General features: G+C 48.6%; 2 protein-coding genes and 1 pseudogene across 8 annotated transcripts; 2 read left to right on the forward strand and 1 right to left on the reverse strand.

The window, feature by feature from the left end:
* On the forward strand, nucleotides 2,422-65,285 carry APLP2 (amyloid beta precursor like protein 2). 6 transcript variants are annotated; one of them, XM_018043160.1, is made up of 18 exons: nucleotides 2,422-2,626; nucleotides 35,923-36,096; nucleotides 36,938-37,061; nucleotides 41,888-42,000; nucleotides 43,283-43,479; nucleotides 44,064-44,272; nucleotides 45,273-45,440; nucleotides 48,312-48,442; nucleotides 49,319-49,393; nucleotides 50,705-50,863; nucleotides 51,528-51,656; nucleotides 54,774-54,873; nucleotides 56,242-56,394; nucleotides 57,752-57,787; nucleotides 60,300-60,385; nucleotides 61,294-61,368; nucleotides 61,855-62,010; nucleotides 63,858-65,285. In XM_018043160.1, the coding sequence occupies exons 1-18, from the start codon at nucleotides 2,522-2,524 to the stop codon at nucleotides 63,957-63,959; spliced, it is 2,292 nt and encodes a 763-aa protein (XP_017898649.1). In that variant the 5' UTR covers nucleotides 2,422-2,521; the 3' UTR covers nucleotides 63,960-65,285. The 6 variants fall into 6 exon arrangements, with proteins under 6 accessions (XP_017898649.1, XP_017898652.1, XP_017898654.1 ...); XM_018043163.1 differs by lacking the exon at nucleotides 61,294-61,368; XM_018043165.1 differs by lacking the exon at nucleotides 45,273-45,440.
* Nucleotides 62,979-63,801, reverse strand: LOC108634186 (annotated as a pseudogene).
* ST14 (suppression of tumorigenicity 14) lies at nucleotides 85,825-124,359 on the forward strand. 2 transcript variants are annotated; one of them, XM_018043378.1, is made up of 19 exons: nucleotides 85,827-86,041; nucleotides 107,504-107,663; nucleotides 107,826-107,953; nucleotides 108,134-108,204; nucleotides 108,757-108,914; nucleotides 109,111-109,146; nucleotides 109,412-109,652; nucleotides 113,611-113,750; nucleotides 113,925-114,022; nucleotides 114,618-114,727; nucleotides 114,809-114,939; nucleotides 116,456-116,560; nucleotides 116,771-116,881; nucleotides 116,978-117,091; nucleotides 117,307-117,429; nucleotides 118,120-118,306; nucleotides 122,903-123,177; nucleotides 123,453-123,589; nucleotides 123,728-124,359. In XM_018043378.1, the coding sequence occupies exons 1-19, from the start codon at nucleotides 85,961-85,963 to the stop codon at nucleotides 123,887-123,889; spliced, it is 2,568 nt and encodes an 855-aa protein (XP_017898867.1). In that variant the 5' UTR covers nucleotides 85,827-85,960; the 3' UTR covers nucleotides 123,890-124,359. The 2 variants fall into 2 exon arrangements, with proteins under 2 accessions (XP_017898866.1, XP_017898867.1); XM_018043377.1 differs by having other exon boundaries at nucleotides 85,825-86,041; nucleotides 116,771-117,091; nucleotides 123,728-124,356.

Consider the following 135,614-nt stretch of genomic DNA (forward strand, 5'->3'; position numbering starts at 1 on the left):
TTTCTGATGATGAGGGCTCTCCTCCTGGCCTTCTCACTGTGCCCTCACATGTTGGGGGTGGGGGTGGGGGTGGGGGGTGGGGGTAGGTGGGTGAGCATGGAACAAGCTCTCTGTTCTCTTCTTGCTGCTGCTAAGTCACTTCAGTTGTGTCCGACTCTGTGCGACCCCAGAGATGGCAGCCCACCAGGCTCCCCCGTCCCTGAGATTCTCCAGGCAAGAACACTGGAGTGGGTTGCCATTTCCTTCTCCAATGCATAAAAGTGAAAAGTGAAAACTGAAAGTGAAGTCGCTCAGTTGTGTCCAACTGTTTGCGACCCCATGGACTGCAGCCTACCAGGCTCCCCTGTCCATGGGATTTTCCAGGCAAGAGTACTGGAGTGGGGTGCCATTGCCTTCTCCGTGTTCTCTTCTTAGAAGGGCACTAATCCCCTCTTCAGGGGTTGCCCGGCAGCTCAGATGGTAAAGAATCTGTCTGCAATACAGAAGACCCGGGTTTGCTCTCTGGGTGGGGAAGATGCCCTGGAGAAAGGAATGGCAACACACTTCATTATTCTTGCCTGGAGAATCCCATGGACAAGAATTCTGCGGAGTTACAGTCCATGGGGTCACAAAGAGTCAGATAGGACTGAGTGACAAACACTTCCACTTTCAATCCCCTCTTGAGGGCCGCTCATGACTTCATCTAACCCTAATTACCTCCCAAAGGCTCCATCATTTTGGGAATCAAGGCCTCAGCAGGCATGAATGTTGGAGAGGATACACTTTGGTCCATAACAATAGCTGAAGGCTGAACTAGGGCGAGAATCCCGCAGAACGGATTTCCATGATGCTGCACAAACATGAGCCGGCGTGTCCAGGATGAGGGGACCTGCACTGTGACCTACCTATGTCTTGTCAGTGGCAGGAGAGCTTTGGAAAGAACAAGGGGAGCAAGTGGGCTTTCCTGGTGGCTCAGACCGTAAAGAACCCGCCTGCCAGGGTCCATCCCCGGGTTGTGAAGATCCCCTGGGGGAGGAAATGGCTACCCAGTCCAGTCTTCTTGCCTGGAGAATCCCACGGACAGAGAAGCCTGGTGGGCTACAGTCCATGGGTGGCAAAGAGACACAAATGAGGGACTAAACAACAACAAAGGGTAGCAAGTGTCATAGTAGGGAACAGGGCTCTGGGGATTCGGAAGCAGAGGCGAGCAGAGGAAGAGAAAGATGTTTACAACACGTAACGGGAGCGAGGACAGTGCAGGCATGGAGAGGACTCTGTAACGGAAAGGTGCAGACTGTCTTTGGGGAATGGGGCAGAGCCTGTTCAAGTCCAGGACCGGGCGCGTCCTGCTGTGGGGCTGGAAAGTCCGGCGTTCTGGTTGGACACTGTCTCTTCGCTTTTACCGTCTGTTTCCTGGGGGTAGAGACCCCGCTCTCTATGTATTTGGAAACGAGCAAGGACGCTGCAGAGGGTGGTCCATAAAGCTCACGGCTGCAGAGAGGAAACAAAGCCGGCGGCGCCCCAGCACCGCGAGGCCGTGCCCGCTGTGAACCGAGTAGTACGGCGTCTCCCAGCTGGAGTGGAAGCTCAGCGGGGCACGCAGGCAGAGAGAAGCAGGTCTCTTGCTAGCGATCGTCAACCGAACAAGAAAGAAAAACGATCTTTTCCTGAAACATACGAGGAAGGCCTGGACCTGGGCTCTGAGGTCAACGTGGTCCTCGCACCGCTGGTCTCCGGTGGGAGGAAGCTATCCCGGGCTCTAGTGGCCGCCGGCAAGGAGGAGGAAGGCTGAGGCCTAAGGACCAGCGGTCGAGAGCTTGCAAACAGCGGCTCGGGGCGGGCGGCAGGCTGGGACGGGGCGCGCCCTGCGGGGGTTGGGGCGGAGGAACGCAGCCTCTTGCAGCCCTTTCTCTGGCCGGGAGGACGGCCTTCTGCAAACCTGCCTGGACTCGGAACAATTCATCCTGTTTTTCCTTTAAAAAAAATAAAAAATAAAAATCCTGTTTTTCATAAAATCATTGTCAGAACCCCGAAGAGGGCGGTACCCGAAGGAATCTGGAAAATAGCCCGCAGGGGCGGGCAGCGGGGCGTGTCTGGTGTCGGGCGGCTGCAGGAGAACAGAAGGGCGCAGTGCAGGCAGATAACCAGGGGGGTGCTGGCGGCCCAAGCGCACCCTGCCCGGGCCTCCCCCAACCCCGCGCACACCCCCGCGTCCCAGAGCAGCCGGGGTCCGGCGGGGCGGGGCATCAGCACCTGGGGGCGGGACCGGGCGGGGTGCGAGGCTGGAGCGGAGGGAGGGGCGAGCTCTTCCGCCCCCTGATTGGGTCTGGGCTGAACGAGGGGCGGTGTGTTGCGGTAGTTCTGCGGGTCGGCATTGGGCGCCAAAGATGGAGGGTGTGGTTTTGTGAAGTCAGTTCCGGTCGGTGTAAAACCCTAGGGGCGGCGGCGAACAAGCTTCAGATGCTTCTGGGTCGCGGTGGGGACGCTCGGGCGTCCGTTTGTGTGAGCTTGAGAGCCGAGCGCTAGAGCGACCCGGCGAGGGATGGCGGCCACCGGGACCGCGGCCACCGCGGCCACTGGCAAACTCCTGGTCGTGCTGCTGCTCGGGCTCACAGCTCCCGCCGCGGCGCTGGCCGGCTACATTGAGGTGGGGACCGGGCGAGCGCCCGAGCCCTTTCTTATGCGCCCGCGGGGGAGCGCGGCCTGCCGAGGGGTCCGGGCCGGGAGGGGGTCGCGGCGCGCGGGGCGGTGGGGGTGGTCCGGCGCTGCGGCGGGTCTGGAGCGCCTCCCCCGCCCGCCCCGGCTTGGCGCAGTGCTTGGCGCTGGAGGTCGGGCTGTCTCCGCCGCCGCAGAGGCCAAATGAAAGGCATCGGGGTTGCGGGGGGCAGCGGGCCGCCTCGGCCGCCCCAGCCCCCATCCCGCCCGCGGCGCCGCCACATCCTCTGCGGACCCTGCGAAGCCCAGACGCCCACTCCGCCGTCCCCCGGGAGCGCGCGAGCCTCTGCCATGCGCCCTGCAGCCCGGGACCCGGTGCGGCTGGGCTCGCTCCGGGAGCGGCCGTGCCAACCCGGGCCCCGTGCGGCGCCCGGGCTTCCCACCGGGAGCGGTGGATGCGGCCTTTGTTGGCGAGTGGGCCGGGCCGCGGGGATGCGGGCGCCCGGACAGCGCCCGGCACCGGAGCGGCTCCGCTCCCCGCAGCGGGTGCGCCCTCTGCTTCCTGTGCGCCTCCCGCTCCGGATCCCGGCTCTGGCGTCGGACCTTCGGGAGGGATTGTTAAATACAATCCGGTTGCCTGACTCTGATGAACCAGGGGAAACCCTTCTCCGCTGTCGGCGTAGCTCCCTTTTGTGGTGGGTTTCAGCGAGCAGGGACAGTACCCGTGAATACGTTGTAAAAAACTCTGGTTGAAGCGTACTTTTTCGGCGTAGTTTCCCCGCACCTGGCGACCTCGCGAACGCACACGTCTGTGCCGGGCGATGGTCCAGTGCTTGCGTGTCCGGAAGGTTCGCTGGGGTCAGGGGGTCCTGCCTTGTGGCCTGGACCTGGCCGCTTGTAGAAACCTTTCTGTCCACGAGGGAGACATGGGACTTTATTTTTACTTGGTATCTCGAAATAGTGCTTGAACTGTAGGACTGGAATGTGCGTTTCTGGTGTAGTTTATTTCCCCTCTTCGCTCTTTTGCAAATTACAATGGCTTTTTGCGGAGTTAGCTAATTTCAGAGAGAAGTGAGACTGGATTTGATTTCACAGGCATTGACTGAAGAGTTTCTAATAAAAACCCACAGAACGTGTTTTTCTACAGAAAGTGGAAATATTTCCACGATTAGAAATAGTCGACTCTAGAGCAAACCTCCAGTGAAACAGCTTAAAACGTCCTGTTCATCCTGCTTAAAGCTTTGATTCTTCAGGGGCGGGGAGCGGGGTGGTGGTGGAGGAAGTTTCAGGTAGAAATAGTTAATGCTTATGTAAGCATACTTTTAGATTAGGATTCTTTTCGTTTCCACGCAGTGGTTAGAGTTACGTCTGTGATCCACGATATGGTGTCGCAGGGAAGCACGCTAGATGAGTGGGGTGGGAGGGAAAGGAAAAAGCTTTTGTTTGGAACGTAGAATTTAACTCTTAGGGCAGGATGTCACAAACCATTGTTCACATTCTTTTACCTAACTTCCCAGAGGTATGAGTAACTTCAGGCACTAGTGAATTTACAATCAAGGGTTCATCAGTTTTAAAGAATGTCTTCCTTTCAGGTCTAAACGGGCACTTGAATGCCTGCAGAGAAAGAGCAGTGAACAATACCAGAATTAGCTGTTGTGGATTAAGTTTGGTTATTATCCACATCATTGTTCAGTCGGAAAGTCCGACTAGACAGAAAGTGGAAATAGACATTTCCCTAAAATGGTGTTTGAATGCGGTTTTAGGAAAACTTCTCATCTTCGGAGCTGTATTTTTGCCCACCCTTACTACATTATCTTTCAGATGGTTTTTTCTTTTGTCCAAAAGGCAGAATTTCCTTCATACATATATAATTTGGTTTTGTTTATTTGCTTCCAGGCAAAGGGCCGCCTGAGCCTTGGTTTAGATGAGAATGGCCTAAATCAGGATTCTCTTTGAGATGGTCCTTACTGAGATTAGCCAAAGGGATTCTAGCCAAATCCCTGATCAGATTGCTTGGCACAGAATTATTGATTGGCAAATCTTGAGTGTTGCTTGGTGTTGACTGAATTAATCTCATACACCTGTTTAAAAGGAAAGAAAAAGAATCTCTGTATTCAGGGTCACTTCCTCTGTTAAATCCGAGACAAGTTCATTTGAGGGCCTGCTCCCTTGTGGTATTCGTGCTGAAATTCTGCACTCTGTACAGTCTGGACACTGAGGCTTCTGAGAGCCAGAGCTCTAGTTCGTTCCACCACATTTTAAAATGACTGGGCCCTTTGGTAGCCAATATTCAGGAAACTCATAGTATGACATCTGAGGCAGAAGATCAATGCTGGTATTTAAGTGATGGTAGAGGCAATGTCTGATTATGACCTGGACAAATACCAATGCCTCTGATAGAAGCATCAGCTTTTATTTTATCATAACTGTGTTAAAATCTTTTGATAAATGTGAGGTGCTAAGTTTTGGCAAATCCTCCTTTGATAAGGTTTGTTTTCATCATCGAAAGCTGGGCTGTCCCACAGGGTAGTCACTTGCAGTGGTGGCTATAATGATTGAGGAATGAATTTTCCATGTTATTTAATTTTAGCTAATTTACATTTAAAAACAATACTCAGTTCAGTGTTTGGAATCAACTTTTTATATGAGTCTACTTTTTAAACTACATTTTCTGAATGTAAATGCAAGTCAGATATTTCCTGAGAAATTTAGCATGTGAATTATCTGTAGGTGCTAAATGCACTCCATATTTTGAAGACTTACTATGAACAACTTTGTAAAATAACTGATTTGTAATTTTCATATCAATTGCATTGAAGTGATATTTTACACACTGGCTAAGTAAATTATATTAAAATTAGTCTCACCTGTTTCAAATATAACATATATGACTCATATTTCTCCTGGGTGGTGCTAATTTATTTTTTAAAGTTGGTGCTGTCTGAGTGTTTTTATTAGCACAGTTTTTAAATGTTATTTTTTCCCACAATAAAGCCTTGCTTAAAGTTGGTCCAGTATGATCTTAACAGTTTTGAGTATTTTTTTCTGTTAACTTTTTTCAATTACAATTTTTATTTAGAAATAATTTCAGGCTTACAAAAAATGGCAAAAATTGTATGAACAACTCTTATACCCTCTACCCAGATTCATCAGTTTAACATTTCCCCCTATTCAGCATTTGTTTTGTCACTGATTGTGTAATTATGTATTTTTTGCAAACAAGCAAAGGGAGCAAATTGCATACATCTTACCCCCTACACCTGAAAACTTGCAAGTGTATTTCGTAAGAACCTGAGAACCAAAGACTGTGTCCTGCATAACCCATTTGGTTATCAGCTTAAAGAAATTTAACTTTGATACAATACTTTGATCAGATCTACTCTCTGTATTCCATTTTGCCAGTAGAACCAATAATGGCCTTCATAGAATTTGAAAACTTTTTTTTTTTTTTTTTAAGTTAAAGAGCTTTAGAATTCTTGGTAGTACGTGAAGGGTTAATTATTTTTCCAAATAGAAAATAATATCTTAAACTTACCTGATATTGTTTTGACTCTGGAAAATAAAAACTTAAAAACCTTTCAGGATTCCTCAGTTATATCACTCTTCCTAAATTCTTGGGCTTTTGCATTTTCTGTTTAAAATTACAAGAAAAATTACATAGGGAGTGCATATTCATTGTAGAAATTTTAAATCCATTTGAAGACTAAGAAATGAAAAATAACCTGAGATCCTTGTGTTGTCCGTGGAAATTTCACTCTGAACGTGGTGGTGGTGTCTAGCCTCCTATGGCTACCAGGTACATACATTTTATCAAAGTGACAGACAGATTGCTTATTGAAGCTGGTACCTAACAATTAGTATTTTGAATTTTCCTAAAGAACTACTGAAAGAAAATAGTTTTCTGTGTGATTAAAAAGGGATAAATTTTTGAACAGTGATTGTAGAGTCTGTGGAGGGAGGCCATTTGAGAGTTGGAAATCGCCCATAATCCAATTCTCATGAGTTGTTTTTTTAGTGAGGTAAACTAGATTACCTTGACTCTTAATTAAATTTAGTATAGTGCACCTTGATTTATGGTGTAAGATGGAAAGTGAACGAAATAGAAATCAGTTCCAGTTCTCTGTATCAAGTACAACTAATAACTGCTTTTTGCCGAGAGATGTTTTCTTACATAAGCATCACGGAAGCTTTTTTTCATGGAATCTTTTGCAACATAACTAATCTGTTTTTAAAATACAACTCTTCATTTGTTAACCAACCCACTAATGTTTGCTAAACACTGTTACCAGGTTCCGTGTTAGAGGCTAAACAGTGCAGTAATAAAACCAGATATGCCTCATGCCTTTTCCTCTGCAAAGCACACTTGCGTGTGACTTTCAGGCCCCACCCCCCAGAGATTTCTCCTTGAGGACGTCTGGGAATCTCACTGTCACGGGCTCCCCAGGGGTTTCTCCTGTGCAGGTAGAGAAAAACAAACTGCAGCAAACAAAAAGCCAACAGAACTCATGTGGGTACAGCATCTTACATAAGTCCCCAAAAGTCTGGTAAAATAGGTCTTCTCATCCACACCTGAAAAAGGGAGTCAGGAGAGGGCAGCAAGGCCAGGCTGAGAACTGGTCTGTCTTACTGAGTTGTTACTCCTATATCAGGGTGTTTCATGACATTTCTGTTTGGGTTGCAGATTTCTTTCTTTTTTTTTTTCCGCTCTTGTTTACCTATTTTCTCTACCATCAGGAAATCTGATATGAATATTTTCTTTAAAAGAAACTAATTTCACAGATACTGTATCATGAATCCACGTATTGCCAAACTGCTAACAGTGGTTTTCTTTGAAGGTTGTAATTAAAGGAGACCTTGCCGTTTTACATTTTCCATGGATTAAAAAAAAAAAAAAAAAGAATGCTTTTTTGTATAATGCGCAAGTTCTCTCTTTTTTATAAGAGTAAGCTTGTTTTGTCTTTGCATTCTGATAAAAAAATTTAAGGAAAGAAACTCTGACCACCTGTGGGGAATCTTATCAAAATCAGTGTATGGCATTATTTGGAAGGGAAAATGTTACTGGCACCAGACTTCCAATCACTGGCCTGGTTGGTAGACGAACTATTAGGAAGAGGCTAACACAGTAACCCATACGACTAAAATAAGATTGTGGTCTAGAAAAAAAGTTAGTCATCATTTGGAGTGGGCACCTGTGGTGTAGGTTTGGTTAATTGAACAGCCCCGCCACAGCCTTTCTGCTCTGCCTTCCTCAGCCTGGTGCTTCTTGTGGTTGCAGAAGGGTGTTGCAGTTTCAGAGCACAGGCTCTGTTGTGATAACATCCAGGGGATCATTGGGTTTTTCTCAGAGCTCATCAGCTGGGCTGAATGATATCCAGTGCTTCCAGCCGAAGCAGTCATGGGTGAGTGGTGGTGGTGGTGCAGTGACAGGCTTAGACTGCACACTGGGTTCTGATGGGAAAGAGGGCTGTGCATGTTGGATCGATAACAGCCCAACATCTGCTACATGGCTGGTCTGGCTGGAAAGGAAAAGAGTGCATTTGTTCTTACCTAAGCTACCTGTGAGTTAAAAGTTTGCCGGCGGAATTGAGACAACAAAGAAGGCTCTCCCATGGTTTATTAGGGTCTTGCACTTCGTTTTGAGGGATGTTGCCATCCAGAACAGAATGGCTGAATGGAGAAGTACCTGAAAATTTATAAGGGAGATATTTAGCCTAGAGAAGATGAAAACATGGATTTTAATGTGGGTAATAAAGAACATAAACATTTTCAAATTTTTATATATTGTCTCTGGAAGGCTAAGTATGACTTAACCTAGGCTCAAGCAGAATTTTTACATGGAGAAAGAAATGAGCCAGTAAGTGTAAAGAGTGTAGGACCTTTTATTCCCTTTCACTAGGAATATTACCAGCATAGCATGGTAAATATGTAAAAGGTACTCATATCCACTTATCCACCATCCAGTTTTGTTAAATTTTAGCACTTCCCATCTTCGCTTTAACTTTTTTTTTTTTTTTAAGAACTAAAACACTATGGATAGAGAAGTAAAGCATTATCATAGGCCTCCTCTGAACCCCCATCCCATTAATCTTCCTTTCCAGAAGTAACTCATATCTTGAGTTGGGAATTCAGCATTCCCATTCATGTTCCCGTGCTGAGAGAAAACCCTTTCATCTCTTTGGATCCCAGGCTTTCAGAGATCAGTGCAGAGTGCAAATTGGTGGAGTGTTTTAGATAATTTTAGAAGGTAAGAATGCTGGGATATTCGAAATGAAAGTAAGGACAAACTGGTGCCTATAAAAGGTGCCACGGCCCCATCGCAGCCCTGCACACTGACATGTAAAGCCTGGAGTCTTTTTGAGCTTTTTACAACTTAAATACACAAAGGGAAAAAAAAGTATAACTCAGTGTATTTTCATAAAGCAGGACCTTTTATTCCCTTTTATTAGGAATAGCATGGTAAGTATGTAAAAGGTATTCATATCCACTTATCCACCATCCAGTTTTGTTAAATTTTAGCACTTCCCATCTTTGCTTTAAATATTTTTTTTTTTGAAAGAACTAAAACACTGTGGATAGAGAAGTGTAAGCACTGCCAAGGTCCAGAAATAGAGCATTCCCATTCCCCACTGCACCTAGTAACTGTCAGCCTGACTTTATGTCTTGCTTTTCTTTTTAGTTTCACTATCCAGGCATTCATCCCTAAACACTGTAATTTAACTTTTCTTGTTTTCTAGTCTTTAAGTAAATAATCTCTCAGTATGTTTTCTTGAGTTTCTGGCTTCTTTCATTGGACGTGTTTTTGAGGATCACTTGGATTACTGATTGTAGCTGTGGTTCACCTGTTTCCACAGCTGTATAGTACTCCCATATCTGAAGAAAGCACAGTTTGTTTTGCTGTTGACGGACATTTGGAATGTCTCCAGTTTGAGGTTATTGAGATAACACTACCCCTTCTGCTACTTGCCTTTTTACCCTCTTCTTCATGATGTCTTTAGAAGTCCTTCATTTTACTGTCTAATTTATCAGGTTCACTTTTTTAAAAATTATGATAGGTACTTTTTGTGTCATGTGTGAGAAATTTGCCCCCCAGAGGACATAGTTAATCTCCTGTGTTGCCTACCAAGGGCCTTCTGTTTGCCTGTCACATTTGGAGCCACAGTTTCCCTGAAACTCCTTGTGTAGGTACGAAGTATTGGTCTTTTTCCTTATTTATTGTTTTTCACATAGTTACCCAGCTTGTACCATTTAATGTCAAGGTCTCCTTTCCCTCCTGCTCTCCCCTGCCAGCTCTGTTAATTTATCTCTCTATGTGTGAGACTCTTTCTGGGCTCTCCTAATCTACTGGATCCGTGTACCAAGCCCACGCTGTCTTAATGACGGTGCTTAGTAATGAGGTTTTATACCTACTGGAGCAAGCCCTTCTACTTGGATTGTCTTCAGTAGTGTCTTGACTGCTCTTTGACCCTTTTCTTTCTATATACATTGGCTTCATTTAACCAAAAACAGCGTTTGTTGGAATTTAGATTCAGGTTGCATTGAGTATATAGTTCAATTAGGAAAACTGGATGTTTTTCTAATATTGAGTCTTCCCACCCAGAAACATGATATATGCCTTTGTTTAGGTCCTCACTAATCAACCTCAGTGTTTTAAAGCTTTTTGCATAGAAATCTTATATACAGTATGTTAGATTTATTTGTAGATATCTTCTTTTTTTGAGTGCTATTATAATGGCATCTTAAAATTTTGGTTATCGTCTGTTGTGGTTGTAGAAGTAAAGTTGATACTTTCATTGCCTCTTCCCTATTTTCTGTAGGTTTGTTTTCTATTTTATTACTTTATGTCCATTAGAATTCTTTCCTACTTTTCACAGGTTTAATTTTTTTTCCCCTAGCACTTTGAGATGACTGCTTTATTTTTTTCAGCTTTTTCTTCTCTTCTGATTTGTTTAAAGCTATATATTTTCCTCTGAACAGGGCTTTAGCTGCAATTCATAACTTTTTAGCTTTCTATTTAATATTTTGAACAAAGGAGATATGTGTGTGTTAGTTGCTCAGTCATGTCTGACTGACTGCAGCCCCGTGTACTGTAGCCCGCCAGGTTCCTCTGTTCGTGGAATTCTCCAGGCAGGAGTACTGGAGTGGGTTCCCGTCTCCGGGGGATCTTCCCGACCCAGGGATTGCACCCTGGTCTCCTGCATTGCAGGCAGACTCTCTCCTACATTGCAGACAGACTCTCTCCTACATTGCAGGCAGACTCTCTCCTACATTGCAGGTGGACACTTTACCATCAGAGCCACCAAGGAAGCCCATTGTGTATAACATTGTGTAAAATTAAGCTGTACGGTGTTCTGATTTGATCCATTTATATATTGCAGTATGTTTACCACTGTATCACTGCTGCTGCTACCATCTCTCATCCATAATTAAAATTTCTTTTTGGTAGTGAGAGCAATTTTGATCTAGTCTCTTAACAACTTTGCTGTTTACAAAACAGTATTATGGACTATAATCACTGTGCTGAGAGTTAGGCCTCTAGTCTTTAACTGTTGTTTACAAATTTGTACCCTTAAATAAGATACAAGTTTGGATATATAATATTTTCATTATCATTCAAGTAAAACAATAGATTTTTCCATTGTGACTTTTTTTTTTTTTCAGGTAATTTAGAAGTACGTTTCTTTTCTTTTTTTTTTTTTTTAGAAGTACATTTCTTAATTTCCAGAGATGTGGAGGTTATCTGGCTGTCTTTCAGGCTGTCCATTTCTGAGTTAACTACTTTGTTGTCAGAGAATTCGTCTGTATGATTTCAGTTTTTTGAAACTTGGTGAGACTTGCTTCATGACCCAGTTAATGGTAAAATTTTGTTGTGTGCATAAAGAAAATGTTTATTCTGTAAGTTATTACTGACAGTATTTTATATGTCTTCTGATCATACTGTTTTCATTGTTGTTCAGATCTTTATCCCTAATTATTTTTAAAATCTTTTTTCTTTTACTGAGAAAGGTATCTTAGAAATCTCCCACTGTGGACTTCCGTGGCAGTCCAGGGGTTAAGACTGCGCTTCCAATGCAGGGGCCTTGGACATAATCTCTGGTCAGAGATCCCATGTGCTGTATGGGTTGGCCAAAAAAATATATCTGCTACAGTGATTTTGGGAAAGTGTTTCTACTTGTCATTCTGTTTGCTTTGGCTAGTTTGAGGCTGTCATTAGGAGTATATAGGTTTAAAATTGCTATCTCTTCCTAAGGAATTGAACCTCTCATAGCTGTATTCTCCCGTGTTATCTCTAGTAAAATTTTTGCCTTTATCAGTACTTTATCTGGTATTTCCATCTTTATGTTTTAGATGTGTTTATGGTTGTTGCTTCTTTTGCAGACGTAGGAAACAGTGTCTTTTACGTTTAACATAATTGCTGAGGTATTTGGGTTTTCATCTACTGTCTTATTTAGTGCTTTTTGTTTTGTTCTGCTAATTCTATGTTTTTTGTTTTTTTAACTGAAGTATAAGTGGTATATAACTTTATATTAGTTTCAGGTGCACAACATAATGATTTAATATTTGTGTGTACATAGGAGCCTGTGGTCCATGGGGTCTCACAGAGTTGGACACAACTGAGCAACGAACACGCACGCTCACGTTTTGTGAGATGATCACCACACTAAGTCTAGTTGTCACCCACCACCTCATGGTGACTTGTCTTGTGTGTGTGTGTGTGTGAGAGAGAGAGAGAGAGACAAGAACGTTTAAGATTTACGCTTTTAGCAACTCTCAAATATACAGTACAGTGTGGGTAGTTACAGTCACCGTGCGGTATGTTGCTTCCCCAGACTTCTATTATAACTAGCACCTTATACCTTATAGGAATTTGTACCTTTTGACTGCTTTCACACATTTTGCTCACCCTCTACCCCTCAACCTTCACTGCACACGTCTGACAAGTGATCTTTTCTCCATATTTATGAAACTAGTGTTTTTAGAGTCCACATGTAAGGGAGACTATGCAGTGTTTATCTTTCTCTGTCTGACTGACTTCACTTTATATAATGCTCTCAAGGTCCGTCCATGTTGTTGCAAATGGTAGGATATCCTCTTTATGGCCGAATAGCTTTCCACTGTGTGTGTGTTCACCGTATTTCCTTTATCCTTTCACCTCTCAGTGGACATTCAGGTTGCTGTGTTTATCCCCTTACTCAGCTCCTTTGAAAGTGGTTATTATTTTACTTCTTTCTCATATTACTTTGGAACATATTTCATAATCTTTTGTTCTCCCTTTAGTGGTTGCTTTAGGCATTTAAATATCTTTCACTTATCAATGTTTTATTTTAATTGGTACTTTTACCCTCTTCCAGGAATAGAAGATCAGAACACTTTAACCTCCCCTCAACATTTTTGCCATTGTTGTTAATTTCATGTAAACCCTGGAAGACCTCATACAAGCCATGTTTCACACAGTCAAATGAACTTAGCGTCAGTGGTTATCAACTCTGGGGGCACACTGGTATCATCTGGGGAAATGTTTACAAAGCACAGATTGCCTACACTCCAATTCAGACAAATTACATCAAGGTCTCTTGAGAGAAGGTGTGAGCCATTGGTATTTCTTAAAAACTCTTCCCAGTGATTCAAATTTACAGTGAGATTGAGAGCCCCTGATTTAGATTTATATATTCTGTTTGTTATTCTTCATGCATTTTTTATCTCTAAGCTTCTTTTTTCAGGTAATTTTTTGTCTTCCAAGACACACTTTAGAATTTTCTTAAGGTTGGCTAGTGATATATATTCTTTCACCAAATATCTGTTTTTAGTGTCTTCCTTGCAAGACATGTTCATTGGGGATAGAATTTCTTTCATCATTTTGAAGATCTTATTCTTTATTCTGTTCCTTGATATTTAATGTCTATCCTGAGTTTGAACATTATCAATAGCTTACTGGAATTAATTGTCAGATTGGTGTTCCTTTGAAGGTAATGTGTCCCTTGTCTCTGACTACTTACTAGACCTTCTCTTTGAATCTGATTTTCAGCAATTTTACTATGTATCTAGGTGTGGATTTTTTAAAAATGTGTAGCCCCTTGATATCTTTGGAGAATTGGTTCCAGGGTTCCCCTTCCCCCGGTACCAAAATCTGTGATGCTCACGACTGTTGTATAAAGTGATGTCGTACTTGCGTGTAACCTGTGAATATTCTCCTGTGTAGCTGCAGTAACCTCTAGATTGCTTATAATACCTAATGCAGTGTACATGCTATGTAGATAGTTGTAAACGTTGTTGTTGTTCAGTCACTCACCCACGTCCTACTTTTTGTGACCCCATGGACTGCAGCATGCCAGGCTTCCCTGTCCTTCACTATCTCCTGGAGCTTGCTTAAACTCTTGTCCATCGAGTCAGTGATGCCATCCAACCATCTCATCCTCTGGCGTCCCCTTCTCCTCCTGCCTTCAATCTTTCCCCGCATCAGGGTCTTTTCCAATGAGTTGGCTCTTCGCAAGAGGTGGCCAAAGTACTGGAGCGTCAGCTTCAGCATCAGTCCTTCCAGTGAATATTCAGAACTGATTTCCTTTAGGATTGACTGGTTTGATCTGCTTGTTGTCCAAGGGACTCTCAAGAGTCTTCAACACCACAGTTCAAAAGCATCAATTCTTCGGTGTTCAGCTTTCTTTATGGCCCAACTCTCACATCCATACATGACTAGCTTTGACTTTATGGACTTTGTTGGCAAAGTAATGTCTCTGCTTTTTAATATGCTTCCCTGATAGCTCGGTTGGTAAAGAATCTGCCTGCAATGCAGGAGACCCTGTTTTGATTCTTGGGATGGGGAACATCCATGGAGAAAGGATAGACTACCCACTCCAGTATTCTGGCCCAGAGAATTCCATGGACTATATGGAATGGTGGGGTTGCAAAGAGTCTAACATGACTGAGTGACTTTCACTTTTAATATGCTGTTTTGGTTTGTCACAAATTTTCTTCCAAGGAGCAAGGGTCTTTTAATTTCATGACTGCAGTCACCGTCTGCAGTGATTTTGGAGTTCAAGAAAATCTATCATTGTTCCCCTATCTATTTGCTGTGAAAAGTGATGGGACCGAGTGTCATGACCTTTGTTTTTTGAATACTATGTAGATAGTTGTAAATACAATGTAAGTCTCTGTAGATAGTTATTGGCCTATGGAATGTTTTTTCCCTCAGTATCTTCAATCCATGGATACAGAATCTGAAGCTATAAGAGGCTAACTATCTTTTGCTTGTAGAGCTCTTCGAATCTGTGGTTTGATGTCTTTTATCAGTTTTAGAAAATTCTCAACCACCATCTAAGTATTTAAGTCTTTAAATACTGCTTCTGCCTACTTCTCTCCTTTTCCTTGGGACTCCAGAAACAGACATCATAGACACTGTTGCCCTAGTCTATGTGTTTTTTCATGCCTCATCTGATAGCTTTTCTTTTGACCCATCTTTCTGTTTACTAAGGATTTCTTCAGCTGTAGCTAATCTACCATGAAGTCCCATCCATTGAATTAAATTTAATTATTGTATTTTCAGTTTTATAATTCAAAATTGGTTGGTTGTTTTTTTTTTTTTTTTCCAATTGTTTCCTAACCACAGCTGAAATTCTTAATTTGTGTCTTTGAAGATGAGAAGTATACTTAAAGTCTGTGTCTGGTAATTCTTGTGTCTGGGGTCCCTGTGTGTCTTTTCTGTTATCTGTTTCTGCTGGTTATTTACTCATGTTCCTTTGCCTCATTCGTCAGGTTACGTTTGATAATGTGCCATATATTTTATTGATACAAATGCTTATAGATGAGTTTGAGGCTGGGGCTGTTATATTCCCGTGAGTGATTTGTTTCTACCTGGGGTGTGATGAACTGGAAATCTAGGATCTCACTTTTGTTTCACAGATTGAGAGGAATAGAAGCTGAGCTGCAGTCTCTATGAAGTCCTGTCAATTTCTGGATTACCCTTCTAGATGAAGCATGTGTTGGGGTCTCAGTCCACACCACTAGCGCTGTTTCCCCTCTGCCTCCTGCCCTGGACTCCAGCCCTCTCCATTTGATCCTTCAGGCTGTTAAAAGTACTGCTTAGCTGCATCTTTCGGGATTTTTCAGCATCCCCAGAGGAACATAGCCCTCTGTGCTTTATTCATCTCCTTGGGCTTTCATCCTCCCCTGGTTACTGACTTGGGAAATCTTCACTGTCTTTTCAGGTTCCTACTGCCTTTAACTAAATGCTTTTTTAAAAAAAATATGTTGCTTTTCTAGCTGTCCTTATCAGGAGGATTGGTCTGAATTATGTAGTTGACCATGACTGGAAATTAATTCCCTTGAAATTAGATGTCTGCTGGGAGTTTATAGAGAGAACCTATGGTGGTTTTTTTTTTTTTTTTTTAGTTTTTTATTTTTTAAATTTTAAAATCTTTAAATCTTACATGCGTTCCCAAACATGAACCCCCCTCCCACCTCCCTCCCCAAAACCTATGTTATTTTAAGTAGTCAGGGGAAAAGCGTAGAGAAGCGAGAGTAGAGCGGCAGATTCTGGTGGTGGTTGAAGTGGTCAGAAGAGTGACAGTTGCATTTATGGTGCAGTCACCGTGTATGGTGTTTTACACACACTCTGAAGGAGCTCAGCCCTGGGTGTTCTTTGGAGGGAGTGATGCTAAAGCTGAAGCTCCGGTACTTTGGCCACCTCATGCGAAGAGCTGACTCATTGGAAAAGACTCTGATGCTGGGAGGCATTGGGGGCAGGAGGAAAAGGGGACAACAGAGGATAAGATGGCTGGATGGCATCACCGACTCGATGGACGTGGGTTTGAGTGAACTCCGGGAGATGGTGATGGACAGGGAGGCCTGGCGTGCTGCAATTCATGGGGTCGCAAAGAGTTGGACACGACTGAGCGACTGAACTGAACTGATTGAAACCTTTGAACTACCCTTACTATGGTTATTCCTGTTTTACAGATACAGGAACTAAAGCAGACACAGATAAAGTGACTTGATCTTGGTTATAATCCGTAAGTGATGAACTGGCTCTCAAGTTTGTACTTAGTGGTAGAAAGGTAGCCTGGGCAGAGGCCCGGAAAAGCGATATCTCAGGTCAGCATGGGACCACCACGGGTTTGTGGAGGTTACCTAACAACAGTCCCATTCAGGCAGAAATTTGCAGTACGTGATTCTTAGTAATCAGAAGGTAAAGAAAGCCGTTTTGAGGTTATTTCTTGAACTTTCTCTCTACCACCAAGTCACTATCAGATCATAGAATTTAGGCTTACAGTCATTATGCATTATGACTTGAGTATGTATCATCTCAGGAACCTATTTGCTACATCTTAATATCTTTCATTAAAAATGACTGAGATTATAAATTGATTCTTTACAAATTATTGTTTGTAATAGTGACTCTGTGTATCCCGTGTTAAAGAAAAAATATATGGTCATTGTGAAAACTCTAGAAAATATAGGTAAAGCTAAAACAAAAACAGAAATAAATTAACTGTAATTTGCCAGATTAAAAAACTTTAAAATTTTCCCAGTCTGTGTTTTTTTGAAAGAATGGATTCCCTCTTAATATGTTTATAGTCTGTTTTACTTCCTTTTGACTTATTGAATAACTTTCCAACCCATTAAATATTTATAGCATTGCTTTAAATTGAATCATCTTTCATGGTTTGGGACACTTGAACTCCTTCCAAAAAACGAAAATATGCACTATCCACTACTTTTAGTTGCCTTCCATACTCTGAATTTGGGCTGTAAAAGTTGATGCACAGATATTCTGAGTTACTACTTGAGAATACTGCTTACCAGCCAGTGGTTGGATATTTGCAGCACTATTGGAACTATAATTTGAGTATTTTCCTGCATTTTTGCCCTTATTTTATTGATGCATAGCATACAGTTTGATGCAGTTGGTGCTTATTTGGTGCTTTTTAGGCTGAGAGTCTTTGAATTGAGATGAACAAACAGTGGGATCAATTATGTAGAAAGAGCTAAGGAATGTTTATAAAATGCTAGAATTAAGATTTTGAGAATTTTTTTTTCCTAAAACAATGGAAGTAGTTGGGATTTGTATAAATCATTAGCTTTCTAGTGGTTGAATCCCCCCAAATCACATATATGTCTTTGAACTTTGCCTGTCTTTTCAGGATTATATGTAAAAGCAAGAGTCTTCTCTATAATTTTTTTATAATTTACATTTCTAATTTTTCGCTAATGTAAACAGTATGCAATAAATAACTTAAAAAAAATCCTTTTAGCTGTATCTCAAATTGACACTTAAAAGAACTATTGTATGTAACTTGTTCAAAAATTGAAGACTTTCCCTGGTAACTGGTTCATTTGAAGTTCCTCATGGTCCTTGTTGTTGGCAGACATTTATTAAAATGCTGTATGCAGAGCACTGTGCAGGCGTATAACACACAGCTGAGGGCCACATACAGTTGCTGTGATGATGAATGAAAGAAGCCTTTTAGGTGGTTAAAAAAATGATAGCACTTCTCCAGTCTTTAAAAAATAGATTATTTTAATTTAGCTTATCTTTTTTAAAGAAATATTTATAGGGTTTACTTCCAGGTATTTTTACATTATCCTCCAGTAAGTTCCTGCTTTCAGTTCTTTTGGATATGTACTGGAAGAAGTAGACTTGCTAGATCATGCAGTAATTTCTGTGTTTTTTAACTTCTTGAGAAACGCTGCTCCATTTTACTTTCCCACCATCAGTGCCAGGGGTTCCAATTTCTCTATATCTTGGCCAACACTTGATGCCTTTTTTTTTTTAATATTAAGCCATCTTAATGTGGGTGTGAAATGGTATATTACTGTGGTTTTAATTTGTATTTCCCTAATGATTAGTGATGTTGAAAGCCTTTTCTTGTTGGCCGTTTGCATCTTCTTTGGAAAAATTTCTATTCAACTCTTTTACTCATTTTTGAATTGGGTTTTTGTGATGGTGGTTGTTGAGTTGTAGGAGCACGCAATATTTTCTGGCTCTCAATCCCTTACCAGATCTGTGATTTTAAAACTAAAGGTTTGGTTTTTTTTCCTTGAAGTGTGGTTTAGCTGTTTTTTCTTGTATTGACTGTACTTTTGTTATCATGTGTAATTGAAATCATTGCCAAATCAATGTTGTGAAAGCTTTTCCTTATATTTTCTTCTGAGAGTTTTCTCTTTTTTGCCCTTATGTTTAGATCGTTTATCCATTTTGAGTTAATTTTTATATATGACTTAAGAGTCTAGCTTCATTCTTTTGCAGGTGACTATCCAGTTTTCCCAGCAGTGTTTGTTGAAAAGACTTTCTCGGTTGAATGGTCTTGGCGCCCTTGTAAAAAGTCATTTGAGTGTATATTCAAGAGTTTATTTCTGAGCTCTCCATTCTGTACGTCTGTTGTTTTATGCCAGTACCGCATAGTTTTGTTTACTGTTGCTTGGTTCTGAAGTCAGGACGTGAGAGTCTTTTTCAAGATTGTGCGGTTCCATATGAATTTTAGAAGTTTTTTTCCTGTGCAAAATATGCTGTTGAGACGTTTATGGGGATTGCATTGCTTAATAGATTGCTTTGAGTAGTACTGTCATGTTAATAAAATTAGGTCTTCCAATCCTTAGGTGCCAAGGGTCTTTAAGGTAGATGATTACCCTCAAATTTATTATAATCGACAGAATATAATTTTAGTTTATACTATGACTTCTGGGTGTTAGCTGTTTGATGAATTGTATGCTTTACAGATTAACTGTGGCCCCTCTTAGGAAGCCTCCCAGTACATTCCTTCCCATAGGGACTGAACACTTGACGCTTGAAGACAAAATAGAACCTACTCAAACTCCAAGTTTTATTTGGCTCTCACTGTCTTGGGCTTCATTGTATTTTACGTCCAAATTAAACATCACCATTTCCAAATACTGTGGACTTTTGTCTTAAACATTCCTTTCCGGTGTTTGAAGAAATTGGAAATCTGGCAGGAGCAGGCCCCCTTTATTTGTAAGAGCCTCTGGTCTCCCCGCCATAGGCTGGGTGTGGGTTATCATTTTGTCTTATACCCCCGTCTGCTCTCCGTCATTCAGAGGCACAGAGTTTTCAACCCTTGTTGTAAACTGGAGAAAGTTGGCTTGAAACTGCCTCTTGCAATAACTATGTATTACTCATTTTCAAGTGAATTGCAAACCACATTTCATAGCAGAATCTCCCCTGATTGGCTGGCAAACCAGCCAATTCGCCAATGCCCTGCCCTACGCCCCTTTGAAGAGGACTTCCACTTAATGCTGTATGAATGTTTTTCTTTTCAGCAACTCTTTTTTCCCCTCTCTCTCTCATAGCAGCTCTTTAAGAAAAATGATTATTTGAGGCTTGATTAGATTCTTGGGACTACATTAATAAAATACACTACTGGGCTAGTATTTTGAAAGATTAATCTTGTGAATTGATGCAAGTCATTGAGACTGAGTGTTGTTAGTGCTGTTTTTAAACAGTGGAAATAGTAGTCAGGACAGATTAATATTGGATTGAAATGTTTTAAGTATTGATTTTAAAGGATTAAATGCAAAGCACGGACTCAAAGCTGATAAACTCCCAACCAGGCTGAGCCATTACATGTGGTTTTGTGTCTGTGTTTGTGTGTGTTGGTGAAGAAGCAAACTTGTCACTGGCTGGTGGGGGTTCAGGCAAATTGTAAGCCCAGTGCCAGTTCCTGCTGGACAAATGGATCCTCACTGAAACATCCCCACAGAGATCTGATATCAGGCGAGCAGCCTCTGTGTTTGTCTCTGAAAAGCTCTAGACTCTGAGACTCTTAAGTTGATTCGTGGTAGCAATGTTTGTTGCAGTAAATATTAAGATAATGTTATAGCTATACCACTTCTAGCATCCTTTTTCCTTGGTAATTTGTGAAGATAAATTTCTTTTGGATATCACATCACTGTTTGGAACATTTTAGAGTTTTATGGGACAAAATGTTTGGAAGAAATACAGGACCTCGATTACATCATTTTGTACCAGTGTAGGTAAAGTTCGCTGTTGGCCAAGTAAAATATTATCATGTTAAATATTACTGAGACTAAGGTGTGGCTTTGTGATGTTATGTGGGTTACTATTAGTCTTACGTATGTTTGGAAACATTTGAAACCAGTTTTTTTTCCCTAAGGCCTAAGAATTCACTTTAACCTAACAGGAACACTTGTTTTCATCCTAGCATAAAGCGTTAGAAATGCATTGTGAAAATTCTTCCATTGAACTACTTAGTAGCTGTTCCCGAGGAAGGCTACTATTCTGGTAGCCAACGTGGATTGCCCAGATTGGACTTGGGTACTAAGTTGCAAAGAGGCTTCCCAGATGGTGCTAGTAGTAAAGAACCACCAGCCAATGCAGGAAACATAAAAGACACCGGTTCAAACCCTGGCTCAGGAAGATCCCATGGAGGAGGGCATGGCAGCCCACTCCAGTATTCTTGCCTAGAGCATCCCATGGACAGAGGAGCATGGCAGGCCACGGTTCTTGGGGTTGCAAAAAGTCAGGCACTCATTGGGTCACTCACACATTAAGTTACCAAATAGCTGCTGGCCTGCCGGTTTTTGAAGGTTTCAAGGTGAACTAGTTCTGATGACTGTAGGCCTATTTAGAAGGAAAAAATAAGGGACTTTTTTAGACAGTGTGTGTTCTGTACATATTTTCCTATCTGTTGAAAATTACTTCAGTTCTTAAATACTTTATTTTCCCCCAGTGCTTGAATACGTCAGAGACCTTTTCTTTAGTTAAGGACACTATGTTTGTTGGAAGAAATAATTTTCTTCCTTCATTGCTTGAGTTGCTGTCATTTAGAGGCTGGTTGAACTAAGGACATGTATACTCTTTACTTTCAGTAGAGTTAGTTTTTTATAAAGTGGTTTGGTTGTTGATGCACCCAAGCTATATCAATTCTCATTGGGTGAATTTTTAAGAATTGTTGAATTTGTATGTGTGTAAATACACATATGTGTATATAGGCATATAGATACATGTAGATATGGTTGTGGCTTTGAAAGATATATTAAAATAAAAAAATAAAGACTATTTCAGTTTAGTTCAGTCACTCAGTTGTTCGTGTCCGACTCTTTGCAACCCCATGAACCGCAGGATGCCAGGCCTACCTGTCCACCACCAACTCCCGGAGTCTACCCAAACCCATGTCCATTGAGTTGGTGATGCCATCCAGCCATCTCATCCTCTGTCATCCCCTTCTCCTCCTGCCCTCAATCTTTGCCAGCATCAGGGTCTTTTCAAATGAGTCAGCCCTTCGCATCAGGTGGCCAAAGTATTGGAGTTTCAGCTTTAACATCAATCCTTCCAATGAACACCCAGGACTGATCTTCTTTAGAATAGATAGGTTGGATCTCCTTGCAGTCCAAGGGACTCTCAAGAGTCTTCTCCAACACCACAGTTCAAAAGCATCAATTCTTCAGCACTCAGCTTTCTTTATAGTCCAACTCTCACATCCATACCTGACTACTGGAAAAACCATAGCCTTGAGTAGATGGACCTTTGTTGACAAAGTAATGTCTCTGCTTTTTAATATGCTGTCTAGATTGGTCATAACTTTCCTTCCAAGGAGTAAGCATCTTTTAATTTCATGGCTGTGGTCATCATCAGTGATTTTGGGGCCCCCCAAAATAAAGTCAGCCACTGTTTCCACTGTTTCCCCATCTATTTGCCATGAAATGTTGGGACCAGATGCCATGATCTTCGTTTTCTGAATGTTGAGCTTTAAGCCAACTTTTTCACTCTCCATTTTCACTTTCTTTTTTTTTAACATGGGTTCCATTTTCACTTTCATCAAGAGGCTTTTTAGTTCCTCTTCACTTTCTGCCATAAGGGTGGTGTCATCTGCATATCTGAGGTTATTGATATTTCTCCCTGCAATCTTGATTTCAGCTTGTATTTCTTCCAGCCCAGCGTTTCTCATGATGTACTCTGCATATAAGTTAAATAAGCAGGGTAACAATACACAGCCCTGACGTACTCCTTTTCGTATTTGGAACCAGTCTGTTGTTCCATGTCCAGTTCTGACTGCTGCTTCCTATTTGGTACTTTTTAATTGTTTGGGAATGCATAAGATGATTTAGCAAGGTGGTTGTCGTTTTTTTCATTCAAAGTGTAGTTGGTGTTTGCTGATAGTTGCCATGCTCTCATCTGCCTTTTATTGAATTACTTTTGTAGAGTGTCTGAATTTAAATTAAAAAGGCGTGTTATTATACAGATTAATTGATTAAGCTTGATTGGGCAGTGTCTGTAAATCATCAGCGGATGGAGCTTTTAGCACAAGGAAAGGATGATTTAATTGCTCCAGAAAAAAAATGATTGGATGGATTTTTAAGAAAGTTAATGCTCAGGGGAAGGTTATAAACACTGACATGGAGACATCACGGAGGTTTCTAGAAAAGTTAGTTGAGATTGGGAGTAAAAGATCACTGAACGCATCTTGGGGATGATGCCCGCACCCCTGCTGGACGTGGTTGAGGCATTCACGTGCAGTGAACCAGCAATGAGCACCATCCAGGCATATACACTGGAAGGAGATAGTATGGTTGTCAGAGCAACAGAGGATGCCCATGCCTGCCCCAGGGACGTTTTGAAGGGAAAGAGATGCCATCCTCTAGGTTTAAATATTTTAAGAAGCCTCAGCCACTCCATCCCATAAAAGATAAAGAACTCCAAAAGAACTTTTACGATCAAGATACTTAGGTTTATAACAACGCTTGTGTCTGTCCTTATTTCTCTTTCTTTTCATATTTGGTCAGGAATAGACTCCCAATTTATAGTATTATACCTACATTAAATAGGGGTCCTGTCATGTACCTTTTACTGTGGCTTCACTTTTAACTGCCACTTAGGAACCAGTTGGACAGTAACCTGGGCATCTCCTATGTGATGGAGTTTGCGACTCTTTCCTTTTCTATTAGGATTATTCTATTTGCATGATGTCTTCCTTACCAGCCAAGTGTCCTTGTGGGTGAGAACTTGTAACTCTTTCATTTTGATTCCTCTGGAGCCTGCTCTTCTAAGGTTGTTGGAAATGTGTGTTGACTCAAAACAGAAATAATTGAATCAACTCCTGGGTGATGTCAGCACCGTGCATTTGATTCTGTGGTTGTCCGAAGCCTAGGAGAGTGGGGTTTTTGTTTGTTTCTGTTTTGTCTACTCTAGTTTTGTTAATGTCTCAATCAGGCTTCTTTTACTATTTGTAGATCTAAGGAGCTGGGAGATGAAGGCGAATCATCCTCCCCTCCCCCACCGTCCAGCAGTTGGATACAATAAGAGCACTGGCTCCTGGCCCTGCTTCACCCACTTATATAACTTACACCAAATCCCCCTTTTAGGAAGAAATGTCTCAAGGTCCTTTTTCCTGTCTTAATTCCTGTTCGTTATTTTACTTGTAACCACTTGTCTAGCCTGGCCTCTTCAGAGAAGCTTTGCGGCTCTCACCTACTTAGTTGTCCAAGCACCCCATTCTTGTAAATGGCCAGAAACTTCCTTCATAATGAAAGAAAGGAAAATAAAGTTAAACAGAGTCTACAGGTGAATGAAAAAAAGTCATTCCTAGCACAGTGTTAGCTGAACACTTAACACAGCCCTGTCGCTAGAAAGAAAGGCAAGCCTCATATGAAATGTAACTTTTTCCAGTTGACATTTTTTAAAAAGCAAAAATAGACGAAAAGAGCTTTGACAATACATTTTGTTTAATTCAGTATATCTGTGTGTGTGTGTGTGCTCACTTACTCAGTTGTGTCCGACTCTATGCGACCCTGTGGACTGTAGCCCAGCAGGCTCCTCTGTCCATGGGATTCTCCAGGCAAGAATAGTGGAGTGGGTTGCCATTATGAGTAATTAGTCCCTGAATACCACCCCACTCTGCATCCCAGGAGAAGACAATAGGTTAGTCTGGGACCCCAGGCCCAGCAGAGCACCAGGCACTGAGAGGGGAAAGTCAGGCCCCCCAGACCCACGACAGCCAGGCTCGGGGCCCAAGTTGGGGAGCTGTAGAATTCCTCTCTGGACAAGTTCTTTCCATGTGCTGAAGACATCCAGCCAGCTTTGCAGCATCCCCTTCTTTAATACTGAGTTAGATGACTTAGGGTCACAGCTACTTCAGGGACACCATGAACCAGAGCCAAAATGATGGGGAGAAAGCAACTTGAAGACTGTGCAGGGAGCAGACAGATAACTTTAGTAGACTCTTGATGCTTATCTCAGAAAGGAGAGGGTATTGGCTCTGTGAAATAGTTTTGCAACAACAAAAAAGACTTTCAGAGAGAAAGGAAGAGTTGTTGGTTATTAGAAATGTGATATCAGACATTTAAAAATCTGGTTAGAAATCTTTATGAAAGAAAGAACAAAAACTAGAAAAGATAAAGGTAAGATGCACCTGATGAGAATTTCAGAAAGAGAGAAGAAACCCAGGATTGAGTGTTTCACACTGATGTGACCCCAGTGAAAGGTCAGGCAAGTGAGTGACAAAAACCAGACAAAGCTCCTTATAGTCAAATTTCAGGATACCAGAGATTGGTAAAATTTTACTTCCATGTAGGAAAAACCAAACCTGCACAGCAAACTAGGGATCAAACTGGCTAGATGTATGAGCAGCAATGCTGGAATCTAGAAGAAAGTAGTCCTACCCGTTAAATTCTGAGGGAAAGTTGTGTCATTACAATTTAGAGCTTGTCCAAATGGCCAACAAAGTGTGTGCGTGAAATAAAAGCTTATTTTGAGACCCATCACGTTTGAAACTCAGCAACCACACACCTTTTCCCAGGAGCCCGTGGGAAGCTGTGAGCCACTGACACAGGGGGTCAGTCAGGAAGGAGAGAGGACTGAGCGGGGAACAGGAGGGAAGGGAGGAGTCTTCAGGACGGTTTTGATCGGAGCCCCAGGAATGGTGGCTGTGCTGGGTCTCTCCTGGAGAGTCATCTGCACGGGTGACGCGGGAGGATGGTGTGCTGTCTTCCTCCGATCTTCCATCACTGTGTACACCCTGTCATGTTTGACTCTTTGCGACCCTGTGGACTGTAGCCCATCAGGCTCCTCTATCCATGGGATTCTCCGGGCAAGAAGACTGGAGTGGGTAGTCATGCCCTCCTCCAGGGGATCTTCCTGACCCAGGCATTGAACTGTGCCTCCTGTATTGGCAGGCGGGTTCTTTATTGCTGAGTCACCGGGGAAGCCCACCAGCCATTGGTACAGAGAAGTAAAGGAAGAGGTGGCCTTGCTGAGACTGATGGGGGTAGATGCCTACAGAGGGAGCTGTAACCATAGTACCTGCTTATGTTATAATCATGTAAACAGGAGAGTGATTTAACCAACAGGGCACAGGGAAGAGGGTGGCTGAACAGAGAGTCTGGTCGTTTGAATTCAGTCCTTTTTAATAGGAAGTTGATGGAGAATGTCTGGACTGAAAAGGTGCAGAGGGACACTTGTCATTTAGGATCAAGGCAGCAAATAGTGAGAGAAAGGGCTGCGAGGGGCGCCCCCGAGGAGGACCCGCCTTGGGGTGGAGGACTCCACTAGGAGCTGGGTGGTGGTGGCTTTTGGGCTAGGCAGCTGGACTCACGTTGGCAATAAAATTTTAAAACTGAAGCCTTGTTACACTGCCTGGGCTTTTTGTTTTTCATTTAACTTGTTCATTCATTATATATGTACTGATGTGAAGACCAGCACAGTGTTCATCATTTAGAAATCGCCACTGAGCGGTATCTGCTAATTCTTATTAGTTTAACTAAATGTCTTGAGAAAAAAACAAGAGCACAGGTTTTAGAATCAGTCAGTCACCTCCATGGGTGTCAATGATTACCTACTAGGTTCTAGGTGCTGTTTGCAGATGCAGTTAGAGCACCCGGAGAGCCCCGCTTCTTGCCCCCAGAAACCTGCATTCTATTGGAGGGTGGTTTTGGATTGCTTGATGGGAAAATAAAACAACCAACAGGTTGGGGCCTGTCCTTGGGAAGGGTCCCCAGAAGGAGACATTTGAACTGGGTCCTGAGAGGTGAGATGTGAGTTCTAGGTGCCTTGAGGCAGGAGAGACCCTGGCCTGTGCCCAGAAGGGTGGCACCTAGTGCCTGGTGGGGTGATGGAGGGAGGAGGGGGCAGATAGCCGGGGTCATCAAGAGATGGAATCTCTGGGAATGTGAGAGTGTGTGCTGTCTTCTGCCTGGAGCTAGTTCAGATGCTGTGGGTGGAGTGGATTGCAGAGGGCAGCATGGACACAGTGTCCCCAGGGCCCACCTGACCACTGGAAGACGAGTGCTTTTGTGCTTTTCCTGGTGGGGAGCATTCACACAGATGTTGATGCCCTTTTTATTTATTCTTTTTACTCGTGTGTAGCTTTTCCTGCTCTCCTTCCTGCATTTATTTAGTGGTTAGGTGGCTGGCACCCAGGAAGGCTAATTAATGGCAGAGACAGCAAGCAGTAAACATACTGACTAGCTGCTCATACTCGCTTTATTACTTTATTTTCTTAAATTGCTGATAATTACAATAGTGCTCATGGGCATCGGTCCCAGACAGGAAGAATTACTGTCTGCAGGCAGACCTGGTGTGAGCTGATAATGCTACATAAATCATGGGAGGAGATGGTTTTCTGACTTGCTTTGAACTTGGAGAGGACGGATCACTCTCATATTTGTGTTATTTTCTCAGCTGTTTTAATGGACTTTAGAAGTTACAGTGATTTGTTACATGAAGATTAGTGTGTGGTTGTTGCTTGACCTGTAAACACTTAACATGTTTCACAGAATCGCACGTGGAAATTGGCATTTTTTGTATTTTCAAATGTGCGTTTCCTCTCCCTGCCTTGTGCAAGTCATCCTGGCAAATTGTCTTATTTTCTATTTGTAAAGAATTTCTGCCCTTCCCATTCAGCATCACAGAACCTTAGAAATAAAGAGCTAATGCTTTGTTTTTCATGGGATAGTAAAGCTAAGAAAAAAAATTTTGGTAAGGTTATCAGTTCTTAATATTAAAGAAGGAATATGTTTTTAAAAACAGACTACCCATTTCCTACTGCTGTCATCCTATGAAAAATGTTTTAAACAGAAGGTAGAAAGAAGAGCGCCGTAGAACTCAGGACAGTCACTTCTCAAGTAGGGCAGTGAGCAGCTAGCACCGTCCGCATCCACGTGTGCACCTGCTCGCCAGGCGTCTCTTACTTCCATGAGGACCGTGTTACAGACTGCAGCAGACCCCAGCACGTGTTCATGAACCCCCTGCTTTCAAACACCAGGAAAAACTGTCCTGAATATTTACGTGGGGATGTTTGCTGCTGCATGGATTTGTTTGTTATCTTTTCCCAGATACTTAAAGGAAAAAAGATCCAGTGAAATCAATTCCAGTATCTGACACCTTCCGATCACGTTTGTGGTTAGAACATCTTGAAGTCAGAGCATCGCAGCCAGAGCTGACATGTTGGATAGTTACCCATTTTAACCTTGGTAAAATCACTAAGTATTTATTTTTCTATCTGAAGAATAGAATTTACTAAAAGAGGCATGATTTATTGTGTTTCAAGTATATAAAATACTTGAAATATGCCTCCAGATTACCTAATTTTTAATGATTGACCTAATGCATTTGAAATACACAAAATACTAGAGAGCATCAGATCAGTTAGAAGTATGCTTCTAATTTCTGAGAATATTGCCAGGTTTGTGCTCGCCTATGCCGCAGAAAGTGCTCCATTGTTTGTGTTGTTTCTGTCATCTGTGAGTCCATAAGAATGGTTTGGAGTGAACATATTAAATGAATAATATTTAATCTTTGTACTTCTCGGTGTTAGTAACTTGAAATCATTTCAGTCTTTTAAGGTTTAGGAAACATGCCTATTCCCCCACCTCCACCAAGCCTGCCTGAGCTGTTTGTTTCTCAGGCCCTTGGTTGCTGCCTTGGTAATACTGGCCAGTGATTGCCAAGGGGAAGGCCAAGTTCACACCATGGAGATTGTCTAATGTTACTATTCACACTCCACCGTCCCAGCTTTCTGACCTCTGCAGGTCACAGCCTTCAAAAATGACAGGTCACTGCTTTGCTTGGGAATCGGGCAGATTTTTATGTAGTAAGGAAGCTGTCTTTTGCAAGCTGTATGACTCATGTGTCAAGAGTTACAGGAGCGTGGACTTCTGTCTACTGTAATGGGAGCCAGAGCTGATACCATGGGTGTCATTTATTGAAACACCTAACATTTGGGTAACGCTATATTTACATCGCCTGAAAGGGATAACTGGGGTCAAGAGAGAATAACCTCCACAAGACTGCTTACCCAGTTAGGTCAAAGAGAATAGCCCTCAAGATTTAGGGAAATAACGTAGTGTCCTTTTGATAGGAAACACAGATTAATCTTGACCTCACTTTCAGCAGGAAGCCAAACCAGACCTGGGAAGCCAGCAACCCCGGTGCTTCTCTCTTTATATGGTATCCTGGTACTGAATCGTCATGTGAACCTTTGATGACTGAATTCCCTCAAAATAAAGCATGGAGTGTGGATGCAGCCCACTCTGGTGCATCCAGATTTCAAACCTAGAGAAGGAAGGTGCCATCTTCACTCCGTTTCATGGATTTGTGGGGACGTGACTGCTCATGTGGTACACCCATGACTTAAGCCCCTGTTCTGGTAGCCTGAGAGAATGATGCCTTCAAGAGCCAGCCGATGATAACAATGCTGATGTTTGAGTCAGGAGTTTTGCTTAGTGCTTACTTGCATTCTCTTAATTTAATCCCACAACAGGCCTGAGAGAAGTAGTGTGTCAGTAGCCCTATTTTACAGATAAAGTTTAAAGCCTGATGATATTAGCCACCAACACTTGAAGAACTCCTATGTAACAAGCACTGTTTCAAGCACTTTATGTGTGTGAAACTCATTAAACCTCAAAACATCACTATGGTGTCAGTGGTAGGGCCAGAACTCAGCCACACTTCATCCGCCCCGTACAGCTGGTGCTCTTAGCCGTCATGTCATACACTTGCTCTGGGGTCAGGAGATGATGGTTGGAAAAGCCATCGTCCCTAGGACCTCTGTACCCAAGGACATCAGTTTTGTAGAATTCCTATTTTATTATGGGCAATTGGAAAGAAACACAGAAACCTGTAGAGAATTTGTTCATTTGAGAATTCTAGATCCATAAACACAGTTCTACTCCTTTTTTTCTTTAATATATGAAAGTGTTTTCTGTATTTCAGTAACTTTATAAAAGACTATTAGCTCTCATCTCTGAAACACTTAAAGACAGACTGCTCTTAAACCTTAATGCTTGCAGCCTTCCCAGTATAGCCCAGATGGACAGACCACCATGTTCCTGTCAAAAGCCTTGGAGACACTCTAAACTGCTTTCAGTCTTGGAATTGATACCTCATCCATACTTGAATATTTAGAGCTCTAATAAAAGCAGGATCATTTGTATAAATTACTGCCTACGAAAATGATACCTGACAGCTGGCATATGTCGGTGGAAGAAAAATGGTCTTTTACATTTAGAGTTCTTCCGCCTAACCTAATTCACCAGTTTCTGATTAGAATTAAGTCCAAATGTTAAGAAAAAAGAAAAGGGAGACCGAGGATTTTTAGCTGGTGTGATGTAAACTCCCTTTTAAGCGCAGGCTTCTCTGTTTGCTTCCAAAGCTGGAAAATGCTCAACAAGGATTCTGCTGTCGGTTGCTGCGCTCAGGCTTTCTCTGGTTGCGGCGAGCAGAGGCTACTCTCCAGTTGCAGCTGGCAGGCTCCGGAGTGCAGGCTCAACAGTCATCCATGATGGGCTTAGTTGTCCCATTTCATATAGGATCCCAGTTCCCAGACCAGGGATTGAATCTGTGTCCCCTGCCATTGCAAGGCAGGTTCTTAACCACTGGACCCCCCAGGGAAGTCCCTGGAGCTTTTTTCAGTTGAAAGCTTCACTCTTGCTAGGGAAGACGTAATTGGGGCATCAGACTGTGGTCACCCTTTGGACAGTAATAGAAGTGGGGTCTCTTACACGGTAGGTTCTGGGCAGGATTGTAGTAGTCCCCCCACTGGAGAGAAATCAGATATAATCTATACACACATGGGGGTTCTACTACATTATGGTGTGTTCAGAATAAACAGTTTTTCAGGTATTGGGCCTGCTTGATTTACTCGCTAGTTGTCCTGCCGAAATGTTTCATTTCCTTTTGACAGATTGAAACCTTGCAATCACAGTCAGATTCAGGCAAGTGAGGAACAGAATTTAAAACACCAAAGCTGTTTTATTTTGAACTAATTTTAGAATATTTTAAAAGTTGCAGAAATACTAGAGGGAGTTCCCCCATACGTTAACACGGTGCTTCTCTTCATGTTGACATCTGACACAACCCTCGTGCGGTTATCAAAGATGGGAGGCGGACACTGGTACCGTGCTGTTAACTGACTCACAGGCCTTGTTCACATCCGGCTCCAGGTTTCCTCCAGCGTCCTTTTCCTGTTCTAGGATGCTGTCTGGGCTCCCACGTTGCATCTGTTTTTTTGTCCGTAGCCTCCAGTCAGGGACAGCGATCCGTGCGTCTTTGCTCATCTGTCCTCTTAACGTGAATTATTGCTGGAGACACGGCAGTGTCTCCACTTGTGAAGTCATTTGTCTTCCTTTTTGTAGTTAATATATTGGGGCAATAACCTTGAGACTATGGATTTTGTTAAACTTTGCTCGATTAAGTAAATCTTAGCCGCAGGTGTGTGGACACAGAGAAGTCATTTTAATTTAGGAGGTGCCATTCAGAACTTGAGCAGACAGAAATGAATACAGGATCTTCACATCCACGAGTAGATTGTCATTTACTGACTTCATGTTTTTAAAAGCGTCTTTGAGTAAGAGTCTGTCTCGATGTCACTCCTGTGCCATGGTAAGTAGGCGCTGCTTGCTCAGTGCTATGATGGGAGCTGAAGCTGTGAGGCTCTGGACCAGACCACGGGGGCACTTCCTGTGCCAGGAAGCAGACTCCCTCAGGAATGAGATAAAGCTCTTCTCTCTGAAGGATGCTCCCTCCATGGCAGACACTCTCAACAGAGCCTGGAGCCAAATCAGATCCTGGGGCAGTAGCTTTAGTGGGGAAGTAATGGGTTGCCTGTTTGCTTTGGATGGGGGAGCAGTTTTGTGAAGGGAGATGGGGCTGAGGTGGGCCCAGGAGATGCTTCTCCTGGGGTGATGACTAAAGACCCTTGATCAGCGTTAGGATGAGATTTCTGTTTGTTCCTATTTATTTGTTGCTTTAAGCCATTTCAGGTTTTCAACCAGGTGACTAGAAGCACTTTTAACCAAGTTGAATTTCCATCCTCAGGTAGCTAAACTCTTTTCCTGAGCCAAATTAATAGAATGGGATTTCTTATTAAGAATGAATTATTAAGTAAAGTGGAAGTGCTGGGCTAGGAAAGCAGTTGATGCAATTTGTACTCAAAGCCTTGAAAGTGCTGCAGCACGCACAGATCAAGGGCCGGCCACAGCGCCCTGGCACGGGGCATTCATTTTCTCTGGTGGAGGATTCCAGGTTCACAGGATGTCAGAAGTGCTGACTTGGCAGCAAAATCCCATTTCTAACATGTTAGATTTAAGAAGCAGATTGATTTATATGTTGATGTAATGGATCAAAGCACAGTGTGTGCTTCAGAAAATGGAGAGCACATTAAATAAGAGCATTTTCAAAGGAAAGAAGGACAAGCATTACAGGAAAAACAAAAAAACAACAACAAAAAATCCTGTTGTACTCTAGGTAAGGTTAGGGTATGTTTGATTAGTTGATTCCTGGACGCGGTCCGCAGAGGCTTTTTATATTCCAAATGATACCTTCTTGAGAGTCTCTGATGACCACAAGGATTAATCTTTCTGAACTCAGAAGTGAATCACGGCAGCATATGAGCTGTCTGGACCGATTCCAGTTGCCCTCCTTTCCCTTCGTGGTAACTGATGTGAGGAGCTGTGGCTGCAAGCTGCTGCTTCCTGCTGCTTTACCCTTGGGTGTTTGGGATCCTCTTTGGGGAAGATGATGTCGACTATCTCTACACAAAGATCAAGTGCACTTAGCACCAGTGTGCTGACCTCCGTGGCTGACCCGTAAACTGAGCATTCTTACAGTCAGAGCCTTTGTGGTCTTTCAGCCAACAGCCACGCATGGGCCATCATCTGCCGTGAGATGGGCCTTTGCCTGCCTGATCTTGACCACGCCCACCCTGTGGCCTGGGCGAGCTCACGTAGCTGATGCAGCTTCTTACCTACATTCATTTTTGGAATATAAGGGGCAAATGGCTTCCCTCCCTTGCCCCTGTACTTCTGAAAGATAAGATCCCACCCCTGAGATCCCACCCTGGCATTCCACTTGTTTAATATTAGAATATACCATTGTTTGAGTTGTGAAAAATGTTTATATGCATGCAATTATTACCAGACTAAAACTTGTAAAAAATTTTTATTGTTCAAAAATATTCTTGTCCTCTTTAGAGTTAACGAATCTGATTTCAGATTTAGCCCTGTTGTTGTATATATCCATAAGTCTAGTCCAGAATTTAGAAACTGTGGCTCAGCATCTTTCACGTTTAATCATGGCAGTTCATCTGTAGCAGGTTTAGGAAATACTGGGCTTCCCAGGTGGCACAGTAGTAAAGAATCCGCCTACAGTGTAGGAGACGTAAGAGATGCAAGTTTGATCACTGGGTTGGAAAGATCCCCTGGAGGAGGCCGGGGCAACCCACTGTAGTATTCTTGCCTGGAGAATTCCATGGACAGAGGAGCCTAGCGGGCTGCTGTCCATGAGGTCACAAAGAGTTAGACACGGCTGAGCATCTAAGCTACTAGGAAATACTATTTCCTGACCCGTTGATTGTTTATATCTGTCTAAGCTTTTGACGAGTTGGAAGGAAGGAATTTGCTGAGAATACTGGTTTCAGTGCAGAGTGCGTCCTGGGGTTCGCTCCCCTCTGTCTCTGTGTGTGCCCCCTTGTGTGCAGTATCCTCATTTCCCTGAGCATCTTAACCCAGGTTACTAGCCCTGATCCTTATGGCTCCCAGAAGAATGACCAGTACAAGAGGCATTTTTTGTGCATATCTCCAGCTCAGTGTGAGAAATAAGCATCTTTATCTTATGCTTCTTTATACCTTTTAATGATCTATTTGAATTGAATGCCACTAGGGCAGTGGTCCCCAGCCTTTTTGACACCAGAAACTGGGGTGAGGAGCTGCTTCTGAGATGATCTGAGCACATTTATTGTGCACTTTATTTCTGTAATGACATCAGCTCCACCTCAGGTAAGCAGGCATTAGATCCCTAAGGTTGGGGACCCCTGCGTTAGGGTACTACCTGTGCATTCTTCCCACAGGTACCTTAGGTTTTTTTTTCCTTTCTTTTGAGTAGACAAGACTTAACTCCAGTATGTAGCTTCACAATCAATTATTCTGAAGGTGTAGTATCTGTCTTCTACTTTAATAAATGATTATTCCTCACAGTAGGGCAACGATCTATTCTACTTAATAAAGTTGCTGACTGTTCTCCTCATTGGATTTCATTGAGGTGTTTCTCAGCCCTGATTGATCTTGGCAACATTTTAGATCCAGATTAGCCTTCCCCCCACAATCGAGAAAGTGTTCGTGCTTCCTTGTCTCATGCTAGTGGAAAGCAGGCTAATCTTAATAAGCTGCAAAGCAAAACTTGCACAGGTGGTAAGTTGGTCCTGGAAAATGTGGTATTTCAGAATCTAACGTAGGCTTCTGATTGGAAGGACCATTCATGTCTGTAATCAGTCCTTCCGCACAGATCCGTGAGACTTGCCTGGAAAACACGACTTTCTGTATATTTTAAAAGCCAAATCTGCTTGCTCCTGTTAATAGGAAGACCCATTTAATATTAATGCTCTTTGCTCTTTTTGAAAAGATCATAATAGACCATATAATCTAACCCGACCCTCAAGTTTTCACGTTTTTTAAAGGATGTTTAATTTCTGTTTTGAAAGGACCTTTATATTAGGAGAGACAACAAAACTTTATTGTGGATGTCACTGTGAATATTGGTATATCTGCAGACGCAGAGATGCCTGTGTTTTTTTCCTGGTGCACGAGACTGCAGGAGCTTCATCATACCTAGATGTTTTTTGTCACCTGTAATTTGTGAGCGATTAACGGCTACAAACAGCTGGGTTTTTTGCCTAACACGAGATGAAGTTGTTCTTGAAGTCCCTTTTACTGTTCCCTTTTCACGTATCGCAGCCCTCACCATCGTCACCAGGCCTTTCCTGTCTCCCAGGGGTGTCTTACCTGAGCTACTGTTATTTCTCCAGCTCCTGAGCCATTCCCTTGCATACAGAGAGCATCAGAGCTACATTTGGAAATATTAAGGCTGTACTTAAAATGCTCAGCACTCCATCCTTCCTTGGTCTAAGGATTGTCCAGTCTGGACCCTGCGTGCTACCCACCTCCCTTAGGGCCTCAGCAGACTCTCAGTTGACAGTCCCCACACAGATGCCCAGAGCTGTTCCAGTGTCACTCTTTGGGACGTTTCCCCAGTCAACCTCCTACCCAGGCCTACGTCACATCCCTGTTTTGTACCGTAGGCTCCTCCAGCTCTGCATTCTCTTCCTCCTCAGGATGTCTGGGGTGGGATCACACTTCCTGTGTGAGAGTCGACTGTGGACTAGACCGTAAGCCCTTGCAGGCAGGGAGCGTAATTTTTGGCTCATCCTTGTGTGTTGACTTCCCTGGTGGCTCAGACGGTAAAGCGTTTGCCTACAATGCGGGAGACCTGGGTTCGATCCCTGGGTCGGGAGGATCCCCTGGAGAAGGCAATGGCAACCCACTCCAGTACTCTTGCCTGGAAAATCCCATGGTCAGAGGAACCTGGTAGGCTACAGTCCACGGGGTCACAAACAGTTGGACACGGCTGAGCGACTTCACTTTGTGTATTAAGCATTTAGCATGCTGCTGTGCAAAGATAGTAGCTGTTCAATAAAATTTTGTTGTGTGAGTGAATTGAATAGAATCCCTGGAACTTCTGCCATTCTGTACTCTGTGGCTTGGTGTGTTCCGGGCTGGGAAATGGATTTGCTTGTGTTGGAGGGGACTGCAGGCAGATGATCTGTTCCCAGGTCAGAACTATCCAGATGTGGAGAGGGGGTTATGTTTCTCACCCACCTTTCTCTCCACCGTAGACGTCCAAAGTTCTTTTTTTATTCTGGCTTTGTTCCTGGGAAAAAGATTTGTTTATGAAGAAGGAATAGTAACTAATGAAGAGTTTTTAAAGGTCAGTTGTCACTGCCGCCTCCGCGCCTGCCTCCTGGGAGTGACCCTGGAATTGTTTTCCCTCCATAGGCCCTTGCAGCCAGCGCTGGAACAGGATTTGCTGTCGCCGAGCCTCAGATCGCAATGTTCTGTGGGAAGTTAAACATGCATGTGAACATCCAGACTGGGAGGTGGGAGCCTGACCCAGCAGGCACCCAGAGCTGCTTCGGCACAAAAGAAGAAGTTCTCCAGTACTGTCAGGAGGTGAGCGTGCTGCCTGAAGCTTAAAGATGCTTTTCTTTCTGGGTCATGTGTGAGCCTATTAACCTTAGAAACAGGTGCTCTGTCGTTCTCCTCTTTTGACCTAAGACCACGCTTGTAATAACCAGGCAGCAAGCTTTTGTTCTGCGTGTGTGCCTGGCCCAGGCGTGCTGCAAGCTCTTGGCCTTTCCAGAAGGAATACTGCGGGAGCTTGACCAGGGCCATAGAGATGCAGCCTTGGCTTCCCACGTGTCCCAGGGAGACGTGAAGCAGGCCCCGTGTCAGGTGTGCGCTTGTGTTTTGCACTTGTAGGCTGTAGCCAGGAGCCACCAATATCTTAAGGGATTCTCTCAGGTCTGATTGAACAGACCTTTCAGGTCAACACTTGATGTAGAAAAGGATATGAGATGTTTTAACTTCTTACCAAAACTAGCCTTTGGGGTCAGGGCTGGAATATTATTGTATAGTTTCATTAACAGACACTTCCATAGACTTGCCTTTCAAATGTTTTAGTTCATGAACTTGGCTATTTACATGTCCTGTAAGTGGACTCAATACCTAATAAGACTCGTTTTGGGGTGAACGCTTGTTGCTCCTGTAGGTCCTTTTAAAGAGAAGATGTGTTAGAAGTGCTCCGAAGTCTGCCTGTCGAAAGAAAGCTAATGGTCACAGAATGTCTGTACTTGAGGAGGAGTTCAGCTGGAACCGGGCAGCGAGGGGTCTTCACCTTTACAGAGGACGATGGCGAAGCTGAGCACACAGACCCTCGCCCTCACTTGCCCGGCCAGTGCCCGCCTGTGATGGACAAAGTCCGTTTACCGTGCATGTTCCCTGTTCCTTGCAGATGTATCCAGAGCTACAGATCACAAACGTGATGGAGGCAAACCAGCCGGTCAGTGTGGACAACTGGTGCCGGAGGGGCGAGAAGCAGTGCAAGAGCCACGTCGTGATCCCCTTCAAGTGTCTCGGTGAGCCTCCTGGGGCCTCTGGGTGCCTCTCAGCGAGTCAGGGTCCCCGGTCTCACGTTTTCTTTTCTTTTTGAAAAAAAATTTTTTTAAACTATAAAAAAATGTTTAATTTTTATTTTTTGGCCATGTTGCATAGCATAATGGGACCTTATCTCCCTGACCAGGGATTGAACCCGTGTCCCCCTGCATTGGAAGGTGAAGTTTTAACCACTGGGCTGCCTTGGAAGTCCCTTACATTTCATTTACTCTCGGCTCACAGTGAGATAGCTTCATCTGCTAAGAAGCCAAGGGCTGTAGGAATTCATCGGGGACCTTTGAACACTCGCAGCTTTCTGGCATTGATAGGTGACTCGTCTGGTCACTCACTTTGCCTCTCCCATTGTGGGCATCCTCTGACTTCACAGGATGAGCCTTCTCTATAGCCCTGAGTGAGCGCGCTGCCCTCAGAGCGGCCCAGCTTCGTTCACATCGAGAGTCTGAAATGACTGTTAACAGCCCTAGCATGCATAGGACTGCAGCAGCCTGAGGGGTGGTCTTCTGGTCCCCTTAATTCGCCCACACATTTTGCTGAAGTCCTGTATCGCCGGCCAGATCAGACTCCGTGTTAGTGTTCAGGAGCTGAAGGAGTGAGTCGTAGCTGCTGTAGACATCAGGGCGGCCTCGGCCAGGCCCTGTGCCACCTGCCCGTCTGAAGGCTCAGCTGATAAGGGTGTTCCTGACTCCATGCATTTGTATGAACAGTCAGAGCGAACTTGGGGATGACTGTAACATTTTATCACCCAGAAGGAGGGTGGTTCCAAATGTTTATGTAGTGAGTGTGTTCATGCTGACCACTTATCATCAACACACTTGAATTATGTTCACACATCTGTAACCTGGGTAACTTGGGCAGATTTGGTCATAAAAGCTTAATGGGGCAAAATGATCAATTTTTGATGATCTGTAATAGGACTAACACAGAGTATTAAGCGTAGATAGCCTGCAGCGTTCTGTGGCAGCCTGGATGGGAGAGGAGGTTGGGGGAGAATGGATATAGGTATGTATGGCTGAGTCCCTTTTGCTGTCCACCTGAAACTATCACAACATTGTTCATCAGCTATATCCCAATATAAAATAAAAAGTTTAACAAAAAGTAGACAGCCTCTGGAGTTCTGTGGATGTATTTATTTTTAAATTAATATTTATTAGAGTATAGTTGCTTTACAATATTGTGTTAGTTTCTGTTGTACAGCAAAGTGAGTCAGCCGTGTTTCCAAATCTTTTTTGAATTTCCTCCCCGTTCAGGTCCCCGTAGAGCACTGAGTAGAGCTCCCTGTGTGGTACAGTCCACTCTCACTGGTCACCTGTTTTATACATAATAGTGTGTCAGTCCCAGCCTCCCAATTCCTCCCACCCCCCCTTCTCTCTCAGTATCCATTGCTTTGTTCTCTGTGTGTGGCTATTTCTGTTAACCATTAACTTAACCTGTTCCCTTCCCTCCCTTCATTAAAACCTTTCCTAACATGGGATTCATTGCTTTTCTCATTCTCACATATAGCAAACTAACAGAGGCAGCACCTGAGTAACAGTATTTAAAATACATAGTAATTACTTTGTTTTAAACATGTTGAGTAGGGGAAAGGACACTGTGTGTGTTTAACAGGGTTTATTTAAAATTGAGCACCCTGCAGTGGTGAGAGGCTTTTGAAAAGTTGTGTGTGATGTGGCTTGGAAGATGTTTTTTCATTGCATTTGGCTGTAAGGAATCTCTGGGTATGAGGTTTCATTCATTCTCTGTAAAACTCTCAAGCTTAAGGAAATGAAAGAGCATTCTTGAATACACAATAGATAGATGGTACCCAGCAATCATTTCTTCCTTTTGCATCCTTGTCCATAAGCCTGTGCAACTCGATCTTTCCCAGTGTGGCTCTTTTTCACTGGTACTTAGTATTTTCAGTGAGAAGTTACACTTTGATGTTCCCCCTCAAACTGAATCTTATAGCTGACCTTACTACTAGTTGCCTCGTTATCCATAAAGTTTTATCTAAATAGGTTGGTCTGAGTGGGACAGAGTTGGTAGTGTGAAGAGGCAAAGGTGCTGGTATTTGGGGGAGGTAGTTACTATTCCCTGACATTTATATACAGACGGACTCCTGCGCCTAAAGAAGGGAGCTCTGTGAGCCTGCGGCTCTTTCTGTCCTTGTTTATTTCTGGAAGGATTTTTGGATGGGGATAGTTGCCATTGATGTCTTGTTCTCAGAAGCCTCGAGGTGGGGCCAAAATAAAAAACCAAAAATAAATATGTTGCCAAGTAAATACACTTAGTGTCAACAATGAGAGCTGGTACTTGGATGTCAGAATTCAAGTGATTTCTACTTAGATTGAGCCTCAGATTGCTTCTCCAGTGGAGCTGAATCCTGGTTTGCCACTGGGCTTTGCCTGTACTAAGCTCCAACCGTAAGCCTGGTTGATGGTAAACTTTTGTTTCTATCTCCCCGGGGCCTTTGAGGCCCTCGAGAGCAGCACTGTGTGTAATTCACCTTTGTATTCCTGCATTAGTGTCAAATTGAGCTATTGGGCCCCCCAAATCCCTGTGCTAATAGCGAGTGAAACCTCACTGCCCTGTGGAGGGCTGTCGATACGGGGCAGCTGCTTGTGACGCTGCTTGTGACGCTTGTGACGACAAGAGTGTGTGTTCCCCTTCACAGCAGGTCAGGGCCTGCCCCTGGCCTCCCAGAGACTGAGGTCTGAGGCTGTGGTAAGGCTGGGAAGCTGGTCTACGTGTAGACTTCACACCAGTTCAGGCCTATAACTTTTCTTTTTTTTTTTCTGACCTTGCCACTTGACTTCTGGGATCTTAGTTTCCCTGCTAGGGCTTGAACCCGGACCCTGGCAGTGAGCACACCAAGTCCTAACCTCTGGACCACCAGGGAATTCCCCCAAGACCTTTCTTGCCAGACAATTTCCTTATTAGGTTTTCCTTTTTGTTGTTTTGTTGTTGTTTCTGTTGTAAAATGTCAGAGCTGACCCTGCCCGCCTCCTTTCCCCTTCCTCCATATCGCGTCTCCCCTGAGCCCAGCATCACCTCAGTGTCCTGCACTTGGGCCGTATGGGCCCCCTGGGATGTTCGTTGAGTGTGGATCACTGAGGCCCACCTTGGATCTACTGACCCAGAGTGTCTAGCCTTTTATTACGGACATTACAAACATACCCAGACACAGAGAGAATCATCGCCTTACCCCCCGTGTGCCCATTGCCCAATCAAATGGGCATCGGTTCATGGACCCACCTTACCCCGTCTGTGGCCCACTCCCACCACCCCCTCATTATTTGGAAACAAATCACAGATACCTTTTTTTTTTTTTTTTAAATATTTCAGCACGTATTTCTAAAAGATAAGGGCTCTATTTTCTAAGCAGCTATGTGTAATTTCCCCCCAGCTTTTATTTTTGAGAAGTTTCAGACCTGTAGTAAGTGCAGTCGTGAACTCTATACCTCTTACCTGGGCTTCCAGTTTTGCCTTATCCATCGTACTCTGTCTATTTTGTGTCCTTTACTTACTTTTCATCGTTAAACCATTTGAAAGTGAGTTGGGACTTTATGATAGTTCACCTCCAAGTAGCTTTCAGCTTCTTAAGAGCAAGGGCGTTCTTGGGTTATGACAATGATACAGCAGTCACACTTGGGACAACTGTCCTTAGTGTTCAAATAATGTCCTTTGCAGCTCCCTTGCAAAAAGGGTGATGTATTATATTTAATCTAGACAGTTCCTGAGCTTTTTCTTTTGAATCTTTTATTTATTCTTTTGGCAGCATGTGGGGGTCTTAGTTCCTCAACCAGGTATTGACCCTGTGCCCCCTGCAGTGGAAGAGTAGAGTCTTAACCTCTGGACCGCTAAGGACGTTCCTGAATCTTTTATGACAATATTTTTGACAGCCTAAGCCCTTTGTTTAACACAGTATCTCTGAATATGATGCTGTCACATTGTTGAGTATCAGTTCAGTTCTGTCCCTCAGTCGTGTCCAACTCTTTGCAACCCCATGGACTGCAGCACACCAGGCTTCCCTGTCCATCACCAACTCCCGAAGCTTGCTCAAACTCACGTCCATCGAGTTGGTGATCCCGTCCAACTCATGAGATCTCATCTTCTCATTGTTGTGTATAATTAGAGCCAGATGACTATTTGTAGCAGAAAGACGGTCTAGGTAATGTGTTTTCAGAACATGACTTCCGTCAGCTTATCACTCACCCGGGTAAAGTCATGTCTGCCAGACCTTCCCTCTGCAAAGACATCTCTCCCCCTTTGTCATTCACTCTCCACTGACGGTCTATACCCGGATCAGTCATCACAGTGGTGGTTTGTCTTAGAGCGAGGTGTCTATAGGTACACAGAGGGCTAAAGTAAAGTTCACCTGTACTTTGGGAGAACAGGCAGTCTCAGTTTCCTGGACATTTTGTTACTCAACCCCATGTGGGCAGAAATAGAGAAGTGAGAGGCTGGGACTGTTGTTGGTGTGAAGTCAGCGGTGGTGGGGAGTCATCATGTGTGTTTGAGGTCTTGATGGGCTCCTCTTCCTGTTTTCCCTGCTGGATACTGCAGGCCTGCCGGGAGTAAGGGATGGAGAGCGGGGAGGAGGGAGGAAGTCCCGGGCGTCACGGCTGTGTCTGCTGGCCTGGAGCCGAAACGTCCAGTTGGCTCCTGCAGATGAGCTGCTGCTCAGCTCACGCACGTCAGAGACTGCTCCTGTCTGCACGTGGCTGCATGACCATCCCAGTAACCTGCAGTCGGGTCGTTTTCACCTTGAATTGTGATCAGGTTTGCTCCTGACAAAGCTTCTCTTTTCTAGTGGGTGAATTTGTCAGTGATGTTCTGCTAGTTCCAGAGAAGTGCCTGTTTTTCCACAAGGAGCGGATGGAGGTGTGCGAGAATCACCAGCGCTGGCACACCGTGGTCAAAGAGGTAAAGGCCGGACGGCAGGGGTCAGGGGCTGCTGCTCCTGTCAGGAGAGAGAGGAGCGTGTTTCTCCAGAAAAATAATAGTCTTCTTAACTCAGTTGTTTCCCCTTTATCTCATCAAAGTTTACAGTTACTTGTATCTTCTAACTTAAAAATACTTGGAAGAAGAATAGATATTTTGGTAAGGAAGTACAGTATTAATAGTCCAGCGCCTGGAGTCAAAGACGTTAAAAGGATTGTTAAGAAGCTCTCGGCAGGGCATCCAGTAAGGCTGCCCCAGACCCCAAGGCCTGTGTGGAAATATCCAGTTACAGAAAATCTGTGTGGGCATGCATGCTGACAAGACTAGAAGTCATTTCATTCTTCCTCTGAGGAGAATGAGCTTCCTTAGCTTGTCCTCCAAGTTTAGTTGGTTTTTCCAGTCAGTTGCCTTTGTCTAATTATGAAGTAATTTGAATTCCTCACCACTGAAGAATGTGTGTTATTACTGACCACTGTTAACCAGTGTTGATAATTACTCAAAGAAGCCACCACCACCACCCCCCCAGCCTTAATTTTTTCCACCTTTGGGCTTTCATTGTTTGGGGCCAGATGACATTTTCCCATTGCAGGTTAAGTGAAATTTGTAAATCTGTAAAGTAGTAGCATCACAACTTTTTGGCAAAAAATTAATGTGTCCGTGAGAAAGGCTTAACACTATGATTTGGTGAGGGCTTCTCCTGGAGTGAGCTAGGGGTGGGGGTCTCTGAGCGCACTGCTGAGTCCTGAGAGAGCTAGGGGTGGGGTCTCTGAGCACACTTGTGTCCTGGAGAGCTAGGGGTAGGGTCTCTGAGCACACTTGTGTCCTGAGCGAGCTAGGGGTGGGGTCTCTGAGCACACGTGTGTCCTGGAGAGCTAGGGGTGGGGTCTCTGAGCACACTGCTGAGTCCTGAGAGAGCTAGGGGTGGGGTCTCTGAGCACACTTGTGTCCTGGAGAGCTAGGGGTAGGGTCTCTGAGCACACTTGTGTCCTGAGCGAGCTAGGGGTGGGGTCTCTGAGCACACGTGTGTCCTGGAGAGCTAGGGGTGGGGTCTCTGAGCACACTGCTGAGTCCTGAGAGAGCTACGGGTGGGGTCTCTGAGCACACTGCTGAGTCCTGAGAGAGCTGGGGGTGGGGTCTCTGAGCACACTTGTGTCCTGAGAGAGCTAGAGGTGGGGTCTCTGAGCACACTGCTGAGTCCTGAGAGAGCTACGGGTGGGGTCTCTGAGTGCACTGCTGTCTCCTGACCGTGATCCCGGGCCCCCAGGCCTGCCTCACTCAGGGGATGACCCTGTACAGCTACGGCATGCTGCTGCCCTGCGGGGTGGACCAGTTCCACGGCACCGAGTACGTGTGCTGCCCGCAGACAAAGGTGGTCCAAACTGCGGTGTCCAAAGAGGACGAGGAGGATGACGATGATGACGATGACGAGGATGAAGAGGAAGACTATGATGTTTATAAAAGGTGAGTTCTGTCCTGAGCCTCTGGGCGGCTGTAGCTGCTACACCCAGGCTTCTGGGGGAAGCCTGTTCCTCCAGAGACGGGCCAGCACATCTCACTTGACTGTGGCTGAGCCTAGGTGCACCAGTGGCCTTCATCCACCTGTCCTCCTGGGACGTGCCTTCCTGCACAATCACGAGGCCCCTGCTCCCTGGCGGTCAGCTTCTGATGAGGTGGCTGGGCTCAGGGCTTTTAGCAGCATAGCTCACTGTGAAAGTGAAAAAGTGAAAGTGTTAGTCACTCAGTCGTGTCTGACTCCTTGCGAGCCCATGGACTGTAGCCCACCTGGCTCCTCTGTCTGTGGGATTTCCCAGGCAAGAATTCTGGAGTGGGTTGTCATTCCCTCCTCCAGGGGATCTTCCCAACCCAGTGATCGAACCTGGGTCTCCTGCATTGCAGGATTCTTTCCCACCGTCTGAGCCACCAGGGATGGGCTGAGCTTATTACTCCCTGCCTCTGGGCTCCGAGTCTCAGAGCAGGGAAGGGAGTCAGTGGTTCTCTGCGTGCAGCAGTTGGTGGTGACCTTCGTTTCTTGTTGTGACCTTTAGTGAGTTTCCTACCGAAGCAGATCTGGAAGACTTCACAGAGGCAACTGCAGACGAGGATGACGACGAGGAGGAGGAGGGGGAGGAGGTGGTGGAAGACCGTGACTACTACTACGACACCTTCAAGGGAGATGACTACAATGAGGAGAGCCCCACCGAGCCCAGCAGCTACAGGGCCGCCGCGGAGGAGGAGATCACTCATGATGTCAGAGGTAGACCTGGCAGTCATTTACTTTCAATATGTTAATATTCTTTCATTCACTTACAGGCTGCTTGCCTCCCAGGAGGGCAGCTTCACGCCCCAAAAGTGAGGTCAACTCTGGGTGCTACCGGGTCTGGCAGCAGACAGATGGAGTCAGGAAACTGCGATGTGCATTGTGAGGACTTAGAGAATCAGAGAGAACGTGTGGTCTGCCCCCGGCAGGATTCTCCCACATCCAGCTGGAGATGTTCCCGCCTGGGAGCCCCTTCCTCAGTGAGGCCAAAGTCCCAGCTTTTGGAGTGGACCTCACTTCTTTAGTTCTTTTCCTGAGTGTGTTCCAATCTGTAGGCTGCCCTGATGGAATTTGATGACCTGCTGGTAAGGGATCAGGGCCCTTTCAATTTCACCGTTAAATAAAAAGTGAACGTTCCAGACCACTTCTGTGCAGCCCCCTGCTGACTGTGTATTTGAAGCCACTTAGGAGCTGAAGAATTGTTTAGGGTTCAGCCAGGAGCTGATGACTTACCGAGTCTAGAAGTTTGTGATTAACCTTGGAGAACAGGAAAGGTACACTGGCCCTTTCAAGGGGCCTGAGTAGTGTTTACGATGGTGAGCGCCACTGAAACTGCCTCTGCACCCGCGCTGCCTCCCTCTGCCCTGGGCGCCCCCGAAACGCCACGGCAGGCAGCTGTCCCCACTACACAGACCAGAAATGTGAGGCTCCCGAGCTGTGCGCTGTGGAGTTCCTCCACATCAGCCCTTTCCCACTCTAAGCTCCGGACAGTGCAGACAGCACCGCTCAGTGTTGCAGCCCCAGAGCTCTCCCTTGCCTCGGGAAGGAAGAGGACTGCGTGCTCAGTGACAGCTGGCCGGGACCCCCGGGTCCCACCCTGTCCTCGCCTTCGCTGAGGTCCAGTGTCACTCGGCCCTTTTCCCCTTGCTGGTCTGTAGCTTTGTGAGCCCCGAAGCCGCTGCCCTGCCCCGCTGACCTTCTGACCGTTTCCACACAGCTGTCTGCTCCCAGGAGGCGCTGACGGGGCCGTGCCGGGCCGTGGTGCCCCGCTGGTACTTCGACCTCTCCAAGGGGAAGTGCGTGCGCTTTATATATGGCGGCTGCGGCGGTAACAGGAACAATTTTGAGTCTGAGGATTACTGTATGGCTGTGTGTAAAGCGATGAGTAAGTCCCGTCCGGCGTGCGTCCTCGTGGCCGCGTCTGCGTGGTGCTCCCCGCCCACTCGGTGTCACTGTCGGCCGTCTGCCCGCCTCTCTGTGCTTTCTAGACCTAGCTCTGCTTCCCTGTCGGCAGTTGTCAGCTCAGTTTTCTGTGTCCTGTGCTCGCTGTGGGCCTGGTGGTGGAGGTGGTGGTGGTGGTGGAGGAGGAGGAGGTGATGGTGATGGCGGAGGGGTGGTGCTCCCTCCCTGCCCGAGGGGAGAGCCTGGGGCCTGCCCTTTCTCATCGGGAGCGCCTGTGTTGGTTGGGAAGGAGGCCCTGCCCTCTGCTGTCAGACGCCGAAAGGCATGAAGGGGACTCGGATAGGCCATGAGTTCTGCACATGCTCGTGTCCAGGCTTTGTCCCTCATTCTGGTCTTGAGCAGCCCTGTCGCCAGCCCCCACAATGCACGCTGACTAAGGGGGACGCCTGCTCTCCAAGGAGGTGACAGTAAGGACGCTTTGGGATGCTGAGAGCACTGGAACATCTTTATGCACTCCAGGGAGCCTGCTCTGCAGACAGGCGGTGGTGACTGTTTCCCCAGTATTCTGGGGGGCCCTGGGTCACACAGAGCTTTAGGAAGCAAGGAAGTTTTGGTTTATTTTCTTTGGTCACAAAGGAAATTCCACGTTCAGTGGTCTGGTTCACTCAGACGTCAATAGGTTGCTTTTCTTCATAGTTAGCCCTTTTCCTGTTGAAGATTCTCATCTGGAGCAGTTCTGACCCGTGTGTAGGAAAACCCTTTGGCTGGACAGACCCTTCTGCCTTCTGATTCTGACACTCATTGCCGGTCCTGGTCATTTGCTCTAAAGATTTTTGGCTCTACCGTCTGATAACTTTTCATTCGAAGGTTTCCTTTAGACCCTTTTGTTCCCTCTTAATGTGATATGCTATACTGTTAGTGCGTCCACTGCAGCTGCTGCTCTGTGGAGTTTTTATTTGAAATCATTGAAAAGATGAAAGAAAAAAAAGCCCTTAGGGAACATCGGTGGAAAGACAGAGCTAGAAATTACAGTGATTCTTCCTGCTTTGTTAAACTCCTTAAACTAAGGGGCAAGAAAGCGTTGTTTGTGGCAGAAGCCTGAGGAATCGGGGTCATTGAAGATCTTGTTGAACGTGAGGCGCAGTCTTTACCCAAAGGGTCAAGTGTTGACGGGCAGTAAGAGACACCAGGCGACAGCAGGTGGGCAAAGCGCGAACGGTTTTGAAGTCTGCAGAACCGGCGTCTCCTGTTACTGTGGAAGGAGAAGCAGTGTGTCCGTGCACTTGCGGGGCCCCTGACTTGAGCACTTTGGAACCTGGTAGCGTCATTGTCCCTTGAAAGGGACCAGCGCCTGTGAGGGTGCCAGCTTCCTGGGCCGTTTGCTTGCACGCAGAGGGCATCTGGTTCTGGGTCTGAGTCCATTGTCTTCAGAAGCAGACCTCCAGGTGTGCTGCTCCTGTGCCCTTTCATTCCGGGGCGGACACAGCTTGTGCTTATATTATCTTTATCCGGCCCAATGATATGAACCAAAGGCTGTCTCCAACACATAAGCCTTTAAGCTGTGGGCCTACATCACTGAGTGACGTGCTTGTTGGCACAGATGGACTTCAGCGCTATGAAACTCTCCTGAGTGTCGTGGGGAACGTGGTTTCTGAAGCAATCTATATAGATTCTGACTCAGTGACAGTCTGCAAATTGGCTGTTGAGACCTTATTTAAACTTAATGTAGGAACCAGGTATTCTTGACAAGACTTGGAGCCGTAGCTTTTAGGTTTAAAACTCAGTAAGAGGGTGAATGGGAGACGCCCAGACAGAAGGACGTGGAGTGCAGGCTGGCTTGTGCTCACGCTCGTCAGTTTGCCAGTTGCTCTCACATTGTGTTAAAGTTATGTGGTTCTGGAAATCGAGTGAGTTTGCCTCCGAATCGAAATTCATTGAATTTGGCTTTTGCTGTCCACCTGGCTCTCGAGTGTGACCAACAGAACAAGTTGTGTGAGCAGGCTGCCTGACATTCCTCCCTGCCCTGGGAAATCCCCAGTGAGTCGGGGTGTTCAGCGTCTCCACAGGTATTTCTTAAGAGGCTAAGTAAACCTGTCGCCTCCACCTCCTGGCTGCAGATAAGCTCCTTCGTGCAGACACTCGCTTGCCCGGGGCCACCAGGAACTTGGATTAGGCGTGCAGAGTGTTTGTTCTAATGGGCTGTTCTCTGGGTGGTGGCTGGGTGAGGCCCTCGAGCGTCATGGATGGAAAAGCCCTGAGTGGCTTCACTTCCACGGCGAATCCTTGTGAGACGTGTTGTCCCTGCCGGGGGCCTGGGCTGAGGGTCCTCCAGTGGGACTGAAACCTAAGCAGAGGCAGCTGGGGCGTTTGGACTTTCTCTGCCCAGTCTGTGTGCAGAGAACACACAGTCGAATCAGTGGCCCAGCGTGAGTTGTGACCTGAAAATACCTGGAGAAAAGGCACCTGAGCCCTGCCGTGCCTTTGCGCACCTGCCGTCAGCCCTGTCTCTGGTCGGATGCACTCAGCGACCAGAAGGGTCGGTTGGGTAGTTAGTTTTAGGTTTTAATGTTTCAAGAACTGAGGGAGGGTAAGAAGTGTTCCCTTCTCTGCCCCTGAAGTCCCAAGTAGGTACCTCGCTGGTTCTGAAGGTACAGGGGGTGCAGATAGGCCTGGCGGCTGGATTTTGGGTAAGGAAGACAGGGCGGAGTCCCGGCAGATGGGCGCACCCCCTGCCGAGGTGGTGCCGTTCACACTGGTCCCTCCAGCAGGCCCAGCTGGGCTTCGTCCCCAAGCACCGTGCAGCTTCAGCATTGGGCCGGGCCTCGGAGAGAACCGTCCGGTCCTTCTGTTTCAGTTCCCCCAACTCCTCTGCCAACCAATGACGTCGACGTGTATTTCGAGACGTCCGCAGACGACAATGAGCACGCGCGCTTCCAGAAGGCCAAGGAGCAGCTGGAAATCCGCCACCGCAACCGGATGGACAGGGTAAACCTCGGCCCCTTATCTTTGTGGTGTCAGGGCTTCGTAGTTGGAGCAAAGGGACACCACCTCCTCAGGTGAGGCGTGTGAGTGTGAGCGAGACTGTCCCCTGGATGGGACCGGTGCCCGCCCGTCCCCCAGCCCCATGATGGTGGAGTCCCCCCTCCCAGGACTTTACTGCTCCACTCTGCCAGGGGGCACTTCCTGTCAACATTACGTTCTGCTTGTTTTTTAAAGTTTTTTATTTTTGAAGAAGGGAACTCTACATCAATATTGTAAGTAGAAAGCTAGTATCCTTTACCGTTAGAAGAGGGCAACGATACTAACATGCATTGAATGAAAGCAGTGTTAGAACATTCCGGCTAGATACTGTTGCGTGCTGAAGGTCTGAGTCTCTGGCTCTCTTTTCCTTAAAGGCGTTGGAAGGGTCAGAGCGCCAGGAGCACCACACGAGTGCAGCTTTCTCCTAGACTTATTCAGAAGGGTTGAAAGAAAACGGAAAAGGGACTCTTTGCCAGATCTGGGCAGCAGCCTCACGTCTCCTGTGCTCGCTTGTGTGCTGGGAGAAACCTATGACTGTTCTGAGAAGCAGGCGTTAGCCCTCCTCCCCTTTCTTGTCAGGAGACTGAGGCACAGAGTCTGGCAAATAACGCACCCAAGGTTATGGACGAGGCAGCCGTGAGATGGGGCTCCCCTGGTGGGGGGGCACTGATGCCAGCCCGAAGCAGCCGCCCTGGGACAGACCTTGAGCTCGTGGGCACGTGGGCTGTGTGCTCCTTGTGTGCGTTCCCACATCATGTTCAGGGCCCCACAGTATTTTTAGAAAATGGGACCATTGTTCCAGAGATTATCTGGTCATAGTGGCTTTGACCTTTGTTCCAGGTGAAGAAGGAATGGGAAGAGGCTGAACTTCAAGCAAAGAACCTCCCCAAAGCAGAGAGGCAGACTCTCATTCAGGTGAGATGTGTCCTCCAGGGAGGGGCCCCAGGCAGACCCTTCAGGATATGGTCAGAGCCAGACTCCCCACAAGGCAGACCCCCTCTTAGTTGAGAGCTCATGTCACAAGGAGGTCTTCGCCGCTTCGATTTCCCTCCCAGTGGTGTTCTCTGGAGTTGCTCACCTGCCGTGGAGGGAAACCCAAACCCAGAGCAGAGCACACACACCTTTCACGCGCAGATGTAACCTCTGCTCAGCTGTGTTTACTCTCCTCTCCTGGCAAGTCCTCTGGCATCGTCCTTAGGCTGCGCCTTATTTTCTGCAGTAGTGAATGCTTTTTTTTTTTTTTTTTTTTTCCCTTTGGCAGACTTAATTAAAGTCCAAGGCAGAAAATAGAGCTCTCTGATACCAGTTCATCTCTAACTTTGGATGTAAGAATGTAATCTTAGAACCTCAGCAGCTGCCTTCCCCTTGACTAGAGGAGGGCGTCGACAGGAATTGACAGGACCGATTTGGGACTCATGACACTGGTTGCTGTTTAAGTCAGCTTGTGTTCATGTTTTGCCAAAATCTCTCTGCTCGTGATGTTGAATCACCTTTGCTTTTTCACCAGTAACCTAGAAAACCCACGAGTATCCCTTTATGCATAGCTAATGTATGCTTGGTGGGGGGCGGGTCTCAGCTCCCCAGCCTTAAATTCTGTCTGCAGACCTGGCCTGGCACCTGCAGGGAGCTTGCCCTTCACCACATCGTTTGAATGGTCAGCATCGCCCGCCCTGGGGCTGGACTGTGTGTCGCAGCCTGTCCCCCATTGATCTGTGGTTTGGGACGCCTTGTTATGGTGTGGGAAAGACAGCCTTCCGTTTCTCACAGCACACATGGAGAGGCCAGGCCTGGGCTCTGCGTGTTGGGATTTCCATCCCTAGAGGTGCCGAGGAGCCTGCATGACACCCAGATTTATGTGCTCTGGTTAGATGGAGAAGTACAGTCAGCCCTTGAACAGAGGATCCCCCCACACGTGGATGTTTTCAGTGGTAGACGTCACAGTAACGCTCCATCCATGACTGGCTGATCTGTGGATGCGGGACTGCACATAGGGAGGGCCGACTGTAAGTTAGTTACATGGGATCTTTGACCAAGGAGGATTGGTGCCCTCAACCCCTGTGATGTTCAAGGTCACCTCTTAAGAACCCTCAGACCCGACCCCTGCTCCCCGCTGAGTCTGTGCCTCTTGCAGGGGCACTGGGCACAGAGAGGCAGAATGGGGTCCGCCCCTGTGTGCGTGCACACCCGCAGGGGCATGGATCCCATGTGGTTCCTTCTTTCTTTCAGCACTTCCAGGCCATGGTGAAAGCGCTGGAGAAAGAGGCAGCCAGTGAGAAGCAGCAGCTGGTGGAGACGCACCTGGCGCGTGTGGAGGCCATGCTCAACGACCGCCGCCGGGTGGCGCTGGAGAACTACCTGGCAGCCCTGCAGTCCGACCCTCCGCGGGTGAGTGCGCCCAGCCCTGAAGCCCAGGGTGGCCTGTGTGGGACCACTTCCGGCTCGGGGCCGCTGGCAGTGCCGATACAGCTTCCCCTGGAAAAGCAGAACCTCGGGGTGCTAGTCGGCAGTTCCCCAACTTTTGCATTTTTATAGTAGCCTTACTTCCAAAGAATAAAAACATGCCTCCCATGGATGAAGACTTTTGAACCAATTCTATTTTAAATCAGACAGTGATCAAGTTTATATCACAGCTCTTCTCTGCCAATGCTGTTAGACTTGATCCGTCAGCTCTGACTTGCCTTGCTCTGGGAGGACAGGGTGTTTGTCTGTATCCTCCTTAAGCAAGTGAGCTCTGTCCTGAGTATTTACAGCATCAGATGCTGAGCTCAGGAAACAGCATAGATTGGGCTAGAAGAAGAAGTGGGCTAGAGGTTCTGAGAAATACTGTCTGTAGAGGAGCCTCTGTAACTGTGCAACTTAGCTTTTGGTACCTTTCTTAGAAAGGTAGCTTCTTACTACTTGGTAACTGAAAGCTTTTAAAAGTACAGGTTTCATTCTTGTGCCTTGCTGAGGTTGACGTTCTCAGTGAGTTCTTAAAGCTTCATTTTCCTGCCTGTTTTTAGTTCTATATATAGTCTCTGGATGTGAAAACTCCCGTTCTGTCTTGCAGCCCCATCGCATCCTGCAGGCCTTGCGGCGCTACGTCCGCGCTGAGAACAAAGACCGCCTCCACACCCTCCGTCACTACCAGCACGTGCTGGCTGTCGACCCCGAGAAGGCGGCCCAGATGAGGTCCCAGGTACAGCAGACAGTGGGGAGACTGCTCTGGCCAGTGCTGCTTGTAAATAGTCCTCGAAGAATGACCTTTTATTTCCAGAGACAGTAGGTACAAAAGCTGGGTTTTGCACAGGTACAAATTTAAACATATGTATCCCATGCTTTTTAATATTAAGTATGTTCTATTTAAATTGTTTCTGGAAGTTTAGAAATGGATAATTGTATTGACAAGATAAATCAATTTCTTTCAATTTATTACTGGTTAAGGGTACCACCAGAATTAACATTTAAAATCTCTTTCTAGGCAAATGTTGAGTTGCCCAGAAAGTTCATTTGGGTTTTTCCATAAGATGGTACAAAAACCTGAACGAATATTTTGGCCGACTTTATATACCAAGCACGTCTTAAAAACGGCACTGTCTTGCACAGTTTCACTGTTGTTTGGATGCCGTTAGGTCCCTTGTCTTGTCCCCTGCTGTGTCCTTCCAGTCTGTGCACTTGTCTGTAGGTTGAAAGCAGGTTGTTTCTGGACCTGCTTTCTCGTTCTGGCTTTGTCTGTATATGAACTTGAGTTTTACTCTCTTGAAGAAATGAAGTTGCCTACAGGACCGCTGGCTTCCTTTAAAACAGTTCACCTGTTAGTTTTCCTAGAGGGCCTTGAAGTGATATAAGTGGTCTTCCTCTATTACTTTCCGTATTCGAAATCCAGTGCTCTGCAGGCTGTGGGGACGTGGCGTGCACAGGCTGGGGACCTGTCCCCTCCTGCCTCCTGTTGCTTGTGTGGTGTAACTGTGGGGGAACTTCCCAGAGGCCCTGGGTGGTTCCCCCCCAGCCCCATTTGCTGCCTGGTTCTGCTCCCGTATCTGACGGCACAGTTGAATCTTTGTGTGCCCTTGAGCAGCTCACAGTTGTGTGGTGTTAGTTATGTGAGCTGTAAAGATGGAGAAGAATTGTCCTTTAACATCCGAGCCCACCCTGGCAGCTGAGTGTTCAGCCAGTGAAAGAAATGGGGCTGTTAAAGAGTGGGAAGGGCTGGTGGACCTGGGGCCTCTGCTGGGCCTGGAGCTGAGGCTGCGTTTGAAGCTGGACGGGGTAGAAGAAGAGGAGGGAAGGCCAGCAGACCTTGGGCGGCTTCCAGAAAGCTCAGGCGGGGGAACTTGCATCCTGACAAGAGGTTAGAATTTTTCAGGTCTGCTCGGATTTTTGTTTTTTTTTTTTAGTGTAATCACATTTTTTCTTTCTTTTTTTTTTAAGAAAACTAGACTATTGTGAAATATTTTACAGAGAAACAGCCTGTTTCGTGTGGTTAGAGTAGCAGGACAGATGAGACCTCACTCAGTGTGGTCAGTAAACCTTCGAGCCAGGAGGCAGGTGCCACACGAGTGAGGGCCCCGGGAGGCGGAGCATCTTCTTAGAGCATCTCTGCTGCGTGCTGTTTACTGTCTGCTCAAAGCCCTTAATTCTAGGGCAGCTCAGCCTCCAGATTACACCAGCCTTTGCCTGTTCCCTGTCATGTTATATAAACTCTAGAAAACCCCGAACAGGCTGAGCCTCTTAGATCATATGCACGTTGGTTTGAGGCATAGCTGATGGGCTGCTGCCCCCTCACTCTGCAGCTCCAGGGGGTCCTCCATAAACCCTGATGCCCAGTGTCCCGGCCTGCGGTTGGTCTTGTCCTCGTGGAAACCATCCTCTGACTGCGACAGTGTCACCACTGCTGAGACCAGACCAGGCAGCTGACGGGTCCCCTTCCATTTGCATTTTTTCTCTAAGGCACTCAACTCTGGTGCTTTCCCATCAATTTACTTGATTGAAAGAATGGCAAGTGTAAAATTAAATTGCTTTCATCCTTGCTTTTAAAGGTCAGAGAGACATCAATCTACAATAAAAGCCTCTTTCCATTTAACTTCAGTTTGCATTTTGACCCTTCACGTTAATGGCTTCAAGCCCACATAGTTAATCCATTGGCCCAGAGCGCCCTCTTGAGGAGCAGCTTGGTGGCTGCAGGTGTAACTGGTGGGATTAGCCTTCTTGAGGACCTTGTGTGGTCTGTGGCCACCTGCCTCACACTCACTGTGCCACAGGGGCGGAGGTAGCCCAAATCTTATTTCCACCATAGTGAAGTAGCTCAGTCATGTCCGACTCTTCACGACCCCACTAGGCTCCTCTGTCCATGAGATTTTCCAGGCAAGAGTACTAGAGTGGGCTGCCATTTCCTTCTCCAATTCCACCATAAAAAGCTCTGAAATTCAGGGACCACTTTAATGACCTTTTTCCCCTCTTTTTTTTGGATGAACTACTTTGGAACTTTTGCATTCAGAAAAGAAATGAGCATGGAAGACATGGTAGATATGTCTTTCTTATCACCCATTAAATCAGGTTTGTTTATACCTCACTGTGAAGGTTTGGAGGCATAGCTTGTTTAGTTAAAGTGAAGTTTTAGTCACTCAGTCATGTCTGACTCTTTGTGACCTCATGGGCTCTAGCCTACCAGGCTCCTCTATCCATGGGATTTCCCAGGCAAGAATATTGGAGTGGGTTGCCGTTTCCTCCTCCAGGGGGATTTTCCTGACCCAGGGATCGAGCCTGTCTCCTGCATGGTAGGCGGATTCTTTACCACCTGAGCCGCCAGGGAAGCCCTGTTCAGTTAAACAGGAATCACCTGTTCTCTTGCTTACAGTGAGAATCATTTCAAGCAGCTGCTTCACTAAGCACAATCCATGAACGGTCCCACCCTGCAAATCTACTTTTTAAGCAGTGATTTCATTCTTTCAGTCTGGCCAGTGGTAAAAACTGACCAACTGGTTTCCTCTTTCACTCAGAAAACCTTCCTGAGTGTCTGACATTGTGCAAATTAGGGTTCTTTTTTCTTTTTTTAAACAATACTGTCGGGTAATGACATCTTTAAAAGTTTCCCTTAACTTGGAGCACTCTGTGTGGGTGAATCCTTAAGTCACTGAGGGTCAATACCACACGTTCTTGCACCACAGTGGTCAATGAATATTGGGGGGCAAGTCCTACTGCCCCTCTGACCAGCTGCTTTGCTGGAGAACACAGGCCTTTGTAGAGCGTGTGGGTGTCCGACAGGCCCGGCTGTTCTGGTGACAAAGCCTCTCCCCGACCTCGTGCTCTCTCCCAGGTGATGACGCATCTCCACGTGATTGAAGAACGGCGGAACCAGAGCCTCTCCCTGCTCTACAAAGTCCCATATGTGGCCCAAGAGATCCAAGAGGAAATCGGTGGGTGCCAGCTGTGGGCATCAAGGTCAGACCGTGCCGGATTAGAGAAAGGAGGCTGGGCGTTGATGTGCACAGGCTCACATGGTCAAGTCCTGGGCTGGCAGCCACAGAGCCTTGAGTTTCACTGACCTTGACTCTTGTTACCGGAAGAGAAATCTAGGGTGTGAAATTGCAAGGGACTGGACATGCACCCTCTTAACCCTCCCCTCTGTAATTGCTGGTATATTTCAAGGCACCTGTTCACACCATTCTCACTTCCTCTCCCTCTTCGGGTCTTTTCCTCCATTTATTCAACAAACGTTTGTCGTGTCTCCTGTGTGTCAGAGACAGACCTCCGGGAACTCACATTGTAGGAGGAGAGGACAGGAAGATGAGTGTCCGTGGGGGGTGTGCCCTGTGCTGGAGGTGGAAGAGTGGGCTGGGGAGGTGCCTGGTGGTCAGGCTGCCTTGGGGCAGGGGTGGGTGGAGTGAGGGGGGGCGGTCGAGTGATGAGGAGGAACCCTCCCTGCAGAGACCCCCAGCAGGAACACAGCAAGCACAGGAAGTGATGACCGCAGAGCCTGAAGTTGAGAGATTTTAGCAAAATCAAGGAGTTTGGATTTTATTCTGGGATAACAGAAAGTCGCTCAAGGGTTTTAAACAAGCGAGTGACTATATCTGGACTATTTATGCTTTTTTAAAACAATGTGAATTTTTAAAAAATTACAGGTTGCTGTGTCGAGGATTGATGAAAATTGGAAGTCACCAGAAAGTAGTTGTAAAAATCCAAAGGAGAGGGGCTGGCTGAGTGCCCTGAGATAGGAATGGGAGGAGCTGGAGGGGTGGGTGGACTTGAAGGGTGCCTTTCAGAGGAAGGGTGAACAGGATGTGCTGATGGGGTGGGTGGGGCAGGGGGTGAGGGGAAGAAAAGCACTGGATATGCCCTGGTTCTCATTGTGAGCAGCTAAGTGGGTGGTGGGCCCAAATAGTGCCGAGGTACAGCGTAGTCTTCACTTGTTCAAATGGCAACTGCCATTGGACAGGAAGTGGTCGGCTATCAGGTAGATGAGCCAGGTCTCCGGGCTATAGGTGCAAGACACAGATCTGGGGGTCATGATCCGTGGATGGTATTTACGTTGTGTCATTGGAGGAAACCAGAGTGAATTGCTAGAGGACAGAGGGGTGCTTAGGAACGAGCCCTGGGGTCCCCAGTTTTGGGGTTCTGCAGTCTACAGAGGTGTACCTTCAGGTGAGAGGCCTGAATTGTGAACTGCTGAGACTCCGTTAAGCAGAGCTCCCATCCAACCAGATTAGTCCCGTTCGGGCTGTCCTGTGCCAGGAAACAGTATCCTTCTGAAAACATGGCTCCTGGGCGTCTGTCTTTGTCAGATGAACTGCTTCAAGAACAGCGAGCCGACATGGACCAGTTCAGCTCCTCCTTCTCAGAAACCCCCGTGGACGTGCGGGTGAGCTCGGAAGAGAGCGACGAGATCCCGCCGTTCCACTCTCTCCATCCCTTCCCATCCGTGCCTGAGAACGAAGGTGCGTATGCGCAACAGGCCAGCCCGGCAGCGGGACCAAGGGCAGGGAGGGACACGGTTAGCAAATGGAAGTTAGATGAAGGGAGGGGTGGGGGTGTCGGGGGGCTGTGTTCCCTGTGCGGCTCGGGCAGGCCAGGGGATGGGGTCCGCCAGGCACCTTCCAAGTGGGGCGCCTTCAGAACCTCGGAAGTTTGTGGTGTTTCTCCCTTGTATAGACCAAAACCTAAAGCCCTCTGTTTGTCCTTGGCTACCAGCTGCATCCAGCGTGTGAGGCCTAGATGTGGAGGCCCCTTTGCAGCTTAAATAGCGCTCCTAGGCTGTCCTTGCCTTTTCCTCACGGTCTTGGGAAGTAGGCGATGGGAGGCTCCCTGCTGCTTCCCGGGTCTGTACTGTGCTCTCAGAGCCACGAGTCTGTACCAGAAATAAACAGGCTGCTGGTCCCAGGCCCCGAGGCCAGGGTGTGCAGTCAGCTTCCATTTATTTGTCTGCTGCTGTCGCGGCTGATGGCGGTGATGATAAAAACAGTGGCCACCGCTGTCCAGGCCTCCACACACTCCAGCCTCTGTATGTGGATGTGTTCCTATATATTGTCTTCCCCAACATAACTCTCTCAGGAAGGGACTGGGAGTGTTCCTGTTTGGGTATCCAGGGTTTAAAGAGGGTCAGTGTCTGCCTGGGGTCACATAGCTTATAGGTGGGAAGGAAGGACTGGAGCCTGAGTTGAGGCAGTCCTGAGTCCTGGGCCCAGATCCCGTGATGCTGCCACAGAGGCCCAAGAAAGAGGCCTCCAGACCCCAACACAGGTGTCTTCCTTCTAAACCAACTGTCTCAGAGGTGCTAACTCAGAACCACTCAGCCTCTGATAGTACAAGAGAATCCAAGGGAGGAGCTGGACAAAGAGGTGCTGCCTCCCTCCCCAGCCGTTCCCTCACAGACCCCCACCCTTGCACCCTTGCAGGACTGTGAGGGTCCCTGCTTCATAGCTTGTTACTGGCAGGGGCATCTTAGATGTTTGTGAACTAGGACCTTGTCTCCTTGGAAAACCACGATGAGGAATAACTTGTGTTTCTGTTACTTTCTCAGGAAGATAACTTGGGGCTAAGCTAAATGATTTAGAAATCTCACAGAAGCCCTCCCGAGAGACCCAAGACCGCCTGCCTTTTCCCCCTCCCCTCCAGTCTTGCTGTAGCTCTCACGATGCTGTTTGCTTATGGGGAAGTGCAGGCCCCTTTTGTAAGGAAGCATGATTTTCGTTTGTGTTACAGAGAAGGTCTAAGGTAGGAATTTTGAAAGAAGGCATTTTTTTTCCTTAATCTCCTCTTGTGCTGTTTTGTTTTTGTTGCTTTCCTTTCTGCTAGACTCTCAGCCGGAGTTGTACCACCCAATGAAGAAAGGTTGGTTTGTCATAGATGTTCCCTCTAAGGAACATTCCCTTCATTTGCCCAGAAGTTTCATGCTCTGCTTCATCCCATCATTAACTTCTTCCACCTCGTCCCTTCAGGTGTGGCTGTGAGGGGAGCCAGTGCCGCCATACCTCTGGCACCTGAGTACTGAGCAACCAAAGCAGATTCTTCATAAACCCTTTTAATCTGGGTGGACTTTGAAAGTATATCCAGTTTAAACGGGTTGGTTGCCAGTTGCTGGCATAAGTAAAAACACACTTGTGGCCAGGTGGAGAGTCATTTTATTTTCCCTCTCTTTCTCTGCCGCTCCCGCTTACATCTGTTCCCTTTCTTCTTAACTGTCCCTTGCTTTTTGTCCATGCCCAGGTGTGTCTGTCTGCAGCTGTCTCATGTCCCCTGAGATGTAGCGTCCCTTAGGACATAGTAGAAGCTGATGGATGGAACAGGTGGAGACAAGTGAACTCCTGATGTAATAAGTGTCCAGTTTTCAAAGTTGACTCGTTGCGTGCTTGCAACCTTGACCCTGTGTAACCCACTGCACACACTGGAGGCAGCGGTCTTAACTTTCTTTTCTAGATAAGGCAGTTGAAGAAGCCTCAAATTCCATGAGTTAAGTCATGAGCTTAAGAAGTAGAGCCGCCAGAATTTGAACCTGGCTTCCTCAGTCTTCCAAGCCCATGGTGCTTCTATTTCCTGAAATGCAGTGTGGCTGCGGCATTTCTGGGTGGGTGGGTGGCCCAGCCTCCAGAGTCTCTGTGAACAAGGACACACAAACTGACTGCTGTGTGCTGTGCCCTGGCTGAAGGATTGGAGGTGTGGTGTATGTATTGTTTTTCAGAATACAAGGGTGTGTGAGCTTGGTTTGATTCCCTTGGATATTCCTCTCCGTCACTGGAGGACATTCTTCTGAGCAGTGCATGTTTAGATGACGAATTTTCTAAAAGTCTAACTGGCTTTCACCTTTATGCTTCAGCTGTTATTCACTGGAATAGTTTAAACGTTAACTTTTGGTCTGTTAACGTCTCCTGATTATTCATTCTATCTAACCAAAGTGGTTTTGGTCGGCATTTAAGAAACACATGGGTTGTACCACCAAAAAAAGTGTTAGGACGGTCTGCACACTGGCAGTAGGGCTTTGAGTCCATTGGTTCAGTGCCACGCTTTTCAAATAGGATCCTGCCCTTAGGACCTTTGAAATTCTGAAGAGAGAGAGAGGGATGGGAGGAGCAGTTTGAATTGATTGGGCTTGGTCATGAGCATCTGTACCCTGAAATACAGCCTTACTATTCCATTGACGTTCTGAGGCTACAGAAGCCAGCCCTGCTTTAACTCGCCCTCGAATCACGTTGTGAGGCTCTTTAAAATGAAAGCTCTGGGGGGAAAAGCTGCCTGGTTTCTGGCTGCACTATAATGAGTGAAGTGTCAGCTGGCTGGGGGTTCAAAAGCTGCAGTGTAGTGACTGGAGGCTCTGAGTCCAGCCCAAGTCTGGCTGTGAGCTGGAGAGCTTTGCTGCGGCCAGGCCTCTAGCAGCCCATGGACAGCAGAGCTTTGTGGATACCCATATTGGCATCTGACTCACCTGCCATGGTGGCCTTAGAATGCCAAGTGTGTTGCCAGGTTGACCTATTTGTAAAAGGTTCAGGTCACAGGCATCTATATAGCACTGTGTTTGTTATTGTTAACAAGACCCTCAGTGCTGGAAGTCACATGCTTCGGAGCGAAAACTAGAAGATTGCATCTCACTCTTCCTCTCGCTGTTGTTCGGAGTGCCACGCGCAGGCGACGCTGGCTCAGGCGATGTCTGACCTTGACAAGAGGACAGTTGACATTCTTGCTCTGTTTCTGGAGAGGTGCTGTCCAGCCTGGTGTTAGAATTATCCCTGTGTAGGGAATGCCTCCTTCCTGTTCAGGGTGTGATGGTCTGATCCAGGCCTGGGAGGGTTACAGCGTAGTGAGAGACAGAACAAGGCCAGTCATCACACACAGTGACTTTTAAGTACCATGACCTGGGAATGTCTCCCCAAAAGATCTGCAGCTTGAAGGACAGATGGGCAGGTACAAGGGAAGGGAGGGCATTTCAGCAGAAAGATGGCGCTGGAGGTGGGCGTGCAGGGGTGACAGTTCTTCCATTCGGAGCCCCGATGGCAAAGGAGCAAGTGGGAGTAGTCCATTGTTTGGTGATATCACAGAGGGGTCGACAGTTTTTCGGTCCTGGAAGGCCTTTAGACCCAGTTTGTATTTGTAGTTCAAGCCGCGTTCTCTCCTGAAGGCTTACACAGTGAGCACCGCATCCTCTTCCTGTCCCATGACACCCATCGGTCCTGTGTCCCTCATCCCTGTGGAGTATGGCGCATCCTCCAGGATGGGAGGAAGTAGCACATCGAGAGCCGGGGGTGGGGGCATGCCCTGGGGGCTCCTGACCCTCAGGAGGGAGTCTGCCACTTCCGTGAGGCGGGCATGCGCTCAGCCCACCTTGGGAGACAGCTGTGCTCTCTGCACGCAGGATCTGCATTGGGAGAGCAGGACGGAGGACTGATCGGGGCCGAGGAGAAAGTGATCAACAGCAAGAAGAAAGTGGATGAAAACATGGTGAGCCGCTTCTCTCTCCTCCGTCTCCGAGTTAACTTTGAGAACGATCGGACGCTCCCTCACTGGACCCCGACGTGTCCGTGCCCACAGGGGAGCACAGGCTGGGCTCCCACTGCCCCCGCAGTCGGGCTCTGTTCTTCGGCATCTGAGTCTGAGACGGAGCAATTCTTTCAGCAGTAGCTCATCTCTTGCTATACAGTGGAAAGTAATATTTGCAACTAAGTGAGTGAGAGAAGTCACTCAGTCGTGTCCGACTCTTTGCGACCCCGTGGACTGTAGCCCACCAGGCTTCTCTGTCCATGGGATTCTCCAGGCAAGGATACTGGAGTGGGTTGCCATTTCCTTTTCTAGGGGATCTTCCCGACCCAGGGATCGAACCCAGGTCTCCTGCATTGCAGGCAGACGCTTTAACCTCTGAGCCACCAGGGATGCAACTAAGGGTATGAACAAATGTGAGAGGCTGTTTCGAATGAGTAGATATAATAACTTGAAGTGGAATAGAGTCACATTTGGTTCTTAAGCTGCCTGAGGTTTATACCTCCTGCTAATTATTTTTCTAGCATGTTTATCACTTAATGTTTCTAGATTATCCTTAACTGAGTTTGGTATTTAAACGTGGCTACTGGATAATCTGTCCTGAAATATCTCCATGATGGTCACTTAAAGGAAAAGGCAGGTGACAGCCCTTAAAAGGCCAACTGCTGTACAGGAATTTTGCACGCACACCTGCCCCTTTGTTAAGGGGTTTGGTGAGTGGACCTAGGCGAACGTGGCCAAACTGATGGGTTACTGGGTGTCTGTCCAGTGTCTGTTTCCCTCCACCAAATGGTATGTGGAGCAGCAAAGTAGTTGTCTATGTGCTAAACTTTGCCTCCCACTCATTTGGTGACATTTTCCCACTGTTCCAGGTCGTTGATGAGACCCTGGACGTGAAGGAAATGATTTTCAACTCAGAGAGAGTTGGAGGCCTCGAGGAAGAACCGGTATGTGTTTTGCTCCAAAGCCTGATGGCAGGTCTCAGGTCAGCCTTGGCGGTTTTCTCTCCTGCCCTTTCAGTTCAGGGGGAAGATGGAGCAGCACCTGCTGTCTAGTTATCAAGGTCCCTCGTCCCCTATTTTCCTGTACTTTCAGATAAGAAAGATTAGCATCCCCATGAAGGGAAAGGAAGGGTTTCCCTGATAGCTCAGTTGGTAAAGAATCTACCTGCAATGCAGGAGACCCCGGTTCAGTTCCTGGGTCAGGAAGATCTGCTGGAGAAGGGATAGGCTACCCACTCCAATATTCTTGAGCTGCTCTTGTTGCTCAGCTGGTAAAGAATCAGCCTGCAAAGCGGGAGACCTGGGTTTGTCCCTGGAGGGAAAGGATGGGGGCCCTCCCCACCTGGATAACCACTTGGACAGCAGGGTCCTGGCGCCCCCACGGGCTTGTCGTCTCTCACACCCTGTGGCCTGTCTGTTCTGTTGCTTCAGGAGTCTGTAGGGCCACTGCGGGAAGACTTCAGCCTGAGCAGCAGCGCCCTCATCGGCCTGCTGGTCGTCGCGGTGGCCATCGCCACCATCATCGTCATCAGCCTAGTGATGCTAAGGAGGAGGCAGTACGGCAGCATCAGCCATGGCATCGTGGAGGTGAGCCGTCCACGAGCTGGACAGGACCCAAGCATCAGCTTAATTGCTGTGTTATTGGCTCCCGTCTTGGAAGTCAGCCCCTGCTGAATTAAGCTGATCCAGTCACAAGGGCTGCCACCAACATTTAACATTAATTTGGGCTTTGACTGTGAATGTGAGGAAGTTGTAAGAGCATTTTATGCTGAGAAAATGGTTTTCTCAAATTGTTTCCTTAGTGTTTCCCTTTTTTTTTTTCCAGGTGTGTTAGATGTTTGAGAATGAAGGACTGCTAATACTGTGGTTTTTTTTTTAACTTTTTAATATCTATTAATAGTTGGGTTCTTTTGACTTGTTTTCTAAGGAGCAAACCAGGTAGGTATACAACAGATCAGGTAACAATGGCTATGTGAGTGAACTGAGTCTTAAAAATATGAAAGAGGAATAGCACTCTTATTTTTCAATAGGGGAAAAAAAGCAGCAGAAAATTCAGAAAGAGCCAGACCAGATTGTTTTCTGACCCATCTTTTGCTCATTTGTATTCAGAAATGTTTACTTAGCACTAGTTTTTAGTGGGCGGTGGGAATGCCCACAGTGTCTTGATTCCAGAAAATGAATATGGTAAGGAATAGAATGTGCTTGGGAAAATTAGTGTAAATGCACTTAGTTACCTGGTTTCACCTCCTCCTGGACACTGATCAGGTGGTAGGATTCCGGAGCTGGAGGAGACCTGAGGCCATCCGGTCTTGCTGCTGGCCTGGCTCGCCCTGGCCCAGGCCGCCCCTCGTAGACACGACAGAGCAGAGACTTGCTATAGATTCAGCTCACCGTTCCTCCAACATGGACTCTAGGTTTCAGGAGGCTGGCCTCTCTGACCCTCTTTTCTTTTATTATTATTATTTTTTTTATAATAAAGTTTTTGGGGAGGGAGGTGGGAGGGGGTTTCAGGATTGGGAAACTCATGTACACCCGTGGTGGATTCATGTTGATGTATGGCAAAACCAATACAGTATTGTAAAGTAAAATATAAAAAAAAAAAACAAATAAATAAATAAATAGAAAAAAAAACTTTTAAATGTACAAAAAGTTCCAGGACAGCACTTCATCCTACCTAGAGGTGTAGCAGCCGCTACGGCAGGGAACGTGGATGTCTGCACAGGAATGGAACTAAAGGTCATCACCACCTTGGACACAAGGAACAGCTTACTGTTTGCCAGATTCCTTAATTCCACCTGTGGTCAGGGGTCCTTTCCCCATGCCCTTCCCTTTTAGCCCTTCGAATGTCTTCTCCTCCTCCTTCTGTTTATGCTTGAATGCCTTACCCTCCTCGTCCATCTCCTTGGCTTGCTTCTTGGGCGGCTTCAGGGGCTTCTTGCCACCTTTGCAGCCCGACGTGGCGCCTGCCGCCCCTTCCCCAGACCCTGCCACTGGAAGTGGAACTCTCCGTCCCAGCTCCTGCGCCGATACCTCCCCTGGTTTTCTTTTCTCATTTCTTTAGCTTCGTCGGATCTTAGTTGCCAAACCCGGGGTCTTCACTGGGGCATGCAGGATCTGTCGTTGCAACACAAGGGCTCTCACTGGGGCGTGAGGGCTCAGTAGTTGCATCATGTGTGCGTCATTGCTACACGGCATGTGGGATCTTAATTTCCCAACCAGGGATCAAACCTGTATCCCCGTGTTGCAAGGCAGATTCTTAACCGCTGGACCACCAGGGAGGCCCCCTGACCCTCTTCTTTTCTTTCTTCTCCTCCTGGGTCCTCACCACCTGCTCTTGGCTGGTCTGCCCCCGTGGTCCCCGGGGATCGCACAGTTCATGTCTTATGGCACATTCTCCTACGTTCACACAGTGACTGCTGTCTTTGTTCCTCCAGGTTGACCCGATGCTCACCCCAGAAGAGCGTCACCTGAGCAAGATGCAGAACCATGGCTACGAAAACCCAACCTACAAATACCTGGAGCAGATGCAGATTTAAGCGGGGGAAGCGCAGCGCCAGTGGAGGGAGGTTGGGCGGGCAGCAGACGTCCAGAGGTCTGGATGGGCGATGGACCGACAGTGACTTCCAGAGGAGTTCCTCGACACTCAGATCTCCTGGAGCATTAAGACTATAAAGTACTACTGTAGAGTCGCAATTTCCATTCTTTTAAATGGGCAAAAAAATGTTAATATAACAATATATGATATATAAACCTTAAATGAACAAATGATCTATTGCAGATATTTGACGGATGTAGTTTTCTTTTTTTAAATTAATCAGGAATCTCACTTCTATTGTATCGTCTCACACATGTTCTCTATTGAAATGGAAAATTTTGATTGTCAACGATAGACTGAACATGCTACATGCGGGCTGTTTGTTCCAGCTGCACTGTGTAAACCAACTCTTTAAGGCTCACTGTCCTGGTTTTTATTTAAAAAAAAAAAAAAAAGGAAGAAGAGGAGGCAGTATTACCTTTAAATGGGCTTTCAGAAAGTTGCTGAGAAAGCCGAATCAGGAGCTGTAATTATTGGTCCTTAAAGTACATCACCATCCCCTCTGAAAATGCCTTTGAAGGACCCTTCCTCGGAGATCTGGTGCTCCCGCCGCTGGGTACCAGGGTGTCTTCACACGAGTCCTGTCACCAGAGAGGTGCTCAGAGCAAGCATTTGCACTTCAGCATCTCTCAGCGAGCCTGTGTGTGCAGAGCAGGCCCACTGCTGCGCTCCTTCTCAATCCAGTTCTTCCACAGAAATTAGCCTGTCGTTGGTACCCGGTGACCTTCCTCTGTCTGCTGTTGACTCACCGTAGCTTCTGACCACGCACGTCCTTCCCAAGTGATGTCTAGATGTGCAGTTTTCCTCTTTGGGTAATTCCTGGCCCTCCCTGGCCAACGCACTGGTCCGCACCATCCACTGGGAGAAGACGGCAGGAGGAGACAGCCAGCAGCCCGGGGAGAACCAGGGAGGTGTGCTTTTCTGTGGAAGGTGGATGTTCCAAGCTGTACACGAAATGACCTGTAGACCCCATGGAAGCTCTGAAAGTTTTGTTTCGTTCACATGAGTCTCTGTGATGCTTGTGTAGTTGATGTTGCTGCTCACAGCTGCTGCTTTTCCTTTTTTTTTTTTTAAATTCAGGAGGTTCTGGTAACCTGTGGTGTATCTTTTTTTCTATTTCCCTGTGATGTTTTTTTTCTTCTTCCTCCCCTTTACCCATCCATGTCTCTTCCCACTATGCACAGATAAGCTTCACCTAAAAACTCCTTAATCTGATCTGTGGAGAATGTACAGAGTTTAAACACATCAATAAATACTTTAACTTCCACCAGGACTCCGTGTGTCATTGGCCTGGCATTACTTGTGGTGACGGCTTCAACCCTCCACCCCGGAGAGTGGGTGGCTTCCTTTTCTGGAGGGTCACTGACCACTCGGCGGAGGCAGGAATTGGTCCAGCAGGCTGGACTCCGGAGCTTGAATTGCATTTTTTATTTTAAAAAGAGGAAAAGTTCCTTCAACCTCAAAGCTTGCGACATTTTTGATCTCAGAGAAATAGTCTTTCATTATTTCTGTAATGATTTCCTCCACTGTATTTTATGTTTTCTAAAACTGTTAACTGGTTAAACCTCGAATTGCTCCTTTTTCTTTACAGTCTGTAATCTGGGTGATTCCTTTGCGTATCTTCACCTTTCTAGTGAGTCTTGTAATTATGTTTTTAAATTTGTAAGGACTTGCGTCATTGCTCTGTCTCCCTTTCTTCCTTGCGCTACATGAGGGATGTTTGATCCCTGGTGGCATGTGGGATCTTAGTCCCCCTGTCAGGGGTCAGAACCTGTGCCCCTTGCAGTGTCTCAACCACCAGACCGCCTGCGAATTCCCTGCTGGCTTTATCTTAATAGTTCTTATAACATATCTTCTTTTTAAGAGGACAAATCCATCTGAGTTTGTGCAGTAGGATTTTTTAAAGTATTCTTCCTTCTCTAACTTACCTGTTTCCTTTTATTATTTTTTGTTTTTTAATTTTTACAATATTGTTTCGGTTTTGGCCATACTACGATGCGAATCAGCCGTTAATTACACACATACTCCCTCCCTTTTGAGCCTTCCTGCTTTCCCCCCATCCCACCCCTCTAGATCATCACAGAGCGGCAGGCTGGGCTCCAGTGTTACATAGCAACTTCCCCCCAGCTGTCTGTCTGACACATGATAGTGTATGTTGATGGTACTTTCTTCATTCGTCCACTGACTCACTCCCGCACTGCGTCCTCAAGTCCATCCTCTGCATCTGTGTCTCCATTCCTTGCCTGCAAAAGGTTCATCAGTACCACTTATCTAGATTCCATACATATGCGTTAATATACTGTATTTATCTGACTTACTTCGCTCTGTAACAGGCTCGAGGTTCATCCGCCTCACTAGAACCAAGACTCAAATTCATTCTGTGTTTTATGTCAGAGTAATACTCTGTTGTATATATGTACCCCAATTTCTTTATCAATTCGTCAGTGAACATCTAGCTTGCTTCCCTCTGGCTATTGTAAATGGTGCTGCAATGAGTGTGGGGATATGTGTCTTTTAAAATTGTGGTGTTCTCAGGGTGTGTACCCAGTAGTGGGGTTTCTGGGTCATATGGTAGATTTATTCCCAGTGTTTTAAGGGATCTCATACTGTCCTCCATATGCCTATTTCCTCTTGACTGCCTTTGAAAGTGAAAGTGTTAGTCGCTCAGTCATGTCCAACTCTTTGTGGCCCCATGGACTGTAGCCCACCAGACTTTTCTGTCCATAGAATTCTCTAGGCAAGAATACTGGGGTGGGTTGCCGAACCTTTCAGGGGATCTTCCCTAATCCCGGCGTGGAACCCAGGTCTCCCGTATTGCAGGTAGATTCTTTACCATCTGAATTCCCATAAATGTGTAGTGACCATTCATTTGATCAAACATGAGAACTACATGATTAGCTAAAAGAAATAAATAAGAAAGTGAAGGGTTTGGCGCAACAAAATACAATTGTTTATTAACATGAGACTTTTCTCGATCCTGGCGACAGTGAGTAGAGCTTGGGGCTGAATTTTTAAGAAAGGTTTGCAGCCTTCATTTCTGAGTTTCTTAAATAACCTGCCACTAGCAGGCACTGTTTTCTCATTGAAGGAGATTTGTTTACTCAACACCTGCTTTCAGTGCGTTGTGCCCCGGGGTGATTTTCACTGTGATGGAAGTCTTTCTGCTTGTGAGTAACTTAAGGGGCTGATCTCAGCAGTCCTCACCCTAGTGGAGTGTGATGCAGCTTACATATATGGTGCTGTCGCGATCCCACAGTGTGTCCATGTGTGCACAGACATGGTGTATGCAAGTTCTTTAGATACTGGAATTGGGGGCGTGCGTTTAATGAGCCTCTGGCCAGGAAATGCCTTGGGGCAAACCAGTTGAACCAGCTGGTTCTTTGTTGCCATCAGCAGCTCCCCATCTGCCCCTCCCTCCTGCACTGACCTCACAACTCGCTGCCAGGAAGTTGGGAAAATAGAAACTTCATTTCTTTGAAGCCAGTGTCTCTGAGTTCTGAAGGGTGTCTTCAGTTGGCCCTCTGCAATACCAGCGGGGATGTGTGGGTCTGCATTCATTAGGATTCCCTCCCAAATCTAACAGACCAGCTTCGCTTGGGTCAGCGCCTGCCATCTGCCAGCTGCTTTGAATGCGTTGCCTCATTTTATTGTCTGGGCTTCACAGGGGGCTATTGTCTTACACAGAGAGGTGAGGAATGACACCCCCTGCCCAGGGGATGTCGGTCCTGAGAAACGGGGCCGGAGTCACCCCACACGCAGCACTTGTCAGCCAGGGCTCGTCCAGCTCACCAGCTCTTAGCCCCAGGGTCCATCACCCACGCCCCTGTTGACAGTGTGACTCAGACACGCGGCGGGGGGCGCTGGTGAAACAGCAGCGGGTTCCGACCCCCCGAGGGCGTCAGTGCAGAGGGAGCCGAGGGTGGATCTGAATGTCCTGGCAACGAGGCTCCCGTGTCCTCCTCACCCTGGAATGATGGAGAACTCTAGATGTGTAGAAGCTCTGTGGAGATTCAAGTTTTTTAATTTTGAAAGGAAATTTGGACGTCCCTGGTGGTCCAGTGCTCCCAATGCTGGGGCCTGGGTTCAATCCCTGGTCAGGAAACCAGATCCCACCTGGTGTGACTAAGACCTGGTGCGGTGAAATAAGTAAGTAAATTTAAAAAAAAAAAAAAAAGGAAGCATATGTAAGGCAGCCGTATCTAAGCCAACTCCACTCCGCTCCCTGGCGGCACCTTCCCCGATGCCGTCCTGGGAGAAACTCGCTCTTCTCCCGGTTTCTGCAGGTGACTCAGCCTTGCCTCTGGGGAATGGGGCCCCACCTCCTCCTGGTGGCCTCCGGCGCCCGAAGCTCCTGCGGACTTTGGCTCGAGGTCCTCCTGCCTCCCGTGTCTGCTCTCAGTGACAATCGGAACCTGGCAGTCAGGTCTGAGCCAGCCCAGGTGTCCCAGTAACTCTGGTATCAGTTGCCGCGACGCTGATTTCTCTGACATGAGAGAGAGGTTGGGACGTGATGAGCTGCTCAAATTTGGGGAGGCCCCGGGGTCCCCCGCAAAGGAACATACAACCTTACATGACTGTTAGAAGTGGACTCTTGAGAGAAGGAACCAGAAGGCCCCGTGGCTTCCCTGTCCCACCCTCGTTTCACAGCTGACACATGGCCACCAGCTCACACGCTCCTGCACAGAGCCAAAGTCTGTGGGGTATGCAGTAATTTTCTGGGACAAAGGGTGAAGTGGTCCTTGTGAAACAGGGCCCGCTGGCGCCATGCCCTCTTAGCTGCAGTGAACAAGGGGAAATGGTGTCTCTCCTGACCTCTGGGCACTGGGTCCAGCAGACCTTTACAACCAGCACAGCTGTGCCTTCCTGAGGGGCGTGGTCCAGGTATCCAGAGGAGGGGACAGGACTTGACCAAACAGAAAGCATTTTTCTAGCATCCTTGGAATGGATGGAGCATGGCTTCTTGATCAATCTCCAGAAGTTCTCGGCCGACTTAACCCAGGTCTGACTGAACTGAAGGCAGTGGCTCTTTCTTTACAGCAGCAATCTCCATCAATAAAACCTTTTTGTAATGGTATTTCTATTTCTACTATTTTGAGGAATGTCCATACAGTATTCCATAGTGGTTGCACCACCACTATTTACATTCCCACCAACAGTGCACAAAGGTTCCTTGTTCCTTACCAGCACTCCAAAACCTTTTAAATTTGTGTCTTAGATAGTCATTTAAAAAGTATATATATGCACTTATAAATGGAAATTTGGAAAGCATAAAAAAGATGAAATTTCCCCACGAAATTTTATTTACTAAAGGAATAAAGCCTTTCGGGTCTAGTGAAATGTTTCTAGTTTCAGTGGAAGCAAAGTGATTGTTTTCATTCTTTTCCCACCTAACGTCCATAGATGATTCACATTTCTTTAGTTTTTACCCCATGTCCTTTCTCTGTCCCAAGATATCACATTTTTAGATGTGTCTTGTTAGGGAAATCAAACTGGAGGAAGTCTTGTTCAGGCTTCAGAGGCAGGAGAGCAGGCCTCCAACTTTGCTTCCGACTCTGCTCAGATTCTGTACCTACCTGCTCACTTGCAAGCCACAGCAATCAGGCAGCCCTTTAGATAAGAAAGGGGGTGGGTCTTGGGATTCTTGAGCCCCTGGAGTTCTCGCCAATCCCCCAAGGTCTAAGAATTCTTGTGACTCACAAAAATTGTGAAACAGCTTTGTAAAGCTGTATTTTTTTGTACACCATCTGATGCTGATACCAGTTTTCAGCCTGGGATTATAAACAGGAGCCCCCAAAACTGCAATTTGAAGTCTTGCCGAAGGGTGAATGCACTGCCCAGGGGGCTTTCCCAAATGGGACTCCAGATTGCTGTTAACAAGGTACTTCCCATTGCTGCTTAATCCTGGATTTTGGTCAGCCCAATTCGGTGGTGTGTATGCTGTTACTTTTCTCTATTGTTTCTTTTCTTTTAATGACTATATTGAAATTAGGTCCAATAATCTTCCATAAAAAATTGTTTATCTGTGCCACAAGTGGTTTGATTTGTTAATGAATCCTTCGAACCTAAAACAAAAGTAAAACCTTCAGGAAAACATGTCTCTTTAGGCTCCTCTTGACTGTAGAGATTTTCTCACACTTTCCTCTTTTTTGATGGCTTTGAGGAGTACAGGTCAGCATACTGTCGGATGCTCTTCTACCAGGATTGGTTACACCTTTTCTTATCATGATAAGACCCTAGGGTTGTGTGTTACTGGGGAGGAAGACCACAGCCAAATGCCATGCTCGTCAAGGGTATGAGCTATCCCCATGATCGCCACTGTCTGTCTTGGCCTTAATAACTCGCCTGTAGGTACACTTGTTGGTTTGTCCCGTGGAGTTGCTCTCCTCTCCCCTCCCTGGAAGGACATAGTTATGTGCTTAAGAAGTAGGGCGTTATGCTGGGCCACACCTTCTTATTTTCAAGTCATGTCCTAACACTTTGCAACAGAGCAATTAGAAAGTCTAGTTCTAAAGTCTGCTTGTTTCATTATTGTATCTCATGTCTATCAAAGCTGAAAGAGTTCTTGATGGTTTCACGGCTGTGTAAGCCTGACATGTATCAGACTTACCAGAGCGTACATTTCTAATACGTTCAGTTTATTATGTCAATTATACCTCAATAAAGTGTTTTGTTTTGTTGTTGTTTTTTTAAGCTGAAAGAGAGACCTTGCCAAAACAGGCTGGGATGGGAGAAATTATCTTTGGCCATGCCTGTTAACAGCACAATACTTAATTTCCAATCCTATCTACCGATTCCACTCCCGAGTTTAAGTATACAAATGGGTCTTTCAGGTGAGACACCACTTTTGATAGCAGAATTATATACTAGGGGAAAACTTTCCAGATGCTGGTTTTCAAATTTCTCCACAGCATAGTTCTCTTTAGAGAAAGCAAATTGGAACAGGCGTTTTTTAGCTTAAAAAGCAAACAAAAAGGTTTCACTGGTGGCTCAGTGGTAAAGAATCTGCTTTCCAATGCGGGAGACGCCAATTTGATCCATGGTCTGGGAAGATCTCACACGCAGCGAGCAGCAGAGCCCACGCACCGCAACCAACGAGCCTGCGCTCTAGAGCCCGGGAGCCACAACCCACTGAAGCCCATGCGCGCAGGGCTGTGCTCAGCGACAAGAGAGGCCGCTGCAGTGAGCAGCCCGCACACCTCAACTAGAGAGCAGCCCCTGCTAGCCGCAACCAGAGGAAAGCCAGCACAGCCAGGAGCACCCAACACAGCCAAAAACAGATCAATTAAATAAAATGAAAACCAGAAAACAGTTTAGCATCATTAAGTACAACTCTAAATACTTTGTCACAGGATGAATCTCTGAGGTACAGAATGTTTTCTTGGGTACTTCCTACCTTATTAAAAAATATGGTGAAGATTTATATTTAAATGTTCTTGATTCTAACCAGAATAACTCTGTTGGTTGGAGACATTTGGTAGCATTGCACTTAATGATTTCTAGCACCAAACTTTATCTGGGGATACTTCATTTCCCTAAAGGAAATCAGTCCTAAAGGAAATCAGTCCTGAATATTCATTGGAAGGACTGATACTGAAGCTGAAATTCCAATACTTTGGCCACGTGATGCGAAGAACTGACTCACTGGGAAAGACCCTGATACTGGGAAAGATTGAAGGCAGGAGGAGAAGGGGACTACAGAGGATGAGGGGGTTGGATGGCATCACGGACTCGATGGACATGAGTTTGAGTAAGCTCCGGGAGTTGGTGACGGACAGGGAAGCCTGGTGTGCTGCAGTCCATGGGGTTGCAAGGAGTCAGACACAACTGAGCGACTGAACGGACTGACTTCATTTCCTCAGTCAAAGCATTACATTTCCCAGATTTTGCATACTACATTCTTTCCCATAAAATACAAATAAAATTGAAGAGGTAGCTATCATGTTACAAGTGGGAATTCTGAAGCCAAACCTGTGATACTTTTTCTAATTTGGCCACCTACTGACTGGTGACCTTGAGGATGCTGCATAACTGGTCTGTGTCTTAGTTTCTCCATCTGAAGAAATGGGGTGGAGGCAGCACTAGCCTGTTGGGTTAGGAGTGAGTGACCACAGGGAAAGATGCTAAAGCTACACCAATGCCCAGTACAGATGAGCTCAGTGAATGTGAGTTAGTGTTATTTGTTGAAAACATCTTTTCCCAGAACACAGGGATTGATTGAAAAAAAAGTAGTTGCGTACTTCCTGATTAAAACAATTGGCAAATACTATATGGCTCAGGTTGCAAAGAGTCAGACACGACTGAGCGACTGAACAGAACTGAATATGGCTTAGTGGTAAAGAATCTGCCTGCAACTTAGGAGTGTTAGTTGTTCAGCCGTGTCCGACTCTTTGCAACCCTATGGACTGTAGCCCTGCAGCCTCCTTTGTCCATGAGATTCTCCAGACAAGAACACTCAAGTGGGTTGCTGTGCCTTCCTCCAGGAAACCTTCCCAACCCAGGGATCAAACCCAGGTCTCCTGCCGTCTGAGCAATACAGGAGTCACAGGTTCAATCCCTGGATCAGGAAGAGCCCCTGGAGAAGGAAATGACAACCAACTCCAGTATTCTGGACTGAGAAATCCCATGGACAGAGGAGCCTGGTGACCTATAGTCCATGGGGTCATACAAGAGTTGGACACGACTTAAGTGCCTAAACAACAACATACCATAAATTGGGTTGTACTTCTTCCAAACATAGTCTAACATGGCTTTCTGCTTGTTTCTTCAAATCCACCTTCCTCCAACAGCACTTGCTGACAGGACCGTGGATTATACTGCCACCATGTCACTTCCGTGTTTTATTTCAGCCTTTTTATTACTGCAGCAGGACAAAATGATTATATACTGGTTTATGGCTTCCTGTCTTTGCCATTTAATCAAGAACTCACGGTGTGTATTTATCATTCCTTAATGAAATTTTGTAAATTACGTAATTGAATATTGCATGACTTTAAGCATTGAAAAAATTGTAGTGGCTTGTCTTCATGTTCTGGATATTAAATTTTTAAATGACATTAATCATGCTGGTCTTGAAATATTCGTCAGTGCCACGTGACTCAACATACACTTAGAATGAGGAACGTCATTGTTAAATGTATGTTGTAAGTGGACATTATTAATGTGCAAAGTAAATCCACAGTCTTGATAATTTAGAACTTTTTGGCACTTCCCAGTGGTTAGGACTCCTCGCTTTCACTGCTGATGGCCTGGGTTCAATCCCTGGTCGGGGAACAAGGATTCTGAACGCCACCTGACCAAAAAAAATAAATAAAAAATTTACCAACTTCTTATCAGATGATAATATTTGTAACCTGAGAATGTGGCCAGTGAAGGGTTTATACTAGGACTAGAAACATCAATCTTATCATTTTTTTGTAGTAAAGGGTTTATACTAGGAGTAGAAACATCAATCTTATCATTTTTTTGTTCTTTGCAGTGAAGATAATATGCTGCAAGGATCTTATAAAGCCACGTGCACATTTATTTATATTTATTTACATTATTTGCTTAAAACATAAAGTTCCTTTAACCTGGTGAATGAGCCCTGGACTCAGAATGCAAGCAAATGCATTGGGTACTTTGATTAAAAAAAAAAACAACCAAACCAATGCAGGCCCCATGCAGCACCACGGGTCAGGGGGCAGCCACAAATATCAGGTGAAGGAAAGGATGAACCTTGACGTGTTGACCATGTGGACAAGGCAGAAATTCACAGTGGTGCTCACCAGAGTAGCAGGTAATTAAACATGCGTCTAGGGAGGCTCCGAGACTGCCAGCTCAGAGTGCCTGCATCCGCCCCATCCGGGGACACCACAGGGTGTTTTTGGAGCAGCTCTTCTATGTTGGCAGAATTTCTGTATTACACATCCTGTCTACCCAAAGCAGGAACAGAACTCGACTTATCAGGTGGCTTGGGGAGGGCACGGGTGTCACTTACCAGAGAGGCACTTACAGGAGGCTTACTCAAGAGGGAACAAGGAGAGTCCGGAGACCACTCTCTGGTTACACTGACCGCAGCTTCCGGGCAGAAGGGCGGCATGACAGGCCTCCATGGTTAGTGGGGTGAGCCGTCTCCTGAGGTCAGGGGCAGTGGGGCTCCCCAGGCAGCCCTGTGGTGTGTCTGGCCACGTTTCTGGCTGTGTCTCCTCCCTTCTTGCCTCTCTTACCTGCCCAGAGATTCTATGAGCCTCCTAAGAATCTTTCAAATAATTCTCTCTCTTCTTTTTCGCTCAAATTAGCTAGAGCATTCTGTTGTTCGTGAGCTGGCAAGTTGACAAAAACTGCATTAAGGGCAAACTCACTGAACTCTAGTGAGAAAATGGTACCTTGTTGCCTTCCCTAAACAAAGCAGATAGTGCAGGACTTCCCTGGTGGCCCAGCAGTAAAGAATCTGCCTGCTAATGCAGGGACAGGGGTCGATTCCTGGTCTGGGAAGATCCCACATGCCACAGAGCGACTAAGCCTGTGCTCCACAACTACCGAAGCCCGAGCATCGAGAGCCCATGCTCTGCGACAAGAGAAGCCACTGCAATGAGAAGCCCCTGGACCACGATGAGAGAGTAGCCCCCACTCTCTGCAACTAGAGAAAGCCTGCCCACAGCAGTGAAGACCCAGTACAGCCATCGATAAATAAATAAATCTTTTTCAAAAAGAAAATAAAGGAGATATCACAAAAAACAAAAGCAAAAAGTAACACGAGAAGGACTCTGAGTGTAGGAAAAAGGAAAATACAGACATAAGATGCTACAGTCAATACTACACTGGTCCTAAATTTGAATCAGAAATATCAATGTGAATTTGTTGGGTGTTTTATCTCTTTTAAAAATTTCCTAGCTTTGTCCTCCAAAAGCCCCAGAAACAGTTACTACCTCAGTAGTGATAAACATCGCTGGTGGCCCGACGATTGTCTTGAAATGCTGTTTTTCCCTAAAAGATAACAGTTCAGTTGAGTCGCTCAGTCGTGTCCGACTCTGCGACCCCATGAACTGTAGCACACCAGGCTTTCCTGTCCATCACCAACTCCCAGAGCTTACTCAAACTCATGTCCATCGAGTCGGTGATGCCATCTACCCATCTCATCCTCTGTCGGCCCCTTCTCCTCCTGCCTTCAATCTTGCCCAGCATCACTGTCTTTTCCAATGAGTCAATTCTTCGCATCAGGTGGCCAAAGTATTGGAGTTTCAGCTTCAGCATCAGTCCTTCCAATGAATATTCAGGACTGATTTCCTTTAGGATTGACTGGTTGGATCTCCTTGCAGTCCAAGGGACTCTCAAGAGTCTTCTCCAACACCACAGTTCAAAAGCATCAATTCTTCGGTGCTCAGCTTTCTTTATAGTTCAACTCTCACATCCATACATGACTACTGGAAAAACCAGAGCTTTGACTAGATGGACCTTTGTCAGCAAAGTAATATCTCTGCCTTTTAATATGCTGTCTAGGTAGATAATAACTTTTCTTCCAAGGAGCAAGTGTCTTTTAATTTCATGGCTGCAGTCATCATCTTCAGTGATTTTGGAGCCCAAAAAATAGTCTCTCAGTGTTTTCATTGTTTCTCCATCTATTTGCCATGAAGTGATGGGACCTGATGCCATGATCTTAGTTTTCTGAATTGAGTTTTAAGCCAACTTTTTCACTCTCCTGTTTCACTTTCATCAAGAGGCTCTTTAGTTCTTCTTTTCTTTCTGCCATAAGGGTGGTGTCATCTGCACTTCTGAGGTTATTGATATTTCTCCCGGCAATCTTGATTCCAGCTTGTGCTTCTTCCAGCCTGGCATTTTGCATGATGTACTCTGCATAGAAGGTAAATAGGCAGCAGGGTGACAATATACAGCCGTGACGTGCTCCTTTCCTGATCTGGAACAAGTATGTTGTTCCATGTCCGGTTCTAACTGTTGCTTCTTGACTTGCATACAGGTTTCTCAGGAGGCAGGTAAGGTGGGCTGGTGTTCCCATCTCTTGAACAATTTTCCACAGTTTATTGTGATCCACACAGTCAAAAGCTTTGGCATAGTCAATAAAGCAGAAGTAGATGTTTTTCTGGAACTCTCTTGCTTTTTTGATGATCCAACGGATGTTGGCAATTTGATCTCTGGTTCCTCTGGTTTTTCTAAATCCAGCTTGAACATCTAGAAGTTCATGGTTCAGGTACTGTTGAAGGCTGGCTTGGAAAATTACTCTTGCCTGGAAAATCCCATGGACGGAGGAGCCTGGTAGGCTACAGTCTATGGGGTCGCAAAGAGTCGGTCACAACTGAGCGACTTCACTTTCTTTCTTTGCTAGAGTATGAGATGAGTTCAGTTATGTGGTAGTTTGAACATTCTTTGGCATTGCCTTTCTTTGGGATTAGAATGAAAACTGACCTTTTCCAGTCCTGTGGCCACTGCTGAGTTTTCCAAATTTGCTGGCATATTGAGTGTAGCACTTTAACAGCATCATCTTTTAGGATTTGAAATAGCTCAACTGGAATTCCATCACCTCCACTAGCTTTGGTCATAGTGAGAAAGGAGAAAGGAGCAGTGATCCCACAAGAGACTGACCCAGACTTGCCTGTGAGTGTCCAGGAGTCTCCAGCAGAGGCGTGGGTTGGTGGTGGCCTGCTGCAGGGTTGGGGGCACTGAGTGTGGCAGTTCGTGCAGGGGACCTTTTGAAGAAGGTTGCCATTATCTTCATCACCTCCACCATAATTGGGCTCAGGTCAAACAACAGGGAGGGAATGCAGCCCCGCCCATCAACAGAAAACTGGATTAAAGATTTACTGAGCATGGCCCCGCCCACCAGAACAAGACTGTTATCAGGAAGCTTCCATAAGCTTCTTATCCTTATTCCTCAGAGGGTGGAGAGAATGAAAACCACAACCACAGAAAACTAATCAAACTGATCACATGGACCACAGCCTTGTCTAACTCAATGGAAAGACAACAGGATGTCTTGGAAAATGTCTGATTGCAAGTGTAGGCAGAGAATGTACAAGGTGTCCCTGAAACATCTGGCCAGAAAGCAAAGAATGATCCAAGATGAGGAGGAACAGATCAAACATGACTCAGAACTCATTTAAAGACATTCCTGCTGGTCACAGAGGGGAGAGTTTGAACATCGATAGCATAAAAATGGCAACAAACCAAAACATATCAAATACATTTAAATCCAAGAAGCCATAATAATACACAAACAAAGCAAACACCAATTGGTTCCTTTGGAAGATGCTAGGGAGCTATTTTGAAAACTGCTTACAGAGGGAGAGTCAGGCCTTTAGGACAGGAGAAGAGGCTGACAGAGAGTGAGATGATTGGATGGCATCACCAACACAATGGACGTGAGTCTGAGCAAACTCTGGGAGATAGTGAAGGATAAGGAAAGACTGGTGTGCAGTCCATCGGGTCACAAAGAGTTGAACGTGACTTAGTGACCGACCAACAAAAACAACAGGCCTTTACTCTCCCCTTCCTGTAGAAACATTACCACCAGGTAACCACATAGATAATAGATTTCTCTATTTAGAAGTATTCCAGCATGTAAATAAACAAGGGGTGATAAGTTAAAACACTATTGGTTATACTTCCTGAATTTAGGGTCTAAGTATGGGACTAACAAAACAGAATGAGATAATCAGACACGGACCTCACTTGAAAGACACATCACCACCTATTAAGCATCTTCCCTCCAAAAAACAATCAAACTGGGACTTCCCTGGAGGTCCAGTGGTTGAGACTCTGCAATTTCACTGCAGAGGGTGCAGGTTCCATCCCTGGTTGGGGAGCTAAGATCCCACATGCCATGCAGTGCAGCCAGAAAATTAATTAAAAACAAAAAAACAATAAAACCTTTATCTGATTAAGCCTCTGCTCAGTCACTTCAGTCGGAAAAGGCAATGGCACCCTACTCCAGTACTCTTGCCTGGAAAATCCCATGGACGGAGGAGCCTGGTGGGCTGCAGTTCATGGGGTCGCTTAGAGTCGGACATGACTGAGCGACTTCACTTTCACTTTTCACTTTCATGCATTGGAGGAGGAAATGGCAACCCACTCCAGTATTCTTGCCTGGAGAATCCTAGGGACAGGGGAGCCTGGTGGACTGCCGTCTATGGGGTCGCACAGAGTCGGACACGACTGAAGCGGCTTAGCAGCAGCAGTCACTTCGGCCATTTCCTCCGCCAGGGGATCTTCCAGACCCAGGAATTGAACCCATGTCTCTTGCATCTCCAGCATTGGCAGGATTCTTTACCACTGAGCCACCTGGGAAGCCCAGGCCTTTAGATATTACAATTTGTAGAAAATACAAATGGAGAGGAAATTCACTAAAGAGACAACAACTGGAGAAGATAATCCACAAAAATCCTGTGGAAAGCCTTCAGGACAAATGGTTTGATTTCTTTAGTAAATAAGATGTAAAGGAAGAAAAAAGGGAATCTCTAGATTAAAAGAGACCTAAAAAACATATTTAAAACAGAACAGACAAACCAAAAGTGGGTTGAAGCTAAACCCTGATGTGCAGAGATTCAGGCCTGCATGATAAAAACCATACCAAAAAAACACGCAAGTAATCCCCAGAGAGTTGGGTACACAGCTAGTCAGGGGGGAAGTGGGGTTGTTTGGGGACTAGCACATGGAGGGCTCAGGGTTGGCTGTGTTGACAAGATGCTGTTATCTGAGAGTAATCCAGAACACTGTATATTTATTTTATGCTGTTTTTTTATATTTGTGTTGCATTTAACAATAAAAAGTTTTAAGTGATAACAGAAAACCAGAAAATGTTTTCACTTATTCATTTAGTTTTAAAATAATTTAACACTTCATAGTATGTATCTCTATCAGATTATCTTGTTCTTTAAGTGTTTACTCCCCCTGACCCCCACAACTACAATGTCCCATGACAGTAGGAACAGTTTCTGAAAAGGAACATTTTCTATCCTATAGGCCCTTGTATCCTCCATGTTAGAGCAGTACCTAACATGCTGTAAATATACAATAAACGTGTTGAATGAATGCTGAATAAAAGTAAGTAAATCAATAATCTAACAAACATTTATTGAGTATGAGCTGGGGAACAAGCAGATAGCAATCCTGGCCCTCAGGAGCTTTGTGGGGTTTTTAAAAAATTTATTATTATTTTTTAACTTTTTATTTATTTATTTTTGGCAGTGCTGGGTCTTTGTTGCTGCTCCAGCTTTTCTCTAGTTGTGGAGCAGGGGCTGCTCTCTAGTTGTGGTGAGTGGACTTCTCATTGTGGTGGCTTCTCTTGTTGCAGAACACAGTCTCTAGGGCACACGGGCTTCAGTAGTGGGGGTTCGTGGGATTAGTTGCCCTGTGGCATGTGGGATATTCCCAGACCAGGGGTCAAACCTATGTCCCCTGCATTGGCAGATGGATTCTTTACTACTTCACCACCAGGGAAGTCAGGTGCTTTGTGTTTCGAGAGGTGGCTGATGGAGTGCCATGTATCTGTCATCACAATGGGCTGGAGTGGAACCAAGTGGAAGAAGGCAGTGCTTCAGGAGGTCATGTGTCATCCAGGAAGGAGAATATGGTGGCTTGGAATAGAGAGACATAGTAGAAAGGTCGAGGAGTAGACAGATTCCAAATATTTTGGGGGGTAAAACTGACAGATTTGTTTCTTGGGGCTGAGTGGGACAAAGAAAAAGAAATCAGTGATGTCTTGTGTGTGTGTATGTGCCAACATCATGGATTTTTTTTTTTTTGGCATCAATTTTTATTTTATTTTGAAGACCCCCACAGCATGCTGGGGTCTTCATTTCCCAGTCAGAGATCAAACCTGTGCCTTCAGAATCTTAACCACTGGATCCCCAGAGAAGTCCCCAGAGATGTCTTTACAATTTTTTCATTAAGTGGATGAAGCCAATATTACTAAGGTGGGCAGACCTGAAGTAACATAAGAGAGAGACGCTCACGACACTGAAAGCTGCCCTCCCCACTCCGCCCACAAAAGGAGTCGCATACCACCTCCCAGGCTCCTTCAGGCTCCCCTCCTACCTCACGGAGCTGTGACTGCCTTGCGTGTAGAAGGCAGCCAGTGCTGTCATTTGAATGCAGCGTGCATGCCATGCATTTACTGCGATTCCAGGCTGGGAGAGGGCGGTGCAGGCCAAGACCCTTCCCCCACGCTGAGGCACATCAGCTGGGTGCGCACCATGCGTGTGACAGATGAAGAAGCGTAAGCACATGGCTGACGTTAAACCCGCTCGCTTCAGTCCTCATAAACTATGCACACGGGTAAGTGCTTCCGTTCCTAAATGGTAACTGAGGAAACTTGAGAGCAGGCAGCCTGTCGGATACAGCCAGGTTCTCACGCTCCTAAGGGGTGTGTCCAGACTCCAACCCGTGTCGGCCTCAGCCCGTGTCACACAGCCTCCACCATCACCTTTCTCTTCCCCTACAAACACTCTGTGTCCAAAGCTGCCATCCCCTCCCCGTAAGTCCTGCTCTTCCTGACCCTAGGACTCTGCCCATGGGGGCCTCCTCAGAAGGCTGCTCCAACCACCCAAACGTCCCTGGGGCCAGAGCACCTTACAGGGTGTCCACGGGTGGACCTGGCTGCAGGCTGAAAGACACTGGCTTCAATGGGTAATGACATGGAAGGGAGTAGGGGCCATGTCAGGCAGCTCCAGCTCAAGTTTAAAGTCATCGAGCTCTGCTGCTCAAGGTGATGAGATCGGGCGCAGACCCAGGTGAGGCAGATCATGCCAGGCCAGCCTGCAGTGGCCACTCCTGCGAGGACCAGTTTGCACTTGAGTCTGGTGTGGGGGAGGTCTGGAAAGAGCAGGGGAGAGCAGAGTCAACCTGTTAGGGAGCCCTCGTCCATGAATGTATCTTAACCTTCTAGAACAAGGACTGTATTTGACACCTACTTCCCTGTGTAGGGTAAACATGAACTAGATTCTAAATACCCATTGTCTGGTGGGCACAGCCTTCTCCCTGCAGGATGCCCACCCACACCCCGGGCCTTGACAGCAACACTGCATCCTCCTGGCGTCTTCCCCATATCACCCCACCCTGCCTTTTCTCCTTGGCCCGGTGAAATCCAAATTCAGCCCAAATGTCACTCCTATGAAGGTGTCACAGGCAGAGTTCATCTGTCCCCCTCAGCTCCCCCAGAATCCGGAACTCTTCTCAACTAGAGCTTGCACACCAGGGCGTTTTGATTTTCCTGGTCCACGTAAGAGCTCTCTAAATGTGGCTGCAGGGAAGCACGAGGCCATGAAACTGATGAGCATGTGAGCATATTACGAAGATCAGGCTTCTGCTCTTGGCTTTTTTCACGTACCATTTAGGAACAGAAGCATGACCTCACATGTCATGAGTTTAGTATCAGGATATGTGGTTACACTTCTTCCTCTGCCACACGCATGGTGTGCACTCAGTAAGCTGCCAGGACACAGTGTCACGGGAAGGATCTTGGCCTGCATCACCTTCTTTTGATCTGGGATGGCGGTAAACGCATACATGTACATTGCATTCAGATGACAGCACTGGGTGCCTTCTACGTGCAAGGCATTCACAGCTCCATGAAGTAAGAGGGGGTGCTGAAGGAACCTGGGAGACAATATGAGATGCTTCTTTTGTGTGTGGGGCGGGGGTGGAGTAGCATTTTCAGTGCCATGAGTGTCTCTCCTTGTCATTACTTGGGATGGGTTACTTTCAATCATCTACCCTATCTGAAGAATACTGCATCACTGGTGACTGCAGAGCACCTACTTTGTACACCTACAAATTCCCTAGGTGATTTTGTCCCATTACGCAGAAAAGTACATTCTGACATCTTCTATTTAGCTTTAGAGTGCTTCATACAGCAGAAGATGGCAGATTTTTTTTTTTTTTTTTTGCTACTTTTTCAGTGGACATGATTTACTAGTGCCAATCGGTGTGCTAGGCCCTGAGGACTCAAAGGTGCATAAGATATTGACAGAAATGCAAAGAAAAGGTGATTAATACCACAATTTATCTCTGCTCACTGCAGCCGGGCTGGGGGGTGATGGGGTTCTTGCTAGACGACGCTGGGGTTGTGCATTGCCTCCTCACGCTCCTACCTGGAAGAGATGTGTATCATCTGCCATTTGTCCTTTCCCTGCCCACAGCTAGCCATATGGCCACATCTAACTGCAAATCCTTGCCTGTGCCTAGAAGGCAGAGACCTAGAAATATTCTGTGAAGAACACGAATGACTATTGTTGTGGCAGGTGACTTTCTCCTGATGTGCAGAGATGTCTGTGAAGGAGAAAGGCTTCCAGTGGGTGAGAAGCACTAGGAAGAGTGCAATAGTGGGGAATTCTGGCTGCAGAGAAGGGATCCCAGTAGGAGTGCTGGGAGATGAGTTAGCAAAGGAAGACAGGTCACACTGTGACAGCCAGGCAAGGAGGTCCGGGATTTGATCCAGGAGACACTGTGGGCTTCATTTATTTATTTACTGGCTGCGCTGGTCTTTGTTGCAGCTCTCGGGCTCTCTGCGGGCTCACTTAGTTGTGGAATCTTTGACATGCGGAATCTTCCTGGATCAGGGATTGAACCCATGTCCCCTGCCTTGGTAGGCAGATTTCCAACCACTGGACCACCAAGGAAATCCAACACTGAGGGTTTTAAAGGAGCTGTGGTGTAGCATGAGGGACCTGACTGCCGTGTGTAGGAGAGAGAAAAGGGTGGCCAAACTGGAGGCAGGAGATCCATTTGCTTATTATTATTATTTTTAAATGCATCACTTTGTTCTCTTTGTAGGGTGGCCAGATACTGCAGACCTTGAGCATGTGACAGTCACATGGTTTCTTCAATAAACCTTGGAGCTTCTGCAGTTCTTCTGGGGCCCACAGACTGCATAGTCCTGAAGAGTCAAATATTAAGCTTTCTTGGCAGCCACACCTTCCTTTGATGTTTGGGTTATTGAACATAAACAATGTGTCTTCAGCATCATCCGTTTCTGTTTCTAAGAGTGCTGGCTGTGCTTTCTTCTTGATGAACAGTCTGACTCCACCTTGAACAATCTCTTCATCACAGTTTCCTTTTGTCTTTGTATATTCTAGCATGTAGGAAAGGCCACGGCAACCCCTGGTTGGGACACCAACTTGCAAACCTATGTGTTCAGGCTTATCTTTTTAAAATATATATATATTTATTTGACTGTACCAGGTCTTAGTTGCGGCATGCAGGATCTTTTTCTGTTGTGGCTTTTGGAATCTAGTTCCCTGACGAGGGCTTGAACCTGGATCCTCTGTACTGTCAGTGTGAAGTCTTAGCCACTGGACCAGCAGGAAAGCCACTGTAGTCTTAGCCACTGTCCGGACAGTGGCCCGGACTAATGGAGCTGACATCCTTCCTGTCTAGGTGCCCCAGTGCCTCAGGCCAGAGTGCAGCACCACAGCTTCTCTCCATGGACACAGTAGGCACATTCTCCATTTGATTCTTACACTAATACAGGCAAAAAGAATCCACCTGCAATCAATGCGGGAGACCTGGGTTTGATCCGTGGCTTGGGAAGATCCCCTGGAGGAGGGAAAGGCTACCCACTTCAGTATTCTGACCTGGCAAATTCCATGGACTGTATAGTCCACGGGGGTCGCACAGAGTTGGACACGACTGAGTGACTTTCACTTTCACTTTCTAATCCAGGCAAAGGAGGGTAAGAGCTTGGAGTGGGATCCTCTGAATGGAGAGGAAAGAGAGGATGCTACACATCACCCACTTAAGAGAGACTTGGTGAGGTCTGGAACAAATTACATACAAGATGCAAAGGAGGGTGGAGAGTCAGGTTTGGAGCCTAGGAGAATGATCATATTATAACTGGAGGAAACAGTGCAAGATGGACAAGTCTGGGAAGGACATTCGGAGCTTGCTGACTGCAAGTTCAGTTCAGTCAGTTCAGTCGCTGAGTCGTGTCCAACTCTTTGAGACCCCATGGACTGGAGCACACCAGGCTTCTCTGTCCATTATCAACTCCTGAGCCTACTCAAACTCATGTCCATCGAGTCGGTGATACCATCCAACCATCTTATCCTCTGTCGTCCCCTTCTCCTCCTGCCTTCAATCTTGTCCAGCATCAAGATCTTTTCAAATGAGTCAGGTAGTCTGCATCAGGTAGCCAAAGTATTGGAGTTTCAGCTTCAGCATCAGTCCTTCCAATGAATATTCAGGACTGATTTCCTTTAGGATTGACTGGTTGGATCTCCTTGCTGTCCAAGGGACTCTCAAGAGTCTTCTCCAACACCACAGTGCAAACACATCATTCTTCGGCACTTAGCTTTCTTTATAGTCCAACTCTCACATTCATAGATGACTACTGGAAAAACCATAGCTTTGACTAGATGGACCTTTGCTGGCTGCAAAGGAGGGCTTTTATTTTGTTTACTCTTGTCTCCCAGTACCTAGAGCAAGGCTCAGCACACAGTCTGTGCTCAGTATTACTTGTTGACTGTGTAATACCAGTAGAGCATGGAGAAGTTCCTGAAGAACTGTTAATGCCAGATTGCCACTCTTTTGTAATGTCAATGCTAGGAAGGCAGACTGCTGCTACTAAGTCGCTTCAGTTGTGTCGACTCTTAGTGACCCCATGGACTGCAGCCCTCCAAGCTCCCCCATCCCTGGGATTCTCCAGGCAAGAATACTGGGGTGGGCTGCCATTTCCTTCTCTAGTGCATGAAAGTGAAAAGTGAAAGTAAAGTCACTCAGTTGTGTCCAACTGTTAGTGACCCCATGGACTGCAGCCTACTAGGCTCCTCTGTCCATGGGATTTTCCAGCCAAGAGTACTGGAGTGGGTTGCCATTGACTTATCTCCTTTTTAAGTTATTTTAACAATGCAGGGCATGTTGGCTTTGTGGGCTTTTAAAAATATTTATTTGGCTTCGCCAGGTCTTAATTGCAGCATGTGGGATCTAGTTCCCTGACCAGAGATCGACCCCAGCCCCCTGAATCTTAGCCACTGGACCACCAGGGAAATCCCAGATTTACCTCCTTGAAACCATAAGATGAGTTGCTGAGAAAGTGTAGAGGAAAAACAGGCAGAAAGAGAGAGCTTTAGGAACCTTGATGTTTAGGGGCAAGAACGTAGGACTACAATCCAGGGAGGGTGGGCATTGGAGGCCTGAGCCAGGTAAGGTGGGCATTAGAGGCCTGGATCTATGGGTATCAGATGCTGCAGATGGGTGATGGAGCCCAGGACAGAGAAGAGGGCACGGGGTTGAGGAACTTGGGGAGGGCTGGGCGGGCAGCTGCTGGCAGGAGGGACGGAGGGCAGTGGCTGGAGGGGCAGGCTAGTCCAGGGGCGTCCTGGGTTTTGTTTGGGTTTGGAGGGGTTCTACGTGGGACCTGGATGTGGAGCTAGGTGGGGAGAGCTTGAAGATGGAGGGAGGCAGGGACGGAGGGAAATCGTGGCAGGCCTCCGAGAGGCGGCTGGGAGGCTGTCTTCCAGCGAAAAGGGCCACTTCTAGGCGAGGAGGAGGGCAGGAGGGTTAAGTTTCGCCCTCGCTCGGTCCTTCCCGCTGGCCTCTTCGGTGCGGGGCACAGTGCGAGCCGAGGGCCACCTCGAGGCAGGTAGTCAGCCTGGCGGCTCCACCACCTTCAGGAGGTGGCCGCGCTTCCCGGTTCCCCAGGGGAGGAGGCAGCCGCGAGCCCGGTGGGTGGGGGCAGGTGGGGGTGGGAATGGGGAAGGGGAGGGGACTGAGATGGGGAGGAGTGGGCAGGGGTGGGGGCGAGGGCGGGGAGGGCACGGGCCGGGAAGGTGCGGCGGCGCGGCGGTCGGGGCGGGGCGACCCGGGAGCCACACCCTGAAACTACCTGCGCTCAACAGGAAGGGCCGGGCAGAGCCTGGGCGGCCGGAGCGCTGGGCCTGCGATCTGAACGAGGCCCGTCCCGCGCCCCGGCCCCGGCCCCCCGGCGATGGCTAGAGCCCCACGGCCTCCGGGACCATGAAGAGCGAGCGGGCGCGCAGGGGCGCAGGCGGCTCCGGTGCCCTCGGCGCTGGACTCAAGTACACCTCGCGGCCGGAGGTGGGAGGCGCGCGCGCCGTCGAGGCGGGACGCGCGGGGGCTCCGGGGTCGGGGGGCTCCGAGGGGGGCCGGGGGTGGCCAGGGAATCGGGGGGTGTTTGGCGCCGGGAGTATCAGGGGGACCGGGGGACCGGCAGCGCCGCGCTTGTCTCGGCCGAGGGAGCCGCTGCGCTGCCGGTTTGTGGCCGCGGCGCCGGCCCGACAGGTGGAATTTCCTGCTTGGCGGGTGCCTGGCCGGACCTTCGGCTCAGCCCCGCGGTCCCCTCCCCCGGCCCTCTCCCCAACCCCAACCTCGGGCCTGGAAGTGGGCTCGTCTCGGCACCTGGTTATCTCCACGCTGTCCGTGCCCCTCGGGAAGGAAGCCGCGGCGCAGGCTGTGAGCGGGGGTTTGGGCCGGGGAGGGAAGTTTCCAGGCGGCTCTAGCGTTCTGGAATCCTTGGCCTCTGCGGGAATTTACTCTTGTCTTACTGGTCAGAAGGCATCTGAGCCCCCCGGGCAGAGGGCAACCGGGAGCCCAGAACTTCGGTTGCCATAGAACGTGAAGCTTAGGACTCCAGGGTGGGGCTGGCTTGGTCTTCTCGGAAGGCGGATGGAGCCCTTTGGGAAGGAAGTGGGAACCTGTGTCTTGAACCTGTTGGAGACTCTGAAGCAGGGAACTCTCGTTTGGCGGAAAGAATCTTTGTTGCTGTTGTTTAGTCGGTCAGCCCTGTTCCGCTCAGTCGTGTCTGACTCTTTGCGACCCCATGCACTGCAGGACGCCAGGCTTCCCTGTCCTTCACCATCTCCTGGAGTTTGCTCAAACTCATGTCCATTGGATTGGTGACGTCATCCAACCATCTCATCCTCTGTCGCCCCCCCTTCTCCTTCTGCCTTCAATCTTTTCCAGCCTCAGGGTTTTTTCTAATGAGTTGGGAACTTGAAAACATTAAATCTTACCATAGAGAGTGGAAATGGGTTGTTAGTTTCTTTACTGATGGCAGTAAAAGGGCACCCTGGGTGGCAGTGCCCAGGCAGGACTGGCAGCCAGGCTTCCACCTCCCTGTAGTGGGGCCCCCAGCATCCCCTGCACACCAGGTCACCGGCACTGAGGGCTGCTGAAACGCAGGAGCTGTTTGGGGCTCTGCAAACATGGGCCTGTCCCCCTCTCTCCTGAGACCCTGGGGCCAGTGAGCTCCTCTACTGGCCTGCACTTGGTGGTTGGGCCCACATTGGGCGTGATTTGGGAGGTCTCACCGATCAGTCCATTTCTCCAGTGGTGTGCGGAGCTTGCCAAAGACTAGATTTAGGGTCTGCCCTGGTGCCCTGAGCCACCAGTCACAACTGAGGTGGGCATTCTTTTCTCCACTTGTCCACCCTGTGCGGGAGGAAGCAGGAGTCAGCACCCAGTCTGGAGGCTGGGGTCTGTGGCCAGTTGTCTGCCCTGCTGGCGGCCGATGTTTCCTTTCCATAATTCCCGTGTCTGCGAATCCCTGATAATTGCCTGTTAATAGGAGCTCTAGAGTCCTGCCTCCTCAGCAGAAAGCCTGCTGTCTGGTGGTGTTATTTCAGGACTGTTTTTCTTCCCTCCCTCTTCCTCACTTCCCTTTCAGCGACCCTCTCCAGCTGACACTGCCCACATGCCACACTGGCCTTTGAGCTCCCACGGCCACCTGTCAGCCCTCACTTCCTTCCCCTTTGGTCCCTCCTCATTTCTCACCTTCCGTGAAGTTCATCCATTCTCCACGCCAATTCTGCCGTTTTCTCCCACATGGATCACTCCATCTTTCCTCCCGCCAAGCTCCTCCTTGTAACCGGCAGTACCGTGTCCCGGTCTTGGGCCAGGCTCTCAAAGACAAATTAGATCTGGCTGTTTCCCTGGAGGCCCTTATGCTCTTGAGAGCCATGGTAAGAGATGTGCATGAAAATTAGACGTGACTCTGGGCTCTGCTGGCGGCTCACACAGCAAAGAATCTGCCTACAATGTAGGAAACCCAGGTTCAACCCCTGGGATGGGAAGATCCTTTGGAGAAGGAAATGGCAACCCACTCCAGTATTCTTGCCTAGAGAATCCCATGGACGGAGAGGCTTGGTGGGCTACAGTCCACGGGTCGCAAACAGTTGGACACGACTGAGCGACTTCACTTTCACTTTGACTGGGCTCCCCTGGCCGCCCAGACAGCAAAGAATCTGCCTACAATGCAGGAAACTCAGGTTCAGCCTCTGGGATGGGAAGATCCTTTGGAGAAGGAAATGACTACCCACTCCAGCACTCTTGCCCAGACAGAGGAGCCTGGTGGACTATAGTCCATGGGGTCGCAAAGAGTCAGACATGACTGAGCGGTTGTTTAACACTGTCCTGAAGAAAGTAGCTTGCTGTGCCCAAAACTCATTTCAGTTTCTCCAGGAAGTCTCCCCTTGTGCCTTCCTCCTTCCTGCTTCCTGCTTCCCCAGCTCTCTCACACTCTGGATCACCCTGCCATGTTTGCAGCCAGGGTCTGCGGACTCTGCCTCAGCTGTCTTCTGACCAGGAGCACAGCCACTGCCCCTGGGTTTGACCTCTGCGTTAGCAGAGCCAGTCTGGGTCACGCTGAGTCCCTCAGAAGCGCTGTTGCTTTTGAGTTCCTTTCTCCTGGCCACTTCCATCCCTTTGTGGAGGGAGAAAGGTTCTGTTTGGTGATGCTTGGATCTGGCTGCCTCCTTCCCAAGGCTGATGACTCTGGCCCCAGCGCCCTCCACCTGATCCTATTACTATTAAGTGGGAGGTGGCCATCTCTGTGTTCCCTGGTGTTTGTAGAGACCTGATGTGCATGTCCTGTCTGGCGACCATGAGCCCAGCCTGCATGCGAGTAGGGACACGGATGTCAGTTATCATGGACACTGACGATAACTGGGAAGCCTGCCTCACTGGGTGTCTTGGCCCCAGTCGAGCCTTAGATGGTGGTCAGGCAGCTGTTTGGAAGGAGTCCTTGGTTCTTTCTAAAGTCGGTGTTGCCTGGTGAGACTCAGTGTCCCCTCGGCATGCAGAGACCAGGATTAGGAGAGCAGATTTGGTGGGGTCAAAATCAGATGTCTTGGGGGCCAGGCTCTGCAGCTCTGGCTATTCTCAGGGTCTCCTCTCTTTGGTAGTTGGTCATCCACATGACAGATAGTTATTAGGTGCCCATCGACAGAGCAAGTGCCAGGCCCTGGGGAGTAGTCCTGAGGGAGAGCCCAGCCACACAATCTCTGCCTTCAGGGACCACCCAGTATAGTGTAGCAATGTTATTATTGTTCAGTTGCTCATTTGTGTCTGATTCTGCGATTCCATGGACTGCAGCACACCAGGCTCCTCTGTCGTTCACTCTCTGCCAGAGTTTGCTCAAACTCATGTCTATTGAGTCAGTGATGCCACAGTGTAGCATAGAGATATTTGATTTTTCATGGTAAGAACTGGCTTCTGGAGAAGCTGGGGGGCCACTTAGGAGGGGTGTCTGACTCAGGCTTGAAGGACCAGGGTAGGTGAATTATAGCCAGAGCCACCTGTGACGTGGTGACAGGAATATTTAATGTGGAGCCAAGACCTAGTGCCACTGCTTTCCCTCAAGGTGATCTCAGAGATGTTACCTAATCTTTCTATGCTTCAGTTTCTATGTTATAAGAATGGTATGTATGTTACAGGCTTGTTGCAAAGATTAAAAGGGATAATTTACATGCAAGCCGTTTATAATGTTCAGCCTGGTGTACAGGTGTGTGGCCTGTCTCCAGAACACAGGCGATGTCTCCCCAGTGATGGAGACCCTCTTTATTTCTCCTCCCTTTTCTCAGCTTCTATGAACAACGTCCTCCTGGGAAAGGGAAACGGTGCTGAGACCGGCTACTCGACCCTTTCTCCCTCCCACCACATAAAACAGAACTTTAAGCACTTCCTTCTTTCTCGGTTCTGTGCTGGCCCCTCCTGAAGGGGAAGGCCCTGTGCTGGGAGGTGTGTGCGGTGGGGGGTTGGGGGGCGTTACTGAGACCTGGGTGCTGTGAATGGACAGGAAGCCTGTGTTCCGCAGCTCTTACCCAGCCTTCCCTCCACCTCGGTCCTGGGAACACCTGGAAATCCATGGCCTTCATTTAGGACACGGGAAAACTGAGGGTAAGAGAAGATGGCACTAGCTTGACAGCTGCCCAAGGAAGAAGGCTGTGTCGCCTGCAAACCCCTGGGAGTCTCCATGAGCTGGCTCCTTGGTGGGGGATGCATCTCACCACAGCCCCCTTCCTCCGCCCACACCTGACGGCCAGCTGTGGTCTGTGGCTGCTGTGGTTCTGGAGTTCCCCTGGTGCCATCTCCTTCTCTGGCCTGTGGTTCTGCCCAGGCTATTGGCTCATGTCTTCTAAAAGAGAAAGTCTATTCTTAGAAAAGTAGTGACTGTGTGACAAATCCCCAAGGAGCCCAGGTCCCAAACATGTGGCTTCTGGCCACATGCATGCTGCTGGAGTGTTTAGAATGCTAATTATTGCTGAGTTTATTGAGCATGGACCATGTATTATACCTCTTAGCATCAGTACTGTTATTATCCTTTTATAAGTGAAGGAAGTGGAGCACAGAGAGGCTAAGTAACTTGCCTAAGGTCACAGAGCGAAACAGTGGTGATATCAGGATTTGAACCCAAGCAGTCTGGCTTTGCTATATTCCACTTGGACTGCCTTAGTGAAATATAGGGCTAGTAGCCCAGTGGGCTCAGAAAGGGATGAAGCACTAAGGGTAAGAGCTGATTTGATTTGGTAAGAAAATGGGTTTTTCTTCTTGGGACTTTCTGGGACTTAACATATATGTAATAACCATTTGGTAGTATAGGAAGGGTCACTGGGAACTTCTGAGAGGCTCGTGGAACTCTCACCCAGGCTGGCAGTGGTGAGAAGAGTGTTTGGGGTTTGCTCAATGTTTGTGGGCAGTATTTGCCCTTTTTTCTTTGCTAAGAACTTTTCTAGAAGCAGATTCCTACTAAGAATTCCATCTTGGAAGCTCACGTTTTCAGAATTTGCTTGTTCCTCTGGGCTTAGCAACAGAATCTTTAGAATCCTTGTGACGGTTGACTAGCAGCTCAGAACCTTGGATCCTTTGTTCTCTTGAGTTGGTGGTGATGGTGGTGAAATGTGAAGAAGACTAGGATGACAGTCATTACTACCCATCACTAAATATGAGCACTTCGGTTTATTCTTTCTTATCCTCACAGAAACTATAGGAGAAAAATGCCTAGTTTATAGATGACCATGTGTATTCAGTTGCTCAGTCGTGTCTGATTCTTTGTGACCCCGTGGACAGTAGCCAACCTGGCTCCCCTGTCCATGGGAGTCTCCAAGGAAGAATACCGGAGTGGATTGCCATCTCCTCCTCCAGGGGATCTTCCCCACCAGGGATCAAATCTATGTCTCTTGCGTCTCCTGCCTTGGAAGGTGAATTGTTTACCACTGCGCCACCTGGGAAGCCCCGACAGATGACAGTACTGAGATTCAAAAGGTTTGCATAAGGGCCCAATCCCAAAGAAAGGCAATGCCAAAGAATGTTCAAACTACTGCACAATTGCAGTCATCTCACATGCTAGCAAAGTAATGCTCAAAATTCTCCAAGCCAAACTTCAATAGTACATGAACTGTGAACTTCTGAATGTTCAAGCTGGATTTAGAAAAGGCAGAGGAACCAGAGATCAAATTGCCAACATCCGCTGAATCATTGAAAAAGCAAGAGAGTTCCAGAAAAACATCTACTTCTGCTTTATTGATTACACCAAAGCCTTTGATTGTGTAGATCACAGCACACTGTGAAAAATTGTTCAAGAGATGGGAATACCAGACCACCTTACCTGCCTCCTGAGAAATTTGTATGCACCTCACAAAGCAACAGTTAGAACCGGACATGGAACAGACTGGTTCCCAATTAGGAAAGGAGTAAGTCAAGGCTGTATATTGTCACCCTGCATATTTAACTTATATACAGAGTACATCATGTGAAATGCTGGGCTAGATGACGCACAGTTAGAATCAAGATTGCCAGGAGAAATATCAACAACCTCAGATATGCAGATGATACCACTCTAATGGCAGAAAGTGAAGAGGAACTAAAGAACCTCTTGAAGGCGAAAGAGGAGAGTGAAAAAGCTGACTTAAAACTTGACATTTAAAAACTGAAGATCATGGCATCCAGTCCCATCAGTTCATTGCAAACAGATGGGGAAACAATGGAAACAGTGAAAGACTTTATTTTGGGGGGCTCCAGAATCACTGCAGCCGTGGTGACTGCAGCCATGAATTTAAAAAACACTTTCTCCTTGGAAGAAAAGCTATGACCAACCTAGAAAGCATATTAAAAAGCAGAGATATTACTTTGCCAACAAAGGTCTGTCTAGTCAAAGCTATGGTTTTTCCAGTAGTCATGTATGGATGTGAGAGTTGGACTGTAAAGAAAGCTGAGTGCTGAAGAATTGATACCTTTGAACTGTGGTGTTGGAGAAGACTCTTGAGAGTCCCTGGGACAGCAAGAAGATCCAACCAGTCCATCCTAATATTCAGGAAATCAGTCCTGAATATTCATTGGAAGGACTGATGCTGAAGCTGAAACTCCAATACTTTGGCCATCTGATGCGAAGAACTGACTCGTTGGAAAAGACTCTGATGCTGGGCAAGATTGAAGGCAGAAGAAGGGGACGACAGAGGATGAGATGGTTGGATGGCACCCCCGACTCAATGGACATGAGTTTGAGCAAGCTCCAGGAGCTGGTGATGGACAGGGAAGCCTGGCATGCTGCAGTCCATGGGGTCGCCAAGAGTTGGATGCGACTGAGTGACAGGACTGAACCGACGGAATGGCCGAAAGGCAGTTAGAGGCAGAGTAAGAGTTCAAACCTAGATCTGTACGACTTCAAAGTCCGCGGCCTTAACCGCAAAGCCGTTGTACAGTTGTATTCCGAAGGGTGGGTGATTGACGCACATCCCCAGGAAAGCCCTGGAACACGTGGTTGGACAGAGAGTCCTGAGCACCAGGCACCAACATGGGTCCACTGCCGACCTCTCACACCACACCCGACTGGTTTCTCCTTTGATGAGGTTGGTAAACCTCACCTGGTAAACCAGGAGACCGACTGGAGAGGACGCTGAAAAATGTAGCTTTTGTTTAGGATACGCATGGTTAAAAATCATTATTGGAATTAAAAAAAAATTTTTTTTAAAATTTATTTATTTTTGGCTGTGCTGGGCCTTCGTTGCTGTGCGGGCTTTTCTCTAGTTGCGGCGAGAGGGGGGCTACTCTTCATTGCGGTGCCCTGGTTTCTCATTGCGGTGGCTTCTCTCGTTGTCGAGCACCAGCTCAAGGGCGCGTGGGCTTCCAGGGTTTCGACTCCCCGGCTCTGGAGCACAGGCTCAGCAGTTGTGGCACAAGGTCTTAGTTGCTCTGCTGCAGTGGGATCTTCCCTGACCAGGGATCAACCCTGCGCTGGCAGGCTGATTCTATACCACTGAGCCGCCAGGGAAGCCCATAGTGGGAATTTTAAAATCGAAGGACCTCACCTGCCAGAGGAAACGAATCAGCTATAGTTTTGCATGCTCTGTGCAGTCTGTGCCATGTTACAGGGGTTTTGCCTAGAGTGTGGTTGTACATGTGCAGTGTATGTTCCAGAAGGCGTCTCAGCCTCCTGTCTGCTGGGCACAGTGGAGGACTGCAGGCTGGAGGAACGGGTGTCTCGCTGCACAGCTGTCGCTCAGGGCGGTGGCCTTGGGGCTGTCCCTGCATCCTTCCTGTGTCGTTTCTTATATCGAAATAGCTCTGACATGGTCTTGGAGAAATCGTCTCTGTCGGTGGCATCCTACCGGGAGGGAAAGGCTGACACCTGGGATGACTTAATCATGAGTCAGAAGGCCCTGGGCTGCCTCCGGAGAGGCCGTGCAGAATAGCACTCTTTCCGGCTTCGCTGAGAGTGAGCGCACCACCCTGACGGCAGATGTCAAGCCTTCAGCCTCCCACGGCTGGGACCGAAGGAGTCCAAGGAGCCCTCAGGACGCCACGGCAGACCCAGAGTTTTGAGTTGACGAAGCCAGGCCTGTAATGTGTCTCCCTAAAATGTCAAGTAAATCTCCCCGCTCCCCAGCGTTGTTACTTGGTCATACTTTAAGCAATTATTTTCATATTTTATTTTATTTATTTTTGGCCACATCTCACGGCTTCTTGGATCTTAGTTCCCTGACCAGGGGTTGAACCCAGGCCCTCAGCAGCGAAAGCGTGCAATCCTAACCGCTGGACCGTCAGGGAATTCCCTAGAGAGGCTTTTTAACATCTTGGTATTGCCTGTGTATATTTTCTATTAAACAGTTGCTTTCTTTTTTCTGATTGTTGAAGTTAGGAAAAGACTCTTATTTCTCTTCTCTTTGGCTGTGTGGGTTTTCTCTAGTTGTGGTGAGCAGGGGCTACTCTTCTTATGGTGTGCAGACTTCTCATTGCGGTGGCTTCCTTGTTGCAGAGCACGGGCTCTAGGGCGAGTGGGATTCAGTAGCACACGTAGGCTCAGTAGTTGTGACCCACGGGTTTAGTTGCTCCACTGCATGTGGGATCTTTCCGGACCAGGGATCGAACCTGTGGATGAAACCTGTGTCTCCTTCATTGGCAGGCAGTTTCTTAACCACTGGACCACCAGGGGTGCCTCAGGACTTTTTTTAAAAAGTTGAGCAGTGTAGAAATATACACAGTGAAATTCCTCTGAAATTTTCTCCCCCAGGTTTCAGAATCCCTATAAGTAGTTTGATTTCTATTCCCCCAGTCTTTTATGCATGAACCAATACTTGTATGCATATTAATATTATGTGTACATATATTATTTCCCAAATGGAATCATAATGTTCTTCCTGTTCTGCAGCTAAAGGCATGGTTGTAATGAACTAATTAATCACACATTTATTACAGATCTTTATGCATGCTAGGATTGTGGAATAAGACATGGCTCCCTCCGGCTCCCCACCTCCATCCTTAAGGAGCAGGTGGTTGACCTTGAGCACTGACCAACTGCCACTGGAGCTGTGCTTGGGACGCTGGGGAGACTGGAAGGGGCAGGGCTTTCCTGCGGAGCTTCTCAGAGGAGGCACCTATGCGGGAGTTTGGAAGGGTGGGAAGGGCCCAACACTGACTTTGTTTTTCTTCAGTTAACATTGTATTTTAGAGAGTTTTTTTCCTACTGTTTGAAAAGCTATTCTTGATTGCTGTGTCAAATTTCATCAAGTGGATGTGTCATTCTCTATTGTTATTTTATTTGTGGTATTTGTGTGTGCTAATTGCCTGTGTTATGGAACAATGAATGGAAACAGAGCCAAAGGGCTAGGGGAAGAAATTGACAAACAGCCCTGACCCGCTTGAATTCTGCTGCTGAATTCTGGGTTCCAGGTCTTAACGGGAACATTGCTCCTGTGAAGTGGCACCAGACGACCAGAGGTTCAGGAAACAGTTTGAACGGTTGGTTGAGTTGAGCATTTGAGCTGGACAAAGAGCAGACCCAGAGGAGTGTTTTTGTAGCTGCTTGGAGCTGGAGGAGCTGGGAGGAGCGAGGCTGGTTCTATTGCAACGCTAATATGCTGGGCTATTGTGATGCCGAGCGCCCTGAGGGAAGGGAGAATTTTGTAACGCTGGCGCTGGCCGTAGCCCTAAAAGCTGTTTCCCCCAGAAAGGGCGGCCCCCAGGGGATGGGACCAGACACAGTTCCGCAGTTCTCTGCTCGCTCTGTCGGTGCACGGGTGGTAATCGTGGACTGGGGCCTCCAGGCCTCTCCCTGGGGATGGGGCTTTCTTGTTTGCATATTCAATGCTTTCTCCCAAACTGCTAGATTTGCAGTTGAGCTAATGTTCCTGGCCCTGGAGGAGGAAATGGCAACCCACTCCAGCATTCGAGCCTGGAGAATCCCATGGACAGAGGAGCCTGGCAGGCTGCAGTCCATAGGGTCGCAAAGAATCGGACACGACTGAGCAACTAACACTTTCACACTTTCACTTTTCTAACATTCCTGGGGCCTTTCTGGTAGCTCAGATGGTAAAGAATTTGCCTGTAATGCAGGAGACTCGGGTTCGATCCCCGCATCAGGAAGATAACCTGGAGAAGGAAATGGCAGCCCACTCCAGTATTCTTGTCTGGAGAATCCCGTGGACAGAGGAGTCTGGTGGGTTACAGTCCGTGGGGTCGAATCCATGCCTGCTGCACTGAAAGCGAGGAGTTTTAACCACTGGACTGCCAGGGAAGTCTTGGTTCAGAATCCTGACTGTTGGTAGATACACAGACATATACATACACAGACATACACCAGTGATAAAATCTTATGGAACTTAATAATCAGTACAAGTAAAATGGGAAAGCTGAATCAGATCTGTGGGTTATAGCAGTGTCGTGGTGTTATAGTCTTATGAGATGTTACTATTGAGGGAGACGGGTGAAGCGTACAAGAGATCTTGGTATTATTTCTTACGACTGCATTTGAATTTACAGTGATCTCAACAAAAGTGTTAACGACTAAAAAAAGCGCTATCCCATGAAACTGGCCCTTGGGCTCAATGAGAATAAAGTCAAGAAGAAAGATGAAAAGAAATTGCATGGTGCTCCTTTCACCTTTGTCTTCAGTTTCTCCTTTGTTAGCTTCTTAGTCTTGTTAGTTTCTAAGTTTCTTGTTCAGTTTCTTTCTGGTTTAGCTTCTGGAGGAATGTGCCTGGTTTTGCCCCTGCAGGCAGATACTTCTGCTCCCGGTCAGGTGACAGGAGTAAGGTGGGCGTGGCTGGGCCCGGAAGAGGGTTTCTGACCAAAAAGGACACAGTTGGGGCAAAGTTTGTGGGATCAAAGAGACTGGCTGTATTGAGGGGTGCTGCCCTGTTATAGAATCTTGCAGCCCATCTGAGATAGAATTCTCTGCTTGGAATTACAAAAGAGGGGGAGCGTGTAACTGAGGACTGGGAGAGGAAGAGACCAGGAAGGTCTAAAGTTAGATGTTGAAGGTATAGCACATGGTGGGGTGGCTGACACCAGAGAGCTTAGACTGAGCTTTCTCTCCGCTTCCAGGGGAGTGGAGGCAGGTCTGGAAAGTTCCCTGGGCCTTGCAACCTGTCTTGGGTAGGCTACTTAGTTCTGGCTGTGAAGAGCGAAGTCCTTCAGTCAGTCTGGCAATCAGGTTTTAACCCTGGGCAAAGTCAAGGGTAGAGGGTGTGGGGGAGAGAAGCAGTAGAAAGAGGAAACTGGGGCGCCTGACCTCCCAGGACGGCCTGTCTGCCCACTGTGCCCTGGGGATATCATTGATGCCAAGGGTCTAAGGGAGGAGAGGTCCCAGGGACAAAGACTGTGGACTGAGGTGGTCCACAGACACTTCCTGGAGGGGCTGGGCCCTGGCTTTGTCCTCGGGGACACACTGGGCTTCAGAGGTGGTGATGGGAGCCGAGCCTTTCAGGGTGGTGGGATGGGCACCAACCTACTTCCTCACAGGTCTGGGGGCCACCTGGCTGAGGACAAGGTTAGCATGCTCAGACCAGTGTTGGAGGGGGAGAAATCCACCCAGCCCGACCCCTCGTAAAAGAAAGAAGAGGCTTGTATCTGCCGAAGCTGGTTGTAGGTGTGTGTGGTCCTGGTGCCACAGTGGTGTGGCCAGGCGGGGCCCTGGGCAGTGCCAAGAATGGGGAGGGGATACAGGTGTGAAACCTGCAGGAGCCGGACGCTGACTGGCAGAGAATCACCAGGTCCTGTGCCCACAGTTGACTGAGTCAGACCCTGGGAACTTTCTGTCCAGCTCTGACCAGGTGTACAGAGTTTGGGTGTATTTCCTCCAGTGGGAGCCGTTGGCTCTGAGTCAGCTTTCTATTCTCCTAGATGCCTTGGGGGTCACAGATCTGCAGGTAATTCTGGATTCTCTGTAGGGCCCCGGCGCCTCACCCATTTCCTGGCAGGTCAGCAGCTGAGAGAAGTGACCAGGTTGAAAGGGAAGGGTCAGAGGGTCGAGCAACAAGAAGGCAGAGAGCTCAGGGAGGCCAGCAGCCGCTGACGAGCCTCGGCTGGCAGTGTGTGTCTGCTGGCAGCCTCCGGGACTTCTGGGTGCTGCTCATAAGCTGTCGTGGGGGGGCCCTGAGCTTGGACGCCAAGTCTAGCCCCTCTTGCAGGTACCTTGCATCCCAGGCGGTTGCTTAAAATAGGCCAACTGAAACTGACATGACCCAGCTGGCAGGCTCCTCTCACTGAGAGGGGAAGTGGGTGGGCTGGGTCAGCAGCCTCCAGGAAAGGGTAGGCGGCCTGGCTGGTACTCTTCAGATCCATTTCCCGAGAATGACCTGGGATGCGGGTTAAGCTTGCAGACCCTGGGGTGGTGCCCCTGCCCCGCAGCATCTGAACCTCCTAGGAAAGGGGCCAGGGGTTCTGGATACTGGGCAAGCCCTATGCTCCTTTCGCTGGTGTATTTTAATCATTATTTTTCACACCAGGCAAGTCTGGGAAATGCTGGGGTGGTGCAATTGAGGAGAGCCTCTTGTTTCTTGAGAATCTGGCTTCTTTGGGGAATCAGTTGCCCCAGGGCTGGTGAGTGAGTGGATTCTGAAGTGGGTGCCTTTTCCCTTCTCCTTTGTTGCTTCAGTCATCCTGTGATGAGCAGATCAAGTGTCCTCTCTGTGCCGGTCATTGTGTAGGGCTGGGACTGCAGTGATCGCAGAGTGAGTGAAGTCCCTGCCCTTGAGAGCCTACATGTCGGCTGCTTCCTGCCTACAGCCGCTTGAGTGTTTTTTGATGGGTGCTGGTTTTTTTAAGATTTATGTATTTACTTTTTGGCTGTGCTGGGTCTTCGTTGCTGCGCCTGGGTTTTTTCTACTTGCAGAGAGCAGGGACTGCTCTAGCTGAGGTGCACGGGCTTCTCATTGCAGTGGCTTCTCTGTTGTGGAACACAGGCTCTAGGGCATGTGGGCTTCAGTAGTTGTGGGCTCGTGGACTCTAGAGCTTGGGCTCAGTAGTTGTGGCATTCAGGCTTAGCTGCCCGATATGGGGTCTTCTCGGACCAGGGATCAAACCATTGCAATGTGGATTCTTATCCACTGGCCCACCAGGTAAGACCATGCTGCTGATTAAACTGGAGAGAGCCCATCTAAGTAGGGCCCCTCCTGCCTGGAGACAGGGTCCCTTTATAACTAGCAACTTGAAGAAGGGGCCTTTCTCCAGGTTCACCCCTGGTATCTCAGTGCTATGCATTGTACTGTGCTCAGTATCTCCCAGGGTGACAAAGACAGTGTTAGGTTTTGGAATTAACTCCTTGCTCTGTCATCTCTGGTGGCCTTGAGCCACGCTGAGTTTCTAGGGACTCTGGCCAGGGTCTAACTTGACCAGGCATTGGGAAGTGGCCGCTGGCTTTGTCTTTTCCTCTTGAAAATAAAGGCATCTTCGAAGTTGCACGAGATGGACCCTCACCTTGGGAAATGATTGCAGGCATGCACACCATGCTTTCTTGTCTGAACCATCTCATGGATATTTTCTGGTTCTCATCATGGAATTGACATCCATTCTGGGCTTCCCTGGTGGTCCAGTTGTTAAGAATCCACGTGCCAGTGCTGGGGACACAGGTTCGATCCCCGGTCTGGGAAGATCCTACGTGTTGCAGAGCAGCTAACCTGTGTGCTGCAGCTATTGAGCCCATGCTCTAGAGCCGTGTCCCGCCACTAGAGAGTAGCCACCACCCTCCTCAGCTTGAGAAAGCCTGTGTGCAATTAAAACCCAGATCAGTCAAAAATAAAGAAACAAATAACTCTTACAAAAGAATTGAAATCTGTCCCACCTGGTGGGTATACTGAGTCACGGAGACTGTGACCAGCAGTCACGGTGGAGCTGGGAGTGGTGAAGCCAGCCACCCTGTCTAGCCTCAGGTCAGTGTCTGCAGCCAGCGACATCACTTCTGCCCCTTGATCTTGCTCCTCAGTTGCAGAAGCACGTCATCAGGTGTCACGTGAGGGCGTTTCATGGCCCCTCCCAGGACTCTCCGTGACCTCTTTAGCCTCAGCTTCATCCCCTGCCTTCCCAACAGATCACACCCAACCTTGGCCAAACGAGGAACAGTCTTAAAAAGGAGAGCCTGGTGTGACTATTTATTTCTTCCCTGTCTGCTTTGACTGGAATCTCGCGTGGATTTTTGGGTCGTTACTGTCCTTTCTGCTGTTTGTAAACACAAGCACTCACCAGTAGCTGTTCTCCCGCAAGAACCGTAATGGGCTGCCAGCTGCAGCTGCTGGCTCTGGATCTGCTGGTCCCTGGAGCCAGTGGGAGAGCCGGCCTGGGCGGCGAGCAGTAGTGCCAGCCCATCCGGGGGCACTCGGGGAACTGGGCGAAGGGTGCTGTCCAGAGGAGGCTTCTGAGGCTAACTTGGACACAGTTTTGCTTGCTAAGCATGTAGCTTTTAGCTCTGGTAAGTTTGGTACTTAACAGGAGTAGGGTGGCTACAAGGGTCTGTTGTTTACTCACTCAGTCATGTCCAACTCTTTGCAACCCCATGGACTGTAGCCCTCCAGGCTCCTCTGTCCATGGGATTCTCCAGCCAAGAATACTGGAGTGGGTTGCTATTCCTTTCTCCAGGGGATCATCCCTGATCCAGGAATCGAACCCATGTCTCCTGCATTGGCAGGAGGATTCTTTACCACCGAGCCACTGCGGAAGCCCACAGGATCTTTCCTATAGCATCAAATAAAATATGCCTTTTCCTTTTTACCTTCTATAAATTTGTTTTTTGGACAACCCCTGACTTTGGGGAGGATAGGCATCATTTGCACTGGCGTGCTTTAAACCGACAGAAAATATGATATTGTCTACGGTTTACATGTCTCTACTCCTGGGTCTTGGGGTGGTACCCCTCTATCCCTCCAGGAAGTCGGGTGGACTGCGTGGTGATCGGATTTGCCCTGGTGTCCCGCTCCCTGGATCATCCCTCCAGGAGCTTTGTGTGCACCTGTGAGTCCCTCCTTGTGCACCCGTGATGTCCGTCTGTTCTCCAGGAAGTCATTCCTCACTCTCTTGTCTGAGCTGGCCTTGAGCCTCCAGGATCTGACTCAAGCCGGCTGGTGAGAAGAGGCCACGAGAGTTGTGTGGCCTCTGTTTGTGGTAGGCCAGCACCTGCTTCACAGCACAGCACGGGTTTTATGTGTGCACCTGCAAACATGTTTACTTTATGAAAGAGAAAGGAGAGGCCCAGGTGGGCATGCAGATCCTCCCACTTCCATCAGCTCTCTGGCCTGTAGAGGTGGTCGCATGTAGGGAGAAGGCTGTGTTTGCCGTTGAGCCTGAGCCAGTGGGAACTGCCTGCCTCCTATTTCCCTGGGGGCCTCCTGGTCCCATGCATCTGTAAAACCCCAGCCACAAGGGTTGGTGTGGCTCGTCCCTCTTTGTTGTTTTACTGGCTTCACTCCCTTTGTGAAGGGGAGACATCACTTTGCCAACAAAGGTCCATAGAGTCAAAGCTATGGTTTTTCCAGTAGCCAATGTACGGATATAAGAGTTGGACCATAAAGAAGGCTAAGTCCTGAAGATGCTTTCTAATTGTGTTGGAGAAGATTCTTGAGAGTCCCTTGGGCAACAAGGAGATCCAGCTAGTCAATCCTAAAGGAAATCAGTCCTGAATATTCATTGGAAAGACTGAAGCTGAAGCTCCAATACTTTGGCCACCTGATGGGAGGAGCTGACTCATTAGAAAAGACCCTGATGCTGGGAAAGATTGAAGGCGAAAGGAGAAAAGGGTGACGTAGGTTGAGATGGTTTGATGACATCAGCGACTCAATGGAGATGAGTTTGAGTCAACTCCGGGAGATGGTAGAGGACTGGGAAGCCTGGCGTGCTGCAGTCCATGGGGTCACAAAGAGTCGGACACGACTTGGTGATGAACAACAGCAGCAACACCTCCCTTGTAACTTTGGACAGGTCACTCCCTGTCTCTCAGCCTCAGTCTCCTTATCAGTAAAATGACTGGGTTAGGCAAGATGATCTCTCATATACCTGAAAATGGAGCCAAGAGTAGGGTAATAAAATAAGTCGTCTAGTTACTGATTAAACAGTATTTCTGGGCTGATCGGAGCCCAGGATTCACACTGCAGGGATGAACAGACCCTGGAGCCAGCCCCACCGCCGACACTGTGCTCCGCAGCCAGCCTGGGGTCGCCCCTGGGGTCCACTGTCCATGCTGTCAGCCACCTTTCCTTCCCAAGGAGTTTGCTTTCCCTTTTCCCAGAATACTTGCTCCCTGAGTTCTGGATGCTGACTGAGGGAGGCCGAAGATGAAGGTCAAATCTGAAGCGCCACCTCGTGGCTGTGTGATCCCACAAACGCATCATTTCTCCCTGCCCTTCTGTAGAATGGTAGTGAGGATACCTGTCACGAATACTTTCAGGGTTGTTGTGGGGCTTGAGTAAGAAAACAGTTGTGAAGTTACCCTGTACGCTGAAAATAAACTGAATAAACTATTATTCTGTTACATTTCTTCCAGCACATATAAACATAGCCACACAGTTTGCTCAGAGTCTAGCTAAAACCTTACTGTTTTTTCATTTTCCAGTATGTTTAGACAACCAAAGACCATTGGACATTTACAGCAATCCTGCAACCTAGACGGGCAAAGACATGATTCTGAAGATCATATAAAAACAATCAAGTTGGTATCCTAAGAAAGAACAAGAAGGTGGTGAATTCATAGAATCGAAAAGGCTATGGTTTAAAAAAAGAACCATCTAAGAATCAAAGTCACTCTTGGAAATGAAATGCATGACTTAAAAAAAAATGTGTTGTCTTTGCAGTAAATCTCAAGATAAGGTGATGTAAGTCCTTCAGTTTTGTTCCTTTTCAGAGCTTGGTGCGTACGAATTTCAGAAGCAGCTCATCAATTTCTGTGAACAGCCTGCTGAGGATTTGATCAAGATAGTGCTGACGCTGTAGGCATCTGAGGAAGATAAGACATCTTAACTATCTTGAGTCTTCCAACCCATGACCATGAAATTTTGCTTGATTCATTTGTGTCAATTTTTAGATTCCACATATAAGTGATATCGTATGGTATTTGTCTCTGTCTGACTTTCTTCCCTCGGTATGATAATCCCTAGGTTCATCCATGTTGCTGTAAATGACAATATTTCATTCTTTTGTATGGCCGAGAAATATTCCATTGTATAAATATACCATATCTTCTTTATCCATTCATCTCTGGTCAACATTTAGGTTGTTTCAATTGAAAAGCAGAGACATTACTTTGCCAACAAAGGTCCATCTAATCAAAGCTATGGTTTTTCCAGTGGTCATGTATGGATGCAAGAGCTGGACTGTAAAGAAGGCTGAGTGCCGAAGAATTGATGCTTTTGAGCTGTGGTGTTGGAGAAGACTCTTGAGAGTCCCTTGGACTGCAAGGAGATCCAACCAGTCCATTCTGAAGGAGATCAGCCCTGGGTGTTCTTTGGAAGGAATGATGCTAAAGCTGAAGCTCCAGTACTTTGGCCACCTCATGCAAAGAGTTGACTCATTGGAAAAGACTCTGATGCTGGGAGGGATTGGGGGCAAGAGGAGAAGGGGACGACAGAGGATGAGATGGCTGGATGGCATCACCGACTCGATGGATGTGAGTTTGAGTGAACTCCGGGAGTTGGTGATGGACAGGGAGGCCTGGTGTGCAAAGAGTCGGACACGACTGAGCGACTGAACTGAACTGAACTGAATATCTTGGCTATTGTGAATAGTGCTGCCCGGAACATAGGGGAACATGTATCTTCTTGAGTTACAATTTTGTTCTGGTATAGGCCCAGGCCTGGGATTGCTAGATCGCATAACTCTGTTTTCAGTGTTTTGAAGAATGTCCATACTGTTTTCAATAGTGACTGAACCAGTTTACATTTCCACCAATAGTACGAGGATTCCCCTTTCTCCACGCCTTGTTCAGCGTTCATTATTTGTAGAATTTTTGATGATGGCCATTCTGACCAGTGAATACCTGTGGAACCTCATTGTAGTTTTGATTTGCATTTCTCTAATAATTATCTAGGTTGAGCATCGTCTCATGTGCCTGTTGGCCATCTGTATGTCTTCTTTTAAATGGCTGGTTAGGTCCTCTACCCATTTGTCGACTGAGGTATCTGTTTTTGTTACTGGGTTGTATGAGCTGCTCGTATATTTTGGAAATGAAGCCCTTGTCGGTCACATCATGCAGTAGAGGATGTGCTTCTAAACCTCGGTGTCCTGAAACTGCGTCATGATGTATTTTGTTATGTGTGCTTTTTCATTTATCTTTCTCGTTATTCAGCGAGCCCTTTGAAGACATATGACTCTTTAATGCTTGGAAATATTCTTCTAGTATTTCTCTGATAACGTCCTCTGCCAGACTCAGGAATGGGGCTCAGGTATTTATACAAGATAGAGGTGAGACAGGGAAGGGCATTATTAGAAGTCTCCAGAGCCCCACCTCCACTCCAAACAAAAATGCTCCTACCCACACATCTCGTAGAAGGGATGGGAAATTGATTCCTCCAGACTCGAGGACACCGGGAGCTAGAGGGCTGCAGTGAAGGCGAAAACACTCATAGGTCTCTTCTCTCCCGTGTTCTGAATGCTAGTGGCTTGGTTTAAATTGGAGAAGGCGATGGCACCCCACTGGAGTACTCTTGCCTGGAAAATCTCATGGGTGGAAGAGCCTGGTAGGCTGCAGTCCATGGGGTCGTTCCCTTTTCACTTTCATGCATTGGAGAAGGAAATGGCACCCCACTCCAGTGTTCTTGCCTGGAGAATCCCAGGGACGGGGGAGCCTGGTGGGCTGCCATCTCTGGGGTCGCACAGAGTTGGACACGACTAAAGCAACTTAGCAGCAGCAGCAGCAGGTTTAAATTATCCCATCCTGGAGACTAGAAAATCATTCTCTGCAGTAACTAAGCCATCCCATAGAAAAGATCTACACAGCCTAGCAGTTGGGACTGTCCAGTAAAGTATCTGTCTAGTCACTGAATTGTGGCCCAAAGTGAAGCCACCTGTGGCCAGCCATGTCCACAGAACTTTCAAACAACCTTTAGGACTTCATTCCTGATTTTGAGTGAACAGCCTCGTATTCTCAGGCATTTAAGGAAAGTCTTCAACACAAAAGAGAAAATCAACAGCAGTTTCTCTATTGAAAAAAGTTACTCAATAGAAATATCAGGATGAGAACATTTTTGCATCAAAAAATCAGAGAACAAGACAGAACTTTTGGAGATGAAAGTTTTGATAGCAGAAATGAAAAAATAGAAAGATTAAAAATCAAGATGGATAATAGTAGCAGAGAAAGGATAAATAAAGGATCCATATAGTAGGACTTCTAGAAAGAGAAAAGAGAAGATAAAGGAGAGGGCATAACTTAAAATAATACAGGAAACTTTCCCAGCCTGAAAGATATAACTTTCCAAGCTCAAAGGGCGGACGGAGAGCTCAGTGTTGTGAAGTTGAAAGATCCAATTCCAAACAGTTCCTCAAGATTTTCAGAGAAAGACAACAAATTATGGATAAAAAATGATGCATTTGTACTATTATCTTATTTCTGCAAAGCAAAATTAAAAGCTGTAGAACATTGGGGACTTCAAAATTCTAAGTTTGAAAATTATTTGAATTATACCCAGCCCAGATATCAACAAACATGAGTACAGAGTTAAGGTCCTTCTGAAACATGCAAAGTTGCAAGAAATGTCTCTCTCTAGAAACTACTGAAGTATGTGTCCACCAAAATGAAGTAAGCCAACAGAGATGAAGACATGGAATCCAGGAAATGGGGGTTTTAATGCAAGAGGGAATTGGAAGTTCCCTGGTAGTCCAGTGGTTAGGACTCAATGCTTTCACTGCCATGACCCTAGGTTCGATTCCTGGTCGGGGAACTATAATCCTGAAAGTCACAGATATTATCCACCCAAGAGGAAGTTGAATTCAGAAACTTCCCAGGGTCATGGTGGTGGGGGAATTCCAGACAGCAGCTACGGGAAAGGACAGAGTGCCTCCGGGAAGAAAATGAAATGAAAGGTTCTTTGACAGACTTTATATGTGGAAGGTGAGAAGAACATTACAGAGCACTTAGATTGTATGGAAAGACTTAGATATATGTGGGGGGGTGGGGAAACCCGAGTAAATGAATATTCACGGCCGGAAAAACAAATCAATTGTAGCGAGAAGGAAATTATAGTGAACAATATTCTCGAGACTAATAATGAAAACATAGAGTATGGATATAATTTTTTTTTAACTTTAGCCCTGTATCTTTTGGGAAGATGGGGGAAAGACAGAAGGAAGGACTTTGAAATACACATTTCCGTAATATAAGTCAGCTGATTATATTTTATAGATGAATCGAGTTGGTGGTATTGGCGTATTATTCAGAGATGTGGAGACAAATTCCAGAACAAGCAGGTTGAAAACATCTAAAGTGGTTGACTCTGGGGTGTGCTTCTTTTTTGTTCTTAAAATTTTATTTCATTTTGAGATGTAATTTTGAGGTGTACAACGTGTTGGTTTGATCCGTTTATATATTGTAGTACGATGATCGTGGTGGGGTTAGCTAGAGGGTGTATGTCTGGGTTTGATATTAGATGAAGTCACAAATATAACCCATTAGGAAACTGAAATTCGAGATACAGACACCCAAATGGGGCAGGCGTGGGGACAAGCTCTCACAGCAGTGAGTAAGCTATGTGAGAATGTCTGAATGTGACAAACCAGGAAATGTCAGCTCAAGCACAAGTCTGAGGTTCACACCAAGACAGCCACGTCTGAAAACTAAACGGGCACCTCTGTGGAATTTGGGGTGGGGCTTTTGCTTGTTTAGGGCTGCAGATAAGTGTGTCCTGTAGGCGGATGAGTTTGCCTACCTGCCATTGCATGCTGCAGACACCCCACCTCCCTGTCCATACTTGTGCCCCCTATTCCTGGAGCCTCCCCACCCCCGCCATCCTGTTTGTTGGAAGTTTCGTTCGTTTTTCATGCTCTCGGGTCTGAGCATGGACACGCACGGATTCCAGTAGAGACCTGGCCTTCTCAGCTCGCCATGGTGTCCTGGGCTGGGAGACTTCAGGCTCAAGGCAGAGGCTTGCCCTGCCGTGGCACTGCAGAGCTGCCCACGTTACTGCCCTTTTACTTCTGGCTGCTTACACACTGGCAGAGCAAGGATTGGGGTCAGGGTGTACAGTGCAGCTTGCCCGGAGGTGCTGAGGAGGTGATCCCTGGGCTGGGCCAGCTCTCCCCACACCTGGCCCTCCTCCTACGTCCGAGGTGACTCACGGAGGTGACAGTCTCAGCTGACTGAGCTCAGATGGGCTGCTTGTTTCATTTTTATTTACACTCACAGTTCTCAGGCAGTGCATGCCTGCAGATACCCGGAGGGGAGGCCACTGCTCTGTCCTCCCGGCTTTTCTCGCGCAGCTGGACCTGAGAGCCTGGACATGTCCTTCCCCAGCGGGGCCGGCAGGCTGCAGAGCCGGGGGTTCTGACGGGCAGTGCGCTGGCTTCTCTGTGCAGAATATGAATGGCTGTGAGGAAGGCGTGGAGTTCTTGCCGGCCAACAACAGCAGGAAGGTGGAGAAGGGCGGCCCGCGGCGGTGGGTGGTGCTGGTGGCCGTGCTGGCTGCCTTCCTGGCGCTGTCCCTCCTGGCGGGGCTCCTGGCATGGCGCTTCCAGGGTGAGTGACCCTCCTCGGGGTGAAGGGAGGATACGGTTCGGGGGAGGGAGAGGAGACGGCAGGGTCCGCTCCCCGGGGTGGCTGAGGGCAGCTGGGCCCGTGCGGGCACTGGAGGGCGTACGTCCCTCCCTCTGACCACCGTCCTCCCTGGGTCTCTCGCAGACCGGAATGTGCGAGTCCAGAAGATCTTCAACGGCTACCTGAGTGTCCGGAACGAGAACTTCCTGGATGCCTACGAGAACTCCAACTCCACTGAGTTTGCAAACCTGGCCAAGAAGGTGAAGGAGGCGGTGAGTCCCGGCCCCCTGGCGCTGCTGTCGGCTCTGGCACCCCCAGACGTGTGACGGGGGCTCTCCAGCACCTGGCTTGTTTAGGGGGCCCAGGTCCCAGGAGGGAGGGAGCGGCCTGGGCTGGGGGCCGGGGTCCTTGGCGCTCTCTGGCCTGCCGTCAGCCTCCTCTCCTTCCCTCAGCTGAAGTTCTTATACAGCGGGATCCCGGTCCTGGGCCCCTACTACAAGACATCGACTGTGACCGCCTTCAGGTGGGTGCTGGGAGGGCTGGCGGGAGGCGGGCCGCTAAGGGGCGGGCAGGGTGTGGGGCCCGCCGGGGTGATGAGGCCAGGAGGTCCTGCTTGAAGAGCCAGGATGCCCGCCAGTCCTTCTTCTGACTTTATCCGGAAAGTACCTTAGAGTTTGCTGGTCTCGTTGAATCTTTTACGGAGGCAGCTTGGCAGGCGGCGCCGTTGGCCCCTTTCACGTTCAGGAAACAGACTCGAACTGTCACTCAGTGTGCCCAGGCTAGAGGGAGAGCCCACACTCCACTCCAGGCTTTCTCTCCCACCTGGGCCTGAGCCGCAACCCCAGCGAGTCCAGTTGAGTGTGAGCCTATGAGAGTCAAGGGCCAGGCCTCTGGCTCAGGGGTCAGCAGGTGGGTGGGCACACAGGAGCCTAGGGCGGCATGGGGGGACCAGCCTGGAGAAGGTCTCTTGGTGAGCATCTCCTCCAGCCAAGAGGCTCTTAATCCTGCCTTGTCTTCACCGGGCACCTGGGAAGTTGTGGACCCCGGCGTCTCAGGCTCAGCCCTCTCTCCCCAGCGAGGGCAGCGTCATTGCCTACTACTGGTCAGAGTTCGACATCCCCAAGCACCTGGTGAAGGAAGCTGAGCAGGCCATGGCGGAGAAGCGCATGGTCACAGTGCCGCCCCGAGCCCGTTCCATGAGCTCCTTCGTGATGACCTCGGTGGTGGCCTTCCGTGAGTGCAGGGGCCACCGGGGTGGGCGTTTGTCCGGCCTGGAGCAGGGCCTGCTCCTGGGCTGGTGTGGGGGCCTTAGCTCTCCTGGACTCAGTGCCTGGGAGAGGAGACTGTGAGCTGGCCGGGCACCTCCCTCTAGGGGAATGAGGAAATGGACTGCATGAGTAAGTGCTTTCTTCTCCCTCTTGTTCTTCAGCCAGTGACCCCAGAATAATACAGAACACCCGGGACAGTAAGTATCTGCCCTCCTCCCGAAGGAGAAGGGAAGCGATGTGGCCACATGCCTGCTCAGTCAAGGGGGTCTGCCAAAGTCACACATGGTGATGGCCAGATCCTTCTGCCTCTCCCAGGCCAGGACAAACCCCCTTCCTGGCCTCTCCCGGGTCCAGAGCAGCCTGGGGCACCTTAGAGGGGCCAGGGCTGGCTGCACCCTCATGGGCGGGGGTCCTGGTGGCTCTCCTGCCCAGTTCTGCCCGGTGTCCTCTTGCCCCACACAGACAGCTGCAGCTTTGCCCTGCACGCCCAGGGCAGCGAGCCCACCCGCTTCAGCACACCCGGCTTCCCCGACAGCCCCTACCCATCTCACGCCCGCTGCCAGTGGACGCTGCGGGGGGACGCTGACTCTGTGCTGAGCCTCACCTTCCGCAGCTTCGATGTTGCCACCTGTGATGAACGTGGCAGTGACCTGGTCACGGTGTATGACACCCTGAGCCCCGTGGAACCCCGAGCCGTGGTGCAGTGAGTGTCCTGGGAGAGCGGAGGTGGGCAGTGGGCTGCCTGTGGTGGGCTGAGCCTCCGGAACGACCGCTGTGGAGGTTGGAACTTCAGGCGACGGCCAACTTGCAGGCATCACAGAGCAGGGGTGGCGTGGTCCTCAGTGTGAGCTGCAGGGAGCATCTAGAGGTGACCATCAGCCTTGGCAAGGGTGCCAGAGGCCCACAGGTCCCTAAAGGAGTAGGGTTGCTCCTTTATCTGTCCTTTACCTGCCACCGTGAAGGTGCTGCCTATTACTGTATTTTTATCTTTCTCTCTTTTTTATTTTTATTTTTGGCCACACCATAAGGCTTGCAGGATTTTAGTTCCCCAACCGGGGATTGAATCCAGGCCATGGCAGTGAAAATGCCAAATCCTAACTGCTGGACCACCAGGGAAGTCCTGCCCCTGCCACCACCCTACCTGCCACCCTTGCTATTGTGAATGAAGGTTTTATTGTTGCTCAGCAATGCCGAGGCCTACAGATGGGAGATGACTGCTGTTGAAAAGACAGTTTGTTACAAGCTGACAGTTAGTTGCTGAGAGGAGGAGCTACACAGGGCCACAGGGGGAGGCATCAGGGTTGTTCAGGAGGCAGAGGGGCCTGGAGGATAATGTGGGCAAGAGCCTTTGTGTGGATTCTGCAGGAATGGCAAGGCAGAGTTACACCTTAGGATGGGTTGGTTTGAATAACTCCAGCGGGCTCCGTAGCCTGGGACCGTCTCCGCTAGACTGGTACCTGGGCAGTTAGGGGAGGTAGAGAGTGGTCTCCAGCAGAAGAGCCTCACAGAGAAGGTGTTGGGGTGTGGGCTCCGGTTAGTCTGCATGTAAAAGTCTTGCCTAAGTGTTAACTGTCTTGAGGGATTGACTAGCTCTGGGGGGTAGCGGGGGGAAGGCTACCTCTCCAGGGTTAGCAAGCCCCCAGGGGTCAGAGCATCAGAATTATAGGAAATAAAAAGACATAATAGATACACATCACTGTATATAAAATATATAAGCACAGGGAACTATATTAAATATCTTATAATTACCTATAACAGAAAAGAATCCAAAAGAAAAAATATATATGTATAACTGAGTCACCTTCCTGTACACCAGAAACACTGTAAATCAACTACGCTTCAATTAAGAAAAGGCGTGGAGGCTTCCCTGGTGGCTCAGTGGTAAAGAATTTATCTGCGAATGCAGGAGACTAGGGTTCGATCCTTGGTCTGGGAAGATACCACGTGCAGCAGAGCAGCTAAACCTGTGCACCACAACTGTTGAGCTGTGCTCTGGAGCCCAGGAGTCGCAACTACTGAGGCCACATGCTGCAACTGCAGAGGCCCATGCGCCCTCGAGCCCATGCTCTGCTGCAAGAGAAGCCACAGCAGGGCGAAGCCTGTGCGCCACAGCTGAGGAGCAGGTCCCGCTCTCCAAAGCTAGAGAAAGCACAAGCAAAGGCAGCGAAGACCTAGTGCAGCCCAAAATAAAATGAAATAAATTATTTTAAAAAGTTAAAAAAAAGGCGTAATACACCTGCTGGGGGCTGCTGAGGTGAATGAGAGCCTGCAGGTAGGGATGAACTGCCTCCACTCAGCTCCCCCTGCCACCTTGGACTCAGTGGACCGGAGCCTTCGATTGTTGTCTGTAGAAATGAGCTGGACAGATGTTTTGTGATTAATAAGGGGCTAAACTTCAGGCTGAAACCCAGAGAGAGCCATCTGCTGCCCCAGCTTTGCAGCCAGGACTTCTATCTAAACACCCCTTTCATGCTGGGTTTCTTTCTCTTTCTCTAACTGATCGTCTGTACAGCCAGTACCTACCTGGTCCTGAGAGGCAGAGGGTAGAACAGATGTGCACAGAGAGGGCAGACACCACTCATAATCTTACCATCTGGAAATGGTCACTGTTAAATGTGTTGTACCTTCTTGCAGGTTTTGTTTGCTCTGTGTATATCTGTGTATTTATTTAAAAGTAGGCGTATGTGCCGCACTTGGCTGCACTGTCTGCTCTGTAAAGATGAAGCCTCTTCTGATGGCCCTCCCCGATGAGTGGCATGTCTGTGTCACTGTTAACGGTGCTGGTGTCGGTCAGCTCATAGGCCGTAGTTACTAGCAGTGAGGGCTCCGGTGCCAAGTGACGAGTCTGAAATTCAGTCCTGCTGCTTCTTTTCTGGTGAGCAGAGATTTTTTTTCCTTCATTGACTTATTACTCATTGAAAGATTTAAAAAACATTTTTTATTTTATATTGGAGTGTAGTTGATTTACAGTGTTGTATTAGTTTCAGGTGTGCAGAAAAGTGATTCAGTTATGCATATCTATATTCTTTTTTCAGATTATGTTCCTATATAGGTTATTACAGAGTATCCCGTAGAGTGCTATGCAGTAGGTCCTCGTTGACTACTTTATATATAGTGGTGTGTATCTGTGAATCCCAACCTCTTAATTTATCCCTCCCCCCCTTCCCCCTTTGGTAACCAGAAGTTTGTTTTCTATATCTGGGGGTCTCTTTCTGTTTTATAGAAAAGTTCATTTGTGTAATTGTTTTAGGTTCAACACATAAGTGATATCATAGGGTATTTTGTTTCTCCGTCTGATTTTCTTCACTTCGTGTGATGGTCTCTAGGTCCATGTTGCTGGAAATGGCATTATTTCGTTCTTTTTTGTGACTGGGTACATGCTCCATTGTACCCAGTCTGCATCTTTTGTGACTGGGTACATGCTCCATTGTACCCATACTGCATCTTCCTTATCCATTCACCTGTCAATGGATATTCGGGTTGCTTCCACACTGGGGCTCCTGTAAACAGTGCTGCTGCGAACTTTCAGTTGCACGTATCTTTTCAAATTATGGTTTTCATCTTTTCTGGATATTTGCCCAGGAGTGAGATTGCTGGGTCATGTGGTAGCTCTATTTTTGTTTATTTAAGGCCTCCATACTGTTTTCCATAGTAGCTGCACCAATTTATATTCCCACCAGTAATGTGGGAAGGATTCTTTTCTCCATACCTTCTCCAGTGTTTTTCGTTTGTAGACTTTTTGATGATGGCCATTCTGATCAGTGTGAGCTGATACTTCACTGTAGTTTTGATTTTCATTTCTCGAATATTTAGCTGTGTTGAGTATCCTTTCATGTGCTTTTTGGCCATGTGTTATGTCTTCTTTTGGAGAAGGCAATGGCAACCCACTCCAGTACTCTTGCCTGGAAAATCCCATGGATGGAGGAGCCCGGTAGGCTGCAGTCCATGGGGTTGCTAAGAGTCGGACACGACTGAGCGACTTCACTTTCACTTTTCACTTTCATGCATTGGAGAAGGCAATGGCAACCCACTCCAGTGTTCTTGCCTGGAGAATCCCAGGGGCGGTGGAGCCTGGTGGGCTGCCGTCTTCTTTGGAGAAGTGTCTATTTAGATATTTTGCCCATTAAAAAAAATTTTTTTTGTTTGTTTTTGATATTGAGCTGCATGAGCTGCTTGTATATTTTGCAGATTAATCCCTTGTGGGTTGTATCACCTGCCAATATTATCTCCCATTCTATGGGCTGTTTTTTCATTTAGTCCTGCCACTTACCAGCTGTGCAGTCTTGGGCAAGCTATTTAACCTGTTTCACCTCTGTTTCCTTATCTGTAAAATGGGGATAATAGTATTTAATGGTTGTTGTGATGAATACCCGAGTTAATGGATATAGAAGCAGTAAGGATGGTGCCTGGTATATTCTTAGTAAGTGTTAGTGTTAACAGTTTTTATGCTGTTAACTGCTGCTGCAATTATTTGGCCCATAGTTTGTTTAGCGAGTCCTCTATTATTAGGCATTCAGTGTTTCTGAGTTGTTTATAAACAAAGACAGTCTTATGAGGAGATCTTTACTTAAATGGCTGGCCAAGGGTGGTGGGGGACCCCACCCTTGAACCCTCTGCTGGGGTTCTGTGGCTCCCATAACACTCCCCCTTCTGCCCCGCAGGCTGTGTGGGACCTACCCTCCCTCCTACAACCTGACCTTCCTCTCCTCCCAGAACGTCCTGCTCATCACGCTGGTGACCAGCACCGAGCGCAGGCACCCCGGCTTCGAGGCTGTGTTCTTCCAGCTGCCCCGGATGAGCAGTAAGGGGCGGCCCAGGCGGGGACAGGCCTCGGGGCCACGGGGTTTGAAGCTCAGGCCCTCCTGAGCTGTGGGCGTCTGGTGCCCAGGCTTGAGGGAGGCCGGCTGGCTCCTCGGGGCCCCTCGCCCTCCTGGGACCTCAGTCGTCACGTGCGTCTCTCTGCCTTTCCTTCCAGGCTGTGGAGGCTACTTGCGGGCAGCCCAGGGGACATTTAACAGCCCCTACTATCCAGGCCACTACCCACCCAATGTCAACTGTACCTGGCACATTGAGGTGGGGGCTGTGTGCTGTGGGAGGTTAGAGAAGCTGGTTCGGCAGTAGATGGGGGAGGAAAGAGGAAGCGGTTGGGGGTGCTCCAGGGAGGACGGAGGCGGGGGTGCTCCAGGGAGGCAGGAGAGAGAGCGATGAGCACCTTTGGCCACTCCCATGGGGTGTGTGTGGAGGCTGTGGGCGGGGCAGTTTCCGAAGCAGCATCTTTAGGCCCAAGCTCAACCCCTCCTCCTATGGCTGGTGCCTGCCGGAGGGATCCACCCCCGGGATGCAGCTCGCTCTGGGGCCTCCTAGAGGAGCTGTGGGGACAGTGAGTGCTGTGCAGAGGAGGACACGCTCACTGGGCGGCTAGAAACGCGCGCCGTCCAGTCAGTGATGTGGGAGAACTGCCCGGCCTTCTTTAGGACACCACAGTGTGTGCTGCGGCTGGCGAGTCGGGAAGGTCTTCCTTCCAGATCCCTCCTGCCGTGTCCTCACTGCCCTGCAGGCCTGCGGGTGGGTGGGCAGGTGGGAGGGAAGAATCCCCTCGCATCCCCCCCAGCTCAGGAAAGAGGGAGGCTGTGCAGAGCCAGGCCCACAGCAGCATCTCTCTCTGTAGGTGCCTAACAACAAAAATGTGAAGGTGCGCTTCAAAGCCTTCTTCCTGCAGGAGCCCAACGTCCCTGTGGGCTCCTGCACCAAGGACTACGTGGAGATCAACGGGGAGAAGTGAGTGTTGGGGGAGGGCGAGTGGGGTGCCCCAGCCCCAGGTGAGTCTTCTTCCTCTGCTGAGCTGCCCGCCGCCCCCAGGTACTGTGGAGAGAGGCCACAGTTTGTCACCAGCAGCAGGAGCAACAAGATCACTGTCCACTTCCACTCGGACCAGTCCTACACTGACACCGGATTCCTGGCGGAGTTCCTGTCCTTCGATGCCCATGACCGTGAGTGTCGCGCTCAGGAAGCGGGGCCTGGCTGGAGGGCCGACCTGAGATTGGCCGTCTGTTCTGCATCTCATTAGCATCTCTGACGCTGAGCCACCAGAGCTCGTAGGGGGCATCTCAGTCACTGCAGTAGCTTTTTGAGGGAAAAAGAGCCAACAGTGCCGTTAGGTCTCTGGGAGCAGCCCCTCAGGCCGGGAAACTCAAAGTGCCCTTGGGCCACTGTCCCTTTGGCTCGGCACCACTTTGAGAATCTGTGCTTGTCTCTGGACTTTTAGCAGCTGCCAGATGAATAGCATGCTTTTGAGACAGAGCACACGGGCATGGGTCATCGCATGAACCCCTCCTAGCTCTGAAAATTGTGAGATCTCTACTGAAGAGACCTTAACTGTTTCCATGGCGTTTAATTTCACTGTCTGCTGTGAATATCAGTTCTTCTCTGTCCGCAGTGGGATCTTTTTGTTTGTCTCAACCTTGTATCATAGGATAGGGCTTCCCAGGTGGCTACCAGTGGTCAAGAGACTGCCAGTGTAGGAGATGCAGTTTTAATCCCTGGTCTGAGAAGATCCCCTGGAGAAGGAAATGGCAACCCACTGCGGTGTTCGTGCCTGGGAAACCCCATGGGCAGCGGAGCCTGGCAGGCTGCCATCCATGTCGTCGCAGAGTCGAACACGACTTAGCTAGTGAACAATAACAAATCATAGAATAACCTTTTGGAAGACACTTTAACTGCACTGCTGCTGCTGCTAAGTCACTTCAGTCATGCCTGACTCTGTGCGACTCCATAGACGGCAGCCTACCAGGCTCCCCCGTCCCTGGGATTCTCCAGGCGAGAACACTGGAGTAGGGGTGGCATTTCCTTCTCCGTTTAACTGCACACAAGCATCCAAATTTAACTTCACATTCAGCTGCGTGGCTCACCACCCAAAGTGTAATTAGATGAGCAAACCCCTTTGGTAAGTGACAAAGCTACTTGTGCAGAGAAAGGGAAACAGGTTCCTTTCAGTTTGTCATCTGCCCGATGACCTCAGTTGTCAGACACATCCTAGTTTCAGAAATGTTCAAGTGTGGAAGCACCTTAGAATTAAGGAGATCCAGTGATTCCCGGTGCCTGGGGGAGGACACGCACGTCATCTGTCTGCCGAGTGGCTGCTGCTCCAGGTTGCTGATGGGGAGCCTGGTGCTTGGGGTCATGGCCGGCCAAGGACACGGGGCTGTAGAAATCAGTGCACACCCGCCAGCCTCTCTCTGCTCTGCCCGGGGCCTCCCAGGGATTGGTCATGGGGGCCAGAAAGGGACCACAACCAGTGCCTTCCCCACCCTCTCCGGCTGTCCCACCGGTTGTAGGAACCCCTTGCCACAGCTCAGTGGGCCCCCAGCTGCAGCCTCACTCCCCTGTACTGGGGGCTGAGCTGGGAGGTCTCCTCTGGTGCCCAGTGTGGCTGGCCACAAGGTTGGGAAGCCTGCAGTGGAGGTGATGGGGGTGGCTGTGGACTTCAGGCCTACCCTCTGCCTGCAGCGTGCCCGGGCAGTTTCATGTGTAACACGGGGCGGTGTATCCGGAAGGAACTTCGCTGTGACGGCTGGGCCGACTGCACTGACTACAGTGATGAGCTCAACTGCAGTGAGTCCCCTGGCGTCCTCTGCCCTCTCTGTGCCCGGCTTCTGGCTGCGACCCCGAGCGGGAAGGCCTGAGGTGGGGGTGGGGGTCGTTCCTATCCTTTGCAGCCCGTGAGTCAGCCTCCACGACCGGGCGGGATGGGATCCCCAGGGGCGTGGCGAGTGACTGAGTACCGAGTGAGCCTGGCATCCAGCTGCCTCTCCGCCCCTCCAGAGTGCAATGCCACCTACCAGTTCACGTGCAGGGACAAGTTCTGCAAGCCCCTGTTCTGGGTCTGTGACTCCGTGAGGGACTGTGAGGATGGCAGCGATGAGGAGGGCTGCAGTGAGTGTGGCCGGGATCGGGGCGGGGGTCGCTGCCCAGCTCCCCGTGGCCTCGCTGCTGGCCCTCGAGCCCCTGCTGAATCCTTGTGCTCCCCAGGCTGCCCGCCCAGTACCTTCAAGTGCGACAACGGGAAGTGCCTCCCGCAGAGCCAGCAGTGTGACAGGAAGGACGACTGTGGCGACGGGTCCGATGAGGCCAAGTGCCAAGACGGTGAGGCCGGGGCCCGCCTCCCACGGCCACTCAACGTGGAACATGATGAGAAAGGGCGTCAGCTGGGAGAGAATCGTCCAGAAGGGCCGGGAGGAGAGTGGGTGTCAGTGTGGGTGGGTGGGGCAGGCCCAAGAGAGGCGCGACAGGTGGGTGAGCATCAGGTCGGGTGCCTCAGATAAATGGATTGCCTCCCCTGTGTCCTCCTTCTCGAGCAGTGAAAGCCGTCACCTGCACGGAACACACCTACCGCTGCCTCAACGGACTCTGTGTGGACAAGAGCAACCCCCAGTGTGACGGGAACGAGGACTGTACTGATGGCTCGGATGAGAAGGACTGTGGTGAGCAGGGCTGCTGCGTACAGTTGTGCAGGTTGTTCACTGAGCAAGGCGCATACAGAGGCAGAAATCATGCCAGGGCCTCACTCACCCAGCTCTGCCCCTGGAAGAGGATGTGTCTGCCTGGAGGAAAGGACGACTTTGCTGACTGGCACCCAGGCACTGCCTCACCAGCAGCTCTGACCCTAGAGGCAAGGCCCAGGGCAGCTAGTATGTCAGGCCTCTGTGGGCCGGGCTGTGGTACTGGGCTGACCCCTGCTTTGTAGACCTGGCCATGGGGGCAAGGCCGGGCTTCTCCGTGTTACCTGGAGGAGAAAGAGCACAGCTCCTGGACCCCTGGGCAGGGTTCTGTCTGCACCCTGCCCATATTTGCAGCCCTTTGCATATTTCAGAAGTGCTGGCCACAGGTTCAGTGTGTGCAGAGCTGGACCATCCTGACTTTCCATCACCCATCGCTCTTGCCTCTGAGAGCTGTGTCCTTCAGCACTCAGGATATCTAGGCAAATGACATCCAAATTAAATCTCAGCAAACCAGCAGAGGTCTGAAGGCCCGCGATGGCACCTGTGCAGGAGCCCAGGGGTGGGGAGTGAGGGTTTTGAGTCCAGGGGCAGGGAGAGGGGCCAGGAGGCTGGTCTAGCAGGCTGCCCCTGCCCCCACTCCCACCCAGTGACTCCTGCCTGTGCTTCTTCCAGACTGTGGGCGGCGGTCATTCACCAGGCAGTCCCGGGTCGTCGGAGGTGAGAATTCGGACCAAGGCGAGTGGCCCTGGCAGGTGAGCCTCCACGCCCTGGGCCAGGGCCACTTGTGCGGGGCCTCTCTCATCTCCCCCAGCTGGATGGTATCCGCCGCACACTGCTTTGTCGACGACAGAGGATTCAGGTGGGTCACAGGCGGGAGCCGGGAGGCCTCTCCAGGGCACTGAGTGGGGCCCCTGTATGTTTCCTGAGGTGGAAAGGCGCTGTGTCTGTGCAGCCTGCCTGGTGAGGCAGGAACAGGACTGGAGGGGTGGGACACTAAATGTTTAGTGGGTGCCCCTGCTTGTCTGGCGGGACCTCAGTGCCTCTTCTAAAAGCCAGGCGGGTAGGTCTCATATGTGCCCATCTTACAGAAGCAGAGGATCAGAGAGGTAAGGATATTTGTCTGAGGTTGTATAGCTCTTAAGCTGCAGAACCAGACTGTAGCCCTGGTGTGTGGATTCCTGAGCCTGAGCGGTCAGTGTCTGCAGGGTGGGAGCCCCGCTTGGGGCCCTCAGATGCATGGCCCAGCTCTAGGCTGCCAGGCTGCCATGGGCAAGTTTTCTGAGCCTGGGGCTCCTGGGGGCTCATGGTGATATTGTGATTTGTAGGCTGAGGGGTGTGAGAAGGAAACACAAGGGTGACAATGAAGCGTTGAGCCCCTGCTGGCACCCGTGCAGACCCGAACCCACCCCGGGGAGGGTCACTGAGCACATCACTGGGCCGAGCTGGCCTCTCAGGGCGGCTTAGCGGGAGCAGGTGGCCCAGGGCTGGGGCTCTTTGTGACTTGGGTCCAGCCCGCCCAAGCCCTCTGGCCATCGGCTGCGGGAGTGAGACTGAGGACTTAGAGGGCCCCCCTCCCTCAGGCCCTCCCTGCCAGCCGGCCAGCCTTCCAGCCCTGGGCAGCTGCGGGTGGAGGGGACCCAGGCTGGCACGGTCACCCTTTTTCAAAGAGAGAGAAGGAGCACCGTGGACTTTTGGGACAGACGGGGCCCGCAGCAGGAAGTAGGCCTGTGTCCAGATGGCGGGGCCTGACCGGTGCACGTGCTGGAGGGGTCACTGGAGGCCTGTGGGGGCTTGGGATCAGTGGTGGTCGCTGGGCATGGCTAGGCGGGTGAAGCATGGCCTGTCTTCTCACTAGCACACTCCATACCACTCTGGGCAGACATGAGCTGCTTTCTTCTCGGGGTGGTGGGAGCCTACTGAAGAAAGTTTAGAATGAACTTATCATTTTGGAATGTGGACAACTTGCAAAGACAGGACAGAATTCACTATACCACCCCCGACACAGACTTCCCTTGATGTTATCGTGCTGCGTTTGTCAGCTCCGAGAAACTCACAGTTCTGTCCTAGAAACTCGCCTCGGGGCTGCCCCAGGGCTCCACTCCCCACCCCCCAACCCCAGGTGCCATACGAGCGTTTAATACCATACGCGTTTCATACCAGCCTCCTTTCTGCAGCAAGAGTCCTTCCAGGTGTCCCCTCAGTGTCTGCTGCCCTGTCTCCCCAGTATCCTCTGTCCAGGACGGTTTCTCAGTCGTCTCTCTGTGTTTTTCGTGACCTGAGTTGTCTGAAGGCCAGTGGCTGCTGACGTTGTTCTCATGGTTAGCCTGGGGTTACGAGTGTTGGGAAGACAGTCCTGTCGTATCAGCAGGTAAATGATGTCACCGTGGCTGATCGCTGGTGATGCTTGTCTTGGTCATCTGGTTCAGAGGCTGATGCCAGTTTCCTCCCCTCCCTGCCTGGATCTCTTTCTTCTGGTCTCTATTCTTTGGAAGTGAGTCAGTCTGGCATTGTTCTGTAAGGAGGATTTGTCCCTTCTCTCCCATGTGTTTATTTAATCGTCTATTTCTGTGTGCAGGGACTTGTGTGTGTATTTTGGGTTGTAATCTGGTACCGTGTTGTGTGCTGTTACTTGATTGTTTTGAAGCTGGCCACTGGGAACTCTCCAGGCTGGCTCCCGGCTCCCTTTGACATGTTCCCCCTTCTTTTGTTCTTCTGAGCCGCCTCCCTGCTGACACTACTTGGTGCTCCAGGCTCATCTTGTATGTTTCTGGCCCAGCCCCAGAGCTAGGTATTCCCCTGAGAAGAAGCCAAGATCTGGGCACTGCGCACACCCTCGGTTCCCGCAGTCCCCTTGCAGCCCCGTCGGCCGGGTGAGCTGGGAAGTGCCTCCTAAAGAACCTGCCCCTGGGCCCTGGTTCCCCTGCTTCATCTTTTTATTTCTCATTTCCTTTTCCTTCCTCTTCTGCTCAGCAGTCTTCCTTCTGTCAGTGAATGCACTCAACACCCATTGTTATCACTGGCATAGGAAGACAAAGCTGAATTAGACTTGGTCCCTGCTCTTCCAGATGTCCCGGGGTAGGGGGACAGGGTACACACATACGCACATGTGCACACATGCGTGCACAGAGCTGGGGAGAGGCTGTTGAGGGCCCAGTGTGTGGCGTTAGAGCTCTCCTGAAGGCTGGGGAGAGTGACTGCTAGGGAGTGCCTATGTGGGCAGGGTGTCCGGTCTGGTGTTGAAACGTGAGGGTGTTTGTCACTGGACCAGTTGACTCAGACCTTCCAGATAAAGGCAGGGCTGTGAGCAGGGACAGGCAGGGGTGAAGTGTGCTAGGACCTGAAGTGCAGGTACTTTGCACACATTTCTAAGTCAGCAGGTGACCCCAGGCTGTTCCTGAGAGGTAGCTTCATGTGTCAAGAGCACGGGCTAGAGCACTGGGTAGAGTCAGTGTCCCGTGACCACCTTGATGGGGTGTCTAGGGATAAGATGACTTAGCATGTCAGCCTCTGGAAGAGTGCTTGTTCTGGTTGACTGGTCGACCTCTGCTTAGGTCTCAATGGAATGGCCAGGGTTTACTGCAGGTGTTTCGTGCTGCTGTGCTGTCTAACCTGTCACTGAGTTACCTCTTGATGCGTGACCTTCCCTGTCTGCCATCCAGCCTGATGTGCGTGTGACGGTGCGGCACGCAGCGTCACCAGCTGCCTCGGCACGACCAGCATTCTTCATGGCCTTGCGGGGGCTTTCACACTTTGTCTCTTCTTTCTCCTGCTTCCTTTTCTCTTCTTTGTCTTCTGGAAGTTCCAGGCCCTCACTGCTGACTGACACAGAAGTCTTCTCAGATTCCTTCTTCTCTCAGACACTGTACTCATCTGTGGGCTCCAGCACACGGGTCACATCTCAGCTGTGATTCCCGAGACGTTCACATACACCCTTCTGAGCCATTTCCCAGTTAGGTGCAGCCATCATGGCGCTTCTGTCCTAAGTACAGCCGCTGGTGTCCGCAGGAACAAGGAAATCCTCCCATGTCACCACCATAGTTATTACACCCAGAAACGAGCGCCCTGACATAGCAGTGTTAACTGGCAATGTGGCCTGATTTCAGATTCCTCCAATTCTCCTGGTATTTATAGATTTTTTAAAAAGTCTAGGATCCAGTCAAGGGTTATGCTTTGTTTGTCATTAGTTTTTTTTTTTTTAAAAATTGGAGAATAGTTGCTTTACAATGCTAGTCTCTTTTAAGTCTAGAATAGTCTCTCCCAGCCTTTTAATTTTTGTTTTTGTTTTTTTATGGCGTTGCATTTTTGAAAAGTCCCAGCTGCTGTTGTGTAGAACGTCTCTCGATGTGGCTTTTCCTGGTTGTTGCTTCATGAGGAGAGTTAGGTTCAACATTTTTTTGGTCAGGAAACGCCACACAGCTGATGTGTCTTCAAGAAGTACAAGAGTCCCCATCAATGGAGGACAGTTTGGAGAAAAGTCTGATTACTTGGTTAGGGTGATGTCCACCAGGTATCTCTGTTATAAAGGTATTTCCCCTGTTGGTATGTTTTATTGTTTGGTCACTAAGACAGGTCTGACCCTTTGAGGCCTTATGGAGTGTAGCTGCCAGGCACTTCTGTCCATGGGGATTCTCCAGCATACTGGAGTGGGTTGCTATGCCCTCTTCCAGGGGATCTTCCCAGTGCAAGTTCTCCTCTTCTTCCGCCTCTGCTGCCAGCATCTCCCTGTCTCCCAGCGACAGCAGGGTCTTGTCCTTATGGGTTCAGTTCTCCTATGTGCAGTGGTGAGAATTGCTGCACCCTTCTGCTACCATCCACAAACCTGGGAGACAAAGTTCCATCTACTTTTCAGCTCATTTGGTACTTAAAACATGTACCGCTGCCCTAGAGAAGTACTTGGGTTGATGTGCTATTTTTATCCTGCTTACTGTTGTTGAGTTGCCATGTCTGTGTCTCTGAGACCCCATGGACTGCAGCACGCAGGGCCCCCTGTCCCTCACCATCTCTCAGAGTTTGCCCAAGTTCATGTCCATTGAATCGATGATGCCATCCAACCACCTCATCCTCTGTTGTCCCCTTTTCCTCCTGCATGGAATCTTTCCCAGCATCAGGGTCTTTTCCAGTGAGTCAGTTGTTTGCATCAGGGGGTCAAAGTATTGGAGCTTCAGCTTCAGCATCAGTCCTTCCAGTGAATATTCAGGGTTGATTTCCTATGGGATTGATTAGTTTGATCTCCTTGCTGTCCAAGGGACTCTCAAGAATCTCTCCTGGCAGGAAGGGTAGATTAATAAGAAGCGAGATATTTTTAGTAGTGAGATAAGAGTGTATTGAGAGAGGGCAGCAGGGAGGGAGGCCTCTGAGCATGGTCTCTGAGTGGGCGCAGGCTTGGGGCGGGGCAGGGCATCTGGCTGGGGTCCTGGCTCAGGCCTCCCTCTGGGGCCCTCGCTGCTCCCTGCAGGTACTCGGAGCACAGCATGTGGACGGCCTTCCTGGGCCTGCATGACCAGAGCAAGCGCAACGCCCCGGGGGTGCAGGAGCGTGGGCTGCAGCGGATCATCAAGCACCCGTTTTTCAACGACTTCACCTTCGACTACGACATTGCGCTGCTGCAGCTGGACCGGCCGGTGGAGTACAGCGCCACCATCCGGCCCATCTGCCTGCCCGCGGCCGACCACACCTTCCCCGCCGGCAAGGCCATCTGGGTCACTGGCTGGGGCCACACGCAGGAGGCAGGTGAGTGGGGGCCGAGGGTCAGCTCACAACCGCACTGCTTTGGGATTCGGGGGCTTCGTGGCTGTCCTTCTGTCCCTTCCTTTCCCACACGCCTTCCCAGGATTGCCCCCCTCCCCCGCCTTTCCACCCCCCCCCCCCCCCCCGATGGTCAGGACACCCTGACCACTGTGTCCGGCTGCGCAGCATCCCACCCGGCTCCGCAAGCCCTGGACCCGGGTCCTGCCTCCGCGGCCTGGCTTGGCAAGCTGCCCATGTCCGCCCTTTCTTCTCCTCAGGCCAGGGAGCTATGATCCTGCAGAAGGGCGAGATCCGGGTCATCAACCAGACGACTTGCGAGCACCTGCTGCCGCAGCAGATCACCCCACGCATGATTTGCGTGGGCTACCTCAGCGGTGGCGTGGACGCCTGCCAGGTGGGCGCTGGGCAGGGACGCAGGGGGCAGGGGGATAAGCGGGGACTTGGGGTGTGGGTGGGGCTGGCATGGTGGGCGCGGGGTGGAGGTGGCGACCAGGGTGGGGGCACGCCGTGCCAAGGCCTGCTCTTCCTGCAGGGCGACTCCGGAGGCCCCCTGTCCAGCCCGGAGGCGGATGGGCGGATGTTTCAGGCCGGCGTGGTGAGCTGGGGCGAGGGCTGCGCGCAGAGGAACAAACCCGGCGTGTACACGAGGCTCCCTGTGTTCCGGGACTGGATTAAAGCGCAGATCGGGGTATAGATGGGAGGCCCAGCCGCAGTCACCCCAGGTGCACACCTGCCGGCCGAGGACGGGATTACTCTGCACGCCCCAGCCTCGGGCCCCGGAACCCAGACTGTGAACTGATCCCCGAGACTGCGGATGAGGGGGCCTCCCCACTCAGCCTCGGAAATGGGGGTGGGGTTGGGGTGGGGGTGGGGGTGGGGAGGACCCGGCTGTGCCGGGAGGCGCGTTAGAGGACGGAACCTCCCCTCTCCAAGCTGGCCTGCTTCCTTGGTCCGCCTGGAGCACGGGAGCAGCTGTCGTGTGGCCTCTGGGACCCCTTGGTGGGGCTGGTGGCACCCCCAGGGTCACAGTCTTCAAGAAGCTCAGGCCCGAAGGCCCTGAACGTCAGCCAGGTCCAGGATCAGAATGTCTTACCGGCTCCAAGGGTGGGGTTCACTGTGTGTATTTGTGTGTATGAGTAAAACGCTTTATTTCTTTTTAGGTAATTGTTTTTCTTACTGGACTTGATGGGCTCTTCTAGCTCCAGTAGCAAGAAATTGGGTTTAAATTCCCCTCAGCCCAGATCCTAAAGGGTCGGGCTGAGAGCGGGGACCACAGTGCCCTGTGACCTCCCCAGGGCCAGCAGGGGTCTATGTTTCTGCCCTTATCTGAGGCTCCCCAGACAGGAGGGTGGGGGGAGGGTGTGCAGCACCCCAGGATGGGAGCCTCAGCAAAGTCCCAGGTGGTGAGGATGCTCCTGGGTTTGTACCAGCCCTTGGGCGTCTCCTCTTGCCCTGTAAAGGTGGTTGGCGGAGGGAGGGAGGGGGAAAGTGTCTGTTAGAAGCAGGTGGGGACATGCTAGCAGGTCAGGTACCTGGTTGCTGGTCTGGGATTCCTTAGGGTGGCAATGAGGAACAGAGGTTGGAAAGCCACCAGATACCACTCAGTTGTGAGATCAAACCCCAGAGCAGAATTTAAATATTTATCACCTGCATTTATATCCTGGGATTACCTAGAAGGTGGTCTGAAGAGTCCTTGCACAAGATAACAAACATGGGCACTGACGCTGGGGAGGGACATTGTCAGAGGTTTTGAGTGAGTGGCCCTTCCTCTGGGCCTGCGGGGTGGCCAGCCTCCTCCCCGGGACTAGCCGACTGAGCTCATGGCGGATGGAAGGAGGGCAAGCTGACTCTGACAACATCAGGAAAAGCAGGAGCAAGCAGGCTATGCCTGAGGGGAGGCCTGGGTTTGGGCTGTCTTCAAGTTCAGGCTGTCTGCACCACCCCCACCCCCCCCACTGCAAGAGAGATGCTGAGGAAAGAGCAGCCTTGACTCTCAGATTAGCACTTGACATCACACTAATTGCTTCAGGGTCTGACATACCTATGGCAATGACTGCATTTTGGTGAAAAAACCCCAGCTCTGAGGATTTCAGTCAGCGCCATCATCTGTTTCCCCCTCTCCTTCTTCAGAGGGTGCACACTCCCATGTCATGATGCCCTGCGCCTGCATGTGGGCGACTGTGTTCAGTCTGCCCTTTGCCGTCACCTCCAGCTGTTTCCTGAAAAGTCAGGGTCCAGACTGTTTCCAGGCGAGGTGGAATCAACCCCATTCTCTGTTTGTTCCATTGTCTCAGAACCTTCCAGCAGGAGGGCTGTGTATTTTCCTGGGGTGCAAGCCCAGCTCGCCCTTCCCCTTGGCTCTGTGCTCCCCTCCACCACATGCTTCCTTCACCTTGAGGTTATCAGCATTTTCCCTGCCCATACCCCTGTGGTCCAGAATAACTCAGTCTCTCCTCCAGACCTCTCTGCTGGAACTTCATACGGACTTATTTAACTCGAAAAGGAAACTCTTCTCCCCTTAACCTGTGCTCTTTTTCCAAAGAGCTGCGTGTGGTGGGGGTGGGGAGGGGGGCCGGGGAAGGAGGCTGGGGTGGGGTGGGCGAGAAGGACCAGGTCCAGAGAGAAGGGTGGGGAAGGTCTCTCCATCTCTCCCCTCTCCCCCTCTCCTGTCAGGGACCACCAGCTCGCAGAGTAAACAAGGCATCCAATACCTCTTTGAACTGGATAACCTAAGTACTGTCCAGATAACTAATAGGGCAGGAAAAATGTGTACAGACTAGAGAAAATTGAAATCTATGTTTGAAACACGTGCCTTGCAAGAAGATGGTAACAAGCTTATTGATAGCAGAGGGAGCTGGAGAAGGAAGTCATCAATTCAACAAGATTTTGCTGAGGGCCGGCCCGTGCCCTTCATGACAGGGGAAACAGGCAGTAGGAGGTTGGGGGTTCACGTTCCTGGGAGGTGTGGGGTCCCCGGATCCGACCACCTGTCTCCTGGGCCTATGTTGGCGGCTTTTCCGGGTGCCTGTCAGGACGGTTCTGTGCCTCCCCCGCTGTTACTTGGTGGGATAACAACTGCCTGAATTTTAGAACTGGGAGGACACCTCCATTCAATCTCACAGCTGGAAAGAAACTCAAAGGTCTAGTGGGTAGGAACCTGCTTAACATATTGGGAGACAGACTTCCAGGTACCAGGACACCCACGTCCACGCACCTGCCCTGCCGACTGTTAGAAGTCATCGAGTCGTCTGTCTGCCTCCTGCTGCTGTCTGTGCGGGGGAGGGTCCGATTGATCAGCTACTCCCGTGGTATCTAGGAGGGGTCAGCAACAAAGGGCATCATGTGCTGAGTGCTGTGTGTGTATTCCGTCACTGCTTCCTCACCAGAGCATCTGGTTCAAGGTTCCTCCGAAAAAGAAGAGGAATCCAGACTTCCCTTGTGGTCCAGTGGTTAAGAATTCGCCTTCCAATGCAGGGGATGTGGGTTCGATCCCTGGTTGTGGAACTAAGACCCCCACATGCAATGGGGCAACTAAGCCCACGTGCTCTAGAGCCCACACACCACAACAAAAGATCCCATGTCCTCTCCTCAGCAGCTCGGTCGTGTCCAACTCTCTGTGATCCCACGAACCTCATCTATCTGCCCATGGGATACTCCCAATAGGGATACAGGAAACTGAAAGTGAAAGGCGCGCAGTTGTGTACAACTCTTTGCATTCCCAAGGACTGTATTCTCCAGGCCAGAATACTCGAGTGGGTAGCCTTTTGCTTCTCCCGGGGATCTTCCCAACCCAGGGATTGAACTCAGCTCTCCAGAATTGCAGGTGGATTCTTTACCAGCTGAGCCACAAGGGAAGCCTGGAGTGGGTTTCCATTCCCTTCTCCAGGGATATTCCTGACCCAGGGATTAAACCTGAGTCTCTTGCATCTCCTGCACGGGCAGTCACCTGGGAAGCCCCCATACTACAGCTGATCTTAGCCAAAAGGCCGAGAAATGACTATGACCTGATGTGGCCATTATTATATTTTTTTAAAAAAGAAAAGAACAACTACATTTAAAAAGAAGTAGAAAGAGAAGAGGAAGGATGAATTCCAGCCACTGTGTAGTAATGTCCTGCACTGCCTTCCGGGAGCAAGGCACTCCCCACCTGAAGCCTCGAGGATCCGGGACCTCTTGCCAGGTGATCAGCTCCCTGGCTCAGGCACGCGTGGACACGGTTAAAGTGAGCTAGCTGGGCTCTGGAAGGACTCCTGCAGCATTTTAAAATCTTGCCCGTCCCCATTTCCTTGGCCAGCCCTGGCAGCTCCTGGGTATTTCCCTCTCGCAGGGGCCAAACCATCTGCTTTCCCCTTGTCCCCCTGACTGAGGCTAGCATGGACTGGAGGGAGAAAATGTTTCCTTGAGGTCTCATCTGTGGGCAGCTGAACGACATGTTCTGACCTGTGATTCAGAAGGATCAATTCTTCTTGTCCCACTTTCCTCCCTGGAGCCATATCTGCTGAGCGCTGGGGGAAGCTGGAGCAAAAGGAACAGAGGCCAAAAGTGATGGGGCACCTGGGCTTGGAGGAGAGCCTGGAAAAGGAGGGCTGACGGAAAGCCAGCTGAGTCCAGGAAATCCCCTTTCTCAAGATTCTCCCAAAGAGCGAGCCACAGAATGAGCATGTGTGAGGTGACAGAAGTACTTCTGGTCACAAATGACAGGGACTTTCACTAGGACCTGGAGCTGAAAAGACAGTCCACCTCATTCTAGATTAAGGGCTTTTGAAAAATATGTGAGTGGTTAACAGTCTGAATTGTCTCACTGGGTATCTATTGTAAACAAAAGCCTTTTGATTAGGCTTAATAAATATTTTGTAAGTTTGGAATTTCCCTCATGGTCTAAAGGCTCTGTGCTTGCAAGGGGCCCAAGTTCAATCCCTGGTCAGGGAACTAGATCCCACACGCTGCAGCTAAGAGATTCCATGTGCCACAGCTAAGACGTGGTGAACTTAGCCGTGGCACGTGATGCAGCCAAACACATGTGTACATATATATAGTTTGTAAGTTTGGGTTAAAGGCCAAGATTCTTCCACCCTGGGGCTCATTCTAGGTGAGGGCAGCAGAGGGCGCCCATGCTCTGCACGTCACAGGTGCAGTGGCTGAAGCAGCCACATCCAGAAGGAAGGTGTGGTGGGCAGCTTCTCTGCACGACCCTCTCCCACCCAATTCATGGTGAGTCTTTCGCGTCCCTGTGTTCCAACAGACAGAACCCTGTGTTGCCAAGTTGGGGGGACACTATGTGTGCACCCCTGTGAAGGCAGCTTTCCGGCGGGGGTTGGGGGGGGGGTCGTGCTGCGTGTCCTCTTCCAGGCCACTCCAGGATGTGAACTTCATGGGCAGTGGTCCCCATGGGAAACCCACCATCCTGGAGAGGCTGGCAGGTGCTGGACTGCTACCTCTGCATGTGGTGCTGCCTTGCTCGGCAGACTCCTAAGCTGGAGCAAGTTTACGGGAGGCCCAGGGGGTTGGGATCATTGTCACTATCATGGGGATGCAGTATCCTCTTTTCTTTCTTCTTGGGGTGGAGGGGGGATGAGTAGAGGGCCCACAGAAGCTCCTTGTGTCAGCTTTTACAAGGCGTGGATTTATTTCATCCCACTTAATGTATCTGTGTTTGGGAAGATCCTCTGGAAAAGGGAATGGCAACCCACTCCAGTATTCTTGCCTGGAGACTCCCACAGGCAGAGGAGCCTGGTGGGCTACAGTCCGTGGGGTCACAAAGGGGTAGACACGACAGAGCACAGACAATACGTGGAAATGATCCTGTCAGGCTTTCCTCCCTGGGACTGTTTTCTGGCTTCTCAGTCGTATTCATAACAAGGTCTGGGGAAGTTGCCTAGGAGTTTGCTCCTCCATGAGCAGCTCGCAGTCAGCTGTGGTCCATCGCTGAGGGTGAAAGTGAGAGGCAGGAAGTGTGCTGAGGTTACACGTTACAGGTGTTACACCTATTTTTTAAAGCTGTGACCAGATAATCTTATGAACCCTTTTCCAGGGTGTGCATTTGTCCCTCCTCAGCGAATCTTTCCGAGGACACTCACTGACCTCTCAGCGTGTGCCAGGTCTGCTCCAGGCTGTGGGGGGCCAGGGCTGCATCCATGGTAACTGGGGAGGAAAGCGAGGCCCGAGGAGGTAAGCGGCTCAGCTGCCCGTACACCTGTCTGTTCTGTGTGTCTGTCAGGGGAGGGGAAGAAACGTCAAGAGGCAGGAGGCAGAGCTGATGGTTTCACGGAAAAGGTACCAGTGCCCAGCGACTCACAGATGGGGCTTTGGCTCTGGAAAGGTCTTAAGCATGTTTGTCACCACGTGTTCCTGTCACCCTAGCTTAACATTATCTTGGACTCACTCTGAATTATGTTCAGACTTGACCTCCCCACATACTTCTAATTCTCCTTGGGATTAGTGAGCCCCTTCTATTTGTGCTTGGATTATTCATGGGACTGCATTATAGATAAATTCTGGGAAGCAAGGACCAAACTTTCAAGTCTACACTGAAAACAGATTATGCTTATGTAATGTACTTGGGAGTGACGTGTGGGCAGTCAGGGAGAGGCCTGCATTCCAAGGTGCTGGAGCCCAGGCGCTGTGGGCTGGGCCTGGGTGGTGGGGGCATTTGGCTCCCACTGGAGCCGGGGGGTTGCTGGGCATACTGAGCTGCTGGGTTTTTCCTTTGCTCTTGGCTCTGTTCACACCTCCACCCTCATTTCAGCCTACACTTTATGGTGGAAGAGGAGCCAGAAAATCCACTGATGCACACATGAGTGCCAGGGTTAACTAGTGACTGAGTGAGAGTCCAGGTGGGAAGGGATTCAGCACACTGGGAAAAAGCCTTCCACACCTGGTACCTGCAAACAGAGGCAAGTACACTGCCAGAACTGTTTCGCTCTGGAATGGTGGCTGTTGCTGAAAGGAAGTAGTGGCAGTGGGGGCGGGGGAAGGCGGTGTCAGCTCCAGTGGGGGCACGAAAGGGCTTCTGGCCTCACGTGTTTCAGGGCTGCAGGCTTGGGGCCCCAGGAGGGAGGGCCTGGCAGCAGCCCTGGGGAAGGAGTGCTGGATAGGCAGGACTCCTGGTCACAGCAGCTCTCCAAAGACATAGGGAGACCAGAGCTGTAGATGGATCCTGACTGAAGTAGAGAACCCTGCCTTCTTCACTTGTCCGTCCTTTGTGTGTGTTTTGTGTCTATACATTTGCTTTGTGGCACTTCCAACGTGCAAGGCAAAGCGAGGCCTTCTCCAGGGCTGATCTGTGCCAGTCTTTCTCCTGGGACCATGTGGAAAGCCCTGCCATGTCAGACAGTGGATGTGAGCTCTCACAGATGTCATACGGTCGTACCTGGGAGGCTGGGGGTGCTGTGGAACCCCAACTCTGGCTAGGAATTGTGCATGGCTGCACCTGGCACGTACTCAGCAGGACTGCATGAATTAGTGCATGTTCCTGTGTTTAAACCTCCGCCTTGCCCTAGACCTCCCTCTTGTACCTCTTCAAGAGGCACGTAAGATTGTCCTGGGCAGTTACGCATGTCTGCTCGCCTGTCAGCAGGTTCTTGAGGAGAGAGCAACTGTATTACAAAAGCCACTTCCCATCTCCTGGGTGAATGGGGATTACACGCTGGTAGTCTACACCTCGTTTCTGGGCTGTGTGCACAGGAGCCCGTGTGCAGTCCATCTTTGCAGGAAAGGCTGCATCCGGATATCTGACACAGGCAGGTCTCTTAAATGCCATCTTAGATAGAGGTAAAAAATTTGGATTAGAAAACGAGCTCAGCTACGTTGTTACATCTACAGCCGCTGCCAGGACTGGCTTTTAAGCTCAGTTTCTGACTCCCAGCAACCTGTTCCTTGGCCTGTGTTGGGGAAAAAGACTTCCTCTGAGTTTGTCCAGGAAAAGACATCACATGTGGAAACAAACTTCCTCTGTTCTCCACACTCAGTTTCCCTTTATAATCTCCTGGCACAGCCTTTGCTACTCGGCTTCTTCCCAGAGAGAAGTAGGTGGGGAGGAGCCCGGCCTCCTTCCTGTACAGGCCGGGCAGCACCCTTGACCTTGGTGACCCTCTGTGTGCAGTGCCCTGGCCCTCATGTGCTTGGACCCAGCTTACTGGCCATTTGCTCACCTTGGCCAGCGTACCTAAAGTTGCTCCCCTGCCCACTCCCACTTCATCTTGTTTATTGTTGGACAAACCCCTTCCCCCACCAAGATGATGAGCTCCACGAGGGCAAGGTTTCCGCTGTGCTGTTCCATGCTGTTTGCAGTGCCTAGAACAGCGCCCTGTGCAGCAGTCTGTTGAAGCAAAGCAGATGGAATGTAAGAAGCAGAGCGAAGGGGAATTTTCAACCCCAGCAACCTGGTTTAGTAGAAGCCAGGCTCTGCTAGAAAAGAGCCGCCCAGCTATGTAACTTTTCTTGCAGGACTATTCTTAAACCTCTCCTCACCTTCACTCTGAGCTCAGTTCTGGAACCCAGCTTGGAACTCTGCCTGACTCTTACTGTCTAGGAGACAAAGTTCCTCCTCAGAAACAAGGGGAATCTGCCTGAGAACCTGACAAGATCAAGGAAGTAGCACTGTGAGGGCTTGAAATAGAGCATCTTGTCCACTGTCCAGAGGTGACACGTGTCTTCAGATCCCAGGCCTACGTCTCATCAAAGCCCTCCCTAGACTCCTGCTCTAGCCCCTCAGGGCACCCTCCTCTGACTGCTTTCCTGAACTACTGATGTAACTCTTCTGTGATCTCAGCTCAGCCTCTAAGCCCTCTAACCTACTCTACGTGTGTTCATCTTTCTAGAGCCAGCTCTGATTGAGCTGTTTCTCTGCCTCAAAATGTGTGATGCTTCTCTATTTCCTACTGGATTAGCTCAGGTTCTTAAAAGACCTCCTTCCTCTGATCTGACCCGAGTCTGCTTTCCAACACTCAGTCCTTTCAGGGGTGCTGAACTACCATCACCCGTGGACACGCCACCTTCCACGCTCAGTTGTTTCCTGTGCCCCACCTACCCCGCCCCCACATCTCTACTAGGCCTCTAGAGAGGGAGGGCCCCTCCCCAACATGTCCTCTCTGAGCCCTCCAAATCTGCAGAGCACATGCTCTGGTGGGTCTCTGAGGGCAGTTATATCTCTATTAGTTTTATTTCTATAATTCTTCAATTCAGAAACTGTTCATTCCTAAGGTCTGAGGCTTCATTCAATCAACCCTGGCCTCGAGGACACCTTAGTACAAGAGACAGGTAAGGGCCCTGTCCTAATGGCACTGAATCTAATGGACTGCTTTTGAATCCTCAATTACCATTGTAATAGAAGCATCGGACGCTTTGTGAACCTGACAGGCAAGTCCCAAGCCAGAGTGGCTGTGGACTTGATGGATGAGTAAACCCTGAGGGGATAGAGACGGCAGGACCAGCATTTCAGATAACGTGGGGACATTCTGGTCAGGCTGATGGCAGATTCTGAGGATTAGATCTGAAGTTATACTCGATGCCTGGGAAATCCCACAGACCAAAGAGCTTGGTGGGCTACAGTCCATGGGGCTGCAGTCGGACACGACTTAGGGATTAAACTGCGTACAGCCTCACATTTCAGACCTTCATTTAAGGATGAGTAGGCTTCTGATGTATATGGTGAAGTGGGAATGGAGGCAAGCTACCAGGTGACATGATTCTTGGTATTCTGTCCTAAAGTTCCCTGGTGAGCATAAGGTTACCTGTGAGCATCTCCTGGGACATTCAATTATTCATTTGACATTTTCTGAGTTTTACTATGTGCCTGGCACTGCAGGGGATATACAAATAGAAGACACAGTCCCCGATGTCAAGAATTAAGTCAGCTGAGGGAGACACACGAGTAATAAATAGACAGGACTTATTAAGTGGCTACTATATACACACTGTGTGTCCTGGGTGTTCTTTAGGACTGATGTTGAAGCTGAAACTCCAGTACTTTGGCCATCTGATGCGACGAGCTGACTCCATTGAAAAGACCCTGATGCTGGGAAAGATTGAGGGCAGAAGGGGCCGACCGAGGATGAGATGGTTGGATGGTGTCACCGACTCAATGGACATGAGTTTGGGTGAACTCTGGGAGTTCGTGATGGACAGGGAGGCCTGGTGTGCTGCGGTTCATGGGGTCGCAGAGTCGGACACGACTGAGCTACTGAACTGACTGATATACACACTAGGCACGGTTGTAATTCATTTTAATTCTCACAACCACCCTATGAAGTAGATTACAAGATGATGTGATTGAGATGTGGCTTGTTGGGAGCTAAACAAAATACGCTAGGGGAATAAACAGGACGGACTGCATCCCCAAAGTGGAGGAAGATGCGAGTGGGGGCTGAGGGGTGGGTTCTGAGAGGAGGTGAAGCCTGATCTGTGCTGTGAAGTCCAACTACAGCTAGCCAAGTTCAGCACGCTGGGACATTTCCCAAGAGAAAGGAAGGCAGATTTGAAGTACGGCAGTGGCCCAACTAAAAGATGACTCCAGCAGAAATGGGAAGGATGGACCAGAGTGGGCCTGGCAGGAGACAGGGCTGTTTTAGTTGCTAGGCCAGCAATAACAAAGGCTCCAATTAAGTACCAGAAGTAGGGATGGAGAAAATAATAAGATGGTATTACCAGCAGGGGTGGGAAGGATAGTCCAGAGGTGGTATTTAGCTAGGTAAAAGCACCCGTATTACAAAAGTTTACACAGGACAATGTCATGTGCAATTGTTATACATCATAAAGAGTAAGTTAACCTGATTCTCCTTCAGAGCTAGGCCCTGGCACGAAAGACAGAATCACCCACTTGCGTAACTGAACTCACGTTTTCTGCCAGCGCTGCTCAAGGGATTCTCCCCAAATGCTACTGCCCCAAAGAACTGATGCTGGCACTGGCTGGGTCAAGTTCTTGGCGTCTCTGCCCATCACTGGGCCTGGCAGAGCACAGAGCTCTGTCAGCTCAACACCTCTCGGGCTCCAGCCCTGTGTGTGCCTGGAGGTTTCAGGGTGGACCTTATGCCTTTTCACAGTGGGTAGGAAGGGTGCCAACTATCTGTGCAGGTCACATGTTTGTTATTATGTCATTGGGGTTTTGAAGACCAAGTCACTCACAGTGCTAGCCTTTTATAAACTGTAACACATACTGAGAAGGAATCTTTGATCATCCTGCAGGTAGACTTGTTTGCAATCAAGAATTATTCCTGGACAAGTTATCAATCACGCACACAAGTCCTGCCATATGCCCAAGTGATGCCTGAACCCCAGAGAGCACATGTGCCCCAGCCCCTCAATTAGAGTGGACGAGTGGAGCTCTATTTGGTGTGACCTTTTCTTCTGTTTTAAAGCAGCCTTCCCAAGGATCTCTAGATGGCCAGGCTTACCAGAGGCCGTGGGTATGTGTGGATGCTCAGGTTCTTTGGTCAATGAGACTCACTCATTCACTTATTCAGTCATTTAGACTTCAGCCAAAGGAGGCCAGAAATGTTAGGTGTGGAAAACAAACAAACATAGGGAAGAACAGACAGAAGGGTGTGGGGCTGCATGGAAGCCCAACAGGATTCTAAAGACAGTTCTGCCCACAGCCTCTGCAATGACTTATCTACAAAATGGGTGAGTACAGAAATTCAGTGTTTCTGGTATAAGAATTTAAGTAAATGAACCAAGAGTTTAATAAAACGGCCTTCCCCTCCTCTCCATGGCTGTTTAAACCCTAGTTCTCATCATTTTGCTGATGAGGAAGCTCTTTCTGGATTGACTGTCCCGTCCTAGTTTTCCCATCTGTATAAAAGTTTACCCACGTGGAAAGGGAATGATGTTACACTTTGGGACTTGATGTTTATGGGCAAGTATAGCCCACTGAAACTCTCAGTATGTCTGCAGATCTCTCAGGGTTAGTACCTAGAACATTCTGTTCAGAAAAGCAGCTATCAATCCCTGTGCCATATGCCAAGGATACACACCCCTTTGGTTATCACATTAAGTATCATTCTCCAGAAGCAATCTTTCTGGTCTCTAATAAACTATAGGGCATGATTCTATGGATGCTGCCTTCTGCATTTGTAGAGATCACCCTTGGCTGGGGCTACTGAGGACCCCAGCAGTTTGTTGACCTTGAGTAGTCTGGTAAACTGTTGTTAAAAATACTCAACACACTCGCTGAATGACAGAAAATGCTTCTTAAAAATTTACCCATTTCCTCCCAGAACTGAAGTGATCCTGGTACTTGGGGTCAGTGAACATTTCCCCTGCCTGTTACTCTCACTCTGCAGACCACTCACTGTCAAAGTCCATAGCAAGAGGAACCTACAGTTAGGAAGGCCTTCCTTCAGGGCTTGTGCAGGCTCCTCACCTATGCGACGAGCAGCTTCCCCTAGGAAGTACTACCTCTACTCCTTGGTTGTAAGATATGA

This window comes from Capra hircus, chromosome 29 (genome assembly GCF_001704415.2).
Source record: "Capra hircus breed San Clemente chromosome 29, ASM170441v1, whole genome shotgun sequence".
NCBI lineage: Eukaryota > Metazoa > Chordata > Mammalia > Artiodactyla > Bovidae > Capra > Capra hircus.

Bases quoted from the DNA above. Each gene is read 5' to 3' on its own strand.
- ST14 (XM_018043377.1), top strand. From the start codon at position 85,961: ATGAAGAGCGAGCGGGCGCGCAGGGGCGCAGGCGGCTCCGGTGCCCTC. The intron at 114,728-114,808 runs GTGAGTGTTGGG...CGCCGCCCCCAG, and splicing joins GTGGAGATCAACGGGGAGAA to GTACTGTGGAGAGAGGCCAC. The intron at 123,178-123,452 runs GTGAGTGGGGGC...TCTTCTCCTCAG, and splicing joins GGGCCACACGCAGGAGGCAG to GCCAGGGAGCTATGATCCTG.
- APLP2 (XM_018043160.1), top strand. From the start codon at position 2,522: ATGGCGGCCACCGGGACCGCGGCCACCGCGGCCACTGGCAAACTCCTG. The intron at 2,627-35,922 runs GTGGGGACCGGG...TTCCCTCCATAG, and splicing joins CGCTGGCCGGCTACATTGAG to GCCCTTGCAGCCAGCGCTGG. The intron at 60,386-61,293 runs GTGAGCCGCTTC...CCACTGTTCCAG, and splicing joins AGAAAGTGGATGAAAACATG to GTCGTTGATGAGACCCTGGA.